The sequence below is a fragment of the Marmota monax genome, unplaced genomic scaffold, assembly GCF_021218885.2.
Source record: "Marmota monax isolate L192 unplaced genomic scaffold, Marmota_monax_Labrador192_F-V1.1 WCK01_AAM20220418_F8-fsc00171, whole genome shotgun sequence".
NCBI classification, from domain to species: Eukaryota; Metazoa; Chordata; class Mammalia; order Rodentia; family Sciuridae; genus Marmota; species Marmota monax.
The window spans coordinates 3391157-3535335 of NW_026694658.1; the positions used below are offsets into that span (position 1 = coordinate 3391157).

General features: G+C 42.8%; 1 protein-coding gene and 1 non-coding gene across 7 annotated transcripts; both read right to left on the reverse strand.

The window, feature by feature from the left end:
* Nucleotides 1–21155: 21155 nt before the first annotated feature.
* Ypel2 (yippee like 2) lies at nucleotides 21156–81879 on the reverse strand. Of its 6 annotated transcripts, XM_046423212.2 has the most exons (8): nucleotides 81696–81879; nucleotides 66287–66449; nucleotides 66072–66196; nucleotides 65531–65703; nucleotides 59833–60146; nucleotides 30582–30625; nucleotides 29509–29617; nucleotides 21156–26000 (listed from the first exon to the last, which is right to left on the reverse strand). In XM_046423212.2, exons 5-8 carry the CDS (start codon nucleotides 59947–59949, stop codon nucleotides 25911–25913), a joined length of 360 nt encoding a protein of 119 aa, XP_046279168.1. In that variant the 5' UTR covers nucleotides 59950–60146; nucleotides 65531–65703; nucleotides 66072–66196; nucleotides 66287–66449; nucleotides 81696–81879; the 3' UTR covers nucleotides 21156–25910. The 6 variants fall into 6 exon arrangements, with proteins under 6 accessions (XP_046279168.1, XP_046279165.1, XP_046279167.1 ...); XM_046423209.2 differs by lacking the exon at nucleotides 66072–66196 and having other exon boundaries at nucleotides 66272–66449; XM_046423211.2 differs by lacking the exons at nucleotides 66072–66196; nucleotides 81696–81879 and adding an exon at nucleotides 81139–81308 and having other exon boundaries at nucleotides 66272–66449.
* A 48791-nt stretch (nucleotides 81880–130670) lies between these two features.
* Nucleotides 130671–130877, reverse strand: LOC124078469 (small nucleolar RNA U3). Its single transcript, XR_006846906.1, has one exon. It is a non-coding gene; the product is annotated as a small nucleolar RNA U3 (small nucleolar RNA).
* Between the last annotated feature and the right edge of the window lie 13302 nt (nucleotides 130878–144179).

Genomic DNA, 144179 nt, shown 5'->3' on the forward strand with positions numbered 1-144179 from the left:
ATCAGCACACCAAGGGCCAGACTGGAAATGCCCTCCCGTTATAGCCACGTCAGATCCCCAGCACAGACCTGCAGGTGACCTAGTTCAAGGTACAGAGAGAATTAATTAACTTTCACTGTAGTGAGAGGAGGCAGCTGTCTGAACCATCCTGTTGATTGTCACTGCTGTTTAGGATATTTGCCTTTCAAAAAACAATCAAAAAATTAAAAAGGAAGAAGAAAGAATTAGCCAAAAGAATACATAAGACCCTTCATCCCAGCTATTTGGGAGGCTGAGGCAGGAGAATCTAAAAGTTTGAAGCCTATCTCAAAAAAATAGCTGGGTATGATGGCCCATGCTTGTAATATCAGGAGGCTAGGCAGCAGGATAGTCAGTTCAAAGCCAGCCTCACAACTTAGTGAGGCCCTTTCTCAAAATAAAAGATAAAAAGTCTGGGGACATAGCTTAGTGGTGGAGTGCTTGTCTAGCATGTGAGAGGCACTGGGTTCGATCCTCAGCACCACATAAATATAAATAAATTAAATAAAGGTATTGTGTCCATCTACAACTAAAAAATTTTTTTTTAAGTACAAAAAAAAAAAATAGTTTAAGCCAGGTGTAGTGGCACACACCTGTAATCCCAGTGGCTTTGGAGGCTGAGGTAGGAGAATTGCAAGTTCAAAGCCACCCTCAGCAAAAGCGAGGTGCTAAGCAACTGAGTGAGACCCTGTCTCTAAATAAAATACAAAGTAGGGCTGGGGATGTGACTCAGTGGTTGAGTGCCCCTGAGTTCAATCCTTGGTACCAAAAAAAGAAAAAATAAAATAAACCAACAGTTTAGAGTTTGGTGGCCTTGAAATTACTTTTCCTCCTTCTCAGGATCATTTATAGCCATGAAGTGGTTGTTCTCACCTCCATGTTTGAGAATGCTTCACAGCTGGGGGTTGAAACTCTTTTCTCATGTTCTGCCAGAGTTTGAGACCTGCTGTTTGAGGTCACAAGATCTCTTTTAGGTCTAGGAAGTGACCCATGTGACAGTGAAAAGAAAGCCATTACTCAATATTAAGCTCTGAATTTTGTAAAAAAGATATTCTTTGTTTGTTTGTTTTCTGAGGTGCTAGGGATCAAATCCAGGTAGAAGATATTCTGTAGATGTATCTAGCTGGGCGTGGTGGTGCACACCTGTAATCCCAGATACTCTGGAGGCTGAGGAGGAGGATTACAAATTCAAGGCCAGCTTGGGGAAATTAGTGAGACCCTGCTTCAAAATTAAATTTAAAAGGGAAATAGCAGAGTTTCCCTGAATCCAATTTCCAGTACCAAAAAACTTAAAAAGCTATGATATATCTAAGTATACAGTTATGAGATCTGTATAATTCCAAAAAGAGAGACCCATGTGGGTAGCCTTTACCACTTGGAATTATGTAGAAAGCAGCAGAGAAAGATACCCGATCGATGGTGTTATTAATTACTCTATAAGCAGAAAGTGCCGAGGTCACCCAGAGCTTGGCCTGATAGGTGCTTAATAATTTTTAATAAGATACTTCCCACATCCTATCTCCATTGGAACCTCCTTCTTCAGAGATCCAAGAACCAAAACAGATCTTCCAGTTTGAGGCAGCATGGGAGGCATACCTGACCTACCGAAGGAAAGGCAAGAAGACTATAGTTGATCACCCCCCAGCTTCTCATAACCTTCCCCCAACACACACCACAGACCTTCATCATGGCCTCATGGTGAGTACTGGAGTCATAAAAAAGTGGGGGACAACTGAGTCTGGGAGGAATTGCAAAAAGATGGGGTTGTGTCTCTGGCACAAGGGTGGCTCATGCAGCCTGGCTTTTCCCCTGGCATCAAACAGATTTTAGTCTATCTTTGTCACCTGATAGCTGTGTGAACAAGTCACTCCATCTTTTGAAATCTCCACGTTCCCTCCTGAGGAGAGGGTGTTAATACCCACCTGATGAGGCTGGTGAGAACAATGAGAAGCAGCTTATGAGCGCATGCGTAGGGGCCTGTTTGGACGAAGGAAGGCCATGAATCCCGGCTCCAGGAGCAGTTCTGTCTCCTGTGCCATGCCCTGGGCCTGATTTGGGGATCTGTGCTGCTTCTACCTGCCAGGAGATGCTGAGTCTGCCAAATGGCTAAAGTCTTAGCTTCCTGAGAAATGCATTGAATTCATAGAAATTACTGGAAGTGTCTCTTTCCCACAGAGTTCAAGGCCCTTCGGCACCATGGCCGGATGGCCAGTTCTGGGTGAAGTTGTGGTGAGTCCCTTGCCGTGGCCCCTCACCTCTCCATTTCCACCTCCTGTGACACCCATACCCCCCAGCCTTATCAAGAAGCCAGAAACGGAATCTCCCTACTCGGATGTCTCTGTCAGTAGGGAGTGCTGGCCAGCTAAGTGATGGGTCAGCACTGACTTCTCAGTCAAAGGAGCCACAGAAATGTAGCCTGGCTGTCCCTGTCCAAGTGGTATCGACTGAAGACAAGGAGAGAAGAGTCGCTGCTCTTGCTGAGTCACAACTACCAAAGCTATTTGTGCTCAGGGCTGCGAAACTCCCCAAGGACCAGGGAAAGACAGCTAAATAGCCCTTTCATCAAGAAAGGCTTCAGGATTCTATTTCCAAAGTTGAGAAATTCAGATAATGCTGACTCCCGCCCAGGATGGAAATGAGCTCTCAGGTCTCTCTTGTGAGCTGACCTCCTGCAGAGGATAGTAGGCCAAGGTGGCCAGGCTCCCCCTGCCAGCCTAAGTCAGCTTCCTTCTGAGTCAGCTTTCTTCACCTCCCTATTAATAGCCACTGCTTTGGCTGACTCCACTCACAGTATGATTACAGTTTAATAATACAGTTCAGGCAAGGAAGCAGCACCCTTCCTGAAGCTGGGCTGCCAAGGCCACATAGAGCGCATGCTCCGTCCCACAGCGCAGGGGCTGGAGCTCTCTTCTCCCTAGAAGAGGCAGTTGAGTAGAGGTTGGGAGACTGAGTAATTGGCTGCAAAGACAAGCCACCCCTCTGGGGTTTCCTTCCTGTGGAACTACCCCTAGTTTAGGGCAGGAGACCAGTAGGGAGGCTGACTTTCATATTATTGGAGTCTTTTTTCCTTAGATATTCCTGGGGAGGACTGCAAAAATGTCACTGCTATCTTATCCAGTAACACAAATTCTTTAGCCACCCGGATGGCCAATTTTGGGTGAAATTGGGGTTAGTCCCTATCAAGGTCACCTTTTCTCTATCTCTATAGTGACAAGGTGGCCCACTTAGTAGACGCTCTGATTGGATAGGATGCGGTGCTGCTGTGATCAGTTTGAACTTTAGCAAAAAAAAAAGTTTCTTTCATGCCTACCCCTCCCCATTTCTCCCCAGTAAAAGCAGACCAAGATTCATGCTAATAAGCAATGTTGTCAGGTCACCCTGTAATTTGTTCCAGTCTTCCCATCTCTTGTGGGCCCTGGATGAGAAGAATAGGTAGGTTTAGAAGCCAGACACCTCAGGTTCAAATTCTGACTCAGCCTCTTTACTGCAAGGATTTAGTAAATTGATTCCACTTAACTCTACTTTCTCATATCTATAAAAAGGATAATAACATATACCAAAATGGTTTTGATGCAAATGACATGTGACAACTTTGGAAAATATTTCTAATACACTGCCTGGAATATAATATGTGAACATTAAACTGTCTTAATTTTCTTTCCAGAAAATAAAAGATGGAGGAATGTGGCCGCAAGCAAAGGCCTCCCCAAACCTTCATGCTAGAGGGAAAGAAGTCCAGCATCTCAAAATGTGCAGACCCCTGATATAAACATGTCTAATGTGAAAGATCATAGGAACAAGCAGAAATTTGTGTCCCTTCTTATTTTTTTTAATGTTATGTTTTAATATTTATTTATTTTGTACTGGGGATTGAACTCAGGGCACTCGATCACTGAGCCACATCTCCAGCTCTTTTTTGTATTTTATTTAGAGTCAGAGTCTCGCTAAGTTGCTGAGGCTGGGTTTGAACTCACAATCCTCCCAAGCCGCTGGGATTATAGGCCAGTTGTTTCCCTTCTTTAGATTCACACCATTTAGAAATCCCATAGAGCCTGGTGCGGTGGTACACACCTGTAATCCCAGCAGCTCAAGAGGCTGAGGCAGGAGGATCACAAGTTCAAAGCCAGCCTCAGCAACTTAGCAAGACCCTGTCTTAAAATAAAAAATAGAAAAAAGTGCTGAGAATGTGGTTCAGTGGTTAAGCATTCCTGGGTTCAATTCTTAGTACCCACCCCATCCCACCCACCTCCCAAAAAAGAGAGAAATCCCAAAGAGAGGCCCAACCTGGACTGAGCTGTATCCTGCTGGGGCCAAAGTGAGGAGTCTCCTGGCTCCATTTATCTTCCCCATTGAGCACTGAGAAGACTCGCAGTTCATAAACAAAGGATGGCATATGAAGAATGGATAAGCAAAGGGTAGAGAAGGGCCTCCATCTGTTCTCCATTGTGTGCTTATCTATATTCCAAGGTCTTCCTTAAAAGAACCAGGTCAACCAGGCCTCAGAGCAACGCTGTTATCAGGAAGGCCAAAGAAAAAACAAAATATCATGCATACCCTGTTCTTCAACCTACTGAGAAAAAAACCTGCCCCCAAACACCTGCTTATTATATTAGATGGCAAATAATGGTCTCTAAAGAGACCGTTTGGCTTCATGTCTGGGGGACTGGGAGCTGGAAGGACGACTTTGTTCTTGGTACAGCACGGCTCACTTCTTCCTATGTGCCAAAAGCTTGCTTATATCTGATGGGAGCCAGCCAGAGCTCTTGGCAGCACAAAGTGGGGCAAGCCCCAGCATGACCTGCCCCCAATCTTCTGCCCCCAACTGTGCACTGACTAGCGGCAAGTGGAGGAGGAGAGGAGAGGGCTGGGGCTAAATTGACTTGGGCTCATTGCCATAAAAGCAGACAAGAATTCCCCTCACCTCAGTAGGCAAAAGAGCAGGACCTTGTCTAAACTGAATGAAGGACCAGTCACCCCAACACCATTCATTCCTTCAGTGACTCCAGCAAATTTATTTACTTATTTGGTACCAGGGATTGAACCCAGAGGCACTTAACCACGGAGCCATATCCCCAGCCCTTTTTATTTTTGAGACAGGGTCTCACTAAGTTGTTTAGGACCTTGCTAAATTGCTGAGGCTGAGGCTGGCTTTGAACATGATCCTCCTGCCTCAGCCTCCCAAACTGCTGGGGTTGCAGGTGCGGCACCCGGCTCTGCTCTAGGTTCTTAACACACACTGGTTAATAAAACAAAGATGGCATCTGCCCCAGGGGTACAGCCAGACAGTGATCAAGAAAATTAATAAATATATCATTGCAAATCATGAGAGATGCTCTTCAGAGAAGTACTCAGGTACAGTGATAGAGAATAATGATGGGGATGTGTGTGTCTGACTTCGAAGGACAGGAAAGGCCTCTCTGAGAAGGTAGCATTTAAGGACTTGTGGGATTTTGGCGGCCTTTGCTCATGAGGGTCTCTTTTTTTACTATTCAGCTAAAAGTTCCCTTCTCTCACCAAAACAAAGAAAAGAATCCTTCAGCCAGGGATTCAGTGAAAAACATTCTGGGAGAAGGCAGGGGCTCTAAGCCCTCTCTTCCAAGTCTCCTGCCATGGATGCATGTACTTATTTTCCCTTTCTTCCCCACCCCTCCTCCAGCCTCCATCTGTCCTCTGTCCCACCTGTTTCCTTTACATGATTCCTTGATCCTGTCTCTTAATCTCCTCACTGTGAGGATACTGCCTTCACGGGAAGCCCTTCATGGACTCAAACATCTTTGAAAACATACTTCAGGAAATCCACAGTCCTGCCCTTGACTCTCTGGAAGCCAAATAGCTTTGAGCTGCAGTAGATAAAACTCATCATTCCTGCTAGGCCAGTAGACTAATTACAGTCTGCTTTCTATAACTCTTTATCTCAGGGTTGTTTTCCTCGATTAGCATTAACTAGGCAGATATCAGGTCATCTTGCCCCTGAGTTAAGGATTTGGCATCTCTAGACTATTGTGAAGCCAAGGCATTAGGATCAAATAGACCTAGGTTTGAATCTTAGCTCCCCTATCCTGGCTTTGTGGCCTTGGGCAAGTCATGGTCTTCTCTGGGCCTCAGATTCCTTATATGCAAGATGAGGAGGAGGAGGATAACACCTACTCTGCAGAATTGGTGAAATAATTAGCCAAGAGGTAATGCCAGATCCATGGAATGTGGTAGGTACACTGCAAATGGAAGTCTTTGTGATTGTATCAAGCTATCAAATAATCTGAACAGAATATTGGCAGTACCTATTATGAAGGTGATTGATTTCTATGTTAAGAATGGTGTCCAGAGGTAGGCATGGTGATGCAGCTACTCAGAAGACTGAGGCAGGAGGATTACAAGTCCAAGGCCACTCTGGGTAACTTAGTGAGATCCTGTATCAAAATAAAAATTAAAAAGGGCTGGGATAGAGCTCAGTGGTAAAGCCCTCCTGAGTCCAATCCCTAGCACCCTCCCCGCAAAAAAAGAAATAGTAGCCAAGCCTCCATTTCACCAGGTCTTTATTTAATTTTTTTTAATATTTATTTTTTAATTGTAGTTGGACACAATATCTTTATTTATTTATTTTTATGTGATATTGGGGATCGAACCCAGGGCCTCGCCCATGCTAGGCAAACGCTCTACCGCTGAGCCACAACCCCAGCCCACCAGGTCTTTATTTTGACCACTGTATCTCTTTGTGGATTGCTCAGCACCAGGTGAACAGAGGACACAGTAAGGCTTAAGAAAGATCCTGGATCCCAGAATCCCAGACTGGTAAGAATCCTGAGAAAAATCTCTTGCTATTGGGTGGGACTGAATTTAAATCTCAGACAGATGAAAGTCTTCGCCAGTAGTTGAGTGGCCCCACCAACACTGCCCTAGTGGTACTCCTCCTGCAATCACACATGCTTTGTTGTCAACAGTTCACTTAGTTATTCATTTGTTAATTTAAAAAGAATATTTATGGAGCACCTATTATGTGCCAAGTACAGTTCAAGGTATTTGGGATACTAAGGCAATAAGACAAAGTGCTGCCCCTCATGTAAACCACCCACATAGAAAGGGGATGAAAGGAAGGGAGGGAGGGAGGAGAGGGAGGAGAGGGAAAGAGAGAAAGAATAAGAAAGGAAGGAAATAAGCAGGTATGGTGGCTTAAGCAACTCAGCAGAGATCCTGTCTCAAAAATAAAAAATAAAGAGGGCTGGGGATGTGGCTCAGTGGTAATGTGGCCCTGGAGTAAATTCCTGGTACCAAAAAAAAAAAAAATGAGGAGGAAGGAAATATAGATAAGTGATATGAAGAAATAAAATAAAGTAAAAGGATAAAGAGTGATTGGAGGAGGAAGGGATGAGGTGGCCCAATAAGGCCTCTTGGAGGACATGACATCTGAGACCTGGTGGGTGAGAAGGAGCCAGGCACGATATGATTCAGGGAAAGAGCACACTAAGCAGAGAGACCTCAGTGAAAACTCCCTCCGCACAAACAGGCTGGACATGTTCAAGGCACACAAAGAATGTCCATGTGCTTGTGAGTTGTAAGACTGTAGGTGTCAGAGTACATAGGACATGGAAGAGTGAATTTTACTCTGATCACAGAGGGGCGGCAACTTCTGATTTATGCCTTGAAAAGATCATGGTACTTGTTATGGTTTGGATGTAAGGTGTCCCTCAAAAGCTCACGTGTGCAACAAGGCAAGAAAGTTCAGAGGAGAAATGATTGGGTTGTGAGAGTCTTAACCCAATCAGTGAATTAATTCCCTGATAGGGATTAACAGTGGTAATTCTTAATTGTAACAGTTAGTTGGAGTGATAGGGTGTGGCTGGAGGAGATGGGGGGGGGGGATTGGGGCATGGTTTTGGTGACCAGAGGTAGGCATGGTGATACAGCCAGTTAAGGAGGTTATTGCAAGAGTCCAGGCAATAGGAGAGGTGGCTTGAACTGGGTTGGAGCATTGCAGATGGTGAAAACTGCTCAACTTTGAGATCAGACTACATGCATAGTGGTTAGATATGAGGAGTGGCAGAGAGCCATCAAAGATGGCCCCTAAATTTTGAACTTGGGGAGGATGGTGGTGCTGTCTAATGATATCGATTGTTGGGAGAAATTATTCATTCCATGTCTTTCTCCTTTGCTAGAGATCCTGGAGCTATTTGGGAGCAGCAGTTCAAGGCTCAGTCCATTAGGATCAGTTCGCAATGTCCTTAGTAGGCACATTCAATAGACTTCAGCCTTCTCAAGGACAGAACCCTTTTCCTAGTGTATGTTCACAAGAAGACCCAAGTCAGAAGCATGGGACTGGCTGAGGATGCTCCCTTTCTGTCACTAAAATGTTGCAAACAGAAAATGTGTTGAGCACTTACTGTGCCACACACTGTTCTAAGAACATGGATCTCATTTGAACTTTACCACCACCCTGCGCTATAGGTTCTATTATTATCCTCATTGTGCTGAGGAAGAGACTGAAGCAGACAGGTTAAGTAACTTGGCCCAGTCACACTGCTAAGAAGTATAGGGAACCGATGTGGTTTGGAGCTATAGCCTGAGATAACTCCTGCTCTCATTTGTTCTGGTTGCTAGAGCAAAACATCACAGATGGAATAATTTTCAAATAACAAATTTATTTCTCACAGTTCTGGAGGTTAGGAATCCAAGATCACCAGGAGATTTGGTGTCTGGTGAAGTCTCCCTGTCTGTCTCCAAGATGGCACCTTGTTCCTGCATCCTCACATGGAGAAGGCAGAGGGCTGAGAGAATTTGGGTGATCTCTCTTTCTCTCTCTCTCTTTTTTTTTCTATGTTACTCCTTGAGACATAATTTATTTATTTAAATTAGAATATATGTAAATCCACGCATCTAAAATACAATAAAGACAATAACTTTACAAATAATTGTGTGTTCATATAAATCACTGTGCTTTTGACTATATTTTCTATGATATTCTAGTTTAGCAACATTCTTTTCTTTTCAACTTCCTTTTAAATTAGGAAAGTAATTCTGTATTTTGGAGAAAATGAGAACATTGAAATATTTTTTTGTTTGTAAATACATTCCCTTTTGTTAGCTTTTATTTCAAAATCTTTCTATGATGACTCAAGTCCGGCTTTCTCTTTCTGTGCTTTTCCAGCCTTGTCTTTCATTACGCACTGACCCCACCACTTTTTCCTGTCTTTGTTTCTACTCATCAATTCTGCTTTGCCTCTTTCTTTCTTTTTTTAATGGTGCTGGAGATTAAACTCAGGGGATCGAACTTAGAGCCTTGAACATATTAAGCAAGCACTGTATCACTAGCTACATCCCCAGCCTTTCTTCTTCTTCTTTTTTCCCCTGTGGTCCTGGGGATTGAACCCAGGGCCTTGTACATGCAAGACAAGCACTTTGCCAACTGAGCTATACTATATCCCCAGCTCATCTTCTTCTTTTTCTAATCCCACTCATGAGGGTTTCACCCTCATAACTGAATCACCTCCTCCTGGTCAGGTCTTTTAGTCACAGCAGCATAAAGGCTGACTGAATAGTCTCATATTAAGAATTAAGTTTCAGGGGCTGGGGTTGTGGCTCAGTAGTAGAGTGCTCACCTATGTGTGAGGATGGATCCTCAGCACCACATAAAGATAAATAAATAAAGGTGTTATGTCCAACTAGAAAATATGTATATTAAAAAAAAAGAAGTTGTTTCAACCTGTGAATTTTAGGGAATATTTAGACCATAGCACACCACTATGTTACCTCATGGGGAAATAATGCTCAAGTTATATGGATTCCATTTTTTTTTTAAGCACGAGAGTTTGAATCCAGGGGCATTTAACCACTTAGCCACATTCCCAGCCCTTTTTTGTATTTTATTTAGAGACAGGACCTTGCTAAATTGCTGACGCTGGCTTTGAACTCACAATCCTCCTGCCTCAGCCTCCCAAGTCACAGGGATTACAGGCGTGCACCACCACACCCAGCAGGGCTCCACTTTCTTAATCACACTCTCATTTCTCTTTCTTTCTCCCTACAGGCACTGCCCAGGTTGGGCATTTTATGTCATCTTTTCTTTTTTTTTTGCAGGGGTAGGGGTGTACCAGGGATTGAACTCATGGACATTCAACCACTGAGTCACATCCCCAGCCCTATTCTGTATTTTACTTAGAGACAGGGTCTCACTGATTTGCTTAGAGCCTCGCTCTGTTGCTGAGGCTGGCTTTGAACTCGTGGTCCTCCTGCCTCAGCCGCTGGGATTACAGGCGTGCGCCACCACACCTGGCTCATCTTTTCTTTTCTGCAGTATTGCTACATCCTCCAAAATTACCCTCCCATCTTGCCTCTAATCCTGTTGCTCTCTAATCCTTCCTTCCATAGTTAACCAAGTTGGAATGTGCTTCTCATGTGATCATATCGTGCTTCTGCTCAAAATTCTTTAATGACTTCTCCTTGTCTGTGAGTTCAAGCCCAAACTCCTTACAAGACCCGGCCCCAACCTCCTTGTTCAGCCTCATCCTCCTCTCCTGCTGTTTTCCTTGGACCCTGTGTTCTAAGCATACCAAACACATGTGCTCTCTCAGGTCTCAGTCCTGGGACTGGGCTGTTCCCTCTACCCAGAAGACCTTTCCCACCTCTGTGCAATCTTTTCGTGCATATGTGCACACACATGCATACATACACATGCACACAACTTGTGCATTTGGTGATTCCTATTTCTTCTCTGTGGCTCAGCTCTTAGAGCGCCTCCTCTGTGAAGCCCTTCCTTACTCATGGATCAAAGCTCCGCATCCTCTTTTCTGGCATTTCCCCTTCACGCCTCTGCATGTCACTATTGTATCCCCGACATCAGTCCACGTTCATAAATATGTGTTAAATGAATAAATGGGTGGATGGTTGAAATGATTTTCAGAGTAGATTCCAAAGTCTGGAAAATATTTGCCCTCACTTTAGTCAGACTTCTTTGCCTGGGGATTTTGGCACAGTGGGTCTCTGTTTGGAGGTGCCATCGTGGTTGAGTGAAGACTCCAGAGCCACAATACCTGGGCTTAAAACCTGGCTGTGCCATCTTCTAGCTAGAGGCCCTTAAGAAGTCACCATCCCAGCCAGGCACGGTGGTGCACACCTATAATCCCAGCGTCCGGGGAGGCTGAGGCAGGAAGATTGCAATTTCAAATCCAGCCTCAGCAACTTAGTGAGACCTGGTTTCAAAATATAAAAAAAGTCACCATCCCAACTAAGCCTGTTTTCTTTATTGTAAAACTGAATTAATTAGCGGATCCACATTATAGGGTTAACATGAAGGCAAATAAAAAAGCACATGGGGCACATTTGGTGACTGGCAAGGAACAAGTGCTCAGTACATAAGAGCTCTTATTAGTCATTTCTCTGACAGCTTCGTTTGACCCCATTGTGTCCCCATTACTTTTCGAACCAAATGTCTGTCTGGAGTGTGGTTCTCAAACGTGGGTGCTTAATTTCAGCAGGATTTCCATTTGCCATTGTACTGGGTCACCCTGGATACAGGGCTTTGGGAAAATGGATCCAGATGGTGTCCTAAACAAGGAGTAGCCTTTAGCTTGGAAGTCTTGATTTATTGCCTAGAAACCAAAAGCAAGCATTGCCAACCAGTCAGCAGATTACCTGAATTCTTCAAAGTGCCCGCCCCTCCAGCCCTTGTTCTCGCCCTGAGTGTGGTTAAAAAAGAAGTGATAGGCGAAGTCAGTTTAGGATACAAGCAGCAAATTCTTCTCCTTACTCCCCCCCCCCCCCACACACACACACTCTATGGTACTGGGGATTGAACCCAGGGGCATTTTACCACTGAGCCACATTCCCAGCCCTTTTTACTTTTTCTTTTGAGAAAGAGTCTCACTAAATTGCTGAGTCTGGCCTCGAACTTGTGATTCTCCTCCCTTAGCCCCCAAATCCCTAGGATTACTGGCAACTAACTAGCAGCAATTCAAAGGAAGGAAAATGCAGCATAGACCCTCAGTGTAGGCTGTGGGGTGCTTTTCCCCTTCTGTTGGCTGCACTGAGGCATACAATCAGCTGCCCTGGATAAACAAGAGCCCCCAGTGTGAATGTCCTACACACAGCTGGAAGGAATGCCTTCCTCTGGATTCTTACAGAGAAGGAGGGGTTGTCATCGCCATTTCAGACTTGAGTTTTCTAGATCTTGAGTTAAGCACCCACTTTTAGACATCATAATTGTCTCATCAGAGCCTTGAGCTAACTGGCCCAGATTATAAATTGCAAGATTATGCTACACATCTATATGCCAGTGAAGTGAATGAGGAGTGACAAGAAAAAGAACAAGATGATTCCTTAAAAGGATTCAAAGACTTTTCATGTCAAGTAACTTTCTAGAGCAACTAGGAAATAACAGAATTTTGGGTCAAGGGTGAAGGCTTCACACACATACACACACACACACACATATAACATGTGACTAATTTAGCAATGCTGGTGTCCCAGCTACCTTGCTATAAGAGTTGGCATTTCTGGTTTAAAGGAGACTAGTTTGAATGACAGGCTAAACATAAAGGGGATAATTTTATAGTCTACACTAAGAGCAGAAGTACATTTCCCAAAATGTATTAACCAGAAAACTTGACTAAAGGGTGCATTTCCTATCCAAATGAGTGACAAGAAGGAATCATATTGGATAGGTAATGAGATTCCCACAACTAGATTCCTCTGCCCAGGACCTGCCCTCTCATTTCTTTGTTCATTCTCATCTTTGTGCTTTTTGCATGAAGAAAAAAAAAATTCTTTTAAAGTTTTTGGAAGTACTGGGGATTGAACCCAGGTACTTACTTGTACATGCTGGGCAGGCACTCTTACCATGGAGCTATATCCCCAGGCCTTTTTAAAGATTTTTATTTTATTTTGAGATACTTTCTCACTAATTGCCTAGGCTAGCCTTGAACTTGTGATCTTCCTGCCTCGGCCTCCTGACTAGCTGGGATTACAGGCATATGCCACTGCACATTTTATATATATAATATATATATATATATATATATATATATATATATATGTGTATATATACATTATATATATGTGTATATATACATTATATATATATATATATATATATAATGTACACACACATAATTTTTAACAATTATAGAAAGCCATCCTTAAATTTCCTCTTGGATCTGTGTCTCATTTGGTCAAATAGGATTTTCTGTACATTTATACCAAGGAAGAAATATGGCAGTAGAAATCAGAAAGAAAAACAAAATTCCAATGCCAGAAAGAAAAAAAATTTCCAGTAATCCCAGCAGCTCAGGAAAGTGAGACAGGAGGATTGCAAGTTCAAAGCCAGCTTCAGCAACTTAGCAAGGCCATAAGCACCTTAGTGAGACCCCTTTTCAAGACAAAAAAAAAAAAGTAAAAAGGACTTGGTGGTTAAGCAACCCTGAGTTCAATCCCCAGCTCCCAAAAAAGAAAGAAAATATACCTTTATGGGGGAAAGGAAACCCCTCTGTATAGGGGAAAATTATACATAAATGCTCTCCACAATAGCCAGAAATTGGAAATCACACAAAAGTTCATCAACTGGTGGGCATACTATAATACATCCATACATATAATGGAATACTATTCAGCAATGGAAAGGAATAGCATACTGATCCATGCAGCAAAATGGATGAATCTCACAAGCATCATGTTAACTGAAAGAAACCAAGTACAAAAGGCTACATATTTTTAAAAATATTTTTTAGTTTTAGGTGGACACAATATCTTTATTTTATTTTTATGTGGTAGTGAGGGTTGAACCCAGTGCCTCACACACGGTAGGCAAGCGCTCTACCTTTGAGCCACAACCCCAGCCCAAAAGGGTACATATTGTTTATGGAATATTGTGGAAAAAGTAACACTAGAGGAACAGAAAACATGGCTTCTGGGTGCAGTGGTGCACACCTATGTAATACCAGAGACTAGGGAGGCTGAAGCAAGAGGATTGCAAGTTTGAGGGCAGCCTTGGCAATTTAGCAAGAACTTGTCTCAAAATATCAATAAATAAATAGTGTTGGGGATGCAGCTCAGTGGTAGAGCTCCCCTCAGCTCAATCCCTAGTACCAGAGTTGTCAGGGGCTGGGGAGGGGAGGAGAGAGCTGAATGCCAAAGGGTCATGAGGGAACTTGACTTGGGAGAAAACACTCCAGAGGAAAGCAGTGTTTCCACACCTCCATCATCACGTGAATAGAGTCCCTGACCACAGGAATTAGGGGAGAAGGAGGAAGAGGAAATGAGGAGAGATTAGTGGAACCTGGAGATAAAGAGGATGAATCTAAAGGGACCCCATAGAGAGGATTAGAGCCATGCTGTCTACCCAGACTGTGGCTGTGAGCTCATACATCATCGGCAACCAGGCTAGACCTGTGAGGACTTTGTCTGGGCAATGACAGCGTGCCACTTCCGTCAGCACCCCAGACTGTTCTGTCCCACACCGGTCATGTGGAGAAATCTGCCTCCTTGCTCTTATATGGGTGACCGCCAGCCACCCCACAAGCCCACCACTTGTACTAGGTTGGACTGAATGGGACCAGTTGAGGACCTCCACTTTCACCTGGAGATGTAAAACATGCACCTGCTTTAGCGGCCTTTCCTGTCCTCTCAGTTTCTCTCTTCTCCATTCCAGTGGAATGGAGGTAAAATCTAAAGCAATCTTTCCTCTCCTCCATGCAGGTTCGGCAAGTATCACGAGCTTCCTATTGGGTGGGTTCCTCTTCTGATCCAGGACCAACCTGACATCCACTTGGCTCTTCCTTCATCAAACATCCATTGAGCTGTCAGACTGGGCAGCCGAACAGAAAGACTGCCCCTGCCCCTCCAGGGAGTCCAAGGCAGGGGCACCTAATAAAGACCATAATAAAGACCATAACAGAGGCCTTGGTCAAGAGTTTCAGGGACCCAGTGGAAGAGAAGACATGGCAGTAACATCCATGCTTCTTTTAATTGTTATTATTATTCTGCAGAACTGGGGATCAGATCTAGGGCTTTGTATATGCGAGGCAACCCCAATATTCTCCACTGGGAGCCCTAGAACTGTACTTTCTAGTCCAAACAGTAATTACTATAGCAACTCTGACCCTTCCTTTACTGGGCAATCACCTACTCCCCCTTGTTAAATAAACAACCCCAGAGGGGTCTAAGAATACTCCCTGATGGCAGGGACCTTCTCTGCACATCCCTGGCATAATGCCTAACTGGAAAATACTTATTGAAAGAAAGTGTAAGAGATTGTCTTTGGGGAAAGACAATTTCCCCAAAGATTTAGCATTTGCCAAAATATAGCATTTGCCAAATTCCTTTGGAAAAAAGATATAAAGAGAAACATGTTTATAAAGTGATGCAAAAAAAAATGTTTTAAAAATACTGAAGAGGATAGTTATCATCCATTATGTTAATAATCACCCTCCCTTGTGCAATTGCAAGTGCATTTTCCTGTTTTGCAGAACAAACATTTAATAATGAGCATTATTTAGCTTTAGGGTCCTGGGTCTGTCTGGGCATCTAGTGTACATTACCTCACTTGTTTTTCACAACTATCCTTTTTTTAAAGAGGAGTCAACTGAGCCTTATGAAGTTAACTGATCTATCTAAATACACAAGTAAAAGAACCTTGGAGTTCCAACTCCAGCACCTGTGTTTTCAACACCACTACCACCACCAACACCAACACCGCCTTCCAGGGGTAGGAAGGATTATTTTATTTGGTACTGGGATTAAACTCAGGGACATTCCACCACTGAGCCACATCCTCAGCCCTATTTTGTGTTTTATTTATTTATTTTTTTTCCTATTTTGTGTTTTACTCAAAGACAAAGTCTATCTGAGTTACTCACTACCTGGACATTGCTGAGGCTAGTTTTGAACTCATGATCCTCATGACTCAGCCTCCTGAGTTACTGGGATTACAGGTGTGAATCACTGCGCCCGAAGGAAGGATTTTTTTTTAAATATTTTTTTTAGTTGTAGATGGACATTATTTTATTTATTTATTTTTATGTGGTGCTGAGGATTGAACCTAGTGCCTCACATGGGCTAGGCATGTGTCCTACCACTGAGCCACAACCCCAGCCCAGCAGGAAGGATTTTTATGGATATTCTCTTGTTGGGTTCTGCCTCCCTCAGCCTAGAGCTTTTCTAGGCCAGCCTCCATTAGGCTGAACCTGGATTTCCCCAAAGCAAGAAGAAATATCTGATGCTCTGGACACAATAGATCCATACTAGTTGCCTGGCTGGTAACTTTTTTTTTTTAATAGGATGACCACCAATTCCCCTTAGTTAAATAGAAACTCCTTGAGGTCTGTCGTACAGAGACCCCAACAGGTCAGCCGCTCTCCCTTTCCTCCAGTCTCCTCTCTCAGATGGCAGACATTCTCCCTGGTAAACTATTCCTTTTATAATATCATTGAGATCCAAAATGAAATGAAATCTGAACCTTGGCTATGTCTCGTCACCATGGAAACGACATCAAGCTTGAGCGCTTCCAGGAGATGTGGGTGCTGTTCTTCCACTGCTAGGGAAATAAGGCACTGGGGACTGGACCGAGCTAAAACAAGGTTCTGTTAGATGAGCTGTAGTTTTGGTAATAAACACATCATGTTCAACAAAAGGACTATGTCACTTGCAGAGGCATGATCAACCTATACTTCCAGTTTTCCACAGGAAGCTTGGTACAGAACATAGCAGTCAAATGAATTGCCAGTTCAGATCGTTCTGTCTACTTTTATGAAGGTACATTTTAAACTCTATTAGACTCAAAGAATGTGGTAGGGGGAAAAAAAAGCAAATAGCAATAAACATTAAGAACGCTCTCTAGAAGCATTTTTGCTTCTGGGAATGGACAACCAAAATTTTCCCAAGAGACTCCATTATTAAAACCATAAATAAAACACCTCTGATTCAATGTCTTGGTTACTTTGCTCGCATGGCTTTGCTCTAGAGAAGTGGCCCAGAATTTGAGACAGGCCGTCCAGGGGACCAGGGAGGCTGGGGAGGTGAATCTGACAGCATTCTACCGCCTCCTCTTCAGCCTGGTACCTGCATACTAAGCCACCATGCACAGCTCATGAGCAAATTTTGCTTTACTGAAGACTCCCAAAGATTATTGCTACGGAATTAAAGGATGAATTTTCTGGCTGATGCCCTTCCCTCTTCTTTCATACACATTCTCTTCTAGAAGTAAAAGCAAGAGTTGGATATAACGGGGCACACCAGTAATGCCAGCAATTAAGGAGGCTGAGCCATGAGGGTCACAAGTTCAAGGCCAGCCTGGGAAACTCTGTCTCAAAATAAAAATAAATAATTAATTTAAAAGGGCTAGGGAAGTAGCTCAGTGATTGAGCACTGGGTTCAATCTCCAGATTTCCCCCCTTTCAAAAAAAAAAAAAGGAAGAAAAAGTAAAAGTAAAAGCAAATTGTGTGGTGCAGGAAGCACAAGCCTGATTGCTTAGGTGGTCTGGGTTCTTGCCCCAGTGCTGCTGCTTACCAGGCCCAGTAACCAAGGTTACTTAAGCTCTGGGTGTCAGTCTCTAGAGGTGGAGTTCGAGGGATGAATGTGGCCCACTATGCGCTAGCAGTATTCATCATAGTGAATTCCAACCACTCAGCAGAAAGACAAGGGACATTTGCTAAGTCCTATTTGTGCTGGGCACTTTATGGCTATCATTTTATTTGTCCTCGAAATAGCTTCTATTGTTGCTGGTATCTCCGATTTACAGATGACAGAAACTAGTCCCAATAATCACAGTGACTTTCTCAAAGTGACGAATGTATAAGCATGCAGTCAGGCTTCAAATCCCCATCTGTCCAGCTCCAGAGCCAATGTTCTTTCCACTCGACTCTGTTAACAATTTCTGGGCTCATGTGCTTGAGACAGATCATTAACATTATTTTAAATAAAGTAAATATAATTCAATAGTTCTATACAGGGTTCAGATAATTTGCTAATGCCTTCAAACTTGAGCTTCTCTCGTTATTGTCTTATTAAAACGATCCCATATCACTTGGGAGTTAGAAGTACCTTCATCCTACATGAACTTTAATACTTGGCTTGTTGCTAGGTAGCCTGCAGAGTTGTTACCCTTGAATGGGCCCCACAGAGATGATGTCAAGTGTCAGGATACCTTAGTCACTTCCACCTGGACAAGTTTTAGGATTTTTTTTAAACAATTGAACCAGTGAAACAACTGAAGAACTGAATGTAAACACTTTCTTGCTCCTCAAAAGAAATATAAAATTATAGTCCTGCAAGCAACAATCCTAAAATCATATAAAAGTCTAATATAATGACTCTTCCTCAGTTCTAAGCTCTGCGCTTCAGGAACTTGAAAGGACAAGATTTCCATTTTATGAAAAAAAAAATGAATACAACAAGAGAGAACAAAATAGCCATGACATTTTGGGTATGTACTTAGATTTGTTAAAAAGTTCCTATATGGTAGGTATTTCACTGCAGGCTGGGCTACAGATAGGATGTGGGCTTCAGAATCAGAAAAATCAGTTAAAATCCTAGCTTTTCCATGGGCATGTTATTTTGATGCTAGAGACTAAACCCAGGAGCACTTTTTTACTAAGCTACATCCCATGTCCTTTTTATTTTTATTTATTTATTTATTTATTTATTTAGAGATAATGTCTAGCTAAATTGCTGAGGCTGGCCTTGAACTTGAGATTCCCTTGCCATGGCCTTCTGAGTTGCTGGGATTAGAGGTATGTGCCACCATGGCCAGCTCCATAGGCATGCTATTTATAATCTCAGAGCCTCAATTTCCTCATCTGTAAAATGGAAGGATTATTGTGAAAATTAAATAAAGTACATAAAGAGCAAATAGGATATTCTTCATCCCACTATCATTTCAAAATAAACTTTGAGAAATCTATATAACAATTTTCTTTTTTCTGAGGTGGGGTCTTGATATATTGCCCAGGTTGGCTTGCAAATTATGGGCTCAGGAGGTCCTCCTGCCTCAGCTTCTGGAAGAGCTGGAACTCAGATGTGTGCCTCTAGAGCCAGCAATAGCAATCATTTTATTGATTCCTTACCATGTGACAGGCTGCTGCATGCGGGTGGCATACACCATCAAGACAGACTGGGAAAATGTCATGTAAAGCTAAGCAGAATCAACAAGGCTGGAGGAGAGGCTAAAATTTGCAACACGTTATAGGGAAAGAACCCAGAGTCCTAAAGTCAGATGGCTTACAGTTCCTGACTCTATCACTAACAATGAAACTTGAAAACTTCAATTTCATCATCAACAATATGAGGATAAACATTTGTCATAGTTTTCCCACTGGATGGTGAGAACTCCTAGGACAACATGAGGAAGCACCTCATTGTGAGGACCCTGCTCAAGGTCAGGTCAGCAAAACACTCAACACCTAGCACCAACCCAGGCACTCAGTGAAGGCTGGTGCTTGCTCCTTCCTTCCCCCTAGCCTTATCTCCACGGCAGCCGCCATGGGGAATAAGAGCTTGGAAGAACAAGGACCCAAGGATGGCTGCCCAAGACTGGTTGTCTGCTGCACATGTTATTTTTTCTCTTGTCCCAGTCTGCAAAAGAGAAAGGAGTGAAATGATAACAGGCATGTCCACTGAAGCAAAACAGGTCACAGGAAGAAGATAATACTCAATGACAAATAAAAGTCAACTGCAGCTGGACCCTGAAAGGGTAGGTGAAAATCCATGGGAAATAGGGAAGGCGTGTCCTTGTGTGGAATAGGCTTTTAAAATATTATCACCAAGCCAGGCATGGTGGCACACGCCTCTAATTCCAAGGACTCGGGAAGGAAGCTGAGACAGGAGGATCATGAGTTTGAGGCCAGTGTGGACAATTTAGCAAGACTGTCTCAAAATAAAAAGGGAGGTGGGGATGTAGCTCAGTGGTGGAGCACCCCTGGATTCAATCCTCAGTACTGCAAAAAATGTAAACATTATCACTAACGTGAAAACACACACACTTGCAGTTTTACCATCATCTTTGCTGTTTAGGCTGCCTGTGCAAGGTGGAACTTCCTAAGATACAAAATGTTTATAGTGTAAAACAATGACAAAAATCTTCAGCCTTGTTAAATGAAGGCACCAGACATAAAATACCCACATTGATTTGATATTCAAGACTGTGTACATATGGGTAAGACCCAAGGAAGGGTACTTGGAAAACAAAAACAGCTGATTAGGACAGAATTGCCTCACCCAGTGCCTGAAACCTAATATTTGTTCAATAAATATTTGTTGAACCAGCAAGAAGACTTGATTTTTATTTTTCATATATTACAACTGTGAATACATTTACCTTTGTTAGCTAATCAGAGATAATATACCTTTATGACATACTTTGTTATTTTGTACTCCCCCCCACTTTTGTCATCTTATGCCCAAAGAAAATGATGTCATCATAAAAGCTTGTAGGGGCTGGGGTTGTAGCTCAGTGGTAAAGTGTTTGCCTAGTATGTGTGAGGCACTGGGTTCAATCCTCAGCACCACATATAAACAAATAAAGGGATTGTGTCCTATAACTAAAAAAAAAAATTTATCCTCCCCCTTAAAAAAATTAAACAAAACAAAAACTTGCAGACCTGGGCATGGTGGCACATGCCCATCATCCCAGTGACTGGAGGCTGAGGCAGGTTCAAAGCCAGCCTGGGCAACTTAACAAAATCCTGTTTCAAATAAAAAGGGCTTGGATGTAGTTCAGTGGTAGATTGCCCCGGGTTCATTCCCTGATACCACACAATAAATAAATAGTAAATAAATAAGTAAACAAATAAATCTAAGAATGTGGGGTTTGGTATAGAGAACTGGATAAAAGTCACTCATGCATTTCAGTTATCTAAAGCAAGCAGAAGCATTGGTAAATATACAGGAGATCTGCTGTTTGTTCATTTATTGCTCAATTGTCTTAGAAAAATAACCCCTTAAGATCTTAGTTGACAGGTCTGTGACTGGATGATTCCTCCTACAGCCCTTTCACTACTTTAAAAGTTAAATGTCAAGAAAACACACACTGGGTTATTATGTCATGTGCATGTGTGGATACAGCATAATGACTCCCACTATTACACATAGTTATAATGCACTAATAAAAAATTAATTAAAAAGTATCAGGCCAATGAAGACAGATGAATTCTCAAAAGAGTTAATATTTGAAAACTTTATTTTCTCAAATGAGCACCAACACAGATCAGAAATATGACAGAAACAATGCACTTCTCTAATACTGAATCACTATGTACAAATACAGGAAAAGGTGAAGACAAATTATTTGATAACAATTACCTTTGTTATCAAAGCAAAGTGACCTGAAAAATGCCAACAAAGAAAAAAACAAAACAACCCAAACCCAACAAATACAGTTTGTAAACAAAAGCATAAATAGATTCTGTATTGTAAGATAGTCTCTGCAACTCCCACTTTCACCAAAATGTTATAAAACACATGGGCAGATAGAACTGGGTAACAAGAGAATCCTTGTTTCTTGGCTTTATCTTCTACTGCCAGTAAATTTTATGACCATACTTTTAAAAAAATTAATTTCTTTTATCTTTTCATAGGACTAGCATGTTTTCGCCTTTGAGGCAGATTATTTTAAAATATGTGAATTGATTGTATTCAAGATTTGATTTCCCAGCCTCTTCCTGAACCTGAGGCAATCTGACCTTAAAAAAAAAAAAAAGCTATTTACCTAGAAGGTATGTGTATTATGTTATTAATGTTCTTTTAACCCAAACCAGTTAATGTTTAACATGATGTGGCTTCTAAAACAACCAGAGCCCTGGGACACGTGATTAATACGCTCAATCTCAGTTAAAAGTACAGATTTGACTCTTCTTGATCTTCGCAAACAAATTTCCTTTACAGTCTGTGAAAGTTGAGCACACAAAGAAAAAAAGGAACAAAATGCAACAGCTCTGTGCTCAGGAAAACAAAGATCTCGTGGTTTGTGCTGTTGGTCCACTCAGAAACAAAAACAACCAGAGAGAAAGAAGAAAAACCTTATGTGCCCACAGTGTAAACTATAGTTACAGTGTCCCCAAAAGAAAAGAAAACAGGAGGCACAATCCAAAATGCTTTCACTCACATTCTGTCTCTCTCTCTCTCACACACACACACACACACAGTCAATCAAATTCAAGACCCCGATTTGTTAGATTTTTTTTTCCCCCAACAAGTGTAATTACTCTAAATTGTTACTACTAAATTTACTTGGTTTTATTTATTTTCTTTTCTAGTCAATATTGGTGCAAGAAAATATTTCCGTTTTCAACCTGGTAATTTACTGCAGAGTCTGTTCCATGGTGGTGGTGGGGGGGGGGGATACAGACAGGCATTGCTTTAAAGCCTCAATCCAGATTAAAGTGAGATATCCTCAAAAAAAAAAAAGTACATTGGTGATTACTGTTTCCCTTAAAATATATTTCAAGAAATGCAGAGGAAATCATAGAATTTAAAATAAAAAGTGCTCTCAGGGATCTGAGAAAACAGCACCAAATATATTATTTAAAAAATTAAATATTATTTACAAAAGTATATTTCACAAGCAACTTTTTTTCATATATATATGTATAGATATATCTACTTGAAAATATTATCATAAAGGGGACACCTCTTTGCACACACTGACCCACCAGTAAAGACTAACTTTACCCTGTGTATGTGATCTTGCGGTCACAGGAGCTGGGATAGTACTCAGACCCAGCTGAGAACTTGTGGGCATCAAGTTTGGCTCTATTTGATTTATGTCAAATCAACTCATCAGTAGCCTGAGACTAATATCCCAGGGGCAGGGGTGGAGGCCTGGGTGCACTTCAGGGTGGCCAAGGCCATATGACCTAGGGTGGTGCAGGGGGGCTGGAACACAAATCTGCCAGCTGGACTTCAGTTCAAAATGAAGGCAGCTGCTGGCTGAGGTATAGAACTTCCTGCTTTTCCCTTTCTCACTTCTCCTTTCCCCTTCCCTTCTCCCCGTAACTCCACCCCCGAGTTTAATCAACAAACTCCAATTCCCTGAAACTACTTAGGGTGAATGGATGAGGTCTTTGGTTATGCTCTGGGTCAATAATTTGGTGAGAAAATTAAAGAATAAACTGACCAAGGCCATGGTTTGTCGGGTCTCCATTGCTCAGCTGTGGCCTCTCCAATACTGCTAAATGTTAGATAGACAAACCACAAATAGAGCTAGTTATAAGAAGCACTTTTGGTTTCACTGACACAAAGGGAAGCCTAATGAGTTGTTTTTCCCCCTGTAGTTGTGGAAAAACCTACACTCTACTCAGATCTCTTGCACCAAGTATGGTGCCATCCACCCACTGGATGCTCAATGGATGGTGACTGGAAAAAACCCAGCAGCAGGGTCTGATTGGAAACTGCTCTGATCCATGCTACAGTCAAAGGCCCCATCTCCAAGGAAGAACAGTGGCACATGGGTCTCCTTCTCTGCCCCTTGACAATTCTAGGACATCCCATGTCCAGTTTCGGTACATGACTACCTTAAAACTGTAGATTTAAAGACAAAACACCTGTCTTCATTTAATCCCATTTTCTTTTTATGAAAGAGACTCTTAATAGCTAGGATAGTCCCTGAGCAAAGGGTCTAATTGAATCCACAAATGAAGGCCACTTGCTTCAGGAGGAAAAGAGGGGGAAATCCATGATTTCTGTCATGGCAAGCCAGCTTAGGAATGTGAAAGTTGGAAAATGTTTGAAAACTTGGGCCTGGGAGCAGAAATTAAATACTTCTGAACCTCAGTCTGCCTTGCAATAAAAGGGGGAGAACAACTTAATCTCTATGGCTACTTTCTAGACAAGAAGCCCTGGAGAACAAAATTCAGTGTTTTCCCCCTTGGTACTAGGGACTGAACCCAGGGGCACTCTACCACTAAACTACATCCCTAGCCCTTTTTATTTTGAGATAGGGTCTCAATAAGTTGATGAGGCTGGTCTGGAACTTGAGTTCCTCCTGCCTCAGCCTCCCAAATTGCTGGGATTATAGTGGTATGTCTCCATGCCTGTCCAAAATTCAATTTCTAGAAATCCTTCCATCTTTAAAGAGGAGAGGCACGCTTATTGCCAAACATGGAACTACCCTGTTTTCTGTCATCCTGCCATCGGCCGGGGGCAGGGCAGGACCATGGCTGTCTCAAATCTCCCATTCTACAGTCAGCACATGGAGACACAAAAGGTATTTCCATTGTAGACTCCTTTCTTATGGGAATTTCATTCTGTTGCTGATGAGATTCTGAAAATGTCTGAGGGCTGGCAGCTTTGCTCTTGACCAACTTTACAAATTCTTATCTCCATGAACCCACTCTTTGTGAGGCTGTTAAGGTGAATTTTCCTAGAGGAGCAGCCTGCTTGGTGGACTAGATGGTTAGAATTACCTCATCTGCAAATATCTTAATATTTTCAGTCTAAGAAACTCAGTTAAATGTGTTTCAGTCCTGCACCATGTACCTGGCTGAACTGCTGCAGAGGAGACTTCACAGCGTTGATGAAATGGATCAAACTTTTTTTGGTAAGCCTTATAGGGATCTGTTCTTCACTTCCCTAATGCTCTGAAGTTTGCATGGGGCAGGGGAGGAGAAAGGGGGTAATATTGGGAATTTGTAACCCCTCCCCACTGCTGGACCAGTCTGACAGATTTCTCTCCACATAAGACACTGAAGGTCCAAGAAGAGTAACCAACCAGGTGATCCCTAGGCTCAAGGCCTTTGTCTTCCACAGTCTACAACATAGAGGTGGAGAAAAACCACTCCGAGCACTACAAAGAATCGCTGATCCCACCGAAGCCACTGCGTATCCAAAGAGGAAGGATGCACCTAACCTGGACTGGTTCAAATCTGAACTATTCTTCACACTGTTCCAGTCAGCTTCCTCCCCTGGCAATACGACTCAGTATTGCTCAGGGTCAGGAAAAGGGGGTAGATGGTCAGCATTGCTAGTATTTCTTCTTTTAATTTTTCTGGCTCAAAATCTGAGCTATTTCCTTAGGAGCTCCCAAGCTCCAGCTCCTCTCTTATTTGCTGCTTGCCTCAATTCCTGATTTTACTTGGTTGCTGGTCAAAGCCTTTGGGACATTTGCATCTTGCGCACATTGCAAATGCCAGTGCCCTCTGCCCTCACACGCAGTGGCTAAGGAAGCAGAGATTATTGCCCAGAGGCCGAGTGAGGAACCAGATCAGAACTCATCAGGGCCTCACCTACCTCACTCACTGCTGCCAGTACATGCCCCAGCTCAGCCCAAGAGAACCAGGCTCTTGCCCTGTCAGCTAGAATTAGGGCCACTGCTTGTGCTCATTTGCTATCCTGGCACACGTGGTGTCAGGTACAGAAGCTTCTGATCAGAGATATTGCAGCCATGAGGTATATTTTTTTTCTCTTTGTCCTTTTAGACAGGTTGGTTATTTCAAGCCTAAGTTACCAGGTCTCCAGGAGCAGTGCAATTTTGTTCCTACCTCCACCCTCCCACCCTCTGCCCATTCCCAGGACCCTTGGGATTCCCCCTTTTCCCTCTTCCTAACACCCATGTGCCACGTCACTGCTCTCCTGACAAGAGGCCATCGGGCAGTTCTTGCATGGGCCCTGGGGCCCTGTCCAAGGTGGGCTGCCGCCATGTGGTCAAGGATCTGTTCCTTTTGTTGTTTTTGTTTTCAGCCAACACTAGAACAGAGAGAGAAGCCAGGATCAACTCACAAACAGATACAAAGCAAAGAGACAGAGAGACGGCAATTTAGAGGCCGGTCACCAGAAAGATGGTGTCAGTGTGGGAGGATGCCCCAGATGGGAAGGCCCCTAAATGGATGGAACCAAGTGTTCAGTCACTCTCTCACGCTTGGGTAGAATGTTCAGTTAGATGGCATTCACATGGATACTGGGTTGGGTAGATGGTGTCGGATCAGTCCCAGCCATTGTCCTTGATCATGTGTGCTAGTTCAATGATGTATTTGCCTTCTTTATATTTCTGGCTGCTTTCAAAAGCATGTTCCTATGAAACAGAGAAAGACAAAAGAAATTCAATGACCAACAGGTAACTTTTATGGCATAGAAGCAGAGGCGTTGCCAACAAGAAGCATCAGAATGACTGAGGTCTCATCCAGGCTTCACCCAGACCCACTGAGAAACTTGTCACCACTCAAGCATTCTGTCTCCTGCACTCAACAGCAGAACTGAGGCAACACCGGGACTTCCTCAGTATTATGAAATAATTTCATCAGGATCTTTGCATTTTTAAGTCTTTACTCAAGTGTCACTATCTCAGAAAGATCTTTCCCAGCTGTTCTACTCAAAATCCCAACTGAATTTCACCCCTGCACTCCCTCTCCCCTCCCCAAATTAGTTTTTGCCCATAGTATTTATCATTTTCCAACATACATTATAATCTGTAGTTCTGTTTTATTATGTCTCCCTTGGTGATAATATAAACTTCATGGATGGCAGACATGTTCATGTTTTATGTCATTGCTGTGTCCCCTAGACAGCTGCAAGGGACCTATCAAATCTTTAATAAATAATTGCTAGGGCTGGAGTTGCAGCTCAGCAGTAGTGTGCTTGCCTAATACAAGTGAAGCACTAGGTTTGATCCTCAGCACCACATAACAATAAATAAAATAAAGGTATTGTGTCCATCTACAACTAAAAAATAAATAAAATAATTGCAGAATGAATAAGTATACATTCAATGAAGGTAAAAAGAGTGAGAGTATTCCTATGAAGAAAAAGAAAAAGGGCCGAAGAGGTAGCTCAGTGGTTGAGTGTTTGTCTATCTCAGGGGACCTTGATGCCAACCAGATCTATCCACAAAGTTTCCATGTCATTTCTGCTAGTTTCTAGGAACTCAGGAAAGTCTGGTTATAATTTTAAGCTGAACTTGTTAACCTTAGAGAAAAGACAGGAAGAGAAACCAGGTACTATGAGGCCAAACAGGTCTCTCGGCCTTATTTCCTTGTTCTTGCTGTTTCCCTGTCAGATAAGTCAAGCATGTTTTTCCTTCACTGACTTTCTCCAGGGAGACAGGAGCTGTATAAACTCAAGGCTGAAGAACCTGGCAGCCCTCAAGCCCTAGCCAACTGCTAGGTCTCCAGAGGGAAACCTCAACACCTGGCAGGTTACTTTCTAAATTTACAATACTGCGGGCACTCCCAATTAATAAGCCCCACAGAAAACAGTCCCACACAGGTTCAGGATAAATGGTCATTTTATTTTCAGCAACAGACATCTAAGAACATCCTGGTGTATTATCTGAGAACACTGCTCCCTAGAGCTGACACGTGACTAAGGTCAAGGTGCAGAAGCAGCGACATCAGCTGTTCCTCTAGGGCCCTGGAATTAAGAAACTAAAGCCTACTGGTGGGTTCCTGCAGCTCTGCATGAACAGTACCATAGACTTTTGGGTTTCAGAGCAAGAGTTTGAACTCAATCTCTTGTTGAGAGGAATCATTCACAAAATAGGAGAGAGGAACCAAGAGAGAATAGTTATAGGCTCAGCAGCAATTTCCCTCACACTTCATTATACCCCTGTGCCGCACGAGTGTGTGTGTGTGTGTGTGTGTAAGTGCACAGGGGCATGCACACTTACACACAATAGAGGAAGTGGTTTGGAAATAGATATATTGTTCCACAATAAAGAGTTCAGGTGGAGGAAAAAGAAAAAAAAAAAAAGAAAATTCAACTGCTCTGAGCCACAAAGGCACTTGCAAAATATCAGGACTGGAGTCTACAAAATCACCAACGACTCCACCTTCAGAAGAATCACTTAACCACTTGACTTTCTATTCAATCACAATTGGGGATAATCACAAGATTGTTTTGAGGGTCAAAATATTTTAGTAAAAACCAGAACTGTGCATGCCCCCACCATCACTTACTCAGAGGGATGGGTTGATGGTGAGAGGGACAAAATGGCCAAGGCCAATTTCTCCCACAATGATCAACAAGCAGCGCCTAAACCATGTTGTCATAACAAAACATACCGTCTGGAGTTTTTCTTCCTAGCGCTGAACATTTCCAAGGAGATGCAAAAAACTGAATCTGAAAGCAGTTCTGCCAAATGCTACTGCAGACTCCACCTGTGGCAGTTTTAATTTTCTTTTTAAATCACTTGCACATTTTCAAGTGTTATTTAAATGGAATTATACATGTGTGTCTGGCATCTATTGCTCATACTATTTTATTTATTTCCCCCAATAAATTTTTTATTTTTCAAGTCATATTAGTTTCATAGCTAAATTGAGCAGGAAGTATAGATATTTACCATATACCCTCCAACCATGTCCCAGACACCCCCACTATTACAAACCCACATCAGAGTGTTCCACTTGTTACCACTGGTGAATCTACAGCATTCACCCTGCAGTAGTTTTGATCATTCCCTTGGGCTCCTTCCCAAACCAATAGTAGGTCATAAGCCATATGACACGATGGGGAATTTGAGACATTTTACATAGAATAAATCGCCCTCCCAATGACAGAAAGACCAATTTTTCAATATCCTCAAAATGACAGGGCAAAACAAAAAGTACTGTGGTATACATGTAAGTACCAATGCTGGCAGAAAAAGATCTGCCAACAACAACAATGTAAGCTTATCTTCACTAACATATGCTACATGCCAAGTGATGACCTAAGTATTTTACAAAAGCATTATTCTATTCAAAGCACTAAAATCTCTATGAGTAAGGAGAATGAAATAGCTGCCTAAGGACACACAGACAAATAAATAAGTGATAGAGCCCAAATCTGAACCTGACTCTAGCTACCTAAATGGTACTTAGCCACCAGCCAGAGGGATAGTGGGGCTGTGTTTATGGTTGTTTGGTGACCCCAATACATGTTAGAATACCTAGTCCCCAGGGTCTTTAAAGTAACAGATCCCTGTCCTCCTCCTCTTACCCCAACAAAGGAATATGCACTCTTCCTAGGTCCCAAAGGGACCTTAATATTCTATGTTGAAAGAATGAATTGTGCATCTGGGAGAGTCCAGCCATAACTATACCCACAGTAGACTTGACCTAGGACCTAGGCAATCTTCTCAGAGCATTTACACTTCTTTAAAGTACAGTGATTTAAGAGCTCGGTAGTCAGACAACTCAATGGATTCCTTTCCTGGTTTGGCCATTTGATGGCTGGATAACCTTGGACATACTATTAACCTTCCTCAGCCTCAGTACCCCAATCAGAAAATAGAGATAAAATAACATCTAACCTCTAGAGATGCTGAAAAGTAAACATATTCATCTGTCAGCAAATGTTATATGCTGTTAATATTATTAAGTCTACAAGGGTGTGTGTGACTGTGAGGGAACAGGTGTAAGAATGAATTGGAAGTGGAATGAGTATTGTAGATAGATGATGGCACCAGGTACTGCTCAGCTTCCTGTCCTGGTCAAGGATATTTCCACAAGGCCCCAGGAAGCAAAAGAAAAAAGCATTCTTCTAACGTGAGGCCCTGTGCTAGTCTCTTCATAGGCCCCTCAAGCAGACTCCACTGTACTTACATATTTCCAGCCCAGGGTGGTTTTGCAGTTTTCACAGTAAATGTCTGCAACTGCATGTAGTCCTGTTAGCAACACTCGCTCTTCTGCAGGCCCACAGCCCACATTAACTCTATGCCAAAAGAGAGAACGAGAGAACAGGTAGTTAGTCACATGTAGTACATCATTCATTGTTCAGGCGGAACTTCCAGCAAAAATCCAACAAGACAAGGCTGTCCCAAGGGAAGTCAACACTAAGAACCTCATTTAAAACTTAAGAACATCCCTCCAAAGGTAGCCACACAGAAATATCAGTTGCAATGAATTCCAGACCTCCAAGATTTGATTCACTGGGTCTACTAAGATAGTACTGATTGAAGCTTTGCTTAGGATTTAATTTTTCTAACAAATGCTTTTAATCTCATGACTTAAATGGAGGAAATCCAAGCCATGGGCATAGGTCCTCAAAGTTTACTGAGGACTAAATGAAGCCAAATATGCCACACAGTCTTGTCCTTATCATAACAATGAATCCTGAACATTATACATACTACTGCTTCACAGAGCGCCTATTTCAAACTGAATGCCTTAGGTTTCCATTTTACAGTTCAAAAGGCTATGTAAGCTTCACCTTCCTTTCCCAGGAAGATGTTATAAATCACACATCCAGAGATGACTATGGGCTGTGTATGCTGTGTCACAGCCTCTAGTAGAGGCTAGAGGATCTTCCCTAACTCAGCCTTCCCTCCATCTTCAGCAGATCCCGGTGGAGATCTTTTTCACCCTCTCTCCCCACAGTGACAAATCTCACATCTGGCTATGAGACTTTCATGTTGAAGCTCCCTCAGAAAACTCCTCAGCTTCTTCCCTATGGGATTACTAGGGGCACTGTGGTGAACAGAGTATTTTCAGCCAGAGATGTTGAAAAAAAAAAAAAAAAGAAAGAAATATCCCCAAAGGTTACTGACTGTTGTAAGAGTAACACTCCACAGGGTTTGTTACAGAAGTCAGGGTCCACTGTTGAATTGTTGAGAGTTGCTCTTCCCATCCCTCAAAATTTGCACCAAACAATGGATGCACCATTCAGAGACACTCACACTGAGTTAAAGAGGTATGCTCGTCCTTGACTTCCTTGGAACGACTGAAATACAAGAAAACAAATGGACGGTTAGATATCCATTTCACCCACCCATTTGGATAACTAACCCCAAATCATAACAAACAAAGCCTTCCAGGATTGACACAGAAGGGAACAGTAAGCCAGCTAACAGACTAGCTGGCAGATGGCATGAGGACGGGGAAGAAGGCCACACTTGCACTATTTCACCAGCTTAGGTGAGAAGATGGGGGGCAGGGCATACCAAACCCCACTATGTCACCAAAAACTGCTTCCCTATTGAGGTTGCCTGAGATAATTAATCCATATTCACTTCTCCTAGTGCTACTTGATTTCAGCCATCTGTGCTGGCCACAGTTTTCCCACATTGGCTGGGACATGGAAAACCAGTAAGAGGCACCTTTCTTTGTTCTCTTGGTCCCTTTCCTACTGAAGGCAGCAAAGAACAAACAAACCATTTATCATTCATCTTGCCCTTCTGTGGATCCTAACTGCCACAACAGCCATCATCCTCCTGAATGGCATCATGGAAGCTCCCCTTCTGAGGTATAAGCAACTTGATCTCTACAGCACAGAAATGCTTAGTAGGCAGTAATCCCATCTTAGCCTCTAGCTTCTTTCTTTGGGCTGGGGAGTGGTGAGGGGAAAGGACAAACAGGAGCCAGAGCTTGCCATGCAATCTGACATCTACTTCCATTAACATAAGCCCTGTCCATGTTTTCCTCCTCTGGTTACACTGAGATGTCTAGCTGACATGAGCCAGCCATGTTCTGCATTGCTGTCTGCATTTTTAATGTGGTATAAAAATTGTATCCTGAATTTAACATCCAAGCCTGCTCTGAAAACCACTTTAAAACCAACAGCTCTAAAAACAAACAAACAAACAAGGGACTCTGAAGAAATCTGGAGGTGACTAGTTAATAGATGACTAGAGGGTAAAAGCACCAGACAGGGCACAGATCACTATGCATGAAACAGTCATTTGTCAGATGTGCAGGATGGCAGAGACTGGAGCTGCTCGGCACCGATTAAGGCAAAACTCTTTACTTGGTCAAAAACTGCCTCTAAAGCAGCTGGAGTGTTGGTTGCCTCCAATAGTCAAAGGCATGCCAGGTACAGCTTCAAGGAGGAAGCAGATGTCCTGCAGCTGCTGCCCAGACCTGCACAAACTCTCTCCTTTTTGGGATCTTGAAACATCCCTGGGGAACATAAGACCTCCTAGGCACAACTGAGAAGCCCCGGGTATCACAGCCTTAAAACATGAATCCTAGAGGCCCATGCCAAATATTTCGATAGACAATGTCCCATTGACATAGGACTAGATTTTTTAATTGTTTTTTATAGTTGTAGATGGATACAATACCTTTATTTTATTTATTTATCTTTATGTGGTACTGAGGATTGAACCCAGGGCCTCACCTGTGCTAGGCAAGCACTCTACCACTGAGCTACAACCCCAGCCCAAACACAGGCCTAGATTTGGACAAATTGTTAGTTCAACCTTGGAACACAAAGACACCCCAGGGTTTCAAGGGCAGCCAAAGCTTCAATATCTGTCTCCACCCACTCCTCTGGTCTCTGTTCTTGCTACTTTCCTTTGCTCTAGTCAAAATAAGCCACATGTGGTGGTTGCATTTCACCAACTTTGCCCATGGATGATGGTCCCTCTGATGGGAAAGCTCTCCCAACTTATCCCTTCTAAGCCTCAGCTCGGCTCCTCTTTTGTAAGGCTTTCCAACCTCCCTAGGAAGAAGCACCATTGACACCCATGTTCTGGACCCCTCTTGTTCCCCATGTTTTCTTTTTTCTCAGCATTTAATATCCTGGATTTAAATTGTCTATTTAATTCCCTCACAAGGTTGTGGGCTTCCTGAAGGCCTGAGCCATGTCTCCAATCTCTCTGAACCCTTAACAAATATTTGAATCTTGCATACAATATGCATTTAATATTTATTCCAGATAGAACTACTTCTAATTTTTTTAATTAAAAAAAAAAACAATTGTATCAAGGTCTGAAGTATAATAAACTACATATTTAAAGAATGCATTGAACACTTCTGGTTCTAATATCTGCACATACCTGTGATATCACCATAATCCATAGTAAGATTATGAGTTATCCATCACACCCAAACATCCCCATTCCAGCCTCCCCTTTCCTTTTCTTCTCCTTCCCAGTTGGGACTCACAGGCAACCACTGCTTTCAATCACTCATTTGAGGGTTCTAGAATGTCATATAAATGAAATCATAGAGTGTGTAGTATTGTTTTTTTAAAATCAGGTTCTTTCACTCAGCACAATTCCTTTAAGATTCATCCAGGTTTTCTATAAATCAAGTTCATCCCCTTTTTATTGCTGAACAGCATTCCATTCTATGGATCTACTAGAGTTTATTTTTGATTTGATTATTTAATGTAAGATTTTGACCTCAGAGTCTCCTTCCAGCTCCAAAATTATATTCTTTTATGAATTCATGGTTCTAAATTATATGTAATCAGGTTCACTATCCTCTAAAACACATTTGCTAAGGCCTTCAAGTTCACCACTAGGAAAAAGGTGGCTACAGGAAAACAAATCCTAGAAGAAAACAGACAGTAAAATGACATGAAGCAACAGGGGTACTCCATCCATGACCAGAAAGGACCCTAAAGAACATATTCACTTATTTCTCAAACACTCACTGATCCTCTGCTGCCCACTAGACACAATGGGGAATGCAGGGAGAGGCAACACTGAGATTTTCCAGGGCAGCAGTATCCCCAGAAGGTTTGTAAGATGATTCTCCAGAGCAAGCAGAAAATACTATTTGTATCTACAAAATTAAATTTCACTAAGCAGTTACAACAAGGAGGACTGAGGGTGTGGCTCAGTGGTAGAGCATGCATAAGACCCTGGGTTCAATCCCCTGCACCACCAAAAAAACTATACATATTGCCACTGGTGCCTTCCCTGGGCTGTACATCCAGGAATCAAGAAGGAAGGGTGACAGTGGCACTCTTCTTCTGCCTTTGCTTTTAGCACATTGTGAATACTGCTTTTTCTCTGCTATAGTATGTCAGTAATGAAGCTGATCTGATAAAAAGAGCCTTAAATAGCAGGATCTTTGCAATTTTTTAGAATGGGACAGAGCACCACATAGGTTCACCTACAGCAAAGTACCTGAAGCTTGTGCTCTGTAGCAAACTTGCATTTGTCAAAGTTTTCATTTCTTAATAATTTTTGTGACTTAAAAAGCAATTATGTAAAACCACTATTTAAACAAAAGGAGCATCAAAAACAATTTTATAGTTGTTGACTTTCTTTTATAATTATATATACAAATTCATTCATTTTTTCTTTTATGTTTATTCAACTTACTAACTGGCCTGGGGCTGTGGCTCAGTGGCAGAGCGCTTGCCTTAAACATGTGAGGCACTAGGTTGGATCCTCACCACCACATAAAAATAAACGAATATATCATGTCCATTTATAACTAAAAATCAAAAATTTAAAAAAAAATTTAAAAACTTACTAATTACCTGGAAGAGTTACTTAACCTCTCTCAGTACATATCACATAGTAATTTACATATGGAATTGATAGGTAGGTTTGTGTGTATTAGAGTATGTACTCAAGCCTTTTACTGATAGGCTACTGCCCTTGGTATTCAGTTGGCTTCAGGGCACAGCCTGGGAGTGACTTTCTCTGGCCTGACACAGATTAGAATTCCTAGAGAGAGAGAAGGGGTAAGGGGAGGGTGCATGGCAGAAGAAAAAGGCCGGCCAGGCACAGAGGCGCCTCGCAGGCAGGGGCACTACAGTTCCTCCAGGCCTGTTCTACAAGAGCTTACTGGCAGGGGCCCACACTCTGCCAAGGGTGCTGAACCCAGTCGTGGCTGTTGTGGCAGCAAGACCTCCTCAAGTACCCACCAAGAGGCAGTGTTCACAAACCTCTGTTCCTGAGCCTGGCACTCAGAACCAGCTGCGCTTTGAGGCAGAGCTCTGGAAGCTCCTCCACCAAGGCTTCCACCCTGGGGCCCCTGCCAAGTTGACATTTATGATGGGAAAAACAGCCACTGAGAACAACAGGCATCTTGCAAACAGACACAGACAACAGTCCCTGCGGGGCCACTGTATCCTGTGGGGCCCAGCCCAGGCTGGCGCAACCTGGCACAGGCTGGTGCTCCCTTGAGTGAGGGTGGTACTGAAGGTGGGAAGACTGAAAGGAAGTTAAGGAAGCAATTAGAATGAAGCAAACAGAATTTCAGACCGGGAGATGCCAAACAGACTGTCAGACACGTTTGTTTGCTGTCATTACTGCCAGGCAACAAGGTGGTTCTTTCCCATGTTGTGTATCAACCGAGGCTGGTGTGCAGGCCTCCAGGAAAGGCTTTCTGCTTTGTTTTTTAAAACCACACAAAACTTTTCTTCTGTCCTTTAAAGTAGTGGTTCCAGGCCCAGCCCTTCCAGCCAGCTCAAAGGAACGGAAAGGGCTTAGAGTTTCCTGTTTAGTAGCCAAAACCACCAATTTCTGGACCCTTTGAATGTCTGGAAGGCAGCGGCTCCCTTTCAAAGCAGGAGAACCAGTGAAAAGTGAATACTTTGTGGGAGGCAGCGACAGAGAAGCATGTGGGTTCCTGCCCCTTGGTAATAGGTGCAGGTCCTCACCTTGCTGTCCTGCTCACTTGGTCAGACTCCTCACAGCACAGAGGTTCCAGGACAAGAACACAGCCCCTCCGCTCATGAGGAAAAGCCAACCATACTCAGCTTATCATGCGCTCAGGAGGTGCACAGGGAGATGAGGAAAGCAGAGGTCCACCTGCCTCACCTGCTGTGATATCTGGAGGCTAGATGACCCCTTGCATCTCTGTACAGGGTATAAGGATCTTTTCTTGGCATCAGAAAAGTCAGGTTCAAATCCTGGCTTTGCAACCTCAACTTACTAGCTACTGAACTTTGGAAGAGTTATTTAATCTTTCTCAGCTTCCGCATGTTTTGCATCTATAAATGGAAACCATGCCTTTTTCATAGGGTTGTAAAGCACAATAAGTAAAACAAGGTGCAGAGTAAACAGGTTCCCATCTCTCCTTTTCAGGAACCTGGAAAAGAGATGAGAAGGATGACCCTTAACTTATTCGGTCCTTCAAACTTTGTTTCTTTGGTGACTCTGGCCTTGCTCCTTCTTTCCTATAATGCCAAAAGGTAAAGCTTCCTCTCTTTGCATCTCAAGTGTCTTAGAGAGAGAGAGAGGAACAAAGCTCCCTATTGATACTTTCCGTTTACAATATTCTGTGAATCCACCCCTGGAAAAGCACTTGGCACTTGCTTCTCTAACCTATCATTCTTCTACATGGCATTAATTTCTGGGGCTTCAAAGAGTCAGGCTGCCAGGGTTTGAATCTTGGTTTAGCCATATACCAGCTATGTAACTAATGAGCAAGGCAAATAACTTCTCTGGGCCTCTCAATTTCCTAATGTGTAAAAATGGGCACATTAGAATAGTATTCTCATTCATACCGGATTTGTTTTTTTTTTTTTTAAAAAAAAGATAACTATATTGGGCCAGGTATGATGGCACATGCCTGTAATCCCAACTACTCGGGAGGCTAAAGCAGGAAGGTTGCATATCTAAGGACAGTCTGGGCAACTTAATAAAACCTTGTCTCAAAATAAAAAGCAAAAGGGTGTAGCTCAGTGGTAGAGCACCTCTGGGTTTAATCCCCAGTATTGCAAAAAGAAAAGGGGAAAAAAAAAAAGAACCGATATAATGTAAAGTTGAGAGTTTTGTTTTTTTTAATTAAGGTATAATTTACATTATCAATATTATATATATACTTTTTTAGATAATGATGGAGCTTTATTTTATTCATTCATTTATATGTGGTGCTGAGAATTGAACCCAGGGCCTCACACATGCTCAGCAAGTGCTCTCCCACTGAGCCACAACCCCAGCCCATCAATATTCTTTTAATTCAGTAGATCCAAGGTTGTGCAACCATTACCCCTAATTTCAGAACATTTTCCATCTCCAAAAAGAAATCTCCCACCATTAGCAGTCACCCTCTGTTTCCCTTGTTTCCATCTTCTGCAACCACAAATCTACTTTCTGTCTCTACAGATTCGTACAAGGCACCATACAGTTTTAATGGATGGTTACAATTGATCTCCTCCTAAGCACTTTTTAGCATCTAGTGGGAAGGTAGCAGAAGTGTTTAGGTAGAGATACAAAGGAGGATTTGTAGGTCCTTGACCTGGGGTGTTGGCTGCCACTCCCAAAATTCAACACATCTAACATTTTGCAAGCAAGAGTCAGATCGGTCTTTTTTTTATTCTTACTCATTCTTTTCTGACTATGGTTAGGCCTGTGAGGTTTTTTAGGGTCAATTCCAAAGGGTTGAAACCCAAGACAAATAGCACTGGATTCTGCTTGGATTTTACCCTTGAGGAAACATATGGAGAAAGTGAGAAGAGTGATAACAAAGAACAATGATGAAGGATTCCAGAATTAGAACATGAGTGCAATTTTAAGAAACTGACTGCTTAGCTAAGAGGAAAGAAGACTAAAGGGGATTTCTTCCATCTTTTCTACAATAAGAACAAGAGGAAATGGACTTAGGTGGAATAAGAGAGACCGGTTAATTAAAAGGAAGAATTTCCTGACTGTGATTTCCACACTGGGACATAGGTCACTAGGAAAAAAGACAGGGATAAAATACAGCCATTTGTATGTGTTAATGACTTGCCAAAAGCTTTCACATACCTATCTAGTAAAAAGCCATGTGTGTTGCGAGAGGGAGAATGATGACTTTCTTAAGGCCCTCTTCCCATGTCTTTGGGCTATGGTAGGTCTCCATTTACCCTCACATTCCCTAAACAGATGGAGGGAGGGGCAGGGAAGGGGCTGACTCTAAAGGAGGAAATATCTGCTGTGTGGAGTCATAAAATTCCAAGGGCATGGGAGCATTCATGATGCCTAGAATTGCAAAAATAAAAGATGGTAAGGGGACCTGGGTGTCACATTTTATTGCCAAACAGGGGAGATTCTGAGACCCAAGCCACTGAACAATCAGACCCTTCAATATACATTCCCACTGCCTACACAAACCGCCCACCTTCAGGCCTGGGCCTAGGGAATGGGAAAGATCCTTCAAAGCTTGCTCCCTGGTGGTATCCTGTCTGCCTGATGTCCATGAGAAAGGCAGCTTTAGAGTCTTGGAGGCCTTGGACCGTAGCCTTTACTAGCTATGTAACTTGGGCAAGTCACTTCATCTTTCTGAGACCTCAGGGCCCTGTGTACAAATGGGAAAAACAATGCCTCTTCCACGATGCCCTACTCCAGAGGGATGTCATGGAGATTAAGTGAGTGTGCATATATTAAGCAGGGCCTGGCTCGTGAAAGGCATTTAATAAATGTTTGTTTCTTTTCACACATTCACAGTCTTTCATGGTGTCAGATGGGAGCAGTGCATAGTCTGGAGGGCAGGATAAGCCTCTCTAGTCTGTGGCAGCAGGTTAGGATGGTAGATGCCAATGGAAACCTGGGGCCGGAGGGAAAACAGATGCTGCCAGCTGTCTACATCCTGCATCCCCTCCTCTCTCTCCACAGGAGTGAGGCCTAGAAAACGTGCATTCTTCAGGAGTGAAGAGTGGAGAAGACCCATAATCAGACAACCCCATTCTCTGCAGAACAAAGGCTGACATGTCAGTCTCACTAGGTCTGTTTGGGGAGGCTGGCTCCCCAGTTAGAAACTGGGGGTGGTGGGATTAGGAGGTAAGAGCACTCAGCCCTTCAGAGCTGGGCTCTCTGCAGTTCAAATAGAAAACTAAAATTTTAAGAAGGCTTTCCTATCGGAGCTCAAATTCTCTCAAAGCTGTCAGGCCTTTGAAAACAATTCAAAGTTGCTATTATTCAAAAGACAATACAAATTAATATGCCTGGGAACACAAATTCCAATTTCCTGATTTATATTTTAGTATAATACTCCTGATTCCAAAGCTATTGGGGTGTTGGCAAATAAAAATATCCTTTTAATATAAAGGATATCTATGGAGTCAGTGGGTAAAACCTACAGACCCCCAAAGTAATAAGTCCTTCCTTGCAACCAGTCAAAGAAAAAAGGGCAGAGCTATCTTTCATGGCTGCAGCCACGAAAAGGGAACTGCTTTCTAAATATTGGCAAACAAGCAATCACTACAGTGAAAATGGAGATGAGACTGAGGTGACTCTTTAAAATAGACTGTTAATTGTAAAAAGACAAAAATAATAGCTTACCCTGATATGGGGCATTTAACTATGTACCAAATAGGATTCAAACTGCAATTCAGAGCAAAGTTGTTTAATCTCAAGAACTCAAGCTAGAAGGTTCAGTCGCCTTCCCTATTTTGCAGATGAAGAAAGTAAAACAAAGAAGTTAGGAAACATGCAGGTCCAGAGAGTCTCACTCCAAAGTCCAGGGGAAAATGAAGATGGGGTAACAAGGGTGTTGTCCAAGCAACTTCCTAAAAAGGACACTGCGCAACAGAATTAGACTAAAATGGTCACAAATATGTCAGAATGTGCAAAGCACTTTCACATATAATAATGATTTCACCTCCAAAACAAGAGGAGAAAGTGAAGCCCAGAGCTATTAAAGTCAGTTCCCAGTTTTATACAACTCGTAAGTCAAGGTCAGAACCTACACCTAAGGCTTTCAACTTCAAGTCCCAAGTTTTTTCCAGAGGGTATTCACTTGGAAAAATCTGTCTCTTTAATGAAGAAGGATGGATCAATCTGTCAGTACTGATGAAAATCTCGTAGGTCATTCAAATTCCTCTTCTCTGATTCCATATTTACTTAGCAACTGTCTAAACTTAGTTCTCTCACTCCAGTGGGTTTACCTTCAAGGAGGATAACATACAGGTTGAGCTTTCAGGATTATGTGCTCCACTGTAAATCAATGAATTAGAATTCTGGCTTACCAATTAGCTTCGTGTGAGTTGTGTTACAATGAATCACTTCATCAGAGCTTGGTCATTTTTGAGTGAATGGAAAAAAACTTAATTGAGACCTTCAATGTTTAAGACTGAGGATCACCAAGAGAATGTCCTGAGTCCCAGACTAAAAACAGCTTTTCCAGCTCACTGCCACACAAATGAATGAATGGTTCTTATTTCACAACTTTCAAAGAAAAAAAAAATCAAAACCTAAGAAGCCCCTTGAAATTCCTTCTTTCGTTGGCACCTGGACTTCATGGTGAACAATAATTAGAAGAAAAATATTTAGAGAACTAGAAAGTTTAACGATTTTTCTTTTTTTTGGTGGGGGAGGTGGGTACCAGGAATTGAACTCAGGGGGCACTCAACCACAGAGCCATATCCTCAGCCCTATTGGGTTGCTTAGCACCTCGCTTTTGCTGAGGCTGGTTTTGAACTCGTGGTCCTCCTGCTTCAGCTTCCTGAGCCGCTGGGATTACAGGTGTGGGCCACCAAGCCTGGCTTAAAGTAACCACAATCTGAGGGAATATCATACAGTGAACTGCAATTGGGGTATAGAGTTAAGGATCTTAAAGTGTACATATGACTTTATCCAGTTTCAATTTCATAGACTCACAGACTATTGGGATTTGCAGGACTCCTAAAGATTAATCACTCACCTGAAGCATGGTTCCTGTCCTCATTTCTATCAAACTTTTCTATTAATACCTTCAGGGATAGGATAGAAAACTCACTACCTCCTGGGGAAGACCGTTCTATTGCCAATCATTCTGATGCTGCCAAATCCCTTACATGAGCTGAGTTCTGTCTCCATGGAGCTCCCTGAAATCTTCCACCTTTAGATCCTTTTGCCCTATTAACTATTTGGGTCATAGATTAAAAAGTTCTTGCCCACGCCAAGATTTCCTTCTATGGACTCAACTTCTCCTGTTCAGTAGCTTGGTATAATGAAAGAATTAAGTACAGTCATGCACCACACAACAGCATTTTGGGTCAGCAATGGACCATAAATATGCAATGGGGGTCCCATAACATCACATCACCTAATGATACATAGCCATCTAGGTTCTATGCAAGTACAGTACAATTACCTGGGAGCATATTTCTCAGAATGTATCGCCATTAAAGTTCTGTGAACTAGATTCAATCCCTAGTTCTTACATTTTCTCTGCCATGTGTTCCTGGTTCTCATCACCACTCAGGTCTCAAGTTTCTCATCTGTGAAATGAGATGACATTATCTACTTTCCTTCTACTAGTCCCTTCTAATTTTCGGCATGTGCCTTGGTTTTGCATCTCCCTAACCATGTTCACCACCATTGTCTATGTCTTATTTTTCATTTCATACTACAAGGTGTTCCCCAGATGTTAACATCTCTTTCCCATAAATGCAAACCAAAGCACAAAGCCTTATTGACAACAATTAATTGAGCTTCAGGTTGCACTTACAAAGGAAAGTAGGTTGACTGATGTGTACTCCTCTGCATGACACAGTTGTCCAGCTTTAAACTTTCCTCTAATGAGCACATTAGCATACATCCACCTGTAACCTCTGTGTACATATACCCTCAGGACCATGTTTAAGAGTGGTGAGATGAGGTAGTTAGGAAGGAAGAGACCACCCTGCTTAAAAAGGTTCATGGTAGTTAAGAGTCATGGAGGGACTGAAGAAATCACAAAGAGCTCTTCTGAAAGAGAGAAGAGCATATAAATATCAGAAAGACTTGAGGATAGGGTGCTTACCAGGGTGCAAAAATTGGGCATTGTTGATTCTTGGTATTCTCTCTACAAATGGAACATAACTAGATAAGAATAACCATTCTACCTAATCCCACCCCTGCCAGGGGAGGCTAGATAATCTGCTCCAACTATCCTTGGGCAGATCCCTGATGCTCTGAACTGGGATTGTGTCATCTGTGAAACGAGGGGGTTGAGTATTACAAGGGTGAACATTCTGTGAGTCCATATTCTCAAGAGAATAACGCCTCACACATAAAATGAATGTTTTTGACTCAGAGTTACAGCTCTTCTCTCATGTTTTTAGATTTCCTGTTTATGTGTGTAAAAAGCAGGTCTTTTCTGTTCACTGGCTGATCCATCTTATCTGATGATTCCTTAAGATTCTTATCCTCTCCAAGCTACTTAGAAGACTGATACAGGAGGATCAAATTTGAGGCCAGCCTGGGCAACTTAGTGAGACTGTGTCTCAAAAAAAGTCAGGGGTCAGGAATGGGGATGTAGCTCAGAGGCAGAGTGACACTAGATTTAATACCTAGCTGCAACAAGAAAAAAAGCAAGCAAGCAAGAAAGAAAGGGAGGGAGGAAGAGAGGGAGGGAAAAAGGAAAGGAAGGTGTGGTCACACGAACAAATATTGGGACTCCATGATTAGAAAGCAACCAATATTTAATGCACAGACATATCCCAAGATTTGCTGGGTACCACAGAGGATGTAGTTATCTGATACTATTCTGATCTACTAACATCTATTTTCTAATTAATATACCTAGACATAATATCTATTTGATAACAGTCTCCCCTAGGAAGAGATGGGAATATAGACAGGCTACACTGGTCCAAATGGATTTTCATGAAATAATAAAACAAATGTTATCTTGTATGTTCTATAGTTTGATGGCCTCAGGGCACTGTCCTAAGCACTCTTTCCTTTTGCTTCTCCCACCAACCCAGGGGGATACACAGGTAATATTATCTGCATTTTAAAGGTTAGGAAAGTCAGGAATGGACCAAGTAGAAGCACTCCCAGAACCCAAATCTCACAAACCCCTGCTACTTTCAGCCATCTGCCTACTTTGCTGTGTGAGCACTGTCTATTGTATACACATCTAAACTCAGGGCATTCTTCTCCCTACCCTATCCCATAATCTTTCTTTTCTGGTGGGGGTGGAGAGGGTGTGGGATCCTTAACAGAAGGGCAGTACATTTGAAAGCAGAACTTGTTAGTTTTTAAACAAGGACCAGCCAGTTGGACCACAGAGTGGGTGTTCCCATGCAAATTCCAGCACTTTCATGTTGCTCTGTGAACGGAGCCCAGCCAGGACAGCAAGCCACGGCTTTTTTGCAGCCAGCTAAAGAGTCTTTGATTAGGTCTAGAGAAGGACTCAATTAGCATCATGGAAACACAGAGCAGATTTCAGAAAGGAAAGGTCAGCTGCAAGCCCTAGCATTTGCTATCAGCCATCTGCCAAGCAGGAAGTGCTACTCAGATCTATTTTTAATCATCTTCCCTAGCTAGGGCTCCTGGGAGAATGCAGAGGCCAGTGTTATACCAAGACAAAAATTTAATTGCTACCTTTCTTTACACATTTTAAAATAGTCTCTGGATAGTCAAGACCAACTTACACATGGAAGCCCAGTTCTTGGATTCTGTCACTCTGGCACGTACCCACAGTGTCATCTTTGGAAGCCATGGTTGAACATTACACCTTGGGGAAACAATCTGAGACAGTCTGGAATATCAGCCAACTCCACAGACCTTGATAAGCCCTATAACTAGGTTCCATGTATGAGCCTTGGTTGCAAGTGACAGGGAAGAAGTGGAGTTTAGGTTTGGAGTATATGGTAATTCCCCAAAGAAGCAGGACTGGAGAGGGTGCTCTGTGCAAGCCTCTTCTTCACTCTCATTTTAATTTACCCACATTTATCACTTCAGAAAGGTAAATTAAAACCAGTTCATCTGGGCAATAACCTCATTTATTACTCAATACGTGGAATGGCTACAGAAAGGGGAGAGGTTTCATCTCAATTCCCAAGAACCCAGCCTGTGCTGGGGCTGGCCCATCCAAGCACAGGAACATTTTGTCCACTGGCTCCTTCCCTCTCCTGCCTAGCAGCCTTCAGGCCTCAGTTCAATCCAGTCCAAGGAAAGAAACATTTCTGAGAGGTCTGAACAGGAGTCTGGCATGGCCAGGGCAGATTATATAGCAACAGAGCCTGGCTCAGGCAGCCCCTGCGTTCTCCCAGCCCACACATCAAACAGAGTTTCCTTGTCTCTTGACACTTACAAACTTTCAGCCTCCAATTTCCACCCTAAGGTAAAGCCTAAGCATATGTACCACTGGGCCCCAGCCAAGCCAAGTTCCATCTGCCAGTAAAGGCCTGGGGCCAGGCAGCAGGCCAGCACCCAGGCCTGCCCCACCCAACACAACACTGGGGAGCTACAGGGCTCACTGTGCCCGCTGACAAGGGGGTCTGCTTGGGGCTTTGCCCATATCTCCATTCTCCCCTTCCCTCCTGTGAGGAGCTAATCTGTCAGTGAGCAGCCAGTGGGAAAGCTAAGCTGAAAGGGCACCTTGGCTGTGGGATCTCTGCCTGAGGATGTGAAATAGGAGACTGGGTATTTGGGGCAACTTAACACCAGCCCGAGCCTGGCCAGAGGGCGGGGAGGAAGGGACTGAATAGGCAGGTATGCGCTTCAAACAAAGCTAACCCCCTTTAGTGGAGGGCAGGAATCCCTCCCACCAGTGCTGTGAACTCTACTCTAGTGAGCTGGGGCACACTTGTCCCTGGGGGGTAGACTTAAAAAATAAGGGCCAGTGCACAGGGTCATTCCCCCTGACCCAGTTGGACCACGGTTTATTGAGGGCTTCTAAACACTGCTGACATCTGAGTTCCTCTTCTTGTCTGGTTCCAGGAGAGAAGGGAGTTAATCAGCAAACAGCTTAGGAAAGGACAACACCGGTCCCTGCTGAGGATCACCTGTGCTCCTGCTCCCCTCTTTCTTGTTTGCCAGGGCACCACGGGCCAGAAAACCCTATTTTAAAACACACAAAAACGCAGAAGAAATCTGGGGTGCCACGCTAGGTCTGAGTGTAAAGCCCCAGTAACAGAAGGCTTCCTGGAGATTTCAAAGCCAGGCAGAGAGCCTGAGAAGGACCAAGAGAAGGGCCTGGGCTAAGTTCCGTGGCTAATTCAGAGCAAGAAATAGGCTGCGCGACAGAGCACTGAAGAGCACGGGCATTGGGGTCAGGCCTGATTTCTGCTTCTTCCATTGACCAGCTGGGTCTCCCTGGTCAACTCAAACCATCCAAGCCTCACTTTCCTCATCTGAATATGGAACAATGGTGGTCCATCTCTCTCTGGGGTGGTATGAGACAAAGATGTGATTCATATCAAAAGTGTCCAGCACAGTGCCTGCCTGGCTTTAGTAAATAGTGAAAGGATGACTATTTACCATCATTTGAAGGCCTCCAAAGAACGGTTTCTGCTTTTAAACAAATGCCAGTCAAAACCACGCTTTGGGGCCTCTAGGGAGCTACCATGAGTGGAAAGGGAGGGCTAGATGGCAGATAGTAGGCAGTGGGGACAGCATATGTAGGAATCATCCAAATACTAACATCATTGGTCCTAGAATATTAGTACAGTTGCATCTGAATGGGGAAGGGAGGGAAGCTCCTTAAAATAGATCTCAGGTAGGGCTGGGAATAGGGCAAGAGGAGCCCAAGAGCTAGCTTTAAGAACTTTAAGGCAAACTTTAAGAAGGCACCCTGCAGTACTGACCCTATTCTTGTACAGCCTGAGAGCAGGTGCTGCCTTAAGCCTTGTCTCCTAACTGACTTGCTTCCATTGGCCAGACACGGCCCTGACTGGACACACTCAAACTTACTGAATAGGAATCTCTGGGGGGTAGGACCTAGAGAGCTGCCTTTCTGGTATACTGTCAGATTTGGGACTCACTGCCCAGGAATCCCCATTTTCTGATGCCAATTTCAACTACCCTCATGTAAGCCCTAAATGAAGACTATAGAAGCTACTTATTTCCCCCTTCACTTGGCCCTGTCCCAAGCCTTAGGATCATACCCAAAACACCTGAATTCTGCAATTCATCCTTCCTTAAAAATAACAGAAAAACTAAAGTGCTGGAGGTGTGGCACAGTGGTAAGAATGCTCACAGGAGGTGCAAGCCTTGGGTTCTATCTCCAGCACTGTAAAAAACAAATAAGTAATTGAAAAAACTCGTAAGTATAGGGCTGCAATTGCCAGCTTTCAGTAATTCAGAGAGCCTCACTCAAGAAGCCAGAGAACAAGCCAGACATAGTGGCACACTTCGGTAATCCCAGTGACTTGAAAGGCTGAGGCAGGACAATCTCAGGTTCAAAACTGCCCTCAGCAACTTAGCAAGACCTTGTGTCAAAATAAATAAATAAGGGGCTAGGATTGTAGGTCAGCGGTAGAGCACTCGCCTAGCACCGGCAGGACCCGGATTCAATCCTCAGCACCACATAAAAATAAAGGCATTGTGTTGTGTCCATCAACACCAAAAAATATATATATATATTAAAAATAATAATAATAAATAATTAAATAAGAGCTGGAAATGTAGCTCAGCAGTAAAGCACTTCTGGGTTTAATCCCAGGCCCCCCCCTGCCCCAAAACAATGCCACAGAAGTCAGGCCCTGTAAACTTCCACATCTCAGGGACCCTATAAAGGCCCTCCTCAAAGTTAAGACTGCATTGTAGTTTGACAATGATTTACCTGCTTGCTAGTTAGCTGATGACATCACCAGGGAGAGACCAAACCCAGTTAATTTATAAAGTCATAGCTCATTATTGATGCTCAGTAACTGCCACAAATATCAACATTCTTAGTCACACAAAGTTCTAGGACATGTGGTTTATAGAATCTTAGCATGAAGCTGATTTTCCAAAACAGGTCATGTTATATTCTCCTCCAATTTCAGTCAAATTCTATCACTCTCTTGCTTCCAACCTTTTAGTGGCTCTCCACTGCACATCAATTCATTCCTGTCTCCTTAGTTTGGCCTCTGCACCCTGAGTGATGCATCCCTGCTGACCTCCAGCTCCCCTCAAACACACCCTTCTCCATCTGTCTTACCAGTGGTTCCCTGGCTTCATCTCCTCTGTTCTATCTCTATTTAGATTTAACTCCTCTTTTCTTGTTCACTTAGTAAACACCCATTCTGCATCCTGAATGAGCACCCATTTATAGCCTGTGTTTCACCATATTTTAGTATAGTTTACCTATTAGCCTACCCCACTAGAATTTTGTTGTATCCATCTCTGTATCCTCAGGGCCAAACAGAATAGTATTCAGTATATGAGCAGAGAGATTAAATGAGTTGTCCAACGCTTCACTAAAAATTTAGTGCAAAACCAGGCCTGGTTTAGGGTTTACATGAGGGTTGTTGAAATTGGCATCAAGAAAATGGGGATTCCTGGGCAGTGAATCTGACAGTATACCAGAAAGACAGCTCTCTAGGTCCTACCCCCAGAGAGGTAGCTTGACCCCTCCTCACTCAGGGCTTTAAAAATGGTGCTGACTCTCATCAGCAGGGCCTCACATTGTTTTCCCATTAGAGTGATGAGACTGTAGGAAAGTATGTGCACTGTCTGGCTTGGTCACCCTGAAACCTATGGTAGGAACCTGAGCGTGCTAAATGGCTGAGGCTGAAGTCTGGCCTGTGGAATGGAATTTTCTATGTAGCTAATTGACACCAGAGTGTCAATTAACAGAGTGCCTCAACCCCTACACTATCCAAACCAAATGTAGCCATCCTGGTGATTTAAGATTACTCTTGAAATCACACAAGCCCATTTCTCCAACATTTCACAACAGACATTTCAACCATCTAGCCTAGGAGTTAGCAGGGTTTGTAAACCCAGCAAATAAGTCCAGGGCCAGACTGGGCCTCTCACCTGTTTTGTAAATAAAAGTTTTACTGGAGCAAAGCCATGCTCATTTGTTTACGTGTTCTCTGTGGCTGCAGGGCTTGGAGTTGAGACTATATGTCTAGCAAAGCCTAAAATTATTTACTATCTGTCCTTTATGTAAAAAGTTTTGCCAATCATTGGATCTAGAGCAAATAATGGGGAATCAAGACTCCAAACTGGGCCCTCCCTCCTAGCAAGGGACTGGCTGCCCCTATTCTGGAAGCTAGTGGACCAACTGGCTTTTGAATGAAGTCATTTCTTTTTTTAGCACTGGTTACAGGCCTGGGATCTAGGAGGAGATTTTTGCCCGTAAGAGACAGAAAGGGGACCAAAATGCCTCACACATGGCCTGGTACCTAATAGTGCTCAATAAATGTTTATTGAATAAATGAACAAAGGTATGGGAAGTCAGCCAGTCTGGTTCCTGAACAAATGAAAAAATCCATCCTCCCTCCTGTCAGTTTCAAGGTGACCGGTCACACAGGTGGCTGGCAGCAGCCTGGTGGCCTAGATGTGTCAGGCCTTATCTTATCCGCTTTCCTCCTTCCTCCTGTACTTACCCTGCACCTACCCCCACAGTGCCCAGGGCAGACTGGCCTGTTGTTTTTATAGAGAAGGAGACAGACAGGGAGGAGCTTTCCTCCCCCACAGATATATTTTGCTTTTCTTTCTCCTGCTGAGGGGAGGATGGAGAAATATGGGGACTTGGAGTTTGAGGGAACTCCATGAAGTCTGGTTTCACTCGCTTCCTCTCCCTGGGTGTCCTGGGTGAACTTGTCTGAGACGAACCCTCCTGTCATACGGCACATTTGGCACCTAAAGGGAAGAGGCCAGCTGTGGGTGAAGCTGGGCGGCTTTCAGAAGGTCCAGAGAATGTACAAAGCAGCCACCACCCAGTGCTGACAGGCCCAGCCCTGAGAAACAGGGACATTGCTCAAAGATACAAGTGAGCGGCAGGTGGTTTTACTAGGCTGGGTTAGCCTGGGCTGCTGCGGGGGAGGACGGGCACAGTCAGGGAAATAGCTGTATACATTTGACCATCTCATGAAAAGCAGGTGATTTGAACATATGGAAATGGTGGCTTCACAGTTGCCCCAGAAAATCCTGGAGGGCAGGCTCAGGATGGAGGCCCTCATTTCTGCTGTCCCCAGCTGCTCCTTCAGATCCTGAGACTTTCCAGTAACCAAAGTGTACTGGGTAAAAGCTTGGTGAGGACAAGGCTTACACCTGTCACTGCATCCCCAGTGTCTGACAGCTAAGAGGAGCTCACTATATGTGGAACAAATGATAAGAGATAGGGCAGGAGGGTTCACTCTGGGCTCTTTTATTTTGGCAAAGAAATGCTCTTCTGCCCCCTTATCCATCTGCTGTGAAACTGACACCACAATGAATGCTCGTGGTGGGGGCCAGCCCTAACAGGGAGGAAAAAGAGCTCCTGGGTTGCCAGAGATGGGTAATTTTCCTGTTGATGGATATAAGTTGCCCCTTCAAAGATCCATGACTGACAGAGGGTTGAGGGGGAAAGCAGAGGGGGAATGGCACCACCTGCTCTGCCTCTTGACATCACTGTGGCTGGAAGGGAGGGAGTTTATGGACTGATTAGATGTTGCTGTTTTTTTTAGTAGCAGCTGGCGGAGCCATCTCCTCATCTCTTCCTCTCCTCCCCCTCCTCCTCTGAGTCACTGTCCAGCCACCAGCCATAGGCCAGAGAGGGCAGGGAAGCAGAGAGCTTGGCAGCCCAGGCCTCAGAGATAATGCTCTGGGTCACCAGGTCAAACCCTCCCCTCAGGAGCTTTGCTGAGGGCTTTTGGGAACAAACATATCAGGGTTTCTTCTTTGGTTTTGTTTTTTTAAAGATAAAGAAAATGGCTCCTTTCAAAAAGATCTCACCCCACCCCCACCCTGAAGCCCCAGAGAACAAGCAAAACTGACAAGCAAGGCTCAGCTACTCCCAACACCAGGCCAGCCAACCCTCTTCCAGCTGCCTGGGCTGCTGTTGTCACAGTGGACTGAGGCTTTTGTAACTGGTTGACACCTGAGTCAGTGGCAAAATGACCACCTGACAGATTAGAAAAGGGCTAGAGGCAGATTTTTCCATTTAAATTCTAGAGAGGCCTCAGTGCTGCTTGCAGGTAAAGGCCCCAGAGAGCAGCAGCAGCGGAAGGTGCTGCTGATGTTATTTAATTACCTCCGGAGACCTGCTGGTCCCCTTGGAATTATAAGGAACAAGAGACTCAGTGATTACAGAGGTCTCAGAAGACCAAAGACAGCTGTATGGCTGTAAAGTACAAGAGCTCAAACTCTCAGAAAAAGAAGGGAAACTCACAAATATACCAGGGTGCCAGGCCCTGGTTATATTTGAATGTCATTTCCATTTGATTTTGCTTAGTGAACATTCATAAAGTGAGAGCTACTAATACTCATTGTGGATTTACATTCACATGTGGTAAGGACTTTACATTGATCGCCTCATTTAATCCCACAAAAATCCTTTCAGGAATCTAATATTAATAGTATGTCCATTTTGCCATGAGACACAGAGGTTACTTGCCAAGTAAAAAAAATCCAGGGCTGGGTTGGGGCTCAGTGGAAGAGTGCTCGCCTAGCACGTGTGAGGCACTGGGTTCGAGCCTCAGCACACATAAAAATAAATAAAGTTATTATGTCCATCTACAACTAAAAATATATCAACATTTAAAAAAAAAAGTCCAAGAGTCTGGCCCAGGGGTTATACTGCTAACCCCTAAGTTATGTTGCCTGGTATCTTATGCTATTCTGCTAGACCCAGAGGATGCAAGAGGAAGAAGCAACTTCTGAATATAATCCCTCACACACATCTGGATGGGTGAAGGAAAAGGAGAGCCAGAGAGGTGAATAGTCTTTCAAGATCACAAAGCCTGACTCTGCTGAGCATGGTGGCACATGCCTGTAATCCCAGTGATTGAAGAGTCTGAGGCAGGAGGCGCACAAGTTAAAGGCCAGCCTCAGCAACTTAGTGAGATTCTGTCTGGCTTCAATATTCAGTAACCTGCAAGGCAGTAAAGTGGTGTGATGGGGGTGGAGGCGGTGTAAAACCAAGAGGCCCTCTACTTTTCTTTGTGGGATTCTGAATCTATAAAATGAGAAGCTGAACCAGAAAACTGGTTCAAAGGCACCTCCAGACCTATAGTTCTGAGAGTCCATGACTCCAGGACATCCAAAATCTTGTTAGGAAACCAGACAATTATACATAAAAAGTGCAGTAACCGCAGGCCATACCAAAAGGTAGTCATTAATTAATAGCCAAAAGAACAATCAAGCAGTGAATTCTACAGATGTTCAGAGGAGGGAGGGAATCCTATAGACCAGGAAGACTTTCTAGAAAACATTTGAGCTGGCCTTTGAGAATGGGTGGGAATTAATTAGAGAAAGAAAAAAAAAGACTCTACAGGCAAGGAAAACGACAGGACAGAAGAAAGGGTAGGATTTACCACCAACAGGGGCTGATGCCAAAAGGAGTACCCAGGTTACAGTCAAGCTGTGGTAGAAGGGGCATGGACAGATCCAGATTTGAGATTGCTGGGCTACTTGGAAATCTTGCCCTTACAAGTCACTTCAACCTGACCTTGAAGAGTTGTTGTAAAGTAAGTGGTGGAATAAGTAAAACATCTGATAGAGTTCCTAGCACACAGTAGAAGGTCAAGAAACAGCAGTTAATAGCAACAATGTAGATTTTCTCATCCTGTGAATTTTTATGTACCAAACACAACTTCATCTATTCTTCTGCCCTCTGTGGTGAGCTTTGCATTCCTGTGTCCCCTAAGGCTCTTTGAGTACAGGAATCACATTGGCTTCATCTCCTTATCTTTGGCACCTAGAGCCTAGGGCCTGGCATGATTTTGTTACAGAACTGACAGAGGAGCACTTCACCACTGAGTTACATCCCCAGCCCTTTTTTCATTTTTTGAGATAGGACCTCAGTAAGTTGTTGAGGCTGGCTTTGAACTTGCAATCCTCCTGCCTCAGCCTCCCAAGCTACTGGGCATGCACCACTGAACCCAGCCTTTTCTCCACTTGCTTTTTTGAGTCAGGGTCTCACAAGTTTCCCAGAATGTCTTGGAACTTGCAATCCATCTGCCTCAGTCTTCAGAGTTGCTAGGATGACAGGCATGCACTCCCTGCGCCCAACTGGCAAGGTGGTTTTAAGGCATTAGAAATACTGAACTGAAAAATCACTGCAATACAGTGGATTCTGGTCAGGTCCCAAAATACAACAGCCAAACCAGCAGTGGTGTGGCTTTATCATTCCAGGGGCCAAAAGAAGTGTTGGTGCACAAGCAAAACCACAGCAGAAGGAACGTGCAGCTACTTCTTGTTCCCAGAGGGCATAACCTGCTGAAAAAAGTTTCTCTGAATTTTTAGGAGGAACACAAGCTTGCCATCACCTATGTCCTTGCTAAGTGCCCAAACACTAATGTACAAACCATATCAGGTTCGTACATTAAAACCTCACAGGCATTTGTAACCCACAGAGTTAATTTTCAGGGTACGCCTCATCGCTCAAGTCAACATTTCCTTGTGGTATTTGAAGTAACCACATAGAAAGGATCACATTTGAGCAGATCCGTGCTCCAGCTGCTTGCAATCTGCAGCAAAAAAAAAAAAAAAAAAACACATAAAGATGATTCACCAGACTTGGTCCCCAGCTGCTCCCTTGATAATAAATTGGTGAGCAACTCTACATGTGCCCAGATCATTAATTTTCACAGTGAGCAAGAATGACTGTGAGATAAGTCTGCTTCCATCTAAAGAGTATGACTTTCGGGACTCAATTCTCTTGTTCATGTCTGCAAATGAGAGAGACTTAAAAAAAAAAAAAATCACTGAGTGCTTAGATTTGTCTGCAAAGTAGTGGTCAACAAATATTTACTGAATGACCACCAGGTGTCTGGAATACATTCAGACCACAGCAGTGGACACACTCAAGCTGCCCCATTTCTAGTCTTCTCAGCACATCATCTTCCACATTACAGCAACATTCACCATTAGCTGGTCATGTCATTACTTGTTCAAAAGTCTTCAGTGGCACCAAACTGCCAACAGGATGAAGTCTGAACTTTTATTCTTCTAACAATCTGGCTTCAACCTACTCTTTCAATCTGTTTCACACAGTTCCTCAATATCTAACCCAAAAGAAGGGCTGCTCCCTGCAGGCTTCCTGTCCGCCTCTTTGTTCATGCTGCTCTTTTTACCAACTCCTCCCATCCACTTCCTCATGTCCAGGTTCATGCTTCCAAGCACAGATTCTTCCACGTATTCCCAGAGCCTCATTTTCTAAACAGACAGATCTTAAGGTGTAGTTGGGTTCTTGTTTGTTTAAGCAACAACTTGAAGACCCTGATGAAAGCTACAGAACCTTCCTTAGAAACATACAGGCACATAGAACTATATCTACAAATTCAGGGATCCCTTGAAGCCAATCCATAGAGCCCAGATGGAGACGCCCTCATTCCTAATATCTAGCACAGTGCTATAAACACAAAGAGAGAATACCTCCATATATTTAGTATTTTGCAAAGATAGAACGAAGCAAATGAGATGAAAGAGCAACTGTAGGCAACATCCCCCACGGCATCACCTGCACACACCCCAAGATCTGGCTAAAATGGTCCCTCTGTGGATCACCTATGCTATACAAATTATACCAGCTTCATTTATGACTTGTCTCACCCTGAATTGGTTAAATCTCTGTCTCTATGGAAGGAAGATATCATAAAATACTGTATTTAACAAGTTACAAAGGGTTTCTTCTTACCAAGAAACACTGTAATGTAACCACATCCCCTGGTTCGAGATTTTTCTGTGCAATTTGGTTCCCCTGTCACACCTTCCTGGGTGGTCAGCAGCTTTGGAGGAATACAGAAGACCTAACACTTCATTAACAGGAGACAGGGCTTTCAAAGGTCAAATACTTGAGGAAAAGAAGTCATTCTGCAGAGGGAAAAAAAAAACGGTTCTCTTTACAAAGCCAAATTGGTCAGATGTGTTTTGAAACTAGACTTATTGGGTTGTGTTGGACTCTTTCATAATTTATCACTTCTGCCTTTGTTGAACCTCAGAAATGCCACTTCAGAAACACTGCCATTCAGGGCTGGGTGTGTAGCTCAGTGGTAGAGCCTTGGCCTAGCATGCACAAGACCCTCGGTTCGATCCCCAGCACTGAAAGAAAAAGAAATGCTGCCGCTCTATAGCAAAGTACCATAGGCACCAACTATTATATGGGTTATAAAGAACAGCTGTTCTCAACCTTCTGTTTCTGAGAATCCATCCATTACTCTGCAAAAGCTTGGGTCCTACTATTCTAGAAACAAAAGGTTAACTTTTATAAGAGACACGGGTTTACATGCAATCCTACTTTTCCCCCTGTTGTTAAAATAGAAATACTAATTTTATTCAAATACAGTTTTTATAAAACTCAAAGTCATCACATATCCATTGGATTAAAAAAAAACCTCTCAACTAATAAAATTAGAATTCGATGTTTTGCAAGTTAAGACAAGCTCATGGGATAATCACCTTCAAGAGCCACACCATATATTGTACATATTCCTTATAAATTATGCTGTATGATGTGACATAGCAGCGGCTATCACTGACTAATACACTCCAATGCCCAAAATAACATTTCCGGGGCTAGGGATGTGGCTCAAGCGGTAGCACGCTCGCCTGGCATGCGTGCGGCCTGGGTTCGATCCTCAGCACCACATACAAACAAAGATGTTGTGTCTGCCGAAAACAAACTAAAAAATAAATATTAAAAAATTCTCTCTTAAAAAAAAAATTTCCCATGTACCTAGCAAAAAAAAAAAGAGAGAGGGAAGTTTTGGAAATTCTGTTCCTTTCTTTGTTCCTTACATGAAGTTTTCAGGACATCAATATTTTAGAAAGCAGTTCTGTTGTACATTAAGAGCGCACACTGGTAGTCGGTGGGAATTACTAAAAGGAAAGCAGTCCTGACAGGGGTCCACAGGAGATGATCCTCACTGTACTTCCTCACCAGCACCTGCTCCGTGCCACTTTTTTGGTGGGTGTTCGGGGCGTACTGGGGAATTAAATCCAAGGGCTTTTGAAGTACTGAGCCACATCCCCATCTCTTTTTATTTTTTATTGAAACAGGTCTCACTAAGGTGCTTAGGGCCTCACTAAATTGATGAGGCTGGCTTTGAACTTGTGATCCTCCTGCCTCAGCCTCCCCAGTCACTGGGATTAAAGGTGTATACCACCATGCCCAGCAGTGCCCACAACTTCTAGACCATTGCACTGGGGGTACAGATCTTTTTGAGAATCACTGGCTCAGGGAAAGATGGGAAACTGAGGGCATAGCTGGCCTTTTGGCAGCAACCAGATCAATAGGGGGTTTCAGAATATCTGACCCCCTGCCTCTCTTCTCAAAGCAACACTGCATCTAATCTCTAGACAGGAAAAGAAAACCAAAATGCCACCACTGTAAGCCCAATGGAACCCCATAGGGAACAAAAACAACCTGCCTCCTAAGTTCCCAACTTCAGAAGGATTGGCCAGATCTTAAAAGCACGTCAGGCCAGAGCTCCTCACACAGAAAAGTTGAAGGGTGTATAGTAGAAATTCCTGGCCCTGAGGCTGTGTGACCTCAGGCTGGTCACTAAGTTGCATGTGGCCTGTTTCCTCATGAAGGGGACATTGGATTACATGATCTGAAATTCTGGGAATCTTCTATTTGTTTCCAGAAAGATCATCTGACCTAAAAAATCTGACATAACAATAACAAAATAGTATTGAAAGGTGAGCAAAGTATTTCTTCCTTCCACCTGTCCTGGCCACCCACTCTATAGTGCCTTTCTCCAAGGACCCAGACTAAAACAACCTGTATCTTGGAATGAAGTCACAAGTCCCCAAAGTTGATTTGTGATGGACTAACTTAACTCACCATCCCCAAATGGCCCACTCCACTGTGTAGGGTTGGCAGTAGGGAGGCAAGGGAAGACAACAGACATCTTCACACAAAGCTTCGTGAAGTCCCTGAATGTGACCACTGGTTCAGATTTTTCTCAGGGCAACTAACTGGTGCAATTGAGGCTCTCATTGTTGTATAACCAAAGCATCTTTTTATAGTGGGGATGACCCCATTAAGAAAAAAATCCAACAGTGTGAGCAATTCCTTGTGCCAACTCAAAATACCTCTGCTTACAAACACCAGCATTTTGACCACAACACCCACTAAGAAAGAAATGGTAGGACGTTGGATGCCTCAGCACATTCTCTAGATAGTTCTATTATCAATTCAAAAGTTGTTCCCCCACCCTCATACAGAGTAAAGACTATGTTACCATTTTACAGACAGAGCTGGGTTTTGTTGTTGTTTTGAGGTGCTCGGGATTGAACCCAGGGCCTAGTGCATGCTGGGAAAGTGCAATACCACAGAGCTCCATCCCCAGTCCCACACACTCAGCTATTTATTGCCCCTTTCTCGTGTCCAACTCCTATGCTCCAGGTTCTAAAGCAAAACTGTCTTGGCTAATCTAAATCTTCCTTGGTACTAGGCACGAACAATCCCCTGCAACCTACTCATCCACTCTCCTTTTCAGGACAGTAAGGCCAAGAGAAGCAACTGGACTACTCGATGTTTCCATTGAGCTTTATAATTTACAAACCATTCACCAACATACCATGATCTCTCATCTGAGCCTTATAACAACCCAAGGAGGCAAACCTGCTCCCCTCCCCAGTAAGGTCTGTATCTGCATGAGACTGTCATGGGGTGGCACATGGTAAGCACATCATAAGTGCAAGTTATTAGCCATGTGCCATGGTCTGGATGTTTGTGGACCACCAAATCATATTGAAATCCCAACCCCCAAGAGGACAGTATTAGACATGAGATCTTCAGGGTATTATTAGATCATGAGGGCAGAGCACTCATAAGTTGCATTAGCATCCTTATTAAGAGGCCAGAGAGAACTTCCTCACCCCTTCCACCATAAGATCATGGAGAAGCAGCCATTTGTGAACCTAAAAGTGAGCCCTCATTCACCACAAACTCTGGCAAAACCCTGAACTCAGACTCCCCAGCCTGTGAGAAACAAACTTCTGTTGTTCATAAGCCACCCAGCTTAAAGTACATTACAGCAATCCTAATGGACAAGACCATATTAAACACAGCAAGTACTATTTTATGAATGAAAAACGAGGCTCAGGTTGGACAACCAACTGACTGCAGATAACTAGGCCTCCAGGAAAGTACAGTGAGCTGGGAAGGGAGAAAGCCTAGTGCAGGATTCTTTCTACCACCATATCGACATAGATCCTAATATGTTTAAAACCTTACAGTCACACATTTCCAATTAGGCTTAGGCCTAGGAGAGCCTGAAGTCTGGTACTGTCACAGTAGGATGGCCACATACTCAAGAGCATTGGTTCTTTGGACCTCTGTGCCTTCCTCTCCATAATGAAGGCAGACTCACTGTTGGTCGGTCGGTTGTTTTCCTTATTCTTCCTTTTTCCAAATAAACATCAAGCTTTCAGACTACAGGCCCCATTGCAAGCACAAAGTATCATTTAATTGCATTTCTGCACCAGCTCCAGCTATCTGCTTCCCAGTCCCTAACTCCCACTGGGCAGATTCTGAAGCCACACAGGAGATTAAGTCAAGAGGAGAGAACAGGAGGGACATTCTCTCCTTGAACTTTCTTAAATGGAAAAAAGAAAAAAAGAAGAAGAAGAAAAGAAAAGAAAGGCCTATTTTCCAAGGAGGGGGCTGGGGCAATGATCTTTCCATTATGCAGACCTGCATAAGAATCTATAGATTATTTAATGCTGGGGGTGGCTGTGAAGCGAAATAAAGGAATCTTTGTGAGACGCCAGCCACAGTTCCCTCACTCTTTCCCCAGTCAGGCATTTCAACCAACTCTTTAAATCATCAAGCTCTAATGCACCCCATCTGTGCACTGGCTGCAGCCAATGAAACCAAAGCCTTTGCTGATTTTGGCCTGGACTTGTGAATGAGCCTTTCTGCCCCAAAAGGGGCAGGATGGAGGACACAAGGCCAATGAAGTCTTTTTTTTGCTCATTATTTGTCTTCTCCCAATGTTTAAGCTCCATTCGTCCTTTTATTTGATTACTTGCTGAGCTCTTACCACAGGTCAAGTTCTGATCTGGAGACTAAAGCTGAGAGGACATGGCCCAGTGATGTGAGAAAGAGCTCATGAGAGGAGCAGGGAAAGAAGAATGCTCTTATCAGAAATCCATGGCCCTGAACTACCCTTTACCTGCATACTCTGGGATTGTGGCTAACTTCCACTCAGTTGCAAACTCCCTCAGAAGATAAGATTCTGCCAGATCAAAGGCCTTGCATATCAGGCCAAACAGATAAGACATAAACTTTGAAGGTCATTACTATCTCTCTATATTCAAACTCTAGCCATCTCACAAGATTCAGTGCAAATAACCACCTCTTCCAGAAATACCTCCTGAATACCAAGCAATAACTCTCTCCAAATGTCCAATCCAAGATCCTGGGCAACTTTTCTAGGTCTCAGCTTCTCCATCAATATAAAAGATGACTAACGACCTAAAGACTTCTCATGGGATAGCATTTATAAAAGTGTCAAGTAGCAGTTTTTAGTACATAGCGGATGCTAAAAAGCACTATACTGGTACATCAATGTCATACATAGCACTTTTTCCTTGTGTTAAAATGATGCCTTGGCTTCCCACTAGATTTAGACTAACACTTTCTTTGGTGATTTTCCCAAAAAAGACAACTTTGCAATTCCCCTCCAAGCTCACAGGTCCGCTTCCAATGCCCAGAGGACTGGCTGCTCTCTTCTCTGACAAAGCCTCCCACATCCAAACTTCCTGACAAAGGGTTCCCCCCAAACTCAAAGAGAATCTGACAAAAGATGATTCGTTGATATAAAAGGAAGCCAAAAGCTGGCTGAAACATAAATAGAATAAAGGGAAATAATTTTCAGAATCACAAAGAAGGGAAAGTGGGACAGAGTGAAAGTCCAGCTAAGTCTTTGAGGGCCCGAGGCATCCAGCTCATGGTAATTAAACATCCTGGCATAGATGGAGAACAAGGGACCCCGTCCTCAGGGCCGATTTGAGATCTTCTGCTAACGCAGACCTGGTTATTCTGTCAACCTTCTTCGCGTCCTATGTCTAACCAGCCAGTCAGACTGTAAGGGTCTACACTGTTGACTGGAGCCCTCATCCCTGCCTGGCTGAGGCTACCGAGCCAGAGGTAAAGAAAGCAAGGCCACCTTTTCCAGCAGTTCTTATAAATAGGTCAGCAACACTAATTTTATTTATTAATTTATTTATGGTACTGGGAATTGAACCTAGGGCACTCGACCACTGAGCCACATCTTTAGCCAGTTTCTTTTTCTTTTCTTTCTTTCTTTCTTTTCTTTTTTTTTTTTTTTTTAATTTTCAGACAGAGTCTCACTAAGTTCCAGAGACTGGCCTTGAACTTGGGATCCTCCTTCCTCAGCCTTTTGAGTCATTGAGATTACAGGCAAGAGCTACTATCCCCAGCACTAATTTTCTTTTTCAACTTAGTCTGGATCTGCATAAAGGTTGGTTTGTTTTCATTTTAATGGCATGAAGTCCAAGTTCTGAGATGCAGTTGAGGGAAGAATTCTCCCACGATCTTTTTCTCTTTGTCAAGCAGCCCTAGTAAAACCTGTTTCTCCTCCCCTGGGAACATAGGTCCAAGAGAGTGGCAGCTCCCGTGAGAATGCTGCCTGAAGGAGGGTCCAGTGCCTGAATCGCACAACGGGGTGTTGGATTTGTTTCTTATTAACCCCAGTCCTAACTTCAGAAGCTGTTGCCAACGCTCCTCAGGGAAAACAAGGTCTGGTCTTTCTTCTGATTATGATCAAATGTCATTCTATATTACCTCATGCATAAGCCCAAAAGGTCCCCCTGAGCCAGTAGATCATCTCTTCAACAGGACACTTTTGTTTCTCCCCAAAGGCCACTCATTTCAGTAATGCCACTGTCTCACAACTTCCCCTGGGGCTTGTCAGGGACTCTCTCATCTTTGTCAACAAACCCCACTATAATGGGGCTGGCAGTGTAGGTAGCTAGATGGCAGAGCCCTTGTCTTGCATGCATGAGGCCCTGGGTGCAGTATCCAGCATTGCAAAACCAATGTGAACAACAAAAACCCTTCAAAACCATAAGAACCTCTTCTCCCCACCTCTCTTAGAATTCACTTTCCAAGCAGAAAGCACTCTTCTGCCACATTCTGCCAACTAAACCAAACAAGCTGAGCAGAAGGCTCTAATCCTTTCTCTGGCCTGCAAGCTGCCAGCCCCCAAAGCCTCCAACAAGGGTGACATCTAATTTCCAAAATAACAAATTAAACCATTTCTCTGTCCCTGCAACTTGGAGTGATTTCTCAAGAAAGTGAGGCAGTCATGTGAGTCAGCCCTCTCTGCACACACACACACAAAAAAAATAGAGTAGAAATATCCCAGCCCCTCTGCAGAGTTTATAAACATCTGTAACTTTAGGAAAAGTGCCTTCACCCGGGGGTAGGCAGGAAAGGCTTGCGGGAAACATGTACCTTGGAAATGAGTTCATCATGATTGGCCAAGTGAGCCCTGCAGTGAATGCAGCTATAGGTCCGATGGCAGGAGGGCAGATATGCCTGGAAAGTCTTGGATCTTGTCATCTTCACCATTGGCGCCGCTGAGCGTGGGGTGAGCTCTGGGGCAGCCCACGAGGCACTCCCACAGGATGGGTCGCACGGGAAACACCGGAAGACACAGGTAAAGGCCGTGGTTTGGCAGGGGGTGGGTGTGGGGCAGGCTCCACACACTGGTGACGTCTTCAGAGGAAGGACCCTCAAGTAGAGGTCGAGGGCTGGTTCTCAGCAGCCTGCGGCACCAAGTAAAATAGCATTAGCTGATATGGTAAGGCTTCCTATAAGTCATGTAGAGTCTGAATGCCACCCAGAAAAAGGCTACCGCTTACAGGATAAAGTAATCCCCCTCACTATTTCTTGAACTGGGCCCAAGCTGCCCAACGCTTAAGAAATCACTCCAATCTTGCTGCTCTGCTACAGTTGGAGATTCAGTATCAACTCGGGCACTTTCAAGAGTTATCCAGCCAATTGGCATTAATATCCCCAGGCAAAGTCCAGGATTGAAGATGAGCTACCTACAACCCCAGAGAAAGGATATTTTAGGGTCCCATTTCCTGTGTAGACCAAGGTGAATGATCAAGGAAGAATTCAGCCTCTAGTGATTCACTCCATCCAACATTCATGTGTGGATTTCCCATCCACTGCCAGATGCCAGGTGAACTCCAACATATGAAGCCACCACTTGCAGAAGCAGCAACCCCCACACCAGTCTCTGCTTAGGGATTGAGCACAGGGTACAAAGGATCAGCTTCCCATTCAGCAGAACTAGCCAGCTCCTTGGGAGTAGTGATTCCCTTTGCAATACCTTGCTCGGAAGTAGATGCATTTTTATTTTTAACAACAAAAACAAGTGAGTGAATCAATGTCATAAAAAGGCTCCTTCATCTGAAAATCATAAAGACAGTGAATTTTACAAAAATTTTTCCTTCAATCCTTGGATTTCCCATTATTCATCCCACAATATCAAACATCTCTCCTCCCACAGCCTCACCTCTTTTATTCTACTGGGAAACAAGGACACCGAGGAAGTGGGTGGTTCCCAGGATAACCAAATGAGCAGGTTAGTCCCAGTGAAGGTCTAAGGAAACAGCCCCAAGGCCCGGGGCTCACTCTGCTCCTCTGTGGCTTACCTACCTCAGGCTTTGACACCTGTCTATTCCCTGGACTTCACTAATGGGGATGGTGTTCCCACTTGTCTACCTCCCAGGAGAATCCTGAGCGTTAATTAACACCTGCGTCAGGCTTTGAAGATAAAATTATTTAGAGGCGCATGGGGAGAGGGGAGAGACACCACACACAAACAAAATCAGATCTTCCTTGCTGGCTTATGTCTGGGATCCATCTGGATACTTCGGAGAAATCCTACAAATTCCTAGTCTTCTTTTTTCCTCTAAACCTCACTGGAACCAAATCTTTCAAAGGGAAGCCACCCTCCGCCTTGGCATCCTTCCCACCACAGCAGTCCCTGATGCCATCGTACTCCTGGAGCCTTCCTGCATGGCCAAGACCACACTAGGCTGCAGGACAACAGTGGTCACTACCCCTCGTGCCACAGTAAGAACACATTCCTTCTGCAGCCCTGAGTCACACTGGCTCCACATCCAACTACATGCAAGACGCCTGATGGTTGGAGGGATTGAGGCCAGGGAATTAAGTCTCTCTGCTCATTCTCCCTTACAGACCTGAGATTGGGTCACATGGATGTCACACCTTAAAGAAATACTTGAAGGATAAGGCCAGGCGAGGTGGGGCACTCCTGTAATCCCAGCGGCTCCAGAAGCTGAGAAAGGAGGATCACAAGTTCAAAGCCAGCCTCAGCAAAGGTGAGGCACTAAGCAACTCAGTAAGACCCTGTCTCTAAATAAAATATAAAATAGGGCTGGGGATGTGGCTCAGTGGTTGAGTGCTGCCAAGTTCAATCCCTAGTACCAAGAAGAAAAGAAAAAAATACTTGAAGGATACAGAAGTGGGAAATGATTCCCTTAGCTTTGCCTCAGAGTTAGGCCTGGCCATCCCAGGACACAGGGCTGGAAGATACATGAACCCCTGGATCCAGAGCCCCTGAGCATCCTCTGGGTAGTGGGTGAGGTGAATGGACAAAACAGGCTACAGTAGACCAGTGCTACAGGATGACAACAGAGTTACAGGTGGTAGAAAGAGCCAGACACCATCTTGGGATTTCCTGAAATGACTTCAACCTTTCCAGTGTCTGTTCTACTGTCAAGAAGGACAGAATATCCAGAGAGGGAGGGGGAAGCCAGCTAGGGTAAGGAAGACAGAGGAATGTGAGAAGTAGGCTTCCCCCAGGCCCAAGGCTTCTGAAGTCCAAGGCCTTGGCCGCCCAGCAGGGAGCACTGGGCTCATCAGTCTTAAACACCAAGGGAAGAAAGGGAAACAATGACCCTGGCTGCCTTTCTGCGTTTACAGAGCAGCTACAGGGTCTGTTTTCTTATGCATGCAGACAGCTTCTAAATTATGCATTTCCCTCGAGTAGAATTATTCCTTTTCTCACTTCTCTTCTGTAGGAAACCCCCCCCAAAAAAAGTTCATAGGCAGAAGTTTCTGGTTATGCTCAACTTCAAATCTGAATCCCAAAACTTATTCAAGGCTACTTTCTGCAGAATAAGCATTTACACTCTGTATTCAATGTGAGTGTGTCAGCCAGGCACCAAGACACATGCCTGTAATCCCAGTGACTCAGGAGATGGATACAGGAAGATTGCAAGTTCAATGCCAGCCTTAGCAACTTAGCAAGGCCCTTAAGTAATTTGGTGAAACACAGTCTCAAAATAAAGGCCTGGAGATGTGGCTCGTGGTAAACTGCCAGAGTTAAACCCCCAATACCCATTTTTAAACATGTAAGTGTGTCCCAAAACACACACACATGCACACTCACTGTTCACCATGGCTCTGAACTTAAAACACAGGAGAACAAATCCACCATGTGAGCAATGGCCCAGACTGTCTGGTGCTTGAAAATCCTGGAAAGTCTAGACAAGCATTAGCCTTCAATGTGATACAAGTGCTCTGCTCCCCCCACCTTTTCCCCCTTCCCTGTAACTGGGACTGAACCCAGGGCCTCCCCCAAGCTAGGCAGTGTTGTACCACTGAGCTACCTGCCCTCACTCAGCTCTTTAATATGAATCCACAGGCATCCTGAAGATGTGACCCCTTCCCTGGGAAGAAGCAAAGGAAGAGGGAAATTACTGGAAAATGCCTCTTGTTGAGACCCAGGACAAGCCAGAAGGAATGAGAAAGAGCAGGGGGAGAGGAAGGTGACACCGAAACAAGAAAAGGCCGGTGTGGCTAAGAAGAAAGGAAGGAGCAGGCTGAAATCACAGAAGTTATCTTTCAGCCAGGGACTGAAGAATATATATCCACCTGGTGCTGCCTTCTTCCCTTCTCAGGGAAAACTGAGAAACCTGCTTGTTTGAGTCAATTCTTAGAAAGGAAAATTTAACTGGTGATTTTTTTTTAAAGGGGTGAATTAAGGGTACAGGTCTATAGCGCATTTAAGTTTTGGACTTTGATCCCTACTGAGGGGGGGACAGGGTCCAGGGGCTTCATGAATCCAACCCGTTCAGCATTTTGTGGAGTCCAAATTGATCTCCAACAATAATCAAATTAACTCGGTATTTTAAAGCCTCAGGGCACATGTACAAATTAAACAGCATTTTAAGTGAACTAATAATCCATCACAGTGGAAATTAAAGAAAGATTTGCTACCACCCCCAGCTGGCTCAGCATGGAAAGAAAAAACGGGAAATATTATGATTAAAAACAAAGATCTCAGATACACCACCTCAAGAGCCAAAGGCAGAGGGAGCGCACTCGGAACCTGGCTGGCCTGCCTGACAGACAGGCCCCTTTCATCAGGGGCCACAGTTCCAGCTGGAATTTAGAATGGAGCCTTCTGAGTGTCACCAGGAGAGAAGGGTAGTAGGTACGCATTTTTTAATCAAGCCATGAAGAAACTGAGGAGTGCTGTGTTAGCCAGACCAGACCATCACACATGGCCACAGAAACTGACCAGGCACATGGAACTCACGAGAGGAAGCAACTCCTCCAGACTGGACCAGGCCATCCTCGAGGTGTGCCTCTGTATCATTGTTTCCATGGGGTGTTTGGCGGAAAGTAGGTGAAGACTGGAATACAAGTGGACTCTGAGTTTCATTGCTTTTCTGCTTTCAAATCAAATTGAACCCAAAGCCTGTGTGTAGCTAGATTCACCCTAGTGGAATGGGTGGCCTGCCGCCTCCATTGGGACTCTTTATTCTGTATTGAAGCACCCTACAAGATGGTGCCATGGAGACAACATCTCCCCAATCCCAGAATGACCTTTTCAAGGTGAGACCAGCTGGTGACGACACTGAAAGATGCATGGAGTGTGCTGAGATGAAAGTCTTCCCAAGAGGTGGCTTCATTGGAGGCCATGCTGTCAGATTTATGCAACCCTGACAAGCTCGTAAGCCTCTTTCTCCTTCAAATCCACCCTCTGCATTTTAGCCATTGTTGTCTATCGTAAAAGCAGATCTGATGATGTCATTATTCTCATGATGTTCAGAAAGGCAATACAGGGTAGTGGCTCACAAGACTTGGAAGCAGTTTCTAATCTCAGCTACATCATTTGTTAGCTGTGCAACCTTGAAGAAATTACTTAAGCTCTCTGGATCTCAGATCATAATATCTACTAGATAAAGCTCTTGTGAGGATTAACTAAATTAAGAGATACAAAGCACTCAGCATGTGTGCCTGGCATGTAGTAACCATACAATAAATTCCAGGTATGTATTCCAAGTACTTAGGATTTGGGCAACTCGGATGAAGCTCTTTATAGTTCCCAACACTCCATACCTAATTCACATGCCCATGGCTTTGTTAATGCCATTCCCTCAATGTGACACAATCTTCCCACCTCTCCTCTCCAGACCCTCACTTGTCCCCTAAAACTCAGCTCATAGGTGCTCATATTCAACAGATGAATAAAGAAAATGGGGGGGGCCTGGGGTCATAGCTCAGTAGTAGAGCACTTGCCTAGCATGCATGAGGCACTGGGTTTAATCCCCAGCACCACATAAAAATAAACAAACAAAATAACAGTATTGTGTCCATCTACAACTAAAAAAAGAAAAGATATATACACAATGGAATATTAATCAGCCATAAAAAGAATAAAATTATGGCATTTGCTAGTAAAAGATGGAACTGGAAACTATCATGCTAAATAAAATAAGCCAATTGCAAAAAAAAAAAGGTCAAAAGTTCTTTTTGATAGGTGGATGCTAACCCATAACCACGGAGGGTATGGAGGAGAAGTATAGAAGTTCATTGGATTAGACAAAGGAGAATGAAGGGAAGGGAGGGGGGATGGGAATAGGAAAGACAGTAGAATGAACTGGATATAACTTTCCTATGCTCATATATGAATACACGGCCAGTGTAACTCCACATCATGTTCAACCACAAGAATGAGATCAAGACTGTAATGGGTTGCACCCTATGTATGTATATAATGTCAAAATACACCTTACTGTCATGTATCTAAAAACAAATTTTTAAAAAAGAGACCACTCAAATGTCACCTCAACATTAGCTCAATGGCCCCTTCTGTGTTTACCTGGCTTAATCCTCTTGGAATTCTTTTTCTGCTTCTGCATCTTCTACTAGAGGGGTCACTTGTGGTCCTTGTTGTACCCCCTGAGCTCAACAGCATAGCAGTCACTAAACACCATCACTGAAATGAATTTCCTCTGCTTCTCACTGGACCGGGAGCTGAACCAGTTCACCTGTCTGCAAAGGTAGCACACATGAAAGAGGTCCCCTCCACATAATGAAGAAGGAGGCAAAGTCACCCTGGGTCCCAGTGCCTCACACATGCTAGGCAAGTGCTCTACCGCTGAGCCCCAGCCCCAACTGTTTTTTATTTAAATTTTGAGACAGGATCTTGCTGAGTTACTTAAGGCCTCACTAAATTGCTGAGGCTGCCTTTACTGGGTTTACAGTTGTGTGCCACCATGCCTGGCTTAGAGGTGACCTTTTAAATCCTAGAAATTAATCAAAGGAGGTCTGTAATTGGCATCCATGCCTATTCTTTACATCACTGAGGCTATGTTAAAAAAAAAAAAATAGCAGCAGCAGTCAAGCACAGTGGCACACACCTCTAATCTGGAAGGCAGGACCATGACTGAGTACCCATGTTCTGTTCAACCATCCATGAGGAATGTGAAAAGCCCTGATAAACAGTGGTGGCAGTGGAAGGCGAGCTGGCAAGCCAATTCTGAGACTAGAAAGCGAGAAAAAGAGCAAGAGATCAAATGCCTGTGGAAAGCCTGTAACCCACCAGTGTTGTCCTCCTTACCCAGCCTAATCGCACCAGAATCCTGAACCCAGAGAAGGCAGGAGAGACCCACGATCTCTGGTCCGCCACACAGGAAGAGCGGACAGCAGTGCAGACATCAGCACAGGATCTAGAGGCAGATGGACTTGGATTCAGTCTGGGTTCTTCTCACTAGCTGCATTACCACTGGGCAAATAGCCTGAAAGGAGATAACAACAGTGTCTACCTCCTAGAGGAGACAAAAGAATCAAATGATGCAAGTGAGGCATTCAAACACAGCACCTGACACCTGGTCAATACTCAATAACCTTGATTAGTTACAACCATCCTTCCCAGCAAGGGAGAAAGAGTGAAGGAGCTGTTCCTATGCACACAACCAAAGGCAACATTGTTCCTGTGCCCCAGGTTGATTCACAGTGGTTAGGAGGTTAGGGCCTAAACTAATCCACTTAAAGATACATTGTGCTTTAAGTAGGCTTTTGTAGCTTAACTGGGGACCTGATATTATTGCTGTCATTCCAAACAACAGAACACTCCACCACTTAGTGCATCAGACAAGTTACCTACGGGGTCTGTACTGACTGCTAATCTCAGGATGGGGCCCCACTCTTGAAAACTACGCTGAAAATCCTCTATTAAAACTGCCACAAGCTGATGTGCAAGATACACAGAAAAAAAATCAATATCATCATTTTATAGATACCTCTTTTATAGCACTGACCCAGGTGGTACTTCAAATCCATCTAGCTGATAATAAAAAACGAGTCTGAACTGTCAAGGAGGCATTCTCCCTGATAAACAAAGCCAACCATTCATCTCAAACCTGGACACAGGGTCTAGTCTTGATTTCAGGGGGATTATTTGATAGACAATACTCCTACATGATCTCTAGGATTTCTTCTGCTCTTTAAAGTCCTGATTCCATGTGCAATGATGCCTGCCAGCTGAATCCTGCAGTCCTGCCCCAGAGCAAAGTATCCATCCACCAATCTTCATTTTGTTAAGGCCTTGATTTTAGGGAGATCATAGAACATGACAGCATTACAGAGGCCCTTCTGAGAGAGATGTAATATGCCTTTCCAACATCTGTTCGCAGAGCAATGTTTTTACTGTGGGATCAGTTTGACACTTCACCTGGGGAGGACTCCATGTAAGACTTGCATCTGTTAGAACATCTGCATATAAGAGGAGTTCCCCTTGAACATCTTGCAACTTGTATGCCATTTACTAGATATCAGAAGTAGCTATTGCTGAACAACTATCAAGTAGATCAGATATTACTTCAGGTTTCTCTACATTTTCAATTTTAAAAATAACAAATCCAGAGATGGTGGCATATGCCTTTAATCCAAGCAAATTCAGGAGGCTGAGGCAGGAGGATGGCAAGTTCAAGGCCAGCCTAAGCAACACAGTGAGACCTTGTCTCAAAACAAAAATTAAAAAGGGCTGTGGATGAAGCTCAAAGGTAGAGTACACCTGGGTCCAATCCCCAGTACCAAAAGAAATAAGCAAAAGAACTCAAAAGTATCTGAGATTAATTACAAAAACATACAGAGGGCTGGGATTGTGGCTCAGTGGTAGAGCACTTGCCTAGCACAGGTGGGACCCGCCCGGGTTCGATCCTCAGCACCACATAAAAATAAAGGCATTGTGTTGTGTCCATCTACACCTAAAACTATAATAAATATTAAAATATATATATATATAAATATTAATATATATATAATATATACAACACAATAAGATTTAAAATAAATTAAGAAATTAGGATAGTAAAATTAAAAACAAAAGGAGAGTCTGGACATAGACATAATTACTGAAGTTACACTTGGCTTTGAGCTCATTTAGTGGACATGATTCCCAGAATGTCTCAAGAGCTCCTAGCCCATAACCCCCTTGCAAGATTCCTTTGAGCTGGGCACCCTGGTGCAAACCTGTAATCTCAGCAGCTTGGGAGGCTGAGAGAGAAGGACTGCAAGTTCAAAGCCAGCCTCACCAACTCAATGAGTCCCTATGCAACATAGCAAAACCCTGTCTCAAGAAAAAAAAAATTTTAAAGGGAGTGGGGGCTGGGGATGTGGCTCAGTGGTTAAGCACCCCTGGGTTCAATCCCTGGTATTAAAAAAAATAAAGTTGTTCCTTTGAGAGACAGCATAACAAGTATCCAAGTACAACTGAGTAAATGGGATTCTACAGAGTCAGGTCAAGCCAGGAGAGGCCAAAGACTTGTTTTTCTGATTGTCTTGCTGGATCCACTGATACAATACGGATCCTCCAGAGGAGTGGAAGAGCTACAGGGCTTTCCAGTAAGGCCTCCTGAACATCATTTACCCTAACTGGGATCTTGAGTAGCAAAAGAATGGGCAGCCTCCAGATGCCAGGTGCAAACACTAATACCTTCGGCTGCTAACCCTGTAGCTTGGTGCAGTGTTCAGCTGCTTTCTCCTGAAATATCATGGCTTCATCATGCTCTTCCACCTCTCTGAACCTCAACCTTTTGGGCTGGGGTGTGGCTCAGTGGCACAGCACTTGCCTTGCATGTGCAAGGCCCGATCCCATGCCCAGCATTGCAAAATGGAACAATACCATTATCATTTGTTTCCTTTGCCCCTGTCACCTTCACCCCAATTCTGTTCCTTCCTCTTGAAGGCCGGTTGCCTAAGCAGGAAACACCCTTTCCTCCCTCTCCCTTCCACATCAAACTTCATTTCTCCCCTAGACAGTTGGTTCTCTCTCTTAAACCCCCCTTTCCATTGCTCTCCTCAGTCACCAGCAGCCACCCCTCCCCCCCCCAGGCCCATCCACTATCACAGTGAAGTACTGTGCTTGCTCCCTAACTGGACTCCCTGACTCAGCTCTCACCTCTCCAGCCCATTCTAGAATTCTATTTATAAAATACAATCTAATCACATCTCCTCATGTTTCTAAATCTCCAGTGGTTTCCTAGCAGCCTATAGGACATGGTCCAACCTGTCAGGTGACATGAAGAGCCTGTTCCCAACTCTGTATTCTCATCACTTCCCCAAACTCCAGTCTAAACCTGTTTGCCTAACACACCAAGTCTGGTCACTACCCTGTGCTTTTTCTCAATGTTTCATTACCTCCAATGTCTTAACCTACCTTCTGTGCTTAGTAAATGCCTATTCATCCTCTAATACCCAGCTCAAATACGACCCTAAGCAGAGCTGGTGGACCCTGCTGCCAGCAAAGAAAAACTTTACCTTTATCTGGGATGGCATTTTATTACATTGCTCATGAGTCTCTCCTCATCAGACTGGGAACTTCCTGCAGTCAAAAGTCCAGTCTTTGGCTGAAGTACTAATTGCTTTTGTGCTAATTGTTTACAAAGAAAAAAAAAAAAGTCTAGTCTTATGGGGCATCCCTCAGTGTGTTCCTCAGGATTTAGTGTCCAAAACATTAGTTTTTTTGTTTTGTTTTTTTTTTTTTTGCACCAGGAATTGAACCTAGGGGTGCTTTACTGCTGAGCTGCATTACCAGCCTTTTATTTATTTATTTATTTATTTATTATTCTCATTTTGAGACAGAGTCTCACTAAATTGCTTAGGGCCTCACTAAGTTGCTGAGGCTGCCTTTGAACTTGCGATTCTCCTGCCTCAGCCTCCTGAGTAACTGAGATTAAGGGCATGCGCCACCATGCCCAGCACATTGGAGATTCTTGAAAAATGTTAACTGAGTAAAATGAATAACCATCAGGGAAATCATTCTGCCATATAAAGCTTTTTTTTTCTTTTTAAATCTCCTTAGTTACTGTGCCACTATCCAATACATTTAAAATATCTAGTTCTGAGCATTTCATAGGACTCGCCATTAACACTCCCCCAGATTATAAAGCCAGCCCAATTCCTGGGACACCCATTTGCTGAAACTGGTTGATGATGTCTGAAACTTAGTACTGCGGAGTTATAGATCAGATGAGCCACACCATGTGAACCTCTGACAGTTTTACCAAGCTGCTGTCAGACAGCAGACACATTTCTGTTACTGCCACTCCTAGCCCTTCACAGTTTTAGACTACCCCATAGGGCATTTTCCCAAGTGGCCTAAACCAGTCTGGCACTGACTTTTGGACCCCTATAGAAACTCTCAGACTTCTAATCTAGGAGTCTCCTCCCAGGGTGGTCCCCACAAAACCCCCAGGGCAGTCTGAGCTGCTGCTCTAGGCAAGACTCAGAGAAAAATGAAGGTCAAGCTTGCTTTAGGCCAAGAAGGAAAGGGATCCTTTTCTTTCCCAAGCAGGATGGGGCCTGCCTGCAGTCCCAACAACTTGGGAGGATGAGGAGGGAGGATTGCAAGCTCAAGGCCAGCCTGGGAAAGTTAGCAAGACCCTGTCTGAAATTAAAAAATAAAATGGGCTGGGGATATATAGCTCAGTGGTAAAGTAACTCTGGGTTCAATCCCCAGCAAAGAGAGAGAGAGAGAGAGACAAAGAAAGAAAGAAAACATGATCTTAGAAAATTAGATGGGTGATATAGCTTATCCTCAGAAGTTATTTCACCAGGGAACACTTCCCAACTCCCACTAAGTCAGGTCGCCTATTCCACACACTCGGCGATATTGACAATTGCTGTTTTTCTTTTGTTGAAGTGATTATTTGATTGTATTCATGTTTCCCAAACTCAGATATCTGCAGAATAAATGAATGTCTTTTGGACTATGGGCACTGTGTGACCTTGATTTCTCTTTAACTGCTGGTCCCCAGGGCACAGCTGGGGCCCCAATTAGCTACAAACCATCCATCACAAATCTGCCAATACAATTCCCTTGTTCAGCTGTCAGCACGCCTTTGGCTTTCTCACTTTCATCTCCCCATTCAAATAAACCCAAAACTCTAGACTGACACAGGAGGCTGGGCCCCCTGCCTTTCCACAACTGGAATTTGGAAACTGAACTTTTTAGAACTCAAGAGTAAAAAATGGAAGAGGCATCTTCAAAAGGATGCTGGTATGTCTAAATACCCAATCACCACCAGCCCAAAGATGGATAGATTTTTGTTTTAGAAATAATGGTGTCATTTCATAAAGGACAGGAAAGGGCGCCAGGTGGGAGAAACTGACTCTGCAGTAAATGCCTGGATTTCTTCTCTGTATGGGAACAGCAAGTAGATTTTATAAATAATTAAAGCCTTTTTCCCTTTCAGGCCTGGTACATGGAGGGGAGACAAGCACACTGCCAATATGGCTTTGTCGTATAATTCAAGAAGCCTCCACAAAGCTGGTTGTTTAATGGGTCAGCCTTCCTACTAGATTGTGAGCTATTTCTGGCCAGAGACACTGTCTGGTTAATCATCCCTCATTACTAGCCCAAAGCATGGCATGAAGTACAAGCTCAGGAAGCCTTGGTTGAAGGATGAGCAGTGGGGAAGGGAAGGAAAAGGCCCCAGCAACTGCCAATGAGCCTCTGGATGCTACAGCTTATTAATTCCCTATTATGGGTCAATGAAGGGACAAGAACTTGATATGCATCATTATCTCTATTCTTCATAACAACCCCCCCAAAAAAGAGAAAAGAATAGAAAAAACTTTGCAACTCAAAAAGTCAGGCATTATGGGGCTGGGGCTGAGGTTCAGAGGTAGAGCACTTGCCTGGCACGTGTAAGGCACTGGGTTCGATCCTCAGCACCACATAAAAATAGATAAGATAAAGGTATTGTGTCCATCTACAAAAAGTGGGGGCATTATGATAATTATCCCTTTTTATAAAGGGAGGGGAATACTGGGAATTGAACCCAGAGGCGCTTTATCACTGAGTCACATCCCCAGCCCTTTTTTATTTTTTGAGACAGGGAGTATGTTCTTTAGGGCCTCACTAAGTTACTGAGGCTGGCCTTGATCTTGCTATCCTCTTACCTCAGCCTCCCAAATCCCTGGAATTACAGGCATGTGCTCAGGGTGCTGGCAGTTATCTGTTTTCTAGATGAGGAAAAGGCTCAAGAGAAGTCAAACTATTTGCCCAAGGTCACTTAACTAAAAAGGACTAGACTGGAACTCAAGTCCCTTCCCACTCCCAACTGGATTCTTCCTACCCAGACAAGCCAGAGAGGTGCCTGGGGAAGCAAAACTTTGGTCCTTTAACCTTCTAGAACTTTCAGCAAAATAGGAGAGTTCCAGTAAACTAATAATAATGTCAAAAGAAGATGCTGCACCCTCTTAAAACACCAGACTCAGTGCTCCAACATTAAATTGCAAAAATGAGAGAAAATCCAAAAGAAAAGGAACCAGAAGGTAGGACAATAGATGAGCACAAGACATAGCTGGGTTTTGGTTCTTGGTGGTGGAACATTTAGTTCCAAGGCTGCAGTTAAGTCTGGGCCTTTTTTACTCAAATCCTAAAGGAAAAAATTAAGAGTCTCATGAGTAAAACTAAAAGCACCATTGAATTTAGGTTTACATAATGCACATTTACATACCCTTAATACAGCAAATACTGAAAAATAATTCATTTATACCTTAAGTTCCATCTGGCAGTGGGTCAAGTTAGAGAGGGTCCCCAATGGACAAACACCAAGGTAATAAAAGAAGAGACAAAGGGGAGACAAATATAATGAATGACGAGGGCTACAAAGAAAAGGAAGAGGCAAAAATAGAGCAAGGGAAAGGTAAGGCCAAGGATGTTTGGTGATTTCTGCCAAGGTGATTAACCACTACCCTAGGGGTTTCCAGAACCCAGACATGTGTGGAGTTGGCTGCATTAGGAAAATGCAAGTGGGGGAAATAAAAGCTGCAGGAAATATTAGGGTGGGGTAGGGTGTGGGTTATTACCATTTGTTTTTATTACAGATTCCCCATTCTGAAAATAAAATATTTTTTGTAGGTCTTTGGTGAGCCCCAGGAATTCTCATGGCAGCCAGGAGGCTGAGGTAAGAGGATAGCAAGATCAGGGCCAGCCTCAGCAACTTAGTGAGGCCCTAAATAATATAGACCCTATCTCATAGTCTCCTATTCATGATACTTTTTAATTCATGTCAGTTGGCCACTGTTCACAGCTAGCTCTACATCCATAAGTGTTCTACTATGAGCCAGGCACAGTGGCACACCCTTGTAATCCCAGTGACTCAGGAGGCTGAGGCAGGAGGATCCCAAGTTCAAGCCCAGACTCAGCAACTTAGCGAGACCCTGCCTCGAGAATATATAAATTTTAAAAAATTTTAAAGGCATTCCACTGTGAATGGAAGTCGCAGCTCCCTGCCATTGCTCTTAGCTGCGGCAATGGCAGCCCAAGCAGCACCCCCCGCATTCTCTTTCCCATATCTCAAGTACCTGCTGAGCACTCTTCATACATTCCCTCTCCCCTTCATACCTTGTGCCTTTGCATGCAGTTCCCCCTGGTGTGCTCCTGCATTTTTAAATCTTCTTTGTTCTTTACGAGACCACCTCCAATAAAGGACCAAGTACTTGCTATGCATTATTATCTCACTTCTTCACAACCCAGAAAAGCATAGGAAAAAAATTTGCAGCTCAAAAAGGTAGGCATGATTATGATTATCCCTGTTTTCTAGATGAGGAAAAGGTTCAAGATAAATTAAACTGTTTGCCCAAGGTCACACAACTAGAAAGAACTAGTACCAGGACTCAAGTCCCTTTCCACTCCCAAAATGGATCCTTCCTACCCAGACAAGCCGGAAAGAAGACCTGGGGAAATGAATCCTTGGTCCCTGGAATGTTTCTGTATGTTTAAATTCTCTTCCTCGGGCTGGGGTTGTGGCTCAGTGGTAGAGCGTTTGCCTAGCACATTTGAGGCACTGGGTTTGATTCTCAGCACCACATATAAATAGATAAATAAAGGTCCACCAACAACTGATAAAATATTTTAAATAAATTCTCTTCATCCTTTACAGGACTACCTCCAACCAAATCAGCCTTCTTTTCCACATCTCTGTAATGACTTTAAACTCTTGCTACCTTGTACTCTGGCTGTTTGGAGAATATGCTCTTATGGGCAGGGTCCATAGCTTAACTCATCTTTATCTCCCAAAGGCCTTATTATCTGTTGAATGATTATTACCCAAGAAAATAAAACAAAACCAAGGTTAAATTTAAGCTCTAGGACAGAGGTTACTCTTTCCTACTGGCAACTGAACCCAAGGGCACTCTACCACTGATGTATATCCTCAGCAGCGCAGCCCCCGCCCCCGCCCCACCGCTTTTTTAAAATATTTTTTTAGTTGTAGATGGACTCAACACATTTATTTATTTATTTAATGTGGTGCTGAGGATCAAACCCAGTGCCCTGCAAGCATTCTACCACTGAGCCCCAACCCCAGCCCCAGCTCTTCTTATTTCTTATTTTGAGACAGGGCCTCGCTAAGTTGCTGAGGCTGATCTTGAACTTGTGATCCTCCTGCGTCCGCCTCCCCAATGGCTGGGATTACCAGCATGCAACACCACACCCACCTTCATGGGCTATCTCTACAGTCGGGCCTAGAGAAATTTCTCAGAACATATAAGAGAATGACAAGGAAGAAGTGCAACTTTAAGCCAGAGCCGCACCTCCATAGCAGAGTGCTTCTTTGCCCCCTAACAGACAGAAAGTAACTTTGCCTAATGTGGAGAGATGATGAGTGACATTTGGGGTTTGGGTCAGGAGTTTGTATTCTTCTGAAATGTAGAGTAGGAAGGGCCCTTAGCCTGATAAACAAGAGGTATGTTTTGTTTCTGTTCTTTCCCCTAATTAGTGCCAGTGTCTTAAGCAAGTCCTCTTCATCTCTTTGAGCCTCACTGCTTATATCTCTAAAATGAAATACCTAAATGCATTTTTATACCAATCCAAGATCTATCCAGCTTGTATCTAAAGTCACAAGTCATTCACTTGAAATTAGAGAAAACAAAAATTAAAAGGTTAACCCTGGAAAAAAATTAGGATGCAGGGCCCTATACAGTTACTAAAATCAAGCCACAAATGTGGCTCTGCACTTCCTGGCAGCCAAAGCAAAAGGAGAAATGAGCAGTTATAAATTTCCAATTGTCCACAAAGAAAAAGCAAACCAGTTCCCTGGGAGAGGCAAAGCTTTTCCTGGCACCATGTTCTGAAAGAATTTCTCCCATGAACTTCTTAAAGGGAACATAAAGAGAGGTTGCATTGAACGTCTTCAATAATATAAACCCTTATAAGAACAGTAGAAATGAGTTATATAAAGCTATTTCTGACAGTGTCCTTCTATGAACATAAAAACAGACATTGAAGTTTTCTCAGTAAAAACAGTTCTAGAAAGGCTGAGATAATATGGCCCAACTATGTAGCTGTATCGAGGATAAAGCCAAGATGGCCAGGTCAACAGGTAGACAAGACTTCCTTCTGAAATTTTCAAATAGTCCTTCTTCCAAGCAGGTGCTTGTTAAGAGATGGGCAGCAGGCAGTTTGTAATTACATGATCTTTAAATTCCATGCCAGTTCTGATTTATGTGGCATTTCTGGTTTCCATTCATTTACTTATACTTATGTAAGATCTGGGAGTCTTCCTCTCCCCCTGCCCATTCCTGAATCAATGGATTAGGAACAGATTTCTGCCAGCCATAGGAGACTCCAACCACTAACATGCGTGTTATTATTAGCTAGCTGGGTGCTTATGTGCCAGGCTCTGTGCCTGGTTCCCCTGCATTCTCTCACTTAATCCTCCCATAAATCCTGTGTGATAGGAACTATAATTAGTCCCATTTTACAAATAAGGAATAAAGATTTAGAGAATTTTCGATTGCCCAAGGTCATAGAGCTAATTATCCAGTTCTTTCTGATTCCAAAGCCTAGGCTCTTAGCCCCGTGGCTAGTGTCTCCTGGTATTAGTGAAATGTGATTTCTGATAGAAATGCTAATGTTTGTCAAGAGAAAACAGTGAGGCCTAGAGAAGGTCAGGGGAAGAGGCAAGCCTTGTTTATTAACAACTACAAAACGCTAATAGAGCTTTTGAAAGCTTTGGCAACTTATAAATGGAAAAAAGCAATGACAAATAGTGTGAAAAGCAGAAATTACAAAAGAAAAGCTAATTCTGAGAGAGTAGTTTCTTATCCTGGGAAAAGGAATTTTAGTCTCTTTTCCTGGGACAAGAAGGTACTTTTGCCAGGCACCAAGGCACACCACTGTAACCCCAGCAGCTGCTGAGGCTGAGGCAGGAGGAGTTCAAAGCCAGACTCAGAAATTTAAGTGAGGCCCTAAGCAACTCAGTGAAACCCTGTCCCTAATTAAAATATTAAAAAGAGCTAGATGTGGCTCAGTGGTTAAGTGGCCCCTGGGTTCCATCCAAGGGCCCCAAACAAACAAACAAACAAAAAGTCACTTTCCTCTTTTCCTCTTTCTCTTAAAAAAACAAAGCAAATAAAGTGCTACTTTAGAAACTGGAAACCTTGCCTTGCTTGGTCATGCATTCATTCAACCAACAGGTTTTCATCCAGTGCCCACTCAAAGCCAAGTTTTGTCAGCAGAAAGTCAAGGAGCTCTCATTCTTCCATGCAAATAAACAAGTAGACAATATTATTTCTAGATGGTGCTAAAGTGCTTTGAAAAAATTAAGAAGATCAAACGAGGCTGAGGAGGGAGGCAACTGTTCTAGATCACAGAAAGATTCTCTGAAACCCAAGCAAAAAAGGAGTCAGTCATGCAAAAATTTGGAGAAGGGGGATCTGGAAAAGAAGGGCTGACAGTAGAAAACCCTTGGGGCAAGGAAGGCCAGTGCAGCTGCAGCAGAAGGCAGCAGGGTTCACTAAGCCGGGACTAGTGGGAGAAGGTGGAGGAAGGGGACAGGCCATGCAACCCACAGAGAAAGTGGGATTATATCTGAAGAGCTGAAGGGCAAAGGAAAACATTGGTAAATTCTAAGCAGGGGAGTGAATATTTTTTTTTTTTTTTTTGGTACCAGGGATTGAACTCAGGGGCACTCAACCACTCAGCCAAAAATCCCCAGCCCTATTTTGTATTTTTATTTAGAAACAGGGTCTCACTGAGTTGCTTGGCACCTAGCTTTTGCTGAAGTTGTCTTTGAACTCAGGATCCTCCAGCCTCAGCCTCCAGAGCTGCTAGGATTACAGGCATGCGCCACCACATCAGGCCTGACTTACTTCTAAGCCCTCCAGAGCTATAGTCACAGCTCCTAGAGAAATTCAGGCCGGTGAAATCCTTTACAGATCCAAGCACTTTACCACCTTTCGTTAAAAATGATACACTGAAAACTGTCAACTCTAACAAAACACCTTTAGCCTACAGGCCCTGGCTGGCTTTTCCATCATTGTAGGCTAAAATTCAAAATGATACCTCTCCCTTTTCCAGAGATTTATACCTGTGGGAGCACCTAGTGGTTGAGTTGATAGACCATAGGGAAATGCTGAGGTAATTTACAAAGGGAAGTGATCCTGAACCTCCATTTGAATCTCACCTGCGCATCTTTTGCCTCTGCTTTTCCTTTCCTAAGGTATCCTAAGATATCCTATCCCTTGCCACATTTGTTGCTTTCTTTTTCCCATATGCTCAAAACTAAATATTCTGAACGTGAGCTATTTGGCCAAACTGAAAAGTATTACATGTAAACAATCCCACAGCTAATGTTCCCGAATAAGGCACTTCTTTACAAGGACCATAGCTGGCCAGATGTGGTGGTACACACCTGTAATCCCAGAGACTCGGGAAGCTGAGGCAGGAGGATTCCAAGTTTGAGCCCAGCCTCAGCAACTTAGTAAGGCCCACACAACAGAGTGAGACCCTGTCTCAAAATAAAAAATTAAAAAAAAAAATAAATAGGCTGGCTGGGGATATTGTTCAGTGGGTTAAACACCCCTGGGTTCAATCCCCAAAGCTCCCTCCGACAAAAAAAGGAATAGCTGAATTTGAATTAGGATAACTTAAGAGTCCTTTTTGAAACTAACTTGCAGCTTTGATTAATTCAAAGCAATTTCTTTTACCGACCTATATGCACACAAGAGGGGGAAACCTAAGATGTGACTGCATCCGTTGTATACATGTTTGTGCTAGAAGGTAGAGGAAACAGCATCAGAAACTGGATGACTAACAAGATCCACCTGCACAAAGGAGCAGTGGGAAAGAACCAAAGCTGAGTAGACCAAGAGGTGTGGGAACTTGTGTCTCTGTTAATATCTGATGCAACAAGCCCTTCACTCCCCTACCCCACCCCCCAAATAAAGTCACCAGTCGACCTTTCCCACTGGCTACACAGTCTGGAATACCATCCAGATATTAAGCAAAAATCAACCTTTCTTCTGTGAACAGAACAGCAGCTCATCAGCACTACTCACATCCCCAACCCCCACGCACCTAGAAACATCCAGTGGTACAGAACAGTGAACAGCAGCCCTCAAATGAACTGGGGTGGAGCAGGGAGAGAGAGGGCTGCCAGTCTCTGAACACCAACTGCTTCATACAGTTGAAAACAAACTACACTGTGCCCTTAGACGTTCCAAAGCCTAAGAATGTGACTGGTGACTCAGTGATCTCAGGATTGCATCGGAGTATGGGCTATTTACCTGATCTTGTACTTCACATCCAATTTAATGCCTTTTATAGCTCATTGCCACCAACACCCACTAGACCAGAGTTTCTAATCAGCCACCTGCATCACAATCTTATGGACCACTCATTAAAAATGCAGATTCCAAAGCCTTCTGCTCCAGAGCTCCCAAGTGGAAGACAGAAAATAAAAAGTAAAAATAAAAGTGTTCAGGAGGCTGAGGTGGGAAGATGGCAAGTTTAAGGCCAGCCTGGGCAACTTAGCAAGACCCTGACTGAATATGAAAAATTTTAAAAGAAACAGGCATGGTGGAGCATGACTATAATCCCAGTGATTTGGGAGGCTGAGGCATGATCACAAATTTGACACCAGTGTCAGTAATTTGGTGAGACCCTCAGCAACAAAGTGAGACCCTGTCTCAAAAGAAAATGTAAAAAAGATGGAGGATGTAGCTCAATTGTAAGGAGTCCCTGGGTTCCATCCTCAGTACCAAAAATAGATAAAAAGGTTAGGGTGTACCTCAGTGGCAGAGTGCTTGCCCGGCATGCATAGATCCTGGGCTTAATCCCCAACGGTGCAAAAAAAAAAAAAAAGAAAAAGAAAAGAAAAGCAGATTTCTGTGCCCCACTGAAAATAAACACCTCTAGAATGGCCTGACAAACTATTTTTAATCACTACTGGGATCAGGGTAATCTTTTTGTACATTTAAGTCTGAGGACCTCCACCCAAAAGCGAGGTTTCTCAAACTGTGGGTCATGACCCATTTGGTTAGGAAATCAAATTCATGAGTCATACCAGCAGTTCACTTTTTTTTTAAATGAAGTAAAAAAAATTAAACAGAACACACTGCAGGTAGTAAGTGCAATAATTACTGTTTCCTGGAACTTATTTCAGTTGGGGACCTGTACAGTGCAGTAAATGTATTCCTCATGGTGGATCCCATTCAATGTCTGAAAATTATGTTCCTAGAGGAAATAAGGAAAATAGCATTTTTATACATGCTGTTTATTTTCTTCTTTTTGACTGAGGATTAAATCCAATGATGCTTTACCACTAAGTTACATCCCCAGTCCTTTTTTTTTTTTTTTTAATTTTTAGACAGGGTCTTTCTGTTGCCAAGACTGGCCCTGAACTTACTATCCTCCAGCCTCAGCTTCTGGTGTGGATGGGATTACAGCAATGTGTCACAGCACCAGGTTTCTATCCCATTTTCCACCCCTAACTCTAAGCTTCTTGATTTTAGTACAAGCACAAAGATAAAGACAGATTCAAGAAATAGTGTCACTGAATCCCAAGTTAATAAGGCAAAGCCCAATTGAAGGGTGAGCCCAAGACCGCTTGCTACTCTATGGTGCAGGTGGGGACAAAGGGTGGTACCAAAGGGAAGTTTACACAACTCTCCTCAGGATAGGCCTTATCCCTGGGGGAAAGAACCTGTAGCCACTCCTATCACTCAGTTCAGAGAATGAAAATGCTCCTCATTAGAGAAATGATAGTCACAGCATTAAGTACTAAGGAAATGAGGAACAGATGGACGGAACTCAGATTAGACCCACCTCTGAGGTCCTATGGCAGAGACTAGGTAAGAACAAAGGCAGGGAGGGGTGAATCCAATCTCACTCATCACAGATCCTGTGACACCAGAACCAAGAGACCACTGGGGAGCACCAAGCTTGTGAGATTGTCCCATGGCACAGTTAGTGAGATTTACTTAATTTCTCAACCCCATAGATTCCCTCACTCCTCTAACATTCTATATGTGGGGTACCAGAAAGACCTCTGCCCTTCTTGTCCAAAGACATGGAACGGGGAACCCAATCTTGCTGGAAAAGAGAGGAACAAGGGGAGAAAGAAAAGAAGCGGGAGGGGGGGGGGAGATGAGTAGCTAACTATCTTGTTAGCTTTATGACACACCAAAGACAAAGACTCACTCAAAAGACCCCCCACACCACCACCATCACGTTGCATGGAGAGCAAATAAGCAAGGAGAACAAAAAGCAAAAAACCCTGCAAGGCTCAGGAGCAGTTCCGCGTGCTATTAGCAGAGACCTGGCTGTGGGTCAGCTATACACCAATCAGATAAAAACGGAGGACGCACTCTTAACTCTTGTAGCTAGGAGTGAAGTCAGAGATGGCAGTCCCCAGGACAACAGGTCCAAAAACCAGATGGCGTTCCCCTCCCCGGCCCCAGACAGGAGAAAAAGCCCACCATTTGAGGAAAAGCACCCCGAAGAGGTCAGCGGCCAAGCAGTAAGAACCTGAAGCAGAGAGGGGTCCGGGCTGCCCCTCAGCGCCAGCCCCTGGGAGATCCCCGCGGCAGAGGCCCCCACATTCCGTTGGGCAGGAGAGCTCGCGCCCACCCTTTGGCAAGCACCGTGGGGAGGCGCCGGGAAGCGGCCAGGCAGGAACTCGCTGCGGTTACCTAGGCTCAGGGCTGGCGAAGCGCTCCCGAGAGTTTCGAGGACAGCCAGTCCCCCAGGGCGGCGTCCCCGACCCAAGGGTCTCCACAGAACACGCAGCGTCACGCGGGGACAGAAAACGTCCGAAGCCCCCACCCTGCCTGACCCATTAGGGTTCAAATCCTCAGGGACGACGCTGACAAGGAAGCAGAGACTCGGTCTCCCCGTCCCCAGACTTGCCGGGCTCCTCGCCAGGGGGTCCCCAGCCCCGAACCAGGGACCCGCGCCACCTGGGCTCCTCCGCCGCCGCCACCAGGCCGGGCAGTGTTTGTAAACAAACCGGTCACGTGGCCCCGGCGGCCCGCTCCCCGCCCCCGGCTCCTCGGCCCCCACGGGGACCCCACAAGGGACCTCGCAGCCGTACCGCCGGGCCCAGGGCGCTGCGCCCTCCGCGGGATCCGGGCCGGGGGGAGCTGCGGGCGGGTGTCCAGTGCCCAGTGCGAAGAGCCCGCGCTGACAGCGCGCCCTACGCCCACGCGCGCCCAGCCCGCGCCGCGCTCCCGGCTCCCGGCTCGCTTACCCGGCAGCAGGCTGCCCCGTCCGGCCAGCGCGGGGCTCGGCTCCGCGGGGGTGCGCAGCAGCGAGGGACCGCCCGGCTGGATCGCCCGCTGCTGGCGCGCTCTTAAAGCCACAGTCTCCGCCACTGCCGCCGCCGCCGCCACTCTGCATCCCTTCAAGTCCGGGCCGGGGGCTGCCCCTTGACGGACGCGCCCCCGCGCCTATCCCCTCCGCTCAGCACATAGCAACACGACACGGGTTGGCCTGGCACGGCCGCAGCCCATCCGCACAGAGCCAATCAGCGGAGGACAGAACTCCGCCCCCTGCTTCCCCTATCTCCCACCCCCCACCCCTCTGCCCTGGCCGGTCTTGGATGCGGGGAGTGCAGCGAGTCCTGGGTCCGGCCGGTCCCGGCAACTAGCGAGCGGGGGCTGGAAGAAAGGGTGATGAGCATGGGTGGGCTTTCTGCGCCTGGGAGGAGGCTGTATGGATTTGGGGTTTGTACCCAGGTCAAGACTGGGAGTCCCAGAACCTGGAGCTGGGGAGGGGGATTCGGAGTATTTCCTACCTAGATGGCCAAAATAGTAATTCCACCCTTACACCTGAAGCCATTCCTAACCCGGGGTGTAAGTTGACAGAAGTTGCCCTCTGGAGCTGGGGCAGTTGAATAGTACCAGACCCAGCTCCCAACCGTGCTCCAAGCAAGGCATTTCCCCTCCTCTCTCGGCCCTGCTTGTAATTTCAGCGAGTGAAATGTAGGAAAGAAGGGGCTTTAGGGGAATTGGAGGGTCCTGTAAGTGCTGATTTTCCAGGACTTTTAGAGGGAAAAGAGGTTGGTTAGCCCAGGAGAGAGTAAGATGGTCAGAGTGACCAGAGGGGAGGAGCCCACGTTCTAGGTCAGTGGGGTGGTGCTTTTCAAGGAAGAGAGGTTAAAAAATAAGCTCCAGGCAGTCGGGAGATCCAGGGAGGTACCAGGTGGGTGGAGTGGGGCAGAGTCTCCCAGCAGGAAAACAGGTCAATTTGATAAAGAATGCTAGCCAGGGAAAGGGAAGAGAAGAAGTCCAGCCCTATCTGTCAGCCACTGGAGTTCTGCAATTCCTCCGAGGAAAGCACGTGTTTTAACTGCCAATTTAGGAAAGGAGAAAATAAAAATAAAGGAAACCACGTTTCATTGAGCAGCTATCAGGATGTGAGATGCTTCTGGAGGTCCAGAAGACTCCTACCTCTGTCCATACACCAGTTTGCACATAAATTCACAGTGGTGCTGGGTTAGACACCCAGGTGACTCAAAACTTCACCTTTAACTGCACTCAGCTGTTTTTAAAATATATTTGGTCGACCAAATTATATTCAATTAATGTATATTGCACGGTCCAGTGTGAATTCAGGTCCAGTGTTAGTAAAAACAACAACAAAACGCTTCAAAGACCTCAGTATCAGCCTTTGATTTGCAGTTTCAGTGTAAGGGCACTGTCGTCGTGTATAACTGACTAGTTTGGAAAGTCTAAATCATGGAAAGTCTAAATTGAAAGTCTAGTTTTAATTTCTGATTCGCCAATTAAGAACAGTTTAGCATTTAATCCTTAAACTAAGAAGAGGTGATGGATTTTTTTTTTTTTTAATCAAAAGCTTGATTTCTACCTCTGATCTGCCTCTTGGGCAAGTTTCTTTGTCTCCTTAGGCCTTGTTTTCCACAGTTTAAAACAAGGAAGATTAGGGTCATTTGCCTTGTGTATGTGAACCCCTGGGTTCCATACCAGCATTGCAAAAATGAACAAAATAAGGAGGACTGAAATAAGATATTTCTCAAGCCCCTTGTAACTCTGAAGTTCTAAATAGTCAAACTTGTTACAACATTTCTGCAATATTGTGTTAGGGACATTTGTGTTATTCCTTTTGCCAGATCACCACCCCCTAACAGTAGATTCTGCATTGGTTTAACACCCTAGGATATGGGTATTATGTAACAAGATTGGTGGCTACTGTGTCTGTTTAAATAAAAGATAATGTTAGCTAAAAAAGACTAGCCTGGTGCAGTGGTTCACAGGGAGCTCTGAGGACCCCTGCAGGCCTGCTCTGTGTTTGCAGAAGAGGCAATAGGACCACAGGGCCTGAGGACAATAGAATCAGCCAGTCAGCTATCAACAACATTTTATTACTATTATTATTAAACCTGATAATGGCTCCTCCCAGTGAAAAAATGCCAAGTGTTGTGAGTTGACAAGGAAGAAGGGAGAAGTGAAACAAGAAGTAGGTGAAACTATTCTCTTCCTCTCTGAACCCAGGCACATTTAGTTGTCCTCAGTATACATTCCACCAGTACCCATCATGTGCTTGATTTGGACATAATCTGAGAAACCACTGAAAGGAGAGAAGCTAAGACCAAACAAAAAATGATTATTTATCCTGGAGGAGGAAAAAGAGATGAAGCAATATAGAGATATCAACAAATGTATTTGGAGGCAGACAGCTCTTTTAAAACAAGTGAACAAACAAAAATTTTGAAAGATTCCTAGCCTAACAGATTATTCACCTGGCTTTGAAGAGTACACCTGATCCCTCTAGGAAGTCAAATTTATTCATTCCTAAAGCCTTCAAAGCCATTCTTTTCCAGCATCTTCTCTCACCAATCCTGTGTTCCCACTGTTACCATGTAGATGCTACTACTACTATGAACAGGTCACTTTTATGTGCCCATCTTAATCTCTCCTAGCATTCGAAATGATTAACTACCTCTTCCTTTCCCTCTCCCATATACTGATACATCAGTAGGTCCTGTCAGTTTCACACCAAAACATACATTTGCTCTGAACACATCTCCACATCTTTCTCTATTGCTTCCACTCGGGGCTGAGCCACCAAGATCTTGTTTTTTTTGTTGTTGTTGTTGTTTTTGTTTTTGTTTTTGTTTGGTTTGGTTTGGTTCTAGGGATGGAACTTAGGGGCACTGGACCACTGCCATATCCAGAGCCCTACTTTGTATTTGATTTAGAGAAGGTCTCACTGAGTTGCTTAGTGCTTTGCTTTTTGCTGAGACTGGCTTTGAACTCGGGATCTTCCTGCTTCAGCCTCCTGAGCTGCTGGGATTACAAACATGCGCCACTGTGCCCAGCCCAAGGGGTAAGCAACAGCCACCCACCAGATCTCTCTGCCTCCACTCCATTTTCTATGAAGCAGCTAGATGATACATCTTCAAAACAAACTCATTATGGTGACCCACAGGTCTTCCCATCTGTCCCTTGCTCACCTTGCTCCAAACTGGCCTTTTTGTTCCTCGAATATTCCAGGTCTGGTCTTGTTATAGGAAATTTTACAGTTACCCCTCAGAACTTATAAGAGGAATTTACTTGATGCTTTGACTATATTCTTTGTGGCTTTGAAGCTTACACTTTTTTTTCTCTCTCCCTGATCTTCTTTTCCCTAAACTTCTCCTCCCTGATCTTCTTTTCCCTAAACTTCTCCTCCCTGATCTTCTCTTCCCTGATCTTCTCCTCCCTGAGCTCTCCTCCCTAATCTTCTCCTCCCTAATTTTCTCGGAATCACCTCTATAAAACCACCCTGTTCCTAAGGATGAACAGAATCACAGCCTTTGATACAGAAGTCCCCTATCCTTCTCTTTTGCTAGAAAAGCTTTAAACTTTTTTTTTTCCATTTTCTCAAGTTTGTTATTGGATTGGCATCAAGGACAAGGATAGCGCTTTCAGTTACATACCTATGGAGGGTTGGTTCCAGATCCCCTCCCCACCATCGATACCAAACCTTGCAGATGCTCAATTCCTAGACACACCCTCCTAGATCCTTTAAATCATCTCTAGATTACTGATAATGCCTAATACAATGTAAATGCTATATAAATTATTGTTAGATTATTGTTTAGGGAATAATGATAAGAAAAAAGTCTACCTGTTCAATACAAATATTTCAATCTGTGGTTAGTTGAATTCAAAGGTGCAGAACTCATGTTCCTTTCACCTGGAACATTTACAGGTGTGCACCACCACTCCCGGTCCTCAATATATTTTCTATGTAACACATATTACTCTCTTGTTCATCTTTTTTTGTTTGTTCTTTAATGCACGTCCATCACATCCAACTTTCAAGTGTAAACCCCACGAGAGCATCAGGAGCCTTGTCTGTCTTGCTTCCTGTTGTATCCCTAATGCCAAGAAAAATACCTGGCTCTCAACGAGTATCTGTTTGTTGAATGAACATCTGAACAAATGAGTGAATGTGCCTATTGCCTCACATCCTTAATCCTGCAATTTCTTTCTCTTGGAATGCTGCCATCTCCTGTGTCCCTCTTCCTTCCCCCTCTACTCTTTTCTTTTTTCATCCCATCTCAAAGTCCTTTGCCTAATGATTCAGTCCAAAGATCTGATCAAATGTCAATTCTTTGGAGAAGGTTCCCTTATTCTCAGCAAAATTAAATGTTTCTCATTTCACTACCCTGCATAGCACTTTATTCATAGCTCCATTACGTCACCCAACACTCCACACTCTCTATTAAAAGTTATCAGTTATCTGTCCTCTCTGCCAGTCCCTCCTGGGCTGGAAGCCGATCAGATCATCCTTGCATTTTTTAGCCCCTGGCACACGGTGTTGTGGGATGTGGTATTCCCACCCTTAAGGTTTATATCTGAGTTGCATCCAGTGGGAATGCAAACAAGAATGGATAGGGTCTGTTCTCAGAGTAAACTGATCAAGAGATAGCCGTCTTACATTCAAGTAGGACCACATTAACCCTGAAACTTCAGGATATTCTAATAATAAAAGGGGCAGCTTACATTAAAAAAAAAAAAAATCACAGGACAATGGAAACTTCCTGAAAGGTAAAGGCTAAAGGCTCTCACACTACCACACCACCTGGGAAAACATCCAGCTCTGCCTACGTGGGGAGGGGAGTTGCTCCTCACAGGCCTGACTCTACCCTCCTCCACCCCCTCCCACCACCATCAGTAAAGTCTCATGACATTACATCACAGAGGAGGGCCTGGTGCCGTCTTCCCCAGGACAGATCATGGTAACAGTGCTTTGTTTCTTTATGTACAATAAGTGCTTTCTCTGATGCCCCTCCAAGTCCCTCATTTTCTGTCATGAAAGTGGCTGATGTTGTGTGTTTCAGACTTGCTGGGGAAGGGGCGTACCTTGGCCTTCCTGAATCTATCTTAACAAAACAGCTGCTACCATTACCATTTATGCAGCACATATTGCCTACAGAGCAGTTTCTATTCTATCTAGTTATATTTAATCCTCAAAGCAACCTGCAAGATAAGTATTTTTCCTCTCCTTTTAAAGGAGCTGATGCTGTGAATTTGAACCCTGATCTATTCCGCTTGAAGGAATCCATTCCTTCTTTTTCTCCTATCAAAAGTAAAACTGATTATCTCCCATTATCTTCAAATAGCCTAATCCTAGCCTGGTGCAGTGGCACGTACCTACAATCCCAAAGGCACTGTCTCTAAATAAGTGAATTAAATAAAAATGACTGGGAATGTGGTTCTGTGACAGAGTACTAGGGGTACTGTTCCATCCCAGTACTGCAAAATAACAACAACAACAATCAAGGAACTGGGGATGTAGATCAGTGGTTAAAGCACTCCTGGGTTCAACCCCCAGTACCAAAAACAAAACCAAACTCATCCAAACATCAAAGTACTCCACAAAACTATATCTAGCTAAAATGCTCAGAAGCAGAGTGTTGAAGGCTTAGCATGTCCCTGTTAAAAACAACAGTGGAGTTGGGTATAGCTCAAGGGTACAGCCTACCATGCACAAGGCTTCAGGTTTGATCCCCAGCACTGCAAAAAAATTAAAAAAAATAAAAACCAATGACAATAGTATTTATTTGATGATTTCCTATGTTCTAGGGTCTTATATACACTTTACATGCATTGTTTAATTTAACTGAAACTTTGCAACCTTATGAAGAAAACACCAGATACTACAAAATCCAGAATCTCTGAAAATTCAGTTTGATGCAGGTCATTTTATGGCAAACTTCAAGATAAGGTCATTTATGGACTTGATTAGTTTCATCGCCTAGTACATTCATGTATTTCTTTTGTTTTCTTCTCTCTGCCTCGTGCGTGTGTGTGTGTGTGTGTGTGTCTGTTTCTAGAGATTGAGTCCAGGGGCACTTAACCACAGAGCTACATCTCCAAGCCTTTTTATTTTCTATTTCACTAAATTGCCCATGCTGGCCTCAAACTTGATGAAATATATGTACAAAGATGTATATAAAATGATATAATCCCAGCTACTTAGGAGACTGAGACAGGAAGATTGCTTGAGCCAAGGATTGTGGAGCTAGCCTGAGCAACATAGCTCAGCCCCTTATCCTTTGGTACTGGGGATTGAACCCAGGACCTTGAGCTTACTAGGTAAGAATTCTACCACAGAGCTACATGCCCCACCCTCAACACTTTACCTTAAAATTTTAAAAGATAATTTAACTACAGATGTTATAAAATTTGTTATTATTAACAAATGACTGGATCTTTGGGGAATGCAGTGGACAAAAGCTCAGATCTATCTTATTTATTTATTTATTTATTATAGGTACAGAGGATTAAACTCAGGGCGCTTAACCACTGAGCCACATCCCCAGCCCTTTTTATTTTTTTATTTTGAGACAGGGTCTCACTAAGTTACTTAGGGCTTCACTAAATTGCTGAGGCTGGCCTTGAACTTGCAATCTTCCCACCTCAGCCTCCCGTGTTGCTGGTCTTCCAGGCATGTGCCACCAGGCCCAGCTCATATTCTCTTTTGAATGGGCTTCATCATCCTGATGGTTCCTCATTCGTGAGTTAAATAAAAGTATTTTAATACATGTTTTCTATACATGTGTATTAGAAATATGCTTTTTTACCTATTGAGATTAATGTTTTGAAATAATCTAAATCCATCCAAAAGAGAACTGGTTGAATAAATTGCAATGTCTCTGTACAAAAGAATACTGTACAGCCATCAAAAAGAGGCAGCTCCTGTCCAGGCATAGTGGCACATGCCTGTAATCCCTGATATTCAGAAGACTGAAGCAGGAGAATCATAAGCTGAAGGCCAGCCTCAGCTATTTAGCAAAGCCCTGAGCTTTGCTAAATAGTGAGACTCTGTCGCAAAATAAAAAATAAAAAGGGCTGAGAATGTGGCCCCTGGGTTCACACAAAATAAACAAACAAAAAAGAGGCAGCTCCAAAAACAAAATATAAGTAAATTAATAAGGCAGCTCTAGGGTCTGGGGTTGTGGCTCAGGGGTAAAGAGTTTGCCTAGCTTGTGCGAGGCCCTGGGTTCAATCCTCAGCACCACATAAAAATAAATAAATAAAATAAAAGGTATTGTGTTCATCTACAACTAAAAATAAAGATTGAAAAAAAAAAAGGAAGTTCTATATGTAGAGGTTCTAGAGGAACAAAGATCTGTTTCCCTAATGAAACTTAAGCATGTTGAATGGTGTCTGGCACATAGTAGGTGTTACTTCATTTCTGGATATGATAACAAACAACCCAAAATATCAGTGGCTTTCTCTCTCTCTCTCTCTCTCTCTCTCTCTCTCTCTCTCTCTCTTATTTCTCCTTTGTGGGTACATGGGGCAGATATGGGGGCTCTACAGCAGGCTGAGGGTCATAGGTTGCATTTCACTTGGCTCCTAGTATTATTTACGGACCTCCAAATGTTCAAAAAGTGCATGGTGCTTCTCAAGCTTCGACTTAAAAGTGACTTTGGAGCCAGACACGATGGTGCATGCCTGTAATCCCAGAGACTTTGGGAGACTAAGGCAAGAGAATTGCATGCATGAGGCCAGCCTTACCAACATAGCAAGACCCTGTCCCAAAATTTTAAGAAATTAAAAAAGGCTATCTCAGTAGTAAAGTACCCCATTTTAAGTCTCCAGTACAAAATAAAAAAGAAAGAGAAGTATACTCAATATGCTGTAGAATTACTGGAAGAGTTTCCTAAATTGCATTGTAGAGAACAGCAGGCAAGAAGCTTTAAGTCCAGCATGGTGGCACACACCTGTGATCCTAGCTAGCAGGAAGCCTGAGGCAGAAGAATTGCAAATTCAACAACTTAGTGAGATCCTAAAATAAAATATTTTTAAAAAATAAAAAGGGGGCTGGAGTTGTTTGTTTGTAGAGAGCTCACCTAGTGTGTGTGAGGCACGGGATTCGATCCTCAGCACCACATAAAAATAAAATAAAGATATTGTGTCCACCTAAAACTACAAAGTAAATATTAAAAAATAAATAAAAATAAAAAGGGTTGGGATTGTAGCTCTGTGGTACAGCACTCCCGAGTTCAATTTCCAGTGCTTCAAAACAACAATAATAATTTTTTTTAAAAAAAAGTTATCATGAAATAAACAATTTTAAAAATTAAAAAAAAAAAAACTTTTTTTTTTTTTTTTTGTGGTGCTGGGGTTTGAACCCAGGGACTTGTGCAAGTGAGGCAGGCACTCTACCAATTGAGCTATATCCCCATCCCCAAAAGAAAAAACATTTAAAAAGGAAAAACCTATCATGAAGAGTAGTGAAACAATAACTCACTGTATTACAGCGCTCAGCAAATATATTTTGAGTGAATGTGTGACATGAATATATTAAACTTAAGTGAAAAAAAGAAAAGCAGGACATTCACCATTGGACAAAGTATGCCACCATTCAGTTTTTGATTAGTTTTTAAAGGATTTTTTGTTTTAAAGAGAGACAGAGAGAGAGAGAATTTTTTATAATATTAATTTTTTAATTTTCGGTGGACACAACATCTTTATTTTTTAATTTTTTTTTAATATGGTACTGAGGATCGAACCCAGCTCCCCGTGCATGCCAGGCGAGCGTGCTACCACTTGAGCCACAACCCCAGCCCTTGGTTGGTTTTTAAATATACATTAAATATACACCTATAGTCATGTGCCTGAATGTGCCTTTCCTATCTCTAGAAGCATGCATAGGCACCTAACAGCTGTGGTTGCTGCTGAGAAGACCTGGGAGATGGGAGCAGTGCTTAAGGATAGGAAGGAGCCTGGCCTTCCCATTTAGGATCATGTGTACACACTGCCTGTCAAGCCATACAATTAAATTATCTAAAGATTAAATAAAAAGAAAAACCCAAACTGACTGATGGTAGAATCTAAACTCTAAAACCCTCTTCTAAGCAGTCACAGTGACACAAGCACATAATCCCAGCAATTTGGGAGGCTGATTAAGGAGGATTGAAAGATAGAGGCCAGCCTAGTGAGACTCTGTCTCAAAATAAAAAACAAAAAGGGGATAGAGAACTACAGTGATGCAGCCACATCAATGTTTATAGCAGTTCAATTCACAATAGCTAAATTATGGAATCAACCTAGGTGTCCTTCAACAGATGAATTGATAAAGAAAATGTGGTCTATATATACAATGGACTATTACTCAGCCTTAAAGAAGAATGAAATTATGGCATTTGCCGGTAAATGGATGGAGCTGGAGAATATCATGCTAAGTGAAATAAGCCAATCGAAAAGAACGAAAAGGCTGAATATTTTCTCTGATACGCGGATGCTAATTCACAATGGTGTGAAGGAGGGGCCTAAGGAAGAATAGAGGTACTTTGGATTAGATAGAGGGGAGTGAAGGGGGGGTATAGGGTAGGAAGGATAGTAAAATGAATCAGAGATTATTACTCTATGTGCATATATGATTACAAGACCAGTGTGATTTTACATCATGTACAACCAGAAGAATGGGAAGTTATACTCCATTTATGTATGATGTGTCAAAATGCATTCTACTGTCATATGTAACTAATTAAAACAAATCTTAAATGGGAGGGATGAAGATGTAGCTCAGTGATAAAGTGGCCCTGGGCTCAATCCCCAATACCAAAATAAAAATTAGTAATAATAAAACCCTCTTCTAGACTGTCTTTCAGCTGAGACATGGATTTATTCTGACTTTTGTTTTGTTATGTTTTGTTTTCCTGAACAGGGCTTCACTATGTTGCCCAGGCTGGTCTTTCGTGTGTGTGTGTGTGTGTGTGTATTTTTGTTTTAATTAAAGATTTAACTCCAGCATGTCTTGAACTCATGGGCTCATGCCATGCTCCTACCACATCACAAAGTTCTTAATTCATTGTAAACACACTAGGTATAGGATCTTTTTTGACTCTCATTCCCACAAACTTGCTTATGGCACATACCAGTTATAATGAAATTCCATCTTGACCATTGTTTGACATTCTAGAGTAGTAACTTATTTATTTTAATTTAATCTAATTTATTTATTTATTTGCAGTACCCAGGGATGCTGTACTATGACATTCTCAGCCATCTGTGAGTGAATCCATTCTATTGTGTGTTGTCTGAAGAATAGCCTCATTCATTATTGAGGTGAGGGGGGGGGGGACAGGAATTCCACAGCTGGAGGGGTTGACAGTGGCACTCAGCTCACTGGCTTCTTCTCATCCTATTGTGCAGCACCTTACAGTTTGCTGTGTCCTGTGTGATGGATTCACAGATTATCTGTAGTCCTCCTTTTCGCTAAGTTTACCCTCACAAAATGGACAAGGACTTCACAAGATTCCTACAAAGGCACCACAAATCAAGGATAGGGTTAATCATTAAATCACAAGCAAACAAGAAAATGTCAGGATTGACGCTTATAAGCTTTTTTTTTTTTTTTTCTCTTACAATGCTAAGGATCAAACCTAGGGACTCATGTATGCTAGGCAGGCGCTCTACTCATGAGCCATGTCAACTTACTTACTTACTTTATTTCCTTTGCTTTTTGGTATTGGGAATTGAACTTAGTACTTTACCACAGAGCCACATCCCCAGCCCTTTTTAACTTTATTTTTCTTTTTATTTCGAGACAGTCTGAGAAGTTGCTTGGGGTCTTGATAAGTTGCTAAGGCTGGCCTTGAACCTTCCTGTCTCAGCCTCCCAAGTCACTGAGATTGCAGGCTTGCACCACCATGCCCGGCTCCAACTAACTTTCTTTCTTTTTCTTTTTTTTTTTTTTTTTTTTTGTGTGTGTGTCTGGTGCTTGATATAAGCTATTTATCGGGCACATTTTACTGAGGTAAAAGCAAAAATCTTCTTGTCAGATCTGACAAAAAGATGATACAAAACAAACCCTAAATTATCCACAGATTATGTGAAACATAGATTCTTAACTGTTAAGAATGTACAATCCAGGCTGGGGTTGTGGCTCAGTGGGAGAGCATGTGCCGAGCATGTGTGAGGCCCTGGGTTCAATCCTCAGCACCACATAAAAATAAATAAATAAAATAAAAATATTTGTCCATCTACAATTAAAAGTGCTAAAAAAAACGCACAATCAGAAAGACATTAGAATGAATCAGACATAACTTTCCTATGAATACACAATCATTGTAACTCCACATCATGTACAACCACAAGAATGGGAAGTTATACTTCACGTATGTAAAATATATCAAAATACACTCTACTGGCATGTAAAACTGAAAAGAACAAATTTTTAAAAATAATTAAATGGGGAGGGAGGGATGCACAATCACAAAACTTTGAAGATTCCTGGCAGAAAACAATGACCCTGAAGGGTAAGAATGTGCTTCAACATGGTCTAAGCAGAAAAGTAAATGGCCAGGGTCTGAGGTACTTCATTCTGCCCAACTGGTCACACATTGGGGACTGAATGAATCTAGCTACTATTGCTCTATGGCACTATCCTTTAAGATCAATTACTTTTTATTTATTTATTTATTTGTTTTTGGTACTGAGGGTTTAACTCAGGGGCGTTTTACCCCTGAACCATATTCCTAGTCTTTTTTTTTTTTTTTTTTTTTTTTGAGTCAGGGTCTCCCTAAATTGTTTAGGGACTTGTTAAGTTGCTGAGATTGACTGAATTTGTGATCTTCTTGCCTCGGCTTCTTCAGTCACTAGAATTACAAGCATGTACCACAGCATGATTCATTCATTCATTCATTTCTTTCTTTCTTTCTTTCTTTCTTTTTTTTTTTTTTTTGGTGGGGGGAAGTACAGGGGATTGAACTCAGGGGCACTCGACCACTGAGCCACATCCCCAGCCCATTTTTGTATTTTATTTAGAGTCAGGGTCTCACTGAGTTGCTTAGCGCCTCGACGTTGCCGAGTCTGGCTTTGAACTTGTGTTCCTCCTGCCTCAGCCTCCCAAGCCACTGGGATTACAGGTGTCCACCAACCTACCCAGCCTCATTTCTTAATGGTATCCTTGATTTCAAGTATAGCATAGTTTTAATTCAGTTCCCTATTTTTCCTCATAGGAGAAGAACACACCAGCCAGCCAGGTGTGGTGGTACAGGCCTGTAATCCTAGCAGCTCAGGAGGCTGAGGTAGGAGGATCTCAAGTTCAAAGCCAGCCTCAGCAAAATAGTGAGGTACTAAGCAACTCCGGTGAGACCCTGTCTCTAAATAAAATGCAAAATAGGGCTGGGGATGTGGCTCAGTGGTTGAGTGCCCCTGAGTTCAATTCCCCATACCAAAAAAAAAAAAAAAAAAAAGAAAGGAAGGGGCTGGGGATGTGGTTTAGTGGCTAAGTGCCCCAAAGTTCAATCTCTGCTACAAAAAAAAAAAAAAAAAAAAAAAAGGAACACACCATCCAGTGGTAATGCCTGGTCATTGTGTAATTCAGTATTAGTATCGGTCTCCTTGCAAACCTGGTTCATGTGTGTCCATCTCCAAGAGACTGCTCACCTTTCATTGTTATGACAAAATGAATTCCTAGGTTTGTCATGGTGATATCCAGACCCGGGAGGAAAGCAGCATTTGGTTTCCCCAGATGACTCCCATCTTAGTACTCCCTCCTGGCAAAGAATAACCTGAATTTTTCCACCAAACACCTTGAGAAGCAATGTATATGGGAATCTGGGCCTCATCTCCTAAAGAAGTGAATTTCTACCTTGAATTGTGTTGACTCTGCAGTTCACCTAAAGTTATCCTTGCTCAACAGCTTTTTCTTCCATGGCCTTGATTTTTGAACAACATTAATTCAATAACTAGTACACTGATTGTTGTTTTGCTCTGCCAGGTACCAATGCTGATCGGACAACATGATAGCCAAGAGAAACTGGCACACAGATTTGAGTTTACAAAGGCTCAGCGCAGCCTCTCTGGTATACCACGACAGCTATATAACTGATATATATATATATATATATATATATATATACCAGGAGTGGTAAATAAATGATAAGTGTGTGAATAGTTGTCCACCCTTTCTGCTCCATTTGACCTTCCTGATCAGGGCTCTTCCTTCTTTGAGTAAAGCAGAAATAGATCTGTTTCCTTTTGTCAAATGACAATATCATCTGTTGTCCTAGAAGTTTGGCTGACCAGACTTCTTTTAGCTTCACTTGCTGGCGATATTCCCATTCTAGCATTTTCTTGGAGTGAGAAGCAGGTTTTGAAGGAAAGGTATTGTGCAAGCCCCAAGGAATTGAGATGACTGTAGATCAACTAGGGCTGTAGAGCTCAACTTTGCTTGCAGAGTAAAATCTCCTGGAGGGTTTCATTTGGTTTTGTTTTTTCAGGACTAGGATTTGAACCCAGGAGCACTCTACTACTGAGCTACACTGCAAGCCCTTTTTAATTTTTTCTAGACATGATCTCACTAAATTTCCCAGGCTGAGCCAGGCGCGGTGGTACATGCCTGTCTCCCAGCAACCCAGGAGGCTGCGAGAGAAGCCATGCAAGTTGGAGGCCAGCCTTAGCAAATCAGCAAGGCTCTAAGCAATTTAGGAAAATCTTATCTCAAAATTTAAACATAAACAAATAAGTAAAGGGCTGGAGACGGAGCTCATTGGTTAAGGTCCCTGGGTTCAATTCCCAGTAGTCCTCCCACCAAAAAATAAATTTGCCTCGGCTGCTGTCCAATTTATGATCCCCTGCTTCCACCTCAGTTTTCCTCATCTGAATATGGTACTGTGGTATAGTGTAACTTCAAAGAGATATCGATAAGATAATAGTTCATACTCATATCATGTGACTATGTTACACCTACCCACCTTTTAGACCAGAAGAACCATTTCAAGTGCTTGGGCTCCTTTATTCTGTTAAAAGTTTTTGGTGTCAACCTTTGCCTTTCTGTAGCTGGTAATGCTCTATACACTAAGGGAAGAAATTGGTTTGTGAAAGCGGAATTTCTCATTACAGACTCTAAATGATTCCTAAATCAGAAATCAGAATTCTTGGGAATCCAACATTTCAGAGTCCTCTTTGTTTATTTTACCAAGGTAGCACTTGATAACATACTTTATTTTAAAAATTCATAAACAGGGGCTGGGGATGTGGCTCAAGCGGTAGCGCGATTGCCTGGCATGCGTGCGGCCCGGGTTCGATCCCCAGCACCACATATAAACAAAGATGTTGTGTCCACCAATAACTAAAAAATAAATATTGAAAATAAATAAATAAATAAAATAAAAATTCATAAACAATTTTTAGAGTAGTTCTAGATTTAAAAAAAAACAGAGGAGTAAAAAATTCTCATTAGCCCTGCTCTTACATACAGCCCCCCCCCCACCAACACACACACACCTTTTTTTTTTTTTTTCCCAATACTGGGGATTGAACATAAGACCTTGCACAGACCAGGCTAGCACTCTACCACTAAGCTACATCCCAAGTCCCTTGTTTTATTCTGAGACAGGTTCTCACTATGTTGTCCAGGCTGGCTTGGAACTTGTGATCCTCCTGCCTCAGCCTCCCAAGTAGCTGGGACTACAGGCAAGTACCAGTATGTGGGCTCCCTATTATTACCATTTTACATGAGTATGATACATTTGTTATGGTTAGTGCACCAATCAAAACATTATTATTGAGTTGGGAATATATCTCAGTGGTAGAGCTCCTAAAATGCATGAGACCAGGGTTCTATTCCTAGTACCACACACACACACACAAAAAAAAATTATTATTAACTTAAATCCATAGTTATTCAGATTTCCTTAGTTCTTACTTCATGTCCTTGTTCTGACTCTATTGGCATCCCACCCAGAATACTACATGATGCTTATTTGCCATGTCTTCTTTTTTTTTGGCACCGGTAATTGAACCCAGAGGTACTTAACCACTGAGCAACATCCCCGGCCCTATTTTTTTTTTTTTTAATGGTCATGCAAGTTTTGAGGTAGTGTGTGGTCTGGCCAGGTATATTGTAGGTTTCCCCTCTATTGGAATTGGTCTGGTGTTTTATTCATGATTAAATTAGGGTGATGTGTTTGGGGAAGGAAGAGCAGAGAGGGAAAGCACCTTTTTTTTTTTTTTTAAGGCCTGGGATTTTATTTTTTATTTTTTATTTATTTTTTGTTTGTATGTGGTGCTGAGGATCGAACCCCGGCTGCACGCATGCCAGGCCAGCGCGCTACCGCTTGAGCCACATCCCCAGCCCCGGAAAGCACCTTTTTAATCTCAGTGTGTCACTGGTACACATTATCCATACCGTTTTTCGGTGCTGGTGTTGGCCTTGATCACCTGGCTGGTGATGTGTCAGCTTTGTTCCCTGTAGTGATCTGAACAAACATCTCTTTCCATATTGTGCTCTTTAGAAGGAAGTCTCTATATACAGCTCCCAGCGAAGGAGTTATGTTCCCCTCCTTAAGAATATCTATATGATTTATTTGGAATTCTTTTAAATGGAAAATTAATCAAATGCTTTCCTTATACCTTTTGTTGTCACCATCACACCACGACATTATTATTCAACTATTCGGTGGTTCCTATAGCCCTGTGTTTTCCAGATTCGAACCATAATTGGGTCTAGGGAGCCCTCTTGTGGTTAAACAGAGGTATATCCAGCCAGCTGGGGGCGCTCACCTTCTACCACTGACGTTCCTTCAGTCCAGTGATTCTCAACCAGGGGTGGATTGACTTCCCAGTCTCAGGAAATATTTAGTAACATCTGAAGGCATTCTTGGTAGTCACAACTTTTGGAGGGTGATCCGACTGGAATCTAGAAAGTAGAAGCCAAAGATGCTCTGAAACATCCTATGATGCCCAAGGACACAATTATCTGCACCAACATGTCAATAGTTCTAAAGTTGAAAAACTGTACATTTAACAACTATATGAAGGTCATTGCTGTGCTCAAAGGAATACCACTATATGGGGAGGAGGAAAGATCCCAGGAGTGTTCTATCATTGAGCCACATCCCTCGCCCTTTCATTTCTATTTCTTATTAAGTTACCAAGGAAATCGCTAAATTGCTGAGGCTGGCCTTGTGATCCTCCTATCTCAGCCTCTCAAGCCCCTGGGATTATAGGCGTAGGCCATTGTGCCTGGCCAAAAACATTATTTTTATAAGCTGCATAATATTCTTTCTATGAGCATATTTCACTTAATTATTTTGTTGTTATACTTTTGACCACTGCCAAATTTTCATCATCGCATATAATTCAGTGATGGATACCCAGATATATATATATCATTTTTCAGGGATGATGTATTAGTTTTCTAGGGCTGCAATTAACCAACTAAGTGACTTAGAAGAACAGAAATTTATTGTTTCACGGTTCTAGAGACCAGAAGTCTGAATCAAGGTTTTGGCAAGGCCATCTTCCCTGTGAAATCTATAGGGGAAAATCTTCTTGCCTCTTCAATCTTCTGGTGTTTGCTGGTATTTTTTGGCCCTCCTGGCTTATACAGTACCTCACTATAATCTCTGTCTCCCCAGTAACATGGCTGTAATCTTCCTGTATCTCTCTGATCTTCATGTGGCATTTTCCTCTCTTATAATGGAACACAGATGATTCTTTTAATCATCCTTTTTTAAAATACCTTTTTAGTTGTAGATGGACACAGTACCTTTATTTTATTTGTTTATTTTTTATGTGGTGTCTGGGATTGAACCCAGTGCCTCACGTATGCTAGGCAAGCACGCTACCACTGAATCACAATCCCAGCCCAACACCATTGATCTTGATTAATGGTCTCCCCTACTCCATTATTATGACTTCATCTTAACTAATTACATCTTCAATAACTCAATTTCCAAATAGGGTAACATTCTGAGATACGGGGTGTCAGGACTTCATGAATCTCTTGGATGGCCAAAATACAACCCATAAAAATAGAATCACAGGATCAACACATAGGAACACTTTCAAGACTCAACACATCTTACCAAATTGCTCTTCAGAAGGTTGTACCAAGCTTACTCTGTACACAAGTGCCTGTTTTATGATACATTTGCCAGCACTGAATGGTTCTATAAATGTACTTATAACCAATTTATGAATTAAAAATGCTCAGTAGTGTCAGGCACAGTGGCACACACCTGTAATCCCAGTGGCTTAGGAGGCTGAGGCAGGAGGATCACAAGTTCAAAGTCAGCCTCAGCAAAGGCAAGGCACTAAGCAACTCAGCGAGACACTGTCTCTAAATAAAATATAAAAATAAGGCTGCGGATGTGGCTCAGTAGTTGAGCCTCATGGGCATAAGGTCCTCGTGGGCATTAGATCCTGGGTTCAATTATATATATATATACATGTACACACATATACCTATATACACACACATATACATATATACATATATATGTATATGTGTGTGTGTGTGTGTGTATATATATATATATATATATATATATATATATATATATATATAAGCTGGTCATACAGAAGCATGCCTGTTATACCTATCTCAATTTAAACCTTATTCAGCGTACACATTGACAGAAACATTACATGGTGCCCATTAACATGTACAATTTTAAGTTTTTTATGTATGTCTTTATTTATTTTTACTTTTGGTACTGAGGATTGAACCCAACTACAGCTTACCACTCAACTACATCCCTAGTCCTTTTTATTTTTTGAGACAGAGTCTTGCTAAATTGCTGAGGCTGGCCTCAAACTTGCCATTTTCCTGCCTCGGCCTCCTGCCTTGTTGGAATTACAGGTGTGCACCACAGTGCCTAGATATTCTATTTTATTATTAGCTATTGTTACTAATATCTTAGTGTGCTTAATTTATAAATTTCATCACAAGTATGTATGTATAGGGAGGAAAACCTTATATTTAGGATTCGGTATAATCCATGGTTTTAGGCACCCATGGAGGTCTCATAATGTCTTCCTCAAGGATAAGAGGAATTACATAGCTAAATTATGAGTTAATTGTAAACCATCTAGAATAGTGCTTGGCACATGGTAAGTTTTCTGCGTTTCTTTAATAAACACAGTTAAAATGTCAGAGACTTCCCTTTCCTAACATCTATTTCAAGAATAACTGTGCTCCATTGATCTTTCTTGATTTCTGTTTGAATTTTAGTTTTAAAGTAGCATTTTGAAATTTGTTAGGGGAAGGCCGGAGCTGCAGCACAGTACTAGAGCACAGGCGTAGAACGCACAAGGTTTGGGATTCAGTCTCCTGCACCACACACACACACACACAAAAACGGTAGCCCTGGAGGCTGAGGCAGGAGTATCACTTGAGCCCAGGAGTCCAAAGCCAGCCTGGGCCACACAGCAAGACCCTATCCCAATACAAAAAAAAAAAAAAATTGATAGGACAAGTCCACATCCACACTGTTTTGGTTTTGGTTTTGGTTTTGGTACCAGGAGTTGAACCCAGGGCCACTCAACCACTGGGCTACATCCCCAGGACTGTCTGGGGGGTGCAGGTGGGATGGGTGGGTACTAGAGATTGAACCCAGGACCTCACACATGCTAAGCAAGCACTCCCCCACTATCCTTTACTCCCAGCCAAATCCCCTGCTCCAGCCCATTTTATTTTATTTTATTTTATTTGAGACAGATTCTCACTAAAACGCTTAAGGCCTCGATAAATTGCTGAGACTGGCTTTGAACTTGAGATCTTCCCACCTCAGCCCCCTGAGCTGCTGGTATTATAGGTGTGCACCACCGTGTCCCGCCCATTTGGATCTTAATCTGAAGGCTGTGGTAGTCATGAGATCAAACAAGCAATAATGTAGCAAAATGCACCCTTGACATTGAATGGCACAGTCAGTAATGACCACAGGTTTTCAGGAATTATTACCACCTACGAAGATAATCTTGCCCTTCAGGTTAGTCAGTCCTGGTAGAAATCCCAGCTCTTCCATGCATCACCCAGAACAAATTTTGTTGCTGACTGGGGGTGTTGCTCAGTGGTAAAGTATGTGTTCAGCAGGCTTAAGGCACTGGGTTCAATCCCTGGGATCGTCCCCCACCAAAAAAATTTATTTGGTAGTCCTTTCAACCTAATTTTCCTGACCTGTAATAAAATAACAAGGTAAATAATACCTACCTAAATACTTATGAGAATTAAATGAGAAAAACCTATTAAGTGTCAAACACATAAGAGATATTCGATAAAGGCTATTTTTAACCATGCCAACTCTCACCTTGATCAAATTTATAGTTGGAAAAATTTGCATTTTTACTTATTACTGTTTCATTTTCCCATACATCTCAAGAACCCTCTACCCATTTCACCTCCCCCATCATTTTTGGGAGTGGGGGACAGTAGAAGTACAGGGATTGAACCTAAGGACACTCTACCTCAGGCCTATATCCCCAGTCCTATTTATTTATTTATTTTGGCACTGTGCATTACACTTAGGGGCCCTCGACCACTGAACCACATCCCCAGCCCTATTTTGTATTTTATTTAGAGAGAGGGTCTCACTGAGTTACTTAGCACCTCACTTTTGCTGAGGCTGGCTTTGAACCATCTATCCTCCTGCCTCTGGGATTACAGACGTGGAACACCACGCCTGGCCTAGTCCTTTTTATATTACTTTTAAATATTTTTAGTTGTAGTTGGACACAATATCTTCATTTTATTCATTTTTATGTGATGCCAAGGATTGAACAGGGCCTCACATGTGTGCTAGGTGAGCGCTCTACCAATGAGCCACAGCCCCAGCCTGTCCTTTTATTTTTAAGACTGGTTCTCCCTAAATTGCGGAGGGTCTCGAAAGGTTGCTAAGGTTGGCTTTGAACTCTCCATCCTCCCACCTCAGCCTCTGGAGCCACTGGGACTATAGGCATGCACAACCATGCCTGGCTTATTTTTTATTTTAAGACAGGGTCTCATTAAAGTTGCCCAGGCTGGCCTAGCCCTATGATCCTCCTGCCTCAGTCTCCCAAGTTGCTAGGATTACAGATCTGTACCACCAAGTGCTGGTAGCAGGCCCGCCCTGGCCCCTGGGGACTCAACCCCCAGTTCTTTGTTATGCATGTCAATGTGGCCAGCTCACAAGGCCATGACGCAGGCTTGCGGTTCCCTGTTTATCTGCCTAGAGCATATGTGTCTCTCGGGAACATCTTGACCTGTTCGAGCCTCCTGATAGGGGACGGTGACGTGATGGTAACCCAAGGACGCAGTTATTACTCTTCCCTCCTCACTTTTGAGTGATTTCCCGCAGCTGTTAAAAAGATATATAAGGGGAACAAATTTGGCAATAAAGCGCGCACACGCTTCCTCCTGGATGAAGAACCTTGGTGTCCTGTGTATTTTTTAACTCCGCCGTCCCTCGCCGGACTCGGCTCCGTTAGCCAGACGCGGCAACCAAGCTTGCCTTATTTTTAATATTTTTTGAGGAATTTCTATACTATTTTCTTACTGCTGGCTGTACCTATCCACTTCATTTTTCATATCTATATTCTTAAAGTCAAATTCTACCTTACAACAAATGTATTTTTGTTGTCTATTATCCTCTCCTTGTGTTTCACTTTTCAAATTAATAAAATCCTTCTAGATCTGGAGGGATCAACTTCCTCCACCCCGTTCATATCACATTTCTTAATGTTTGCTTTGCTAATTTGGCTTCATTGCAGGGTCAAAGTTCTTGACCACAGCACACATCATTTATCTTAGGAAGACAGTGGCTTATTCATCTTCAGATTCTGGCTTCTGAGAAAATAATACTGAACACAATCTTGGGACAATGAGAAACTTGAACCAACGCTCCCTGCTCTATAGCCTTCTTAACTTCAGCCTCAGAAGTCAACCAACAGTGCATCTTGATAAAATCTCAGTGCCTGCAATTCAACCTGAAGCTTGACATCATTGCCTCCAACCCATTTTGCAATCTGTAATCAGCTTTTAAATTAGTCATAGTGCTTATTATCAGGAAAGAGGAGTAGTTCATGTTCTAGAGAAAAATTGATTTGTAAGGACATTGAGAGCTGAAGCTGCAATGTAGAAATCCATCTGTTTAACATATATTTTTAAGACCTTTTCTATGCCAAGAAATCTTCTAAGATCTGAGAGACAGCAGTAAACAAAGCAAAGTCATTGCTGTTATGTGGTGTATCTCCTGGTGGTACAAGATAAATAAACTATTATATCAGTACATATAAAATTCATCACCTAGTGCTACCTGCTATGAATAAAAATAAAACAGGGTAAAGGTAAAGGGTGATGAGTGTTGGGTGCAGAGCAGGCTGAACTGTGTTGTCTGCAGGGCAGGCTGAACAGATGTTGGCTGCAAGATAGCCCACGCACTCAAACCCCCCTCTATCTGGTCCTTTATCACCTGTTTGCCTCAAGTCTGAACATTCAACCCTGCTTAAGGCTGAACACTTAACCCCCCCTTGGGCCAACAAGGCAGCTTGCAGACCCAGAGGCCCCATTAGATTTGGGCTATAAAAACTCCCTCCTGCCAGGCCCCCCTCTCTCTTGCCCCCCCCTCTCTTGCCCTCCCTCTCTCTTGCTCTTTCTCTCTTGCTCTCTCTCTCTTGCTCTTTATCTTTCTTACGCGCGCTCTCTGTCTCTCTCTTGCTCTTGCTCTCTCCCTGTTCATCTCTTCTCTTTTCTCTCTCTCTCTTTCCTTCTTTCTTTTCTCTTTGTTGCACTGTTGCAATAAAGATCTTTTGGTTGCTCCGAGTGTTGTGGTCACTTTCCTTTCAATGAGAAGGTAGAAATGTCTATTAAAGATGAGTAAATTTGGAGCTGGGGTTGTGGCTCAGTGGTAGAGCACTTGCCTGGCATGTGTGAGGCACTGAGTTAGAATCTCAGCACTGCATATAAATAAATGAATAAAATAAAGGTCCATCAGCAATTAAAAACGTAAATAAATAAAAAGGTAGTTGTTCTCTTTGTCTCTATGTAGAATTCTATTGCATACTTATGTCACAATTTATCCATTCTACTATTGATGACATTTGAATGATTTCCAGTCTATTATGAGCAAAGCTGCTATGAATGTTCTTGTCCATATCTCCTGGTGGGCATATGCACTTATTTCTTTTGGGTATGGCTTAGGGGTAGAGTTATGGAGTCCGGCAGTATAAACACACTTTATGTTTCACTTTAGTAACTAAAGGATGAACAATGACTGGACCGATTAAACACTCTCACCAGCAGGGTGTGAGAGTTCAAGTTCCTCCCCATCCTTGCCAACACTGCAGCTTGCCATGATACCGAAAGCTCGGTCCTTTGTCCCCATGGCTGATCCAATGACAAGGTTTTCAGAAAAAGGAAAAAGATGTTTCGTTGATTTGATAGCAAATGGAAAAAACAGCACACTCAAGTCTCAGAGGCAGCAATTCTAAATGCCAGGGGAAAACAGAAAGCTTTTAAAGTGGGGAATAAAAGGTCTAGGCTCCTGAGACATGATTTATATACAGATGGTCGCTTCTACTGTCACTTCTCAGATCTGCTGGTAAGCGTTCCCAAATCAAGATTTCTTCATTCCTCTGGTCAGTGAGCCAAAGGACACCCAATAAACCCAGCCTAGGACAGGAAGAATGTTAATCTTGTTTTTCCTGTGGTTAGGGAGGGGTAGAGGGAGGGGGAAGGAAAAAAAGAAAATGAGATAGAAGCTTGTCAGGTTTTGGGTGGTTTTTGTTTTTTTTTTTTGGTATCAGGGACTGAACCAAGGGACGTTTAAACACTGAGTCACATCCCTTAGCCACATCCCCAGCCCTTTTTATTTTTTCTTTTTAAGTTTATTTATTTTTTTCATATTTTTTAGTTATAGGTGGACACAATATTTTTTTTAAAATATTTATTTTATTTATTTATTTTCAATTGTAGGTGAACACAATATCTTTACTTCATTTTTATGTGGTGCTGAGGATCGAACCCAGGACCTCACGTGTGCTAGGCAAGCATTCTACCACTGAGCCACAACCCCAGCCCATGGACACAATATTTTTATGTGGTGCTGTGGAATTTTTTTTTAAAATATCTATATTTTTTTAAATATTTATTTTTTAGTTTTAAGTGGACACAATATCTTTATTTTACATTTATGTGGTGCTGAGGATCGAACTCAGGGCCTCACACATGCTAGGCGAGCACTCTACCACTGAGCCACAACTCCAGCCCCCTTTTTATTTTTTATTTTGAGACAGGGTCTCACTGAGTTACTTAGGGCATCCCTAAATGGCGAAGGCTGGACTCAAACTTGTGATCTTCCTACCTCAGTCTCCTGAGCTGCTGGGATTACAGGCTTGTGCCACCAAGCCTGGAGAAACACATCAGTTTTAAAATAAGCCACCTGAGGTGGAGCAGCAAGGTGTTCATTTATTTAGGTACTGAGGATTAAGCCCAGGGGCTTTCTACCACTAAGTTACATCCCTACATCATCAGCCCTTTTTATTTTTATTTTTCTAAATTTTGAGACAGGGTCTCACTAAATTGCCAAAGCTGGCCCTGAACTTGCAATCCTCCCACCTCAGCCTCCCAAGTCTCTGGGATCACAGGAGTGCAGCACCATGCCTGGCTAAGGATTACATTTAAAGCACAGACCCCCATTACATGAAAGGGACCCCTATTACAAGTCTTTTTCATTTTAGCTATTTAAAGCGACTTTTGCTGGGCCCAGTGGTGTGGCCTATGATCCTAGCAATTCCAGAGGCTGAGACAGAAGGATGGCAAGTTTGAGCCAGCCTTAGCCACTTAGCAAGACCCTGTCTCAAAATAAAAAATAAAAAGGACTGGGGATGTAGCTCAGTGGTAAAGTGCTCAATCCCCAGTAAAAATAAATAAATAAATAAATAAAATTAAGTGACTTTTAAACAAAGACCTGAAGGAATGTATTCTACTTGAGACACTTTGCTTGAGGAAAAGAGGGACAAAGGCCTCAAGGAGGAGTGTGTTGTGGAGAAGCAGCCAGGGGCCAATGTGGCTAGAACTGAGTAAACAACAGGAAGAATGAGAAAAGAAATGAGAGAAGTGGGGAATGGCACAAAGGGTGAGATCAGCCACCATCAGGCCCTTGGCTTTTAAGTGGAAGAAGAGGAAATCACTAAAGACCTTTTTACAGAGGAGAGGGCTTGTGTTTCTAACTGGACCCTTTGGGCTGTTTCATTCAGAACAGACTAAAGAAGGGAAGAAGCTGGGAGAAATTTTGCAGTGATCTAGGAGGGAGAGGATTTGGGCTTGTGTCAAATTGTGGCATTGGGGAAGGACGATCTGATTTTGGATACATTTTGAAGGGAGAGCTGATAGTTCTTTGATGCAGTCGGGGCATAAGAAAAGGAGAGTATCAAACATGATCTGTGTTTTCAGACTTGAGCAGGATGGGATTGAACCCAGGTCATCTATAAACTTTTTGGGACAATTGGTCGCACAAGAAGATCCAGCAGGAATTGCCCCTTCAAACCACAATCCAGCAGCATCGACTTTAGAAACTGTTCCATGTGACAAAGCTTTGTTGAAACAGCCTTGAACCTACTTATACCTGTCATTTCTCAGCAGGTTTCAGTGGCACATGCCTGTAATCCCAGCCCCCCCAGAGGTTGAGGCAGGAGAATCACGTATCTAGGCCAGCCTGGGCAACCTTGGTGCATTCCTATAATCCCAGTGATTTGGGAGGCTGAGGCAAGAGGATCACAAGTTTGAGGCCAGCTTTAGCAATTTAGTGAGACCCTATCTCAAAAAGAGTGGTGGTGGGGGTGCACCATGCCAGGATGTAGCTCAGTAGTAGAGTGTTTCTGGGTTCAATCCATAGTACCACAAGGAAAAAAAAAAGTCCTTTTACTTGGGTACATGGTGCATACCTGAGTCCCAGTTACTCGGGAGGCTAAGATGGGAGAATCTAAGAAGTTCAAAACCAGCCTTGACAACATAAAAAAGACTTCCTCTAAAGAAAAGAAAAAAGTCATTTTATACTGGATGAATGGGAACTGACAAAGAGGGGCTTTGTTGACAGATCTCCCGCATGAGTTCTACCCATTTTCCAAATCCCCATGACCAGTTGCTTCACCTCAAAAACAAAGCCATTTCAAAAGCAGAGAATCAAAAGGTGTGAAAGAGGTCAGGAATCTAGGTCATAAAAGCTAAGCTTTCTCATATGAAAAGAGAACAAAGTTATCTGCAATGCTCAGTGGAGATGCCCAGCGCTCTAAGGGCTCAGAGACGACCCAGACAGTAGACAAAAGTACTGCTTTTCCAGTGCCAGGGCTAACTTATCCTGGTCAATAAAGAGTTCAACACTAAAATTAAATATGCAGCTGGGATGTGGCTCAGTGGTCAAGAGCCCCTAGATTCAATACCCAGCACACACACACACAATTAAATATGCAAAACAAAGCTGTTTCACTTTCTCAGAGAATTATTTGAAATGCTTGAGTCACTTTTCGTACATAGTAACTATAAAACTCCATGGATTTCTGCCTTGAGATGAGGATGAAAAGAGTGCTATAATTTGTGTCACCGTACTCTGAAAAAAAAATAAGTCAAACGCTTTCAAGAAGCATAAAGAGATAATCATCAGAAAGCAATGCTAGAAATGAAGGCATGTGACAGCAGCGTCTTCCACTGTCATTTTTTTTTTTTTTGTGGTACTGGGGATTGAGCCCAGGGGTGATTGACCACTGAACTACATCCCCAGCCTTTTTTATTTTCTTTATTTTGACACAAGGCCTCACTAAGTTGCTGAGGGTCTCCCTAAATTGCTGAGGCTGGACTTTGTGCCATCCTTCTGCTTCAGCCTCCTGAGTTCCTGGGATTGTAGGATCCCAGGTATACGCCACCACACCCAGCTCCCACTGGTTTTTCATGGTGACTAATGGCCCCCATCTTCAAGCCCCAGGCCAGGGTTGAGGGTGAAATTTGAGAATGCAACAGGTTCACAGGTAATCCAATCATTCATATGACTAACCCATAGCCTAGTCCTTGTCTCCAGGTCCTAATTAACCAAACCAATCAGTCCTTTTTGTCAGGGATTGTGTAACTATGGCTCAGGCCAAATCCAACCTGTTTTGTAAGAATGGATTTTACATTTTTTTAGATGGTTAAAATCCGTCAAAAGCTGGGCATGAGGGTACTGCAGCCAGGTTCAGTAGTGCTCGCCTGTGATCCCAGCGGCTTGGGAGACTGAGGCAGAAGGATGGCAAGTTCAAAGCCAGCCTCAGCAATTTAGCAAGTCCCTAACAATTTAACAAGACCCTATCTCAATAAATAAATAAAAAGGGTTGGGGATGTGGTTCAGGGGTTAAGTGCCTCTGGGCTGAATCCTTGGTACCAAAATAAAACAATGAAAAAGCTGGGCATGGTGGAACTGTAATCTCAGCTCCTCAGGAGACTGAGGCAGGAGAATTCACCAGTGTATATTCAATTTGGGCAACTTCTTAATGAGATCTTGTCTCAAAATAAAACTTAAAAGGTTGGGGATGTAGAAGAGTGCTCGCTTAGCACATGTGAGGCCCTGAGTTCAACCCCCAGTACTGCAAAAATAAATAAACAATAAATAAGAAAGAAAAAAAATTAAATTAAAGTCATCAAAAGAAGAATAAGGGCTGGGGATATAGCTCAGTTGGTAGAGTACTTGCCTTGCATTCACAAGGCCCTGGGTTCAATCTCCAGCACCAAAATAGAAGAAGAAGGAGGAGGAGGAGGAGGAGGAAGAGGGGGAGGAGGAGGAGGAGAAGATGAAAATTTTTGACATATAAAAATTAGACAAAATGTGGGGCTGGGGTTGTGGCTCAGCGGTAGAGTGCTCGCCTTGCATGTGCGAGACCCTGGGTTCAATCCTCAGCACCACATAAAAATAAATAAGTGAAATACAGGTATCAGTTTGTCCAACTACAACTAAAAATAAATATAAAAAATTTAGACAAAATGTAAATTTCATATCTAATTATTGAAATGTAGCCCATTTATCTGTTTAGGCAAAAATCTGTGGCTTAGGGCTGGAGTTGTAGCTCAGTGGTAGAGTGCTCACCTAGCACATGTGAGGCCCTGGGTTCAATCCTCAGCACCACATAAAAGTAAATAAAATAAATAAAGGCATTGTGTCCATCTACAACTAATTTTTTTTTTTAATTTATGGCTTACTTTTCCACTACACTAGCAAATCTGAGTAATTTGTTGTGACAAGACTCTGTATCTGGAAAAGCATAAAATATTTCCTCTCCACCACTTTCCAGAGAAAGTTCGCCAATTTCCAACTCAGTATTACACTAATGGATCAAAGACAGAAATTACAGTGGAAATAGTTTACCTTTCCGAATTATACTTGAAGTATCCTAGAAGTGGAAAATCCCAGAAACAAAACTGACTAATGTTGCACGTATGTAGTTGACATTCATTCTTTTCAGGCAAGAGAGAGAACAGCTAGATGTAGTGGCGCACACCTGTAATCCCAGCAAGCAGAAGGCTGAGGCAGGAGGATCCCCAGTTTGAGGGCAGCCTCAGCAAATTAGTAAGGACCTAAGTAATTTAATGAGACCCTGTGTCAAAATCCAAAATAAAAATGACTGGGGATGTAGCTCAGTGGTGGAGGAGCATCCCTGTATTCAGTCCTTAGTACGGGTGGTGGGGGGGAGAGAAACAATCATTTTTCTAAAAAGGAAAGGAAGACTAATTCATTTAATCAGGTGGAGTCACAGGCGATTCATATTTCCTGCTCTTTCCCCTGGGGAGTTGGTCAAAGAGAAGAGGGTGCTTAGATACAGTAATAATGCAAGGGTGGTTTAATGTAACCACACACAGTTGGGTTGAAACCTTCAGAACAGGGGCTTTCCCTTCATTCTTCACTACTGTCCCCCTAGAACCTGGTACACAGTGAGCATGCAAATACCAGTTCAATAAATATATATATATATATATATATATTAAAAAAACCCAGACCTTCTGTATGCATCTCTGAAGAAAGTTGGCATCTCTATCTCGTGTTTTCTTCAAACAAGAACCATTTTGGTGTCCCAGAACCATTTTCTTCTTGGCCTGTAATTGCTTTGGGGAAACCAAAGCAGACACATTTGGTACTAGAACCCAGTGGCCTCCAGGCCCTTTCTCTGTGCTTATGTCAAAGGATAAGTGTGAGAGCAGCGGAAGCAGCTTGGTAAGAGAGTGCTTGCTTAGCACGTGTGAGGGCCTGGGTTCAGTCCCTGGGATCCTCAAAGGAAAAAAATTAAAGGACAAGTTTAGTTATTATCTAGCGAAGGTTGAACAGGAAGATTTCTTTTTCGCACCACTTTGCTAGGTTGGCAGACATCAAGCAGGCCTCAGCCAGGGTGAGCAGAACCTTGCTCAACCTCCATATTTCCTCCTGTTGGGCAACAAAGCTCTTTCTTCCTTGAAGCATTTTTCAGAAACTGTTGACTATGTGAGAAGAAAATACCAACCCAAAGCTAGCCAAACCACAACAAAAACCTAAGAATTCTTATTTTCTCACAGGGAGCTGTTTTATCTGCTAAGTACTTGGGTGTTTTTTCTAAGTGCCTCCAGGAAGAGGCAGCATATCATTGAAATCCAAACCCCATGACCCAGTTATCCCACTCCTTGGTATTTATCCAAAAGAACTAAAATCAGCATACACAATTCACAATAGCTAAATTATGGAACCAGGCTAGATGCCCATCAACAAATGAGTGGATTAAGAAAATGTAGTATTTCACAATGAAATATTACTCAGCCATAAAGAAGAATGAAATTGGTTGGGGTTGTAGCTCAGTGATAGAGCACAAGCCTTGCATGTGTGAGGCCCTGGGTTCGATCCTTAGCACCACATAAAAATAAATGAATAAAAATAAAGATATTATGTATATATACAACTAGAAAAAAAATTAAAATATTTTTTAAAAAGAATGAAACTGGCATTTTTCAGTAAATGGGTGGAACTGGTTCTTATATGAATACATGATTAGTGTAACTCCACATCCTATATGACCACAAAAGTTATACCTGGGACGTTGTACTCCATATATGTGTGATATATCCAAATACATTCTACTGTGATGTATAACCAAAAAGAACAAATAAGAAAGAAAAGAAAATGTAGTATCTACAACAATGGAGTTTTACTCAGCCATAAGGAAAAATGAAATTATGGCATTAGCCAGTAAATGGGTAGAAATGGAGAACATCGTGCATAGGTAAATAAGCCAGTCTCAGAGAATCAAGGGTTAAATGTTTCCTCTCATATGCAGAAGCCAGGAAAAAAGGTATGGGAGGGATTGGACATTATAACAATATAGGGAAGATGAGTGGAGTAGGAAGAATTGGTAGGAAAGGGAGGAAAAGTGCAATGAATTAACAAAATCATGCTATGTGCATATATAATTATGCCACAGGGAATTCCATCTTTCTGTATTTGTAGGAAGCACCAATCAAAAATAAATAAAGGAAGATTAGTAGAAAAAGGGAAGGGAGGAGGAAAGGGGATTGAGGACTGAAATGCAGTAAATCAAATTCCATGCCTGAGGGGCTGGTGTGTGACTCAGTGGTAGAGCGCCCACCTAGCACATGCGAGGCCCTGGGTTCCATCCTCAGCATCACATAAAAATAAATAAAGATACTGTGTGTTCATATACAACTTTTTAAATGTTAAAAAAAAAAACTAACCTGAGGTTCCTTGTAAAATGTTCAATGAAACAAATTTTATTTATATATTGATGCTGGGATTTAAGCCCAGAGGCATTTTACCATTTCAATATAGGCTATTTTGAATTGCTGAGTCTGACCTAGAACTTCGATCCTCAGCCTCCCAAGTAGCTGGGATTACAATATTTTGCCTCACTCCGCTATTTATTTTGGGGGTATTTACTTTGGGGGGAGAGGGTCTCACTCTGTTCTTCAAGCTGGTCTTGAACTTCTGGCTCCAAGTGATCTTTCCACCTCAGCCTCCCATATATCAGGGATGACAAGTACTGGCCACTAATCCCAGCTAAAGCATTTTTTCTTCCCCCCCACTTTTTTTTTTTTGTGTGTGTGTGTATGGTGCTGGAGATCAAATTCAGGGCCTTGCATAAATCCAGGGCCTTGCACATGGTAGGCAAGTGCTACACCACCAAACTACATCCCAGCTCCAAAAAGACATTTTAAAAGAGCCTATGTAGGGGCTGGGTTTGTGGCTCAGGGGTAGAATGCTTGCCTAGCCTGTCTGAGGCACTGGGTTCTATCCTCAGTACCATATATAAATAAATAAAAAATAAAGGTCCATCGACAACTAAAAAAAAAAAAAAAGAGTCTATGTATTCAGACATGGTGGTACATGCCCGTACTCCCAGCTACTGGAGAGGCTAAGGCAGGAGGATTGCTTGAACCAAGGAATTCAAGGCCAGCCTTGGCAACATAGTCAGACTCTGTCTTAAAAAAAAAAATTAAAAAAAAAAATCTTATGTGGTTACTCTGCCTACATTTATGGAAATAATAAAAAATCTACATCTACTTTGTAAACAAATTGGCCTTACTATGATTATCCTTAATAAAAAAAATAGGGGGTGATTATGGAGCAAAAAATATTTCAGAAGAAAATGGTAGTATACCTGTTATACTGTTTTTGAGGGTGTTTCGTTTGTTGTTTTGTTTTGCTTTGCTTGTATGTGTGTGTTACTAAAGATGGAAACCAGGGCTTTGTGCATAATAAGAAAGTGTTCTACCACTGACTAACATCCCTGATCCTTTATATTTTATTTTGAGACAAGATCTCATCAAGTTGCCCCTGCTGACCTCTTCCTGCCTCAGCTTCCTGAGTAGCTAGGATTATAGGTGTGTGCCACCCCCCAACGGGAGTAGAACCCGAGTTCTACTAGTTCTACGAGTTCTACTAGTTCTTCCAGTTTAATATCTAGGTGTAATTCTCCAACTAAAAACAAACACTGCTCAGATTCTGAAGCCCTGTAAAGTAAAAGTGAACAATTCAAAATAAGTCAAGGGTCAAGATTTTGGCCTATCAGTATGGGCCCCTTTTGTTAAGCAAAATGGTGCTGCAGGAAGAACCAAGCGCTGCTGAGTTAAGGCACCAATGCTGATGTTCATGTAGAATTCAGGAACCTAAAGAGCCACACAGTTGACCAAACCCCCCAAGGCCTTAACTAGACATGAACTACAAACCAGGGCAAGGAGCTGATGACTTCCGGCTGGAGCAGCCTTTCCCAAGACTGTAAGAACAAGACTCCCTTTCATAAAACTCTTATCCCTCTTATTTTGTCCTTGTTTATGTTTACCTCTTTCTCTCAGAAGGATAATGTCGTAATTAGAATTTCACAACCAATGGTTTCTAACTTTCTTTCTTTGTGGTACTGGAGATTGAACCCAGAGGTGCTCTACCACTGAGCTGTATCTTTAGTTGTATTTATTTATTTATTATTTTGGGTAACAGGAATTGAACCCAATGGGACATAACCACTGGGTTGTTTTTTTTTTTTTTTTTTTTTTGAGACAGGATCTCACTAGGTTGCCTTACAGCCTGGCTAAGTTGTGGAGCCTCTTTTGGAACCTGTAATACTCCTGCCTCAGCCTCGAAAACCACTGAGATCACAGATGTGAGCCATGTAATTCTTTTTATTTTTTCTTTATTTTGAGATAGGATCTTGCTAAGTTGCTCAGGCTGGATTTGAAAAGAAAGCCAATTAAAGTTTTTGTTTTGAGCATCCTGCCTCAGCCTCTGGAGTCACTGGGGTTACACGCAGAGGCCACCACACTAACCATTACATGGTAACTGAACAGGGAAGAATCTGTACAGCTGCTGACACTTCTTTTTGCACATGGAGCAGGGTATTGTTGAGACTCAGTTTACAAAAGTCAACAAACAGGCTACTATTAAAACAGGAAGACTCCTCCTCTGGCTTTTTGGTCTGTTTGATTTTTATTTGGTTTGGATCATGGCATCCTTGGCTGAGAAACATACTCCTAACTCTCAGTACTACCCTCCTGACAGTCTCAACACGTGTTGCCGGTGCATTGCATCCTCTCAAGAACTTTTAAATGTTTGCATCTAACCATCTGTTCAACACCAGATGACCTCTAGCTAAAGGGGTCAGAATTCCAAAGAAATATTTAGTCATGAGGACACTGTCGTCCAGGAATGATGAGTTGAGACCAGAAGCCCCAAATGATGATAAGTGAGAAGAGTCTGAATGCCCTGTTTTGGACAGGCTCTCAGCTGCTTCTAGTTCTTTTATTTCTGCTTTCATTATCCTTTCTTGTCTATAAAACCAATCTCTTTCTGGGCTTGATGGCACACACTAGATTTCTAGCAACTCAGGAGGTTTAGATAGGAGGATTTGCAAGTGGGAGGTTTAGGTAGGAGGATTTGCAGGATCGAGACCAGGCTCAGCCATTTAATGAGACCCTGTGAGTCTGGGGATTCAGTTCAGTGGTAGAGTGCTTCCCTAGCATGTGCAAGACTCAGGATTCAATCCCTAATACCACAAACAAATCTCTTCTGTTTGGCCTAAGGGACCACCTATTCTATTTCATGGAATAAAGCGTTGGCCATTCTAGAATTGAAAAATAAAGCCAATTACGATTTTTGTTGTTTTTCTATGCTGCTGGGGATTGAACACAGGGTGCTCTACCACTGAGCTATATCCCTGGCCAATTTTATTTTTTATTTTGAGACAGGGTCTCCCTAAGTTGTACCACTGCACCTGGCCCAATTAAAATCTTCATACAACAAAAACAACAGGTTTTTTCATGTCACTACAATATCCACTACAAACTGTATCCTAATGGAGAGTCAAATTTATATACTTATGGTATGCATTGCAGACAAAAAAGAAAAATATAAGATCTCTTGGCTCTATTGGGTTTTCCTTTCTTCAGTTTCATGACAACGAAAGTTTCAACAATAGTACTTTGTTGCCTAAGTAGTTTCAAGACACAAGTAGCCAAAATACTATTGGTTCTCAAAAATATTAGTACAAAAACACTACCAACCAAAAATGAAATTTTCCTTTTGTTAACATAAAAATGGAAGGAAATAATTCAGATCTACAGCCTTTCCAAGTTCAGATTATTATATACTCATATTTACATATAAGCTCTGCCATCTGAAGATCTCAGTTTGAATATTCCACAATTTTCTTGATATTCAACCTAGGGCAATTTTTTTTTCCTCCAATAATAAGGACTGAACTTCCAGGGGCGTTTTACCACTGAGCTGCATCCCCAGCAACCCAAGCACTTTTTTTTTTTTTGTGAGAGATTGCTTAGGGCCTTGCTAAATTGATGAGGCTAGCTTTGAATTGGGGATTCTCCTGCCTTCACCTCCTGAGTTCTGGGGATTACAGGCATGAGCCACCACACCTGGCAACCTACGCGGTCCTTGTAAATCTCTGAGCCTATATCATTTCAGGCCTACCTCACAAAACTTCTGCAAGAATCAAGTCATGTACGTATATAAAAGAATCCCTTCTAAATTAAAATTCTGTACCAATCCCTTGAGAGTAGGAACTAGATGAGGTCCTTGCTTAGCATCTGGATGGCCATCTTAAGTGACAGCTGCTATTTTAAGGAAAAAGTCTCACTTTCCTTCCCAAGGACATTTTTTTTTTTTTTTTTTTGGTGGTGCTGGGGATTTAACTCAGGGCCTTCTGCATGTGAGGCAAGTGCGCTACCAACTGAGATATAACCCCAGTCCTCAAAGGGCATTTCTGAGAAAGGCTTACTACTCCCTCATACCAACCCAACCCCTAACCACCAGGCTCTGATTCCTGAGCCTGTCCCATAAAGGTACTGGAACCTAAGACTGTTTTGCCTGTCTCTGCTATGGAGAGATGGACTTTATCTGTCAGCTCTGACAAATAAACCCTCGTGTGTATCTCTGCCTGGTCTCCGTCTTTCATTTCTCACTTTCATTTCTCACTTACCGGTCTCGTTCCTCACTTTCCCTTCAAACTATATCTTACTTTTTATGGACTTCCCCACATTTTGTTTTTGTTGTTTTGTAGAGAAAAACCAGGGGCATTTTACCTCTGAGCTACATCCCCACTCCTTTAATTTCTTTCTTTCATTAAGTTGTTGAGAGTCTTGCTAAATTGCTGAGGCTGATCTCAAACTTGTGATCCTCCTCTCTCAGCCTCTCAAACCATTGGGATTGCAGGCATGCTCAAGCATGCCTGGCTGAAATGCCCAATATATAGATACTGTCTACTGAATTTGATCGAATTCATTTTATAAATATCAGTTCATACATAGCAAGTTTTACTACCATTTATGGATTAACAAATGTAAGAATATAAGATGTAACTTTATAAGATAAAGTAATTGAATTGGGTGCAGTGGTGAGCACATGTAGACTCTGCTACTTAGGAGGCTGAGGCAGGAAGATTGCTTAAGCAGAAGCGGACTGGGCCACTTAGCAAGACTCTGCCTCTAAAAAAAAATGGTAATAGTAATTGAATATAAGATGCCAAGTTAAAAACAGTCTTTCAACCACTTAACTCTTCTGTCTTTCGCTCTAATATATATTTTTTTCTTGAAAGTAGGGCCCCAAATGTCTTGAGAACATTAAGTATTCCACATGCATTTATTAAACTAAAGAAATTGGATGGGCACATTGAGAAAAAATGTCACTCCAAGGCTGATCATGTTTGCCCTTGATTTGGAAGATTTTTTTTTTTTTTTTTGCAATGCTGGGGTTTAAACCCAAGGCCTCACTGCATGAGCTGTATGCCCACAGCCCCTGATTTTACTAACAGTATCAGATATTGTGCTTCTTTTTTTCCCCATCTGTTTGCGAGTTGGTCACACCATCTCTCTCAAGTTTCCTGTGAGTAATGGCACATGTATGTGAAGAGAGATTGCCAGAGTTCAGTGATATGGAACAATTCTTCTCAGTGAGAAGTGACAAACTCTAATGAGGATCGCAGTTACACTGGCATCTCATTAACTCGAGGTTCCAATTAATTAAACTAACCTGACTATGAAATAGCAAATATATCAAGCAATTAAAAAGATGTCAGGATGGGGCTGGGGCTGTGGCTCAAGCTGTAGTGTGCTCGCCTGGCATGCGTGTGGCCCCAGTTCAATCCTCAGTACCACATACAAACAAATATGTTGTTGTGTCTGCTGAAAACTAAAAAATAAATATTAAAAAACTCTCTTAAAAAAAAATGTCAGGAAATCCTTCGAGTTGGAGGTTCTGAAGAAGAAAAGCAACATGTGTAAATTCTGAAGATTAAATCCCCTCAAAACTTTTTTCTTGAAAACTGCCAATTTATTTTCAAAGGTTTTGTTTTTCTCTCACTCACATATTTATTATTCACCCAAGTACTGCTTTTGGTTTGTTTTGTTGTGTGATACTGGGGATTGAATCCAGGGGTGCTCGACCACTGTGCTACACCCTTAGCCCCTTTTATTTTTATTTTGAAAAAGGATTTCATTAAGTTGGCCTCTAATTTGCAATCTTCCTGCCTAAGCCTCCTGAGTCTGTGGGATTACAGGTGTGCACCAGGGCTCACTCCTGTTACTTATATATTATTTTACTTATTTATTTATAAACAAGGTCTCACTATGTTGCTGAGGCTGGCCTCCAACTTGCGATCCTCTTGCCTCAGCCTACCTGATTCACCAGGATTACAGGCGTGCTCCATGTCTGGCCCAGTAAGGTGACTCTTGGTGGGACCCTGGGTGGCCTCAGGATGGGGCCTGGTTGCTAGGAGATCTAACTATGTGATTAGAAGTTTGGAACTTTCAGTCTTCCTGGCAACCTCCGGGAGGAGAGAGGGACTGCTGGCTGAGTTAAAAGACAATAGCTAATGACACAATCAGTCTTGCTGTGTGATGAAGGTTCCCTAAAGACCCAAAGGGGCAGGGTTTGAATGAGTTACCTGACGGCTAAACAAGTGGGGGTCCCTAGAGGGTGGTGCACCTGGAGAAGACATGGGAACTCCGTAGCCCTTCTCCCATAACTCACCCTATGCATCTTGTCATGTTACTGTTTATATCCTTAGTGATATCCTTTACAATAGATGGGTCAATGTGGGTAAAGGGTTTCTATGAGTTCTGTCAGTCACTGTAGCAAATTAATTGAATCCAAGGTCTCACTATGGAGTATGAAGGATATAGGAACCCAGATTATAATGAGTGGGTCGGAAGCACAGGCCACAACCTGGGCTCGTAAGTGACACTTGAGATTGGGAGCAGTCTTGTAAGAATGAGCCTTCAACTTGTGGGATCTGACATTATCTTCAGGTAGAGAGCATCAGAACCCAATTAGATGAGAGGTCGAACTTGGTTTTTTTTTGTTTTGTTTTTTAAATCTTTTTTTTTTCTTTTTTCTGTAGATGGACACAACACAATGCCTTTATTTTTTATGTGGTGCTGAGAATCGAACCCAGTCGCTCCTGTACTAGGTGAGTGCTCTACCGCTGAGCCACAATCCCAGCCCCTCAAACTTTGTTTTGATGTTAACAGTTACCAGATGTTCCTGGGTGCTGCAGGATAATACCAGGATGTGCCTAGCACTGTAACAGTAGGATAGCTGCAAAAATGTTTCCAGCAAAGAAGAAAGAATGAACAAAGAAGCCTCTTTATTATTATTATTTAGTTGTAGTTGGACACAATACCTTTATTTATTTATTTATTTGTTTGTTTGTTTATTTATTTATTTATTTTTATGTGGTGCTGACAACAATCTCACTGCATATTCTTTTGAGATATTTTTCTATGAAAAGATGTATTGATCAATGCATATTACCAAAATGAGATTATATACTTCTTGCTTAGTAAATTGCTTCAATTTGATGATCTCTACCCAATTATTTAAATAAATCTTGCCTCACCTCTGATTCAAATTTTACCCATCTCAAAATGTCCTTTATCAAAACCAAGATCAAAAAACAAAAACAAGATTCAATTCAGAACTAGACATCTAGGGGTTATATCCTTTAATCACTAAGCTGCTCAAGTGGGTTTTGAAATTAGCATCCTCCTGCCTTAGCCTCCTGAGTAGCTGGGATTACAGGCCAGTGTCACCATGCCCAGATGTTTTGCAGTTTTCTTAAGGAATTACCCTACTGTTTCCATAGCAATTGTGCCACTCTACATTTCCATCAATAGCACACAGTGTTCCAAATTTTCTATGATCTCTCCAATTCATGTTAATTTCTGTATATTTTATTCTTTTTTTTTTTTTTTAAATGTTTATTTTTTAGTTTTAGGTGGACACAACATCTTTATTTTATTTTTATGTGGTGCTGAGAATCGAACCCGGGCCGTACGCATGCCAGGTGAGCACGCTACCACTTGAGCCACATCCCCAGCCCTATTTTATTCTTTTGATACCGGAGATTGAACCCAGAGTCACTTTACCACTGAGGTACATTCCCAGTCCTTTTTATTTTTATGTTTTAAATTTTGAGACAGAGTCTTGCTGAGTTGCTAAGGGCCTTGCTAAATTGCTGAGGCTGACCTCAAACTCTTGCAATCTTCCTGCCTCAGCCTCCCCAGTCCCTGGGATTGCAGGGGTGTGCTATCATACTCAGCTATCTTAAATTGTATATGTGTGTGTGTGGGTGTGGTACTGGGGATTCAACCCAAGGGTGCTCTACCCCTACACTACACTCCAGCCCTTTTTAATATTTTTATTTTGATACAAGTTCTCACTTTAAACTTGTGATCCTCTTTCTTCAGTCTTTCCAGTAGCTGAGATTACAGGAATGCACCACTGTACGGGCTATCTGAAATATTTGCTGAGTGTTACTTATCAAGAGGGCCAGTTGTTTCCTGTTATAGTTGCAAATTTTCCTAAATGTTTCTTATTTCAAAATCACATGACCTAAAAAAATTATGACTGCAGACATACACCCAATAAAAGGGTAAATGAATCAGCTGGAGGAGGAGGGGTTGGAAGGAACTGGTAAAGGTTTACATCATGCATTTGGACCTTTTGTTTAAGTACATAGACTATATAACCTCATCATTGGTAAGTTTTCATATTTGACTTCAAAGATAACAACAGATTGAAAAGATGAAATGCTTGCATTTTTTAAAACTCAACTTTCAGCCAGGTACAGCAGCTCATGCCTATAATCTCAGCTGTTTGGGAGGCTAAAACAGGAGGCTAATAAAATAGAGACCAGACTCAGTAATTTAGTGAGAACCTGCCTCAAAATAAAATTTAACAAAAGGGTTGAGGATGGAGCTCAGTAGTGGAGTGCTTGCTTATCATGTGGGTTCGATCCTCAGCACCACCAAAATAAAACAAAAAACAAATTGCTTTTTTTTTCATAATGTGGTGACAATGGCTACAATGAGGAAGTAGAAAGAAAACTCCTCTGCATAACACCACCCAAGAATTCTATTAAACTATTTAATGTAAATACTACTTGGGCCACAAGCAGCCATCCCTGTCATCCCAGTGACTCTGGGGCCTGAGGCAGGAGGATTGCAAGTTCTAGGCCAGCTTGGGCAATTTAGTAAGGCCCTAAGCAAATTAACAAGACTTTGTCTCAAAATAAAAATAAAAATAAAAAGGGGGCTGGGGTTGTGGCTCAGTGGTAGAGCACTTGCCTAGCACATGTGAGGCACTGGGTTTGAATATCAGCCCCACATTAAAAAAATAAAGAAATTGTGTCCAACCACAACTGAAAATATTTTTTACAAATAAATAAAAAGGGCCAGAGATGTAGTCAATGATAAAGCACCCATGGGTTCAATATACATTACCCCCCCCCCCACACACACACACACAATAAAAGAAAATCATATTTAGAAGAGAAAGGAAAACAATTACAGGAGAACTTTCAAAAAATATAAGCTGAGGCATAACAAAAACTTTATTTGCGCATACAGTGGGTCATGAATTGGGCAGTTCCAACCCAGATGTGGGCTGGGAACTCCACAAAGAAAACTCAAGCAGAAGACTTTTATAGGATGGACACAGAAAAGCCATGAAAACTTTTGATTGATTACAGTCACACTGTTGCCTTATTAGATCTATTGCATTGGAAAGTTCCTACATATATGTTTGTTGACTTCTTCTGATCCATCTTTAATTCATAAGAAATAGCTCAAGAGGTCACTTGTGAGGTCTCTTTTGTCTTATCAAGAATTCTTCAGGGCTGGGGATGTGGCTAAATCGGTAGCACGCTCACCTGGCATGCGTGCGGCCCGGGTTCGATCCTCAGCACCACATACCAACAAAGATGTTGTGTCCGCGGATTACTAAAGAATAAATATTTTAAAAAATTCTCTCTCTCTCTCTCTCATTCTCTCCTTTTTTAAAAAAGAATTCTTCAGACTTCTTTTTTTTTTTTTTTGGTAGTTGTAGTTGGACACAATACCTGCATTTTGTTTATTTATTTTTATGTGATGCTGAGGTTCAAACCCAGTGTCTTACACGTGTGAGGAAGCGCTCTACCGCTGAGCCACTATCCCAGTTCCTTGGTTTTCATTTTAATTGACTTGTTTTTTCCATGCTGAAGATTGAACCCAGGGCCTCATGCATGATAGGCATTCTACAACTGGGCTATACTCTTGACCCTAGTTACAGAGTTTAAAGCATGCATTTGTGAGCTCTGGATCATGTTTTTTCAAAGTGTGACTGTGACTTGAATCAGATGTTTTCATATTCTCTCTAGAAACCTGTTTCTTTACCGGTCTTCTCTCAGTCAATGGCTCAATGATAAAGCACCCATGGGTTCAATATACTTTACCCTCCACTTCTAGGGGCCAAAGCCAGCCTAGAGTTTTCTCCTTTTCTTTACTCACCCATTCATCCATCTAGTCCATTATCAAGTTATGTTGGTTTTACCCTCAAAATATATCTCAAATCTAGTCAATTCTTTCCATCTCTATACCCACTACCATATCTTTTTTCCTATCTTGTCCCTTTCCAATCTCTATTCACAGCCAGAACAATCTTGAAAAATAAGCCAGGTGTGGTAGCACACACCTGTAATCCCAGTGGCTCTGGAGGCTGAAGAAGGAGGCTCACAAGTTCAAGGGCAGCCTGGGCAATTAGACTCAGTCTCTAAATAAATAAAATTATGTCACTTCTCTTCTTAAAGCCCTTTAATGACTCCTATTTCCACTTAAAATAAAATGCAAATCCTTTGCTGTGGGAGACCAACCTTACACGTGACTGAGTCACACTCCCCAGCTGGGTGCTGAGGCACTCAGTGTCTCCTGCATGGGTGTACCTTCCTACGTCCCATGGGTGAGGCTATGGTCACCTGTTCCTTTGTAATATAACCCCTTGCCCTGTTTAGGATAGAATCTTCCATGGAAGTGCCTTGTGTGTGTCCCCTTCTCTTACTGTGCCCTTGGGTGTGGCCTACCCAGGTGTCAGTCAACCTGCTGACAGTGGACATCATGAAGATAGATTCAGCCCCCTGAAACTTGACCAGTTGCTTCATTTGAATAGCTTCTTCTCAATAAAAGGGGTCAGTACGTGCTCTTGCTCTCTCTCTTTCTGCAGACCCTTAAGATCAGAGGAGCCATCACAGAGACTCCAAAGAAAAAGGTATTTGTGTCTCTTGTGTGGTTATTTCGGGCAGCCCAGTTAGCCCAGTTTAACTGGAGTGACCCCTGAGCCTTTTAGTCGAGAGAACAGAAACCCGGCACTTTGCCACAGCCTGCCTAACAGGCCCACCATGATCTGAATCCCACCTGGCTCTCTAGTCTTACAATGCATCCCCAGGGCACTTTGCTTGGCCAAGCCCCCTGGTTTACTTTCTGCTCCTGAAAACAACAAGTCCTTTCCCATCTTTGCACTTGCAGTTCACTCTGCCTCCAATTCCCATACTTCAGAATAAAGTGTCACTTCCTCAGAAAAACTTTTCCTTGCCCTTGAATTTAAGTTTGGCCTTGGTCCTCTTTAACTTCTATCATATCAAAATTAACTATGATTAGGTGGTTTTCTTCTTTATTATTTGTCTTTTACCAAAGGCAGGAACTGTTAACTACTGCACACAGGGCACCTAGTACACGGATCATTCAAGAATCTGCTGAATAAATATATAACTAAGTGAATTAATGAAAAGAAAGAAAACAAATCTTAGAAATCTGCCTTTTGGGAGCATCCCAGGTGAATCAGTCAGAGAACAAGCAGGAAAGAGATGCACATATGAATTAGAACAATTTGGGTATTGTTTAATAAGAGATCATTACAAAGGTATGGGGAAACCACAAAGATAGTAAAATGTCCAAGGACCAGCAATTGCAGAGCTGTTAGTCCATAGTCCAGAATAGAGAAAGGTTGGTGGAACCTAAAAGGAGAGATTCCTAGAGACAGAGCTAACTCCAAATAAGCTTGCTCTTTAGTCAAGGGACTCAGCCTGACGTGATTCCCACCAAGAGGGTGCTGAGAGATAAATACCAACCTCCCTCTTTCTTATCTCATACTAGGGCTTCCCACTGGCCAAATCAGGTTGAGAAGGGGACTGGGGATAGGACTCCAATACTACTTTACATGTAAGATTTTTTTTAAATTATTTTTTAGTTGTAGTTGGACACAATACCTTTATTTTATTTATTTTTATATGGTGTTGAGGATCAAACCCGGTGCCTCACACATCCCAGGCATGCGCTCTGCCACTGAGCCACAACCTCAGCCCTACCGGTAAGGTTTTATTTGTTTCATTGACTAAGATATATAATACAATGCTAATAATAACTGTCAGTTCTAGATGTTGGAGTTATAAACATTTAATATTATTTTTTGGTTTTGAGATGTCTAAATTTCTGAAAAATTTGATTGGTACAGTTTTCCCTGTATCCCAGGGACAATGGTTTCAGTTACTGATTCCTATCTCCACAAGTACAAGTAATTTTTTTTTTTTGTGGTGGGGGGAGTGAGGAAGAAGGGTATGTGGGTATTCTGATTGTAATCCAGTTACTTAGGAGGCTAAGCAGGAAGATCACAAATTCGAGGACAGCCTGAGCAACTAAGCTCAAGACCCTGTCAACTGGAAATAAAGATAAAGGAAGAAAAAGGAGGGGAGGAAAAAGAATAGATTGGGAAAAGCAGCTCACTATCCCTACAACTTTACAATTGGAAATGTCCCTCGGAAATTTTCTAACAGAAAACAAAATGCATTCTTCTAACAAATATTCTAGGTCAGCACTATATGTTGTGGTTGATATAACGACAAATAGGAACAGACCCGTAAAAACGCGGGGTCTGTAAAAATGTAGCAAAAGGCTGTCATGAGGTATACAAAGAAACTGACTAAAAAGGTCAAAAAGATCTAGACTTAAACCTTTAAGTCCCAATTAATCCTTATTGCTGCTGTGATTTTGGAGTCCTCTGGGAGATGAGATTTGACATTAGCAAAACTACAGCTAGGTAGCATCCTGTTATCCCAATTCTTTTTTTTTTTTTTTTAAAGGAATGAATGATGTCCCTTAGAGTCATTTTCTTTTTTTTTTTTTTAATTTTTAATATTTATTTTATTTTTTTTTAGTATTTGGCGGACACAACATCTTGGTTTGTATGTGGTGCTGAGGATCGAACCCGGGCCGCACGCATGCCAGGCGAGCGCGCTACCGCTTTGAGCCACATCCCCAGCCCTACCCCAATTCTTAAAAGTCCTTGACAGGAATGACTATTCTTACAGACAATAGTGATATAGATATGACTTGGGTAGCACACAACCCTCATCTTTCAAATCTGGCATAACTGCAAAAGTGTAACCCAGAACTGTAAGTTGCTCGTGCAACCTCAAAATACAAAATTAACAAAACCAGCACCTTGGGGCTGTGCCTTGCTTACCATGCCTGAAGCAAATGGCTCAATTCTCAGCATCACATAAAGATAAAATATTGTACCACCTACAGCTAAAGAAATAAACAGTATTAAAACAAAAAACAAACAAACAAAAAAAAAAACACACAATACCTCAAGAATAACCTCACATCTACCCCTAAGCACTTACAGATACTACAACATCTACTTTTAGAAATACTGTGTAACTCTTTCTTGCCTACCTTGCCCCCCTTGTGGGAGCTGCAGCTGAGGAGCGGTCACTGAACCCGAAGGAAAGAGAAGGTGAATGTGTAATCAGCAGTGGATTAGAACTGACGTCACGGGCGGAGGAGATAACTGCATTGAAACCAGCGCAACAGGGCTCCCAGGAGCAGCAGACATGGCGTGTAGCCAGTATTGTGGTGAGCGTCACAGCATCAAATAAATTTATAAGAATAAACAGTAACTCAGCAGTCAAACAGAACAAGAAGTAACATGAGCAGCATAAAAAAGCAAGGAAGAAAAGGGGTACAAACAATGAAGGACAGCCTAAATATTCAGGAGGACCAAGAGTCAGCAGAAAAATGGTCATATAAAGAACTCAAGGAATACCTTAGACAGATGGAATGGAACCTTAAAGAGGATACGAGACAGCAAATCCAAACAGTGAAAGAACACTTTGAAAATGAATTACATAAACAGATAAAAGAAGAAGTTAAGCATCTTTATCAGGAGATAGAGATTATAAAAAAAAATCAAACAATAATTCCAGAAATGAAGGAAACGATAAACCAAATTAAAAACTCAATTGAGAGTGGAGCAAGTAGAAGCCAGAACGTCAGATAATGAAGACAAAATATATCATCTTGAAAAGAGCCTAGCCAACTCAGAAAGGCTGGTTAAAAATCACGAGAGAAACATCCAAGAGATATGGGATAACATAAAAAAAACAAACCTACGAGTCATCGGGATAGAAGAAGGTACAGAGATTCAAACCAAGGGAATGAGTAGCCTGCTGAATGAAATAATTACAGAAAACTTTCCAGAAATAAAAAAGGAAACGGATATACAAATTTTAGATGCATACAGGACACCGAGCACACAAAATCACAGTAGACCAACGCCAAGACACTTTGTTATGAAGATATCCAATATACAGAACAAAGAGAAAATATTAAAAGCTACAAGAGAAAGGAGGCAGATTACATTCAGGGGTAAACCAATAAGGTTAACAACGGATTTTTCATCACAGACGCTGAAAGCGAGAAGATCCTGGAACAACGTATTTCAAACTCTGAAAGACAATGGATGCCAACCAAGAATTCTGTATCCAGCAAAATTAAGCTTCAGGTACGACATCGAAATAAAAATCTTTCATGATAAACAAAAGCTAAAAGAATTTGCAGCCAGAAAACCAGCATTGCAAAGCATCTTGAGCAAAACACTACACGAGGAAGAAATGAAAAACAATAACCAAAACCATCAGTGGGAAGTGCCTCTATAAAAACAGAGGGCAGGGCGAAAGCTAACCATGGAGAAACAAACTAAATTAAATTAAAAAAAAGAAGATAAATAATCAAACATGGCTGGAAGTACAAACCATATATCAATAGTAACTCTATACGTTAATGGCTTAAACTCTCCAATAAAGCGACATAGGCTGGTAACATGGATTAAAAAAACAAATCCAACAATATGCTGCCTCCAGGAGACACATCTGATTGCAAAAGACATACACAGGCTGAAGGTGAAAGGTTGGGAAAAAATATACCACGCACATGGTCCTCGTAAGCAAGCAGGGGTGGCCATCCTCATATCGAATAAAATCGACTTCAAGACTAAGTTAATCAAAAGGGATAAGGAAGGACATTATATACTGTTAAAAGGAACCATTCACCAACAAGACATAACAATTATCAATATTTATGCACCAAATAATGGTGCTGCGACGTTCATAAAACAAATTCTCCTCAAGTTCAAGAATCAAATAGACCACAACACAATAATTATGGGTGACTTCAACACACCTCTCTCACCATTTGACAGATCCTCCAAACAAAAGTTGAATAAAGAAACTATAGAACTCAATATCACAATGAACAACCTAGACTTAACTGACATATATAGAATATATCAACCATCATCAAGTGGATATACTTTTTTCTCAGCAGCACATGGATCCTTCTCAAAAATAGACCATATATTATGCCATAGGGCAACCCTCAGTAAATATACAGGGGTGGAGATAATCCCATGCATTTTATCTGATCATAATGGAATGAAACTGGAAATCAATGATAAAAGAAGGAAGGAAAAATCCTACACCACATGGAAAATGAACAATATGTTACTGAATGATCAAGGGGTTACAGAAGACATAAAGGAGGAAATCAAAAAATTCTTAGAGATAAATGAAAATACAGACACAACATATCAGAATCTATGGGACACAATGAAAGCAGTTTTAAGAGGGAAATTCATCGCCTGGAGGTCATTCCTCAAAAAAAGGAAAAACCAACAAATAAATGAGCTCACACTTCATCTCAAAGCCCTAGAAAAGGAAGAGCAAAACAACAGCAAATGTAGCAGAAGGCAAGAAATAATTAAAATCAGAGCGGAAATCAAAGAAATTGAAACAAAAGAAACTATTGAAAAAATTAACAAAACTAAAAGTTGGTTCTTTGAAAAAATAAATAAGATCGACAGACCCTTAGCCATGCTAACGAAGAGAAGAAGAGAGAGAACTCAAATTAGTAACATACGGGATGAAAAAGGCAATATCACAACAGACGCTACAGAAATACAGAAGACAATTAGAAATTATTTTGAAAACCTATATTCCAATAAAATAGAAGATAGTGAAGACATCGATAAATTCCTTAAGTCATATGATTTGCCCAGACTGAGTCAGGAGGATACTCACAACTTAAACAGACCAATATCAATAGATGAAATAGAAGAAGCAATCAAAAGACTTCCAACCAAGAAAAGCCCAGGACCGGATGGGTATACAGCGGAGTTTTACAAAACCTTTAAGGAAGAATTAATACCAATACTTTTCAAGCTATTTCAGGAAATAGAAAAAGAGGGAGCTCTGCCAAATTCATTCTATGAGGCCAACATCACCCTGATTCTGAAACCAGACAAAGATACCTCAAAGAAAGAAAACTACAGACCAATATCTCTGATGAACCTAGATGCAAAAATCCTCAATAAAATTCTGGCAAATCGGATACAAAGGCACATCAAAAAAATTGTGCACCATGATCAAGTAGGATTCATCCCTGGGATGCAAGGATGGTTCAATATACGGAAATCAATAAATGTTATTCACCACATCAATAGACTTAAAGATAAGAACCACATGATCATCTCAATAGACGCAGAAAAAGCATTTGACAAAGTACAGCATCCCTTTATGTTCAAAACATTAGAAAAACTAGGAATAACAGGAACTTACGTCGACATAGTAAAAGCTATCTATGCTAAGCCCCAGGCTAGCATCATTCTCAATGGAGAAAAATTGAAGGCATTCCCCCTAAAATCTGGAACAAGACAGGGATGCCCTCTATCACCACTTCTATTCAATATAGTTCTCGAAACACTGGCCAGAGCAATTAGACAGATGAAAGAAATTAAAGGCATAAAAATAGGAAAGGAAGAACTTAAATTATCACTATTTGCAGGTGACATGATTCTATACCTAGAAGACCCAAAAGGGTCTACAAAAAAACTACTAGAACTAATAAATGAATTCAGCAAAGTGGCAGGATATAAAATCAACACACATAAATCAAAGGCATTTCTGTATATCAGCGACAAAACTTCTGAAATGGAAATGAGGAAAAACACTCCATTCACAATATCCTCAAAAAAAATAAAATACTTGGGAATCAACCTAACAAAAGAGGTGAAGGATTTATACAATGAAAACTACAAAACCCTAAAAAGAGAAGTAGAAGAAGATCTTAGAAGATGGAAAAATATACCCTGTTCATGGATAGGCAGAACTAACATCATCAAAATGGCGATATTACCAAAAGTTCTCTATAGGTTTAATGCAATGCCAATCAAAATCCCAATGGCATTTCTTGTAGAAATAGAGAAAGCAATCATGAAATTCATATGGAAAAATAAAAGACCCAGAATAGCAAAAGCAATTCTAAGCAGGAAGTGTGAATCAGGTGGTATAGCGATACCGGATTTAAAACTATATTACAGAGCAATAGTAACAAAAACAGCATGGTACTGGTACCAAAACAGGCGGGTGGACCAATGGTACAGAATAGAGGACACAGAGACTAATCCACAAAGCTACAACTATCTTATATTTGATAAAGGAGCTAAAAGCATGCAATGGAGGAAGGATAGCATCTTCAACAAATGGTGTTGGGAAAACTGGAAATCCATATGCAACAAAATGAAACTGAATCCCCTCCTCTCGCCATGCACAAAAGTTAACTCAAAGTGGATCAAGGAGCTAGATATCAAATCAGAGACTCTACGTCTGATAGAAGAAAAAGTTGGCTCCGATCTACATATTGTGCGGTCGGGCTCCAAATTCCTTAATAGGACACCCATAGCACAAAAGTTAATAACAAGAATCAACAAATGGGACTTACTTAAACTGAAAAGTTTTTTCTCAGCAAGAGAAACAATAAGAGAGGTAAATAGGGAGCCTACATCCTGGGAACAAATCTTTACTCCTCACACTTCAGATAGAGCCCTAATATCCAGAGTATACAAAGAACTCAAAAAATTAAACAATAAGAAAACAAATAACCCAATCAACAAATGGGCCAAAGACCTGAACAGACACTTCTCAGAGGAGGACATACAATCAATCAACAAGTACATGAAAAAATGCTCACCATCTCTAGCAGTCAGAGAAATGCAAATCAAAACCACCCTAAGATACCATCTCACTCCAGTAAGATTGGCAGCCATTATGAAGTCAAACAACAACAGTGCTGGAGAGGATGTGGGGAAAAGGGTACTCTTGTACATTGCTGGTGGGACTGCAAACTGGTGCGGCCATTTTGGAAAGCAGTATGGAGATTCCTGGGAAAGCTGGGAATGGAACCACCATTTGACCCAGCTATTGCCCTTCTCGGACTATTCCCTGAAGACCTTAAAAGAGCGTACTACAGGGATACTGCTACATCGATGTTCATAGCAGCACAATTCACAATTGCTAGACTGTGGAACCAACCCAGATGCCCTTCAATAGATGAATGGATAAAAAAAATGTGGCATTTATACACAATGGAGTATTATACAGCACTAAAAAATGACAAAATCATGGAATTTGCAGGGAAATGGATGGCACTAGAGCAGATTATGCTTAGTGAAGCTAGCCAATCCCTAAAAAACAAATACCAAATGTCTTCTTTGATATAATGAGAGCAACTAAGAACAAAGCAGGGAGGAAGAGCAGGAAGAAAATATTAACATTAAACAGATACATGAGGTGGGAGGGAAAGGGAGAGAAAAGGGAAATTGCATGGTAATGGAGGGAGATCCTCATTGTTATACAAAATTACATATAAGAGGTTGTGAGGGGAATGGGAAAATAAACAAGGAGAGAAATGAATTACAGTAGATGGGGTAGAGAGAGAAGATGGGAGGGGAGGGGAGGGGAGATAGTAGAGGATAGGAAAGGTAGCAGAATACAACAGTTATTAATAGGGCATTATGTAAAAATGTGGATGTGTAACCGACGTGATTCTGCAATCTGTATTTGGGGTAAAATTGGGAGTTCAAAACCCACTTGACTCAAATGTATGAAATATGATATGTCAAGAGCTTTGTAATGTTTTGAACAACCAATAAAAAATAAATAAATAAATAAATAAAATATCCTTTGAAGTCCCACATGTTAAAGGTTTAGTCCTTGACTTGGTGCTTTTGGAAAATGGTAGAAACTTTTAGAAAAGAGGTGGGGTGGTGGTTATGGGGAATGTGCCCACCAAGTGGCTTATGAGAACCCGGCCCCTTTTCCTCCTTTCTCCTTTGCTTCCTGGCCACAGCAATGTGAGGTGCTTGGCTTCTCTACCTGCTGACATGATGTGCCGTCTCACCACAGGTTCAAGAGCAACTGGGCCAGGGCTGGGGATGTGGCTCAAGCGGTAGCGCGCTCACCTGGCATGCGTGTGGCCCCGGTTCGATCCTCAGCACCACATACAAACAAAGATGTTATGTCCGCCGAAAACTAAAAAATAAATATTAAAATTCTCTCTCTCTTAAAAAAAAAGGCAATAAAGCAACACCCAGAACCAGCTTCACGCTCAGGAGAGACCACTCAGCTCCTCCTCGTGGTTTTCGGTACTCTACACAATCAGAGAAACTTCTCTAGTAACATACTATAGAAATGATCCCTGAAAGTATAGTCTTAACAAGCTCCCACCGGGACCTCCTTGGTCTACCAGGATTAATCACTTTTAAGTGATGATGAGGTAGTTTCCCTCACTTCTGATTTTGCTGTAAAATGAATAGTAAAACGCGCTTTTCGATATGATATTTCCAAATATTATCACTTAACAACGCAGTTTAACGTTTTAAATGGAAACGAACTTGTTTAGAAAAGTTTTCAAATGTCATGCTAAATTAACATAATGCCGAATGACAGCCAATCACCACCTGAGTTTTAAAGCCAAGGAGGCGTTCTATTCTTGGTTCTAGTAATGTGGCCCCGCCCTTTACAGCTAAAGGAAAAGGTGGGCTTTTACCTCTACTACTGAACATCTGGTTGCTTCTGGTGATGGGTAAGTCAAACAGTAGCTCAAAATGGCTGGTCTAAGAATTTAACTTCAAACACTAATAAGAACATGTCACTGTGAGCGTGGCTGAGACCCAGCACTTGGAAAACAAAATCTTCTGTGTTTAGTGCTGTGCTTGCCTTGAATATTAAAAAGGAATCTAGTTCTCTGTGGGTTAGGCATTATTTTTTCCCTGAACAAACATGAGAATGTAAGTGTCAACCATAACAGTATTAGGTGGTTTTGTTTTTTGCAATCCTGGGGATTGAACACAGGGGCACTCTATCCCTGAGCTATATCCCCCCCCACAAACTTTTTTATTTTTTATTTTGAGCAGGATCTAGCTAAATTGCTGAGGCTGGCCTCCAACTAGCTATCTTTCTGTCCCAGCCTCCCCAGTCCCTGAGATTACACACATGCACCACCTTGCAGAGCATATTAGCTACTATGTATCAAGAGCCTGTCACATATTCAACAATATTTTGAGTGTTTTTTTTTTTTTTTTTTTTTTGGCACTGGGATTAAACCCAAGGATAACTTTACCACTGAACTATACCCTCAGCCCTTTATCTCTAGAGTCAGGTCTCACTAAGTTGCCAAGACTGGCCTCAAATATGTGATCCTCCTGCTTCAGCCTTGCAAGACAATGTCTTTACAGGCATGAACCAGAATGTTTGTGTGGACACAAGGGACACTCTCTGGGGTTCATCTGGACAGCTTTTCTTTCTTCTTGGTATTTGGGATTTAACCCAGGGGCAATTTACCATGGAGCCAACATCTCTTGGTGGGAAACCAGGGATTGAACCCAGAGGTACTTAAACACTGAGCCATATCCCCAGCCCGTTTTTATTTTTTATTGTGAATTAGGGTCTCACTAAGTTGCTCAGGGCCTCACTAAATTGCTGAGACTGGCTTTGAACTTGTGACCCTCCTGCTTCAGCCTCCCAAGCTGCTGGAATTACAGGTGTGCACTACCACGTCCAGCACTCAGTCCTGAAGAGATCTTTGCTCACGTATTCTGTCTCCACTAGCTCCCTGTTTTCATGCTTTGATGAGCCTCCCCATTTAGAACACAATTCGGTTGTTACTGCTGCTCTTTCAAATGCCCTGATTCTCTACTTTCTTTGAATAAATGGCTGAGTGTTATCAGACTCATTGAGCATTGTTCAGCCCTCTTTCTCCCTTTGTGGTGTGGTATCAGTTTCACCAACTGAAGAGATAAATGAACCAAAGTCACAGAGGCCTCCTTTTAAAGCAAATGCTGTCATCCTCTCCAAGCCCTTGCCTTCTTTGATTTCAGTGTCCCATTTGGGGCACTTCTAATAACCACCTTCATTCTTAAAATTTCTGCTTTCATGGGTTGAGGACATTATGCTCCTCTACTTCTATTTATTTATTTATTTATTTATTTATTTAGTTGTAGATGGACATGATACCTTTTATTTCTTTGCATTGCTGAGGATCCAACCCAGTGCCTCACATGTGCTAGGTAAGTACTCTACCATTGAGCCACAACCCCAGCCCCCCTACTTCTATTTTTCAGACCACATCTGTTTTCTTTGGGCATATTCTAAGGCTCAGCTCTTTTCTTACTTTTTTCCCCATGAAACTCTTCTTTCAGAATTATCTATCTATCTATCTATCTCTTAGAGCCTTGTGCTTGCTAGACAAGCACTCTACCACTGAGCTATACTGCCAGCTCCTGATTTCATTTTAAATGCAAAATCTCAAGCCTCAAATTAGTCCTTGGATCTATCCAGCAATCCTACTCTTTCTCCAATAGGCTCACATTCCCACTCCCTAGAAGTTCTACAAGGAGCTTTCCCTTTACTGAAACATATACACCATTTTCTCATTTTCAGTTTTAGCAAAAGACCTCAACTCATCCATTAATGAGAAATCAGAAACCATCAGGTGGAAACTTATCTTTCCACAAACAAAGCTACAAAATCCTGCTTTTATCCCTAAATTGCTCTTCTGTTACAATGAAGAGCCCTTTCGAAAGTCTGTTTCTCCTCTTGTGTTCTGTTCCTTTCCCCTTCTTTATTTTTCACTCTTCTTTCTATTCTCGTTAAGCACCAATCTCTTTCCTGCTTTAGGGCTTTGCATAAGCTCTGCAATATTAAATCCTACAACATGCATGAACGCTAAAGACATTGTGCTAAGTGCAATAAACCTTTGTCACAGAAGGCCACTATACTTAGTCCATTTATTTTTCAGTTATGTGAGTGTAAAAATAGACTTATAGAAGAAAAAGAATAGAGTGTGCATTGCCAAGGACTAGTGAGAAGGAAAAAAAGGGGAGTTAGTTGCTTGTGGGAAGCCGTTCTCGCACATGATTTGAGCTACCTCCCTGGCTGGGTGTGAGGTGCTTAAACAAGCTGTGTCAGAGCCTTCCCCACCCTTCCCCAGGTGCGAGGGCTTGTCCATGTTGGGGTGTGACTGACCACTGACCTGAAAACCAATCACTGACCCTGACCTTGGAATCCTGTCCCCCTCGACCGTCATTGGATGGAATTTTCCCCTGAATTTTTTGTTACCCAACAAAAGCTCACTCCCTGGAGTGTTTCTCTCTCTCTTGCTGGTCTCTTGTGTAAACCTCGCTACAGGTGGCTAGAGGCAGGAGCTGGGAGGGGCCATCTCTGAGCTGGGCAAGAAAAAGGTAGATTGAGAGTTATGTGTCTTTAATTTGAACTCACTAGTCAATTTCCATGTTTCGAACCTCTAGTATGAAGCTAGCGTGCTGGGCATGTGGCTGAAAGAATGAAATTGGTTGGGGTTGTAATTCAGTGGTAGAGCCCTTGCCTTGCATGTGTGAGGCCCTGGGTTCACTTGTCAGCACCACATAAAAATTAATAAAAAAAAATAAAGATATTGTGTCTATCTACAACTAGAAAAAAATATTTAAAATATTTTTTAAAAAGAATGAAACTGGCATTCTTCAGTAAATGAGTGGAACTGGTTCTTATATGAAACATGATTAGTGTAACTCCCCATCCTATATGACCACAAAAGTTATACCTGGGAAGTTACACTCCATATATGTGTGATATTTCCAAATACATTCTACTGTCACGTATAACCAAAAAGAACAAATAAGAAAGAAAAAAAATGTAGTATCTACAACAATGCAGTTTTACTCAGCCATAAGAAAGAATGAAATTATGGAATTTGTCAGTAAATGGATAGAAATGGAGAACATTGCGCATAGGTAAATAAGCCAGACTCAGAGAATCGAGGGTTGAATGTTTTCTCTCATATGCAGAAGCTAGAAAAATGGCGTGGGAGGGATTGGACATTATAACAATATAGGGAAGATGAGTGGAGTAGGAGGAATTGGTAGGAAAGGGAGGAAATGTGCAATGAATTAATGAAATCATCCTATGTGCATATATAATTATGCCACAGGGAATTTCACCTTTCTGTATTTGTAGGAAGCACCAATCAAAAATAAATAAAGGAAGATGAGTAGAAAAAGGGAAGGGAGGAGGAGAGGGAAAAGGGTGGGGGATGAAGAAGTGAAATGGAGTAAATCAAATCCCATGCCTGAGGGCCTGGGGTTGTGGCTCACTGGTAGAGTGCTCGTATTGCACATGCGAGGCCCTGATTTCAACCCTCAGCAACTCATAAAAATAAATAAATAAAGATATCATGTCTCACTGAAAAATAAATATTTAAAAAAATATTTAATGCATGTATCATTTTGTCAAAATGATCCCATCTACTATATAAAACCATAATTCTCTAATTAAAAAAAGAGAAAGAGAGAATGTGTATCAAATGTCTGACTTCAAGGATTGCTAGGCCTATGGTGAGTAAAAACTGTCACTTCCTAGAAAGTCCAGAAACCTCAAAATATTAGGTACTGCACGAAAAGTCTGGAGCCTGCTTGGTTTGGTTTCCTAGGCTCGAGGTTTTGAAATCTAGCCTGAGGGGCTGAGGCTATAGCTCAGTGGTAAAGTGCTTTCCTCACATGGGTGAGGTACTGGGTTCAATCCTCAGCACCACATAAAAATAAATAAAGATACTGTGTGTTCATATACAACTAAATAAATGTTGTTTTTTTTTAAACTTACCTGAGGTTCCTTGTAAAATGTTCAATGAAACAAATTTTATTCATGTATTGATGCTGGGAATTAAGCCCAGGGGCATTTTACCTTTTCAATACAAGTTATTTTGAGTTGCTGAGTCTGACATAGAACTTTGATCCTCAGCCTCCCACATAGCTGGGATTACAATATTTCACCTCACTCTGCTATTTATTTGGGGGATATTTACTTTGGGGGGAGAGGATCTCACTCTGTTCTTCAAGCTGGTCTTGAACTCCTGGCTCCAAGTGATCTTCCCACCTCAGCCTCCCATATATCTGGGATAACAAGTACTGGCCACTACTCCCAGCTAAAGCATTTTTTTCCTTTTTTTTTTTTTTTGTGTGTGTGTGTGTGTGGTGCTGGGGATCAAATCCAGGGCCTTGCACATGGTAGGCAAGTGCTACACCTCCAAACTACATCCCAGCCCCAACAAGACATTTTAAAAGAGCCTATGTAGGGGCTGGGTTTGTGGCTCAGGGGTAGAATGCCTGTCACTGGGTTCTATCCTCAGTACCATATATAAATAAATAAATAATAAAGGTCCATCGACAACTTAAAAAAAGAATCTATGTATTCAGACATAGTGGTACATACCTGTACTCCCAGCTACTGGAGAGGCTGAGGCAGGACGATTGCTTGAACCAAGGAATTCAAGCCCAGCCGTGGCAACATAGTTAGACTCTGTCTTAAAAAAAAAAATCTTATGTGGTTATTCTGCCTACATTTATGGAAATAATAAAAAATCTACATCTACTTTGTAAACAAATTGGCCTTACTATGATTATCCTTGATAAAAAATGGCGGGTGATTATGGAGCAAAAAATATTTCAGAAGAAAATGGTAGTATACCTGTTATACTGTTTTTGAGGGTGTTTCGTTTGTTGTTGTTGTTGTTTTGTTTTGCTTTGCTTGTATGTGTGTGTTACTAAAGATGGAAACCAGGGCTTTGTGCATAATAAGAAAGCGTTCTACCACTGACTAACATCCCTGATCCTTTATATTTTATTTTGAGACAAGATCTCATCAAGTTGCCCCTGCTGACCTCTTCCTGCCTCAGCTTCCTGAGTAGCTAGGATTATAGGTGTGTGCCACCCCGCCAACAGGAGTAGAACCCAAGTTCTCCCAGTTTAATATCTAGGTATAATTTTCCAACTAAATACAAACACTGCTCAGATTCTGTAATGTAAAAGTCAACAATTCAAAATATGTCAAGAGTCAAGATTTTGGCCCAAGAGTTTGGGCCCCTTTTGTTAAGCAAAATGGTGCTACAGGAAGAACCAAGAGCTGCTGAGTTAAGGCACCAGTGCTGATTGAAAGAATTCCCCACACAAAGACACTTCACTGGGAGAATTCCAATTTTATTGCAAAAAGCTGTGTGCTTTTATAGAACTAAGGGGGAGATGGTAGGGCTTAGATAAATGGCAGGCAACCCGTTTATTGGCAAGTTCTTCCAGATATCAGCTCCGGAGCCCAGGAATTAGTTCTCATTGGGGCTAAGGTTCCCCGCCAGCGGGATTTGAAATTGGCGCCGGTGGGAGAGTTCACATGGGCAGGAACTTTTCGCGCCACTGCAGAAAAGAAGAAGGTAAGAAGAAGAGGTCCTTAGGCGCCATGTTGGGTTTTTTTCTCTGGGGTATGGTTGCCGTTTATACTTTTCCCAACATTCCTCCCTTTTTGTTTTCTTTGGAAGTGGGGCGTCGTTGGTCAGATCCGGCTGCTTCCTGCTGTGTGGGGGCGCTGTGGGGCCTAGAAAGGGAAGTGGAGGAATGCTCGGGGGGCAGGTCTGGAGATATCATGGCAGCCAGAAATAAAACACAGTGGCTATAGACAGCTACTTCCGTAGGGGTGAAGTCTATGAAAGTTCCCTGAAGCCACAAGTTGTCGATGGCATGGAACCAGTCCTGGATGGAGGAGATTGTTGGTATCAACCACTGGTCCTGTAACAGAGACTCTAGGAAATATTGGAAGCATTGCCTGGACATGGCGTCACCAGCACCTGAAGAAGATCAGAGCGAATAAAAACAGAATGAAGATAAAAATTAAAGCAAAGGTCAATTTTTGGCAGAAGTTCCATGTTGGGGGACTGACAGAGAAGAGGCCAAGGGCCATGAGGAGGCTTAAAAGGACATAAAGACTCATGAATCCAGGATGGCAGATTAAGAGGTTCTCTGAGCTCGTTGTCTCCCGCTGTCTGATGTCCGTTGCATTCCATTGTGCCTGGTAGTGAGCTTCAGCACTGAATGAACTGTTCTCTTGGAGATGTTGGGGGTTCATCGGTCATCAGAGGCTGGTAGTGCCTAAGCAGAAGCTGGTTGAAAGTTTGATTAGAAATTTTTTGTAGTTGGGTTTGAAGGAACTTCATTATGCAGGGCAAGAGAGCACAAAAAAGGAGCATCCCAATAAGGGGCCCCAAGATAGGTAGTAAGTACGTGGCAAGAGAGGATTGGAAGAACCCCGTTATGGGATTGGAGGAGGTGGGTTTGAGCAATTGGGTGGATAATTCCTGCAATTTAACAACATTTTTTTCTATTAGCCCAGACTCATTAACATAATAGCAACATTCCTCTCTGAGGAACAGGCATGTACCCCCTTTTTCTGCAGTGAGAAGATCAATTGCCCTTCGGTTTTGTAAAGGCACTTGTGCCAATGAAGTAACCTGCCGCTACAAGGAGCCCAGAGACTCAGCAGTGGTATCGAGTGCTTCCTGCAGTTTTTGTTGTAGGTCATTGGATGCCCATAGAGCATGACCTATACCTCCACCAGAGAGTCCGAGACTCACCACTGAGGTTGTTAAAGTGAGGCCTACCAGAACCGGCAGAAAGACTGCCCTACAGGTGCGGGAAGGTAGGGCCAACTGTCAGAATTCGGTAGGAGTATACAAAGACAGCTGAGGAACTACAGTAACCAGAAACAGGTGCCAGAGACATTGATCGTTGAGGTACTTAAAGACCCGTTACACCAGAGGAAATGTCCAGGTTGCATAAATGCAGGGCTCGATGGGGTGCTATAGCTCAAGGAACAAATGGGTAAAGGATTCATTGTTGGCAGGTGGAAACAGATGAAAGGAAATGAAGTATTGGTGGAATAACTTTCCCATAGTGGGATACGTGTCACATGTAGGGGTTGTCCTTTCTTAGAGAAATTGTAGGTTTTTGCTGAAATATTTCCTGCCGCTAATGGGACCGCTGCTAGAAGTGGACGACTAAGTGAAGCACAGAGAAAGCACTGAGAAGTAGGCACAGAAAGAGGGGTGAAGTTTAATAATCGAAGAGTTTGGTGTAGCAAATTGAGCCATGTGGGAGGGGGACCTGAGGGGGTTGAAGGCTCTGAATCCTCTTTGGATGGGCTATGAATAAGATCTCGAAGTTTTGATTCTGACTCCTTGATGTGTTCAACTACCTGGATGGTTGCCTTGGGTGGTGTAATCAGGGTGCGGCCAACAGTCATCCACCCTGTGGGTCTGGCTGAGGTTGTCCGAGCATAGACAGCAAACTCAACATAGTCCCAACGTTTGGCCTTGGGGTCAGGTATATCTAAAGTATACCATCCATTGTTATCGGATGAAGAGCCTTTATGCCACTTTAGGTAACTAGAAGTCCACCCTTCAGGGTAACCAAGTGAGTGGTAAGAATAGCTACCACATTCATCATGGAACCTGCATGACCAATAGGGGCACCCATTATATATCTCAGGCCACCAATGACAATACCCTTTGGTTTGATCAAAAAGGAAGCAAATGAAAGGCCAGTTCCAGCTACCAGGGACGAAGGTCCTGGAAGGTGACAATTTTAGGGAAATAGAGGTGCAGTTGTGGATGAAACAAGTAGTTGCATCCACTGCGCAGACCTTCTGCATGCCATGTTCTGAGTATCGTTCCCGAAGAGTGAATAAATACATGGTAGGAGAGGAGGGTAAAGACCAGTCCCGACAGAGCACAGAAAATAAGCAGAGCACAAAAAACAAGCAGAGAGAGAAGACTAGGGTGTTGGGAGAGCTCATTGTGCCTTCTTTAAGAGGAATTGGGCTGCGGGGAACACCGTGTGAGCCGCAACTTAAAGGGGTGAGATGGGTGTGGAGAGCAGGAGTAAAGTGGAGGTTCAGGAGGTGATTCTTGGAGTTCCTCTGGGGTGGTCCTGTCGTCAGCAGGTGGGGCCTCCTGGTGAGATGGCTTCAACCTAGAAATGTGAATCCAGGGAGTGAGACGGTTGACTGGTAAGGAGAGTTTGGCGGCAGTGGGGGTACAGAGAATGACAGGATAGGGGCCTTCCCATTTTGGGGCAAGAGGCCCTTTCTCCTCTGGGGTATTATAATAGACTAGACTCCCAGGTGTTAAGGGAGGAGTGTTTGGAGAGGAGACTGGGTCCGGAAGAAGCCAGTCCTGATATTTCCAGAGTTCCGAGCGGAGATGAAACAAGAGAGGCAAAGACAAATCTCGGGTGAGAGGTCCTTGTGAAATGACCAGCCCAGGGGGTATAAGAGGTCTTCCATACATTATCTCAAAGGGAGACAGTAAAGATGGTTTCTTAGGGAGAGCTCTGATTCGAAGCAAAGCCAAGGGAAGGAGTTTGACCCAGTCTAAGTTTAATTCCATTGTCAATTTGGTAAGGACTTCCTTTAGAGTACTATTTACCCTTTCCACTTTCCCTGAAGCCTGGGGGCGATATGGACAGTGGAAATGCCACTTGAAGGAGAGGGCTTGAGAGACCTTTTGTGTGATCCTAGAAATAAACTCAGGGCCATTGTCAGATTGTAAGGAAGTGGGCATACCAAACCTGGGGATGATGTCTGTCAGTAAGATTGAAGCTACAGTGGAAGCCTTTTTATTGGAAGTGGGAAATGCCTCAACCCAACCAGAGAAAGTGTCCACAAAGACAAGGAGGTATTTAGTGCGCTGCACTGTGGGCATGTTGGTGAAGTCTACCCGCCAGTCAGCAGCAGGAATGTGTCCCCGGGCTTGGTGGGAAGGGAAAGGTTTGGGCCTTAAAGGAGTATGAGGGTTGGTCCGCTGACAGATCTGACAATTAGAGGCTATATTTTGTAGCATGGCTTTGTCAGAGGGGGTGAGGGAGAAGAAGCTCTGTAAAAAGAGGGTCAAAGACTGAGAATTGGAATGGAATAGAGTATGAAGGAACTTGAAAATATCCTTGTTCTTACTGGAAGAAGTAGGGGCTTCAGATGAGCTGTCTAAAGTGGCCATTATATGTCCCCCAGGGGGGCCATAATTGGAAGTGGTAGCAGCCATTCGTGCCACCTGGTCAGCTTTGGCATTGCCCTCAGTGATAAGAGAGCCGTCCTTCTGATGGGACCTACAATGGACAACTCCCAACTGGGTGGGTAAGTGGGAGGCCTCTATCAGATTGGTTATAAGAGCCGAATTAGTGATCGCATTACCTTTGGTGGTAAGTAGGCCTCGCTCCTTCCATATTGCAGCATGGGATAATAAAATATGGAAGACATATTTTGAGTCAGTATAAAGGGTGAGGGATTTGCCTTGTGCTAGAAGGAAGGCACAAGTGGCTGCTATAAGTTCAGCCTGCTGGTTGGTAGTTCCTGAAGGCAGAGCTTTGGCCTCTATAATCTCAGTGGCTGAAACTACAGCGTATCCAGAGTAATGAGTGCCGTTCTGCCTAAAGGAACTGCCATCAGTGAACCAGATAAGGTCAGGCTTGGTGAGTGGTCCCTCAGAAATGGAAGAATGACAGGGGAGGAAATCATCTAAGGTTTCCAAACAATTATGAGTTGGTGTGTCAGACATGGGAGTCGTTGGGAGCAGTGAGGCAGGGTTCAGTGCAGAGCAGGGGAGGAAAGTAATATTAGGGTTTTCCAGAAAGGAAGTGAGGAGCGACAGAACTCTGGATGGAGGAAGGGTTTGAAGGCCCTTATAAGCTAAAAGATCCTTTAAGTGATGTGGGGAGTGGATAGTTAAAGGGGCCCCAAAAGTCAGCTTAGAGGCTTCTTTGTGTAAAATTTGTCCAACAGCCAGAGCTCTTAAGCAAGGGGCCCACCCACGGATGGTAGGGTCTAGTTGCTTGGACAAATATGCCACAGGTGCAAATGTAGGCCCATAGTTTTGACCTAAGACCCCAAGTGCTTGCCACCCTTTTTCATGGACATATAGATGAAATGGTCTTGAAAGATCAGGAAGGTGAAGGGCAGGTGCCTTTAAGAGGAGTTGCTGAAGCCTGCGGAAGTGGTAGTTGGGGGAGGAGGCAAGAGATTCACTAGGGGGTCCCTTTGCTAGTCATACAGGGGTTTGGCTAGAAGAGAATAATTTGGGATCCAGGCCCTAAAATAACCTGCTAGTCCTAGGAATGATAGTATTTCGGCTTTCGTATGGGGCACTGGAAGATCAGAGAGGAGTTGCCTCCTATCCAGTGTTATTTCCTTTTTCCCAGGTGTAAGGTGAAAACCAAGATAGGTGACAGAAGACTGGGAAACCTGAGCCTTATGGGGAGACACCCTATATCCCTTGTCTGCTAGGAAATTAAGAAGCTGGGCGGTGTGGGATTGAGAGTGTTCCCAAGAGGGACTACATAGAAGAAGGTCATCGACATATTGAAGGAGAGTAGAGTCAGGACAGGTGGGTGAAAGGATGTGAGGTCCTGGGCAAGAACTTGGCCAAAGAGATGGGGGCTATCCCTGAATCCCTGTGGGAGGACAGTCCAGGTAAGCTGACGAGAATGGTGGGTGTAAGGGTCAGTCCACGTAAAAGCAAAGATATCCTGAGATTCTGAGGACAAGGGAATAGAAAAGAATGCATCTTTCAAATCTAGGACTAAGAAGTGGGTAGTAGTGGCAGGGATCTGAGAGAGGAGGGTGTAAGGGTTGGGCACTAGCGGGTGGATGGGGACCACAGAGGAGTTGACAAGGCGAAGGTCTTGAACCAGCCTGTAGGACCCGTTAGGTTTCTTAACTGCCAGAATGGGGGTGTTGAAAGGAGAGTGTGTAGGCCTAAGATACCCCTTTCGTAATAAATCCTGGATGATGGGTTCTAATCCGAGGAGGGCTGTGGTTGTGAGTGGATATTGTGGTTGACTAATATATCTTGAAGGGTCCCATAAGACAATATGAATAGGACTGCATTTAGCCATAGAGGGTGTAGTTGTGTCCCAAACCTCAGGGTTAACTGGTTTAGATAGTTGTGGAAGAGTGCGTGAAGGAGGTGTATCTGCCCCTAGGAACATCATGAGGAAATGAGAGGTAGGAGAGGTGTGGGGTGATATGTGAATGGTGACTTTCAATAGTGAGAGTATGTCCCTTCCCAGAAGGGGAATGGGGCAATGGCTCATAACGAGAAAGGAGTGTGTGAAGGACAAAAGGGATCCCTGCATATAACATGATAAGGGGGGGGGGTTTCGAGGGAAAATCTGTTTACCTCCTACCCCGACAATAGGAGTTTTTGAGGGTGTGGTAGGACCCCAATACTCCCTCAAGACCGAAAAAGCGGCACCAGTATCTAAGAGGAAGGTAATAAAATGTCCATCCACCAGGAAGGTGACCCTAGGCTCTTGCTTCTTGATGGTAATAGTCAGGAGGGAAGGCCCAGGGCTTCGTCAATCCTCCTCTGCCAAGCCCAGGAGAGGCTGGGGTTGCTGGGCGGCTGACCAACCTCCCTTCCGGGTTGTTGGGCAGTCTGCCCCCCAGCGTCCCCTTTGATGGCATTTTGGGCAGGGGTTGGAGGGTGTCCTCAGCGAAGGACAATCCCTGGCCCAATGTCCCTCCTTACCACATTTGAAGCAAGCTCCAGGGGGTGTCTTATTGGGACGGTGTGGTGATGGCCTTCTCTGAATGACCTGGGCCAACATTTGGAATTTGGCGTTTTCAGCCCTCTGCCTACGGCGTTCGCTTTCATCCTCTCTACCATGAAAAACCTTGAAAGCGACAGCGAGGATTTCGGTCTGAGGAGTAGCAGGGCCCTGTTCAAGCTTTTTAAGCTTGGCTTTAATGTCAGGGTAGCTTTGGGCCAGAAAATATGTCATTAAGACATGACGGCCATCAAGGGTTTCTGGGTCGAGGTTTGTGTACTGTTGAAGGGCCTTGGTTAGTCTATCCAGGAATTCTGAAGGTGTTTCCTCCTTCCTTTGAATGACCTCCTGCACCTTTTGAAAGTTAACAGCCTTGCGGGTGGCCTTTTTCAGGCCCGCCAAGAGGCAGGATGTAAAAAGGTCACGAGACTGTAAGCCTTCAGGGGTGTTGTAATCCCATAGGGGACCCTGCTCTGGGACAGCATGAGGGCCCGTGGGGTGGTTGGGATTGGTCCTATGATTTTCATCAGCATGGGCTTGGGCTAGCTCCCAGACCCGTCGCCTTTCCTCGGGGAGAAGTGTATTGGCCAAGAGCATGTAGATGTCATGATGAGTGAGGCTATATGCTTGCAGGACCCATTGAAACTCCCGAATGTAAGTGGTGGGGTCAGTGGTGAATGAGCCTAACTTCCTCTCTAGCTGAGTAATGTCCAACATGGAGAAGGGCATGTGGACTCTGATGACACCCTCGGGACCAGCTACCTCACGAAGGGGTGCGATTGTCTTGGGAGTGGGAAGGAGTCCCTTAGACCTGGTAACAGGAGGACTGAAAGAGGCAGGCGGCGGACAGGAAGGAGAGGGAGGGGAAGGGAGTGTCTCTGTGGAGGAGGAGGTGGAGCAGGCAGAAGAGGGCAGAGGGGAGGGGGATGAAATGGAAGGCTGAGGATCTGTGGAATCAGGCAGAGGAAGAGGAGGGTATAGCGGGAGAGAAGGGGCAGATGGGGCTGGGGGATAAGGTGGGGGTTCATCTGCTGGGTCGAATGAGGAAGAATCTGCGAAGTGAGGAGTAGAAGTAGGTGAAGAGAGGGGTTTGCGAGCAAG

Bases quoted from the DNA above. Each gene is read 5' to 3' on its own strand.
- Ypel2 (XM_046423208.2), bottom strand. From the start codon at position 59,949: ATGGTGAAGATGACAAGATCCAAGACTTTCCAGGCATATCTGCCCTCC. The intron at 30,626-59,832 runs GTACATGTTTCC...CTTGTATTTCAG, and splicing joins ATGATGAACTCATTTCCAAG to TCGTTCCAAGGAAGTCAAGG. The intron at 29,618-30,581 runs GTGAGTGTCTCT...CTTTTGGCATAG, and splicing joins GCATACCTCTTTAACTCAGT to AGTTAATGTGGGCTGTGGGC.